We start from the raw sequence: 144,179 nt of genomic DNA on the forward strand, positions 1-144,179 counted from the left end.
CCAGCCCTTGGGAGACAGAGACAGGAGGATTAAATTCAGGTTGGTAGGCTTACTTGGTAACAAGAACTTTTACCTGCTGTGTCATCTTACCATACCAAGAAAGAAAGAAAGAAAGAAAGAAAGAAAGAAAGAAAGAAAGAAAGAAAGAAAATAAGAAAGAAAGAAAGTCAAAACTATGCACTAATATCTCTCATGAACATAAATATCAAAATCTTTAGTGAAGCATTAGCAAATAGAATTAAGCAATCCAGGCCAAGCATGGTAGCAATTTCTTGGGCGATTCCAGCACCAAGAGAGATGAAGGCAGAAACACAGCAAGTGTGAGGCAAGCCTGGGTTACATGCCAAGATCCTGTCTCAAAAACACAACAAAGGAAAAAGAATTCAGCAATTCTTTAAGAAATGATACACCTGACTAGAAAGGATTTATTATGTGTGCCACCAAAGTGAGCATGGAGGGTTTATTCTAAGAACAAAACGTTTACTCAATTTATGCCAATGTCACCTAGCATTCTTTATAATAAAAACTAATTCTATGTATTTTCCTACTCCTACCAAATTCAGGAAAAGGAAGAGTTTCAACTTCTGTTGCCTGTTTTTTCCTCTGATTTTGAGACAGGTTCTCATAAATCCAGGCTGGCCAGGCATTCATTATATAGCTGAGGATGACCCTGAATTTTGGGAGGGGGACACCAGATATCTTTATAGATGGTTGTGAGCCACCATGTGGCTGCTGGGAAGTGAACTCAGGACCTTTGGAACAGCAGCCAGTGCTCTTAACCTCTGAGCCATCTCTCCAGCCTCGACCTTGAATTTCTGAGTGCTGGGATTATAGGTGTAAACCACTGTCCCCAATTTTCACAGGACTTCCTACACAGTAAGCAAGTGTTTTACCAAGTGCCCTGTACCAACAGCTCTACTTTTTCTGCTTTTGTTTAACATAACACTGAAGTTCTCATCCATGTAAGAAATGAAAAAAAACCATAGATTAAAAATGAAAAAAGACAATTCCTATGTGCAAAGGACATAATTCATATGGAAAATTCCTGTTTTAAAACGTTCCTGGAATTAATGATCCAGTAAGTTAGTCTAAAGATACAAAGAGACATTTTACCCAGGAAGATATAAGGTGACAAAGGAGCATATTGACAATATGTTGAACATCAGTAAATAATTAGAATCAATCAAACTAAAGCCATGTGAGATATCAGTGAACATCTATGGCAACTGTAACAGACACTTAGAAGTCGATTTGCCAAGGTGACCGAGACCAAGATGAAAGCCTGGCATCTCTGCTTTGCAAAAAGTAAACATTGCAAAAGAAAAGCCAAAAAGAAAAAAAAAGAGAGAAGTGCTTAAAAATTAACAGAGTATCCAAAAATTGTGATACCACATGATGTTCAGCATGTACAAAATGGAACATCAGAAGAATTTTCATTTGTTTTTTTTTTTTTTTCAAATGTGAAAAAGTTTATTATATGAGCATGGGAGGAGAAGGAAGGGGGCACCCCAGAGAGAGACAGAGACAGAGAGAAGACAAAGAGAGACAGACCAAGAGAGACAGCGAAATAGAGGAAGATAGGAAGAGAGAAGCAAGAGAGAATTTTTATTTCTAACTATTTAAAGTGATCACGACTGAGAATTTCTCTAATCAATGACACCAAACTGTGTAGATCCAGGAAGCTTAAAGGCCACCAATCAGGATAAACAAAGCAAGATTAAAAAAAAAAAATGCTTCTAAATAAATTATTTTCAAACTGCAGAAAACCAAACACGAGAAAAATATCTTCAAAGAAGCCACAAGGGAAAATGCGTTATCTACATGAAGCAAAGGTAAGAATTATATCCAACTCCAGTAAGCCACTGGGGCAAACAAAGAGAAACAGTAAAAATTAGAGATAAAAATAAATGGACTGAAAGCATAAAGCTAGTAGAGAACTTGTTTAAAAGGCTGGTTCTTTAGTCAATAATACCAGACTTCCTGAAGACACGGGGAGGCACACTTAACAGTATTAAGACTGATAAAAAGAGATATCACCACAGATCCCATGAATTTTCAAAGGATGAAAGCCCTGAGCCAGGCATGGTGGTGCACCTATGTAATGTGTGCACAGCTAGCACTCAGGATGCTAAGGCAAACGGATCTTGAGTTCAAGGCCAGCAGGAAGCACATAACATACATACATATATACACACATACATACACACACACACACACATATCACAACCAAGTGGGAGTTACCCTAGGTATGCAAGTATGGTTCAGAAATTTTCAGTTCATCATTCATGAATTCATGGGCACAGAACCTGCAAATTTGAATGACAATCTGTACTTGTCACTTATGAACACATGAACCCAGCCTCCAGGTGCTGTGGGATCAGCCTTCAACCCAGGCATGGTTATAATGACCTTTAAGTGGGTAGTGTGGAAATCTTTCTTTCTCTGAACTGATTTTATCCTCTGCAGAAGGAAGAAAACACTAGACAAAAAGGTTCACATATCTATGTCTTTCCCCCTCCTTTAAGAATGGCTGCTGTTTCACGGAGGCCTGCCCTTTTCTCAAGAGGAGATGGAGGGGAGATAGGGGGAGCTGGAAAGCATGGAGGGCAGGAAGACTGTGGTCAGGATGTATTGTATGAGAGAACAATCTATTTTCAATGAAAATAAAAATAAAAAAAGGAAGCTGCTTACATGCTAGTCATCTCATTCCTCATTTCCAACTATTGTACATTCTTCCTCCTCCCAAGCCATTAAATTTTATCAAAAACACTCCCACTTTTCTTATCTTGTGTTATAATCAGATGAACATGTCTATTCAACGGGAAACTATAAATTTCCTACAGATAAATGTTTGTTTTCTTTATTGGTCACCTACAGCACCTGGTGTATAAAACAGAGGTGAGTGGATGCTGGGATAATAAGTCAAGAACAAATTGAATCAGATTTAAAGAAGCTCTTTTAAAGGCTTGAATCATCGGTGATAAAGCATAAATGTTCTGCACGCTTGAGAGCTCTGATAATCCCACACTTACCCACCATTAATCTTGGACTAGCACTTAGGCCCTTTGGGTTTCCAGCAAACAAGACTCTATGCATAAAGCTTGCAGGAAAGGCACGGTCCGATTCTGTTTGCTTTTATTTTTCCTTTCTACCACTCCTAACCTTAAAGAGATGAAAATAAAGGCCAGATACTATAAACCCTCTGTGCCCTAGGCTTATAAAGATAAGGGGAAAATAGGAAATCCCATAGAGGAAATGTACTGAGATAAGCTGACTGCAATCATAGGTGAAATAGTCACTCTAATTGAGCCCGAGATTCAGAAGAAAGCTTCCTGGTAGTCAAGGCAAGGAGGAAAGCACAATAATACTGTTATTTTAAAAAAAAAAAAAATCAGTTATCAAGGAAGACAAACCTTTTAGGAGGAATTTTTTTTAAGATTTATTTATTGATTATGTATGTATACAGTGTTTTGCCTGCATGTACACCTGTACGCCAGGAGAGAGCACCAGATCTCATTATAGATAGTTGTGAACTACCATGTGGTTGCTTGGAATCGAACTCAGGACCTCTGGAAGAGCAGCCAGTGCAAATGCTATTCCTTTTTGTAAAAGCTAGTAGGTAACTTGTGGACACCATCCTTGGATAAACTCCTTGGCAAATTAACAAGGCTGGGGAAGGGCTCCTGATCTACAGGGGCCCTGCTTTAGCAGAGTATTGGAAATGCTGGTAGTAATGAGCCAGTCCTTAGCTGTCATCCAACACCACTCACAACATTGTTCGACGTCATCTGACTAGATGTAAGAGAACCTCTGGTTGGAACAGTCCTTCTCAGCTCGGCATTAGGTGGGGCTGTTCTTCCTGACAATGACCAGCCGCTGGATTCAGATCCTTAGTAAAACTGAGCCTGTGACTCCCCAGTATAAAACATGAGCCATGGAATTGAGCCATAATAATAGCATTGGTTCCCTGTTTCCTATGGCAAAAAAAGGGATGTGCCAAATTCATCCGAAAGTCATGACTGTTTGCAACAGGACATTATAGCCCAGAGCTAAGCAGAAATGAGGAAGAGGCGGGGGGTGGGGGAGATGGAGAGCCTGGGACTCTGAATCCTGGTAGTAAAGTTCTTAAACTCTTGTTATAGCATCTCTGTTTTTATATATTTTTTAAACACCCATAATAGAAAAAAAATTATCTTTTTGACACAGGGTCATACTTTGCAGCTCAGGCTGACCTCAAACTCATGGTTATACTAGTTCCATCACCCAGAGCCTAAAATTACAGGACATTTACCATATTCAACAATAAAAATATTTTATGCAAGTCAAAACTACAATGAGATGCCATCTTGCTCCATTTGGAACAGTGAGTACCAGAAAAGCGAAACTAATCAAATCTGGCAGGAGAGGGACTCTTCAACTCCACGGTTTAAAGTATAAGTCAGTTCCACCATTACGGACAAGGGTAATGGGTTTCTCAGAAGAGCTCAAAACAGATCTATTGTGTTTATGATCCAGATAGCCTACCTTGAGGTATATGGCCAGAGGAAATGAATTCAGTATCCCATAAGGCAAATGTACTCCCAACTTCACTGCTGCGCTACTCTCACTAGCTAAACCCAGAACCAGTCTAGGTAGCAGCCAACAGAGGAAAGGATGGTGAACAAACATGTGGCAAAGCTGCACAGGGGAGTACCGTTCATCAGTAAAGAATAAAACCCCGCCATTTGCAGAAAAAATGAAATAAGCCAGACACCCATGGTCAGAAGTATCATGTTCTCTCTCCTACATGTAGAGGAAAGGGGGGAGAAAGGAAAGGGAAGGATATAAGGGAAGGGAAAGGGAAGGGAAAGGGAAGGGAAGGAAAAAAAAGAGAGGAAGGAAAAAGGAAAAGGAAGGGAAGGGAATAGTCAGCCAGTAAGTAAAACAGTGAGTCATAATTACAACAGATTAGAAGAGGTGAAGGCAGAGAGAGGAAAGGTAGCTAACTGCAAGCCATACACATGTATGAAAATATTATACTGGGTCCAATTAATGGATACAACTAATATGTGAAGTAAAAATTAATTAAAATATTTTAAACATTTCATTTTCAATGTTCTAGACATGAAAAGCAATGTGAGCCCCATAAAGCACTATCCAGGCGACAATATGTGTTCATAGAAGCTCTGAGTCAACAAACCACAGCATGGCCTTCCAGAGTTCAGCACTGCCCCACTCAGTTACGGCTGAGGCTACCCCAGGATCTACCATAGTCTGAGAAGCATCTCAAACAATGATTACATTGTTCCCATGCCAGTGGCTGGACTCGGCTCTGGCAAATCCCTGAACAGAAAAAAAAAGAAGAAAAGCTGACCCTCAGTAGAGAGAATAGTCAGGGTTTAGGATTAGGGCCCTCCCTAGCGAGGGGATGGAAGAATGTGGTACTTGCCCCCAGGGATGGGAAGAGGGTCAGAGAAGGGAAAAGGTACAAATGGGCAGAGATGGAATCAAATCAATTTGATTGGCATTCCAGGAGGGCCAGGACCTGTCTCCTGCAAACAGATGAGCCTGCTAATGCTAGAATGGAAGTGATAGGCAGCCAAAAGGGCCTGGAAGACCTTATAGCTTGGGTCCTAGAATACTGACTAGGGCTGTTAAGAGAATAGAGAAAGGACAGACACACAGACACATACAGGAAGTCTGGCTTCAGGTCCAATCAGCTATCCTACAACCCTGAACTTTGAAGTGTCTATGAGTAAAGTCCGGAAGCGTTGGGGGCGGGGCGGCTGGGTAGTCTTGGTAGGAGATCTCTGAAGGTGAGCAGTCCCAGAGTGATCTAGCTGCAGTTGCTAGTCCTTGCACACACTGGTCCCCCATTCACAAGCTCTCATACTGGCACTCCCAAGGAAAGCTTTGTCACCCCACTTGAGCCTGGACTATGTGGGTAACAACTTTACCAATTCTGGTGCATCTGAGGCCTTGGAGTCCTCCACAGGGTCATGCCCATGTCAACAAAGCACATTCACTCAGGACGTCACTCACTTGGGGCTTCCTGTGCTCCCTACACTTCAGGGCTGTCGGAGGTGGAGGGTGAAGACTGAGGAGTGAGGGGAGCCATAGGAGTAGATAAACTCCAGAAAAATCTGCCCATTCAGGGGCAGCATGGTGATAAGCCTTGAATTTGGGGCCAGCAACATTAGTCTAATAATTCCGTGAATAGCCTGAGAAAGAGATTCTACTTGACCAGAAGCAAAAAAGGCTGAGAAGGGAGCTCTGCCGTGACCACTCCTCCCCCGGTCCGCATTCCCTCTCCTCTTGCAGAAGCCAGCATCATTCTCTCCTTCCTTTGAAGAAAGCAGAAAAAGAGCATGCTTTGATTTTCTTCAAACAAACACTGGGCTGAGTAGAGAGATAAGGCCTGCCTGGGCTGGCTCCAGCTTCACTGGGCAAGGGAAATCACACTTCATATTTCCAACATGCATGTCCAAAGGGGGCCCAGGATTTGCTCACCACAGAAAGCTGGAGGGGCTGTAGGCCCTCTCTTCCAGGAAGAAGCCTGCCCAGGGACTGCTGGAACTGTGTCACAGTCCTCTGCCCTCTGCGCCTGCATAGCCAGGGTAGTCAGATCTGTACAGAAGGGACCATGTGGCTGATGGTCAGGGAAGACTACCTCCCAAGGTAAAGCCTTGACAAAGTGACCTTCTGGGGAAATGGAGAATTCCATGAAGAATCTGCCTTCCCAGGAAGGCAGAAAGGGAGAGGCTTGGGAGCCACAGGAGGTCCCCTCCCTGTTGCCTCCCCACTGGTGCCCTTGAGCTCCGGTCTGCTCACCACCTCAGAGCAATAGCAGTCCAGCCAGGCACTCCGTGTTCTGAGCACCTTTCCTAGGTTATCTCACTTAATCCCCTCGGCAAGCCAAGGGGCGGGCGAGCTAGCACTGCCTTTAACTGTTTCAGATAAGGAAGCCAAACACAGGGTGGGGCAAGGATCACCCAAAGTCACCTGAAGTTCATAACAAGAGAGACTGAGCCTCCACCCTCTCCCTTGCAGCTACCTAGCTTCCCACAGACCCACCACACACCCCATCCAGCTGTGGGTCCTGCCCCTAGGGTCTCACCTGAGTTCCTTTTCACCCTGCCTATCTATCACTATCCGTACAGTCATTTTCCATAGAGGGGACAATTCGGTTGCTAGCTACAGCAGAGGTGTCGTAAGATTAGAATGGTGCTGAAAACTCTTAATCACCTAGTGAGGTCAAAGCTCTCCTCACACCCACAGCAGCACACATTAATCACACCTTTGGTGCTACAACTCCAAATATGTAGCAGCTACAATTCTGTACAGTACCTACGACTCAAAGGGCTATGTGACTGGCTTATGCAGTCACTATTGAGTTTTATTGTTTTTATTATTATTATTATTATTATTATTATTATTATTATTATTATTATTATTATTATTTTAGAGTGTTCCCTCTCTCCTCTCGACCCATCATCCTCTCCCAGGTTGTGTGCTCACTTAGAGAGCCAGCCCCACACAACTTCCCCCAAAGGAAAAATGCAAACACCGATTACGTATTCCCCTATGTCTGGTCCAAGAACTCTTTTTTTTTTTTTTTTTTTTTTAAAGATTTATATCTTTATTAAGTATACAGTGTTTTGCCTGCATGTACCTCTGCATGCCAGAAGAAGGCACCCAAATTTCATCACAGATGGTAGTAAACCACCATGTGGTTGCTGGGAATTGAACTCAGGACCTTTGGAAGAGCAGGTGGTGCCCTTAACCTCTGAGCCATCTCTCCAGCCCAACCCCCACCCCCTGCCCCAAGAATTCTTTAGTTCTGTCCAGCTGGGATCTCTAAGCTAGTGTTGCTGGGTACTGGGTGCTGTCTTAGGGTTACTATTGCTATGGTGGCACACCACAACCAAAGCACTTGGAGAATGAGTTTATTCAGTTTATACTACCACAATACTGTTCATCATCAAAGGAAATCAAGACAGGAACTCAAGCAGGCCAGGAACCTGGAAGCAGGAGCTGATGCAGAGGCCATGGAGGGGTGCTGCTTACTGGCTTGCTCCTCATGGCTTGCTCAGTCTGCTTTCTTTTAGAACCCAGGACCACCATCCCAATGATGACACAACCAGCAATGGGCTGGACCCTCACCATCAATCATTAATTAATAAAATGCCCTCCAGGCTTGCCTACAGCCCATTTTATGGAGGCATTTTCTCAGTCAAGTTCCCCTCTTCTGATGACGCTAGCTCGCATCAAGTTGACATAAAACTAGCTAGTGTGGGTGCCAAGCATTGTACCTAATGTGTTGCTTTTGTTGTCTAACTGACTTTCACAAAAAGTCTTATTATTTTTCCAATTACAAATGTAACTCAACTGTTTAGAGAAGCCATGACCAAGGAGAGTTACATGTGCATTTTCACCTGTTTGTGTGTGTGTATGTGTGTGTGTGTGTGTGTGTGTGTGTCCTCTGATGTCTTTCTTCTTGTAATGAAACTGAGACTCAATAACATGCTCTACTCTGGTAAATTTATCTAACCAAATTGCCTCTCAAAGGCCCCTACTACTAAGCACCATAGTCATCTTCCGTGTTAGAGGGGACAAACCGTACTCAAGCCATAGCAGCATATACAGCAGCATATCCAGAAAGAGCAATGCAATGGGAGAGAGAGAAGGAAATAAATAAGATACAGATACACACAGAGTGAAGACCAAGTTAAGTTGGGCTCAGAAGAAACCAAGCCTGCAGACACCTTGATCTTGAACTTGTAGCCTCTGGAATTGTAAGAAACCCTGTTCCTGTTAAGTTTCATGACAGCTCCAATAAACCAATATACAGCTCTACTATATATTTTTTTAACTGCTACATAGAGTTCTATTTTATGAGTAGAATATATACAATATGAATATAATTGGTTTAAATTATTCCCTTTTTAAAAGATGTAATATTCCTTTTAAACTACAAAAAAATTACTTAAAACAGAATTGTTGCTCTGTTTCTGCATTTCAGATTCATCAGGAAAGTGTTCTCATGTTGACTAAGATGCCTGTCTTCCATACTTATTTCCTGGAACCTTTGACTTTCATTTACATAATCCACTAAATAACCCATCACAATTCTTTCTCAGCAGTTAAGTATCTTCCTACTTTTCTTCTTAGGTTGCCCATTTTATTTCTTAGACCTAACTTGACCTTCCTAGGGAGAAACAGTTTTCAAAAAGGAAGCTGGAAAAAGTCAGTCATATACTTAACCCCAGAAAATGACTGTACTTGCAGCTTTGTGGCCACCAGTGTGTGTGTTCTGGGGCTTATGCTGTGTCTCTACATTCAAGGTCATCATCTTATCAAGTCCCTGAGAAACTCCTTAAACTTGTGGGGACCACTGTGAAAGACCTAGGACACAATACAACCTTAATAGTCAATACAGCTGGCAGTGCTAAATATGTCATGTTGTCACTCTGAATCCCTCCAGGAATAGTTCTGGGTGGAGAAAGGCAGTGGCGTGACAGTGAAGGGATGTTCTCCAACGCTGGCTTCAGAGAGTTCAACACATTTAACTTGTTTCTGGCAAAAAAAAAACAAAACAAAAAAACATACTCCTCTCTCCTCCCCTAATTTCGCTTACCTAAAAAAGTCACTGCCTCGTGGTTTTAGGATGCTTCTTCCTTGTTTAGAACCCTGACTCTCCGTGGCTACAAAGGTACAGCATCAGGACTCAACTTTAGGCATACCAAAATCTAGCTCTGCTCCCCTCCCGCCCCAAAACCTGTCCAGCACATAGTCTTCTGCTAGACACCTTCCTCATCACCCACAAAGAGGCCTCACAAGACACCTGTCTCACGCTTCTGCACATGGTCTCACCATTGGACTGTCTTGATTCCATACTTCTGAAATATAGTGAGGAAATAACAAACATTGAAAAGAAAGAGGAGGAAAGGAGCAGAGAAGGACAAAGCTCTGCTTCAAGTCAACCCTTCCTAGTCCCCCAAACACTGCCCATCTCCCCTCTCTTCTCAAGCCCCAAACTTTACCTATAATTGTCTCTCCTTCTTCCTATATGAAACTGCTGGACAACCATGTACTGTCTATTTACTTTCTAATAAATATTAGCAGAATTCCCTGATCTGGACCACACACCTTTTAAGGATGAGGACCATGCTTCACCTCTGAACACACACTGCCACGGGCAGTTATAAATCAAGCTGAAAATACTGTCTACCACTGAGTCCACCAACCAGCCAGAAACTCGGGTGTTGAAAATTCTCTGTGGGATCCGAAGCACAAGAGAAAACATCCCACTGTTCCCAGCCCTAAACTCCACAGAGCTCTTCACTTATCAACTCTTACAAAAGTCAGCTTTCTTATCAGCAAAATGGGGTTAATAATATAATATAATATAATAATAATATAATAATAATATAATATAATGTGCTATGAAGTTTACACAACTTGCAGTCTAGGAACACATTAAACGTATGTGTAGAAACCTCTGTCAGCAGATCAACAGCTGTATTGTGATACCACCTTCCTAAAGGAGTCTGGCCGTCTCTTCTCGAGGCCTAAAACACAGAGAGAGCTACTCACAGCACAGAATTCAAAGTGGACCCATCCGCTAAGCATGGGGAAAACGTGATAAATAAATTGGCAAAAGAAAAAATAAATAAATATTCAAGTATCTTTGTGGCCTTGGTCCTTGACATCAAAAACTTCTTATAGCATTGAAGGAACTAAGAAAGCCCCAGAGACTGCAGCAAACCTACTGCTGAGATTTCCCAACGATTTCTTCTCCCACGGAAGGATAGCCCACAGATGGAAAACAGGTAGACATGCCTTGGGCAAGGAACTTCCAAATAGGGGTGGAGCAACATGGAAGTTTCCAAAGTACAAAATCGAAATGACACATCTCCTCTTGTTTGAGAAGTAGGAGACAAAGGCTTTTGAAAATCCCCTTGAAGATGATATTTTTGAATGCACTTGGGAGGTAAAGAGTGAGAGTGACCAAAGCCTGTGCCTCGACTAGGATCTGAGGAAGTGGAGCCCTCAAGGAACAAGTCCTTTCCTGAGCTACAATCTTTACCGCCCTCACCCCCCATAACATGCTCAAGAGAGTTGATTTAAAGGAGGGTTTTCACTCATGGTCAGCTGACTCTTTGTTTCTGGGTTTTGTTTTGGTTTTGTTTTTATTTTTTCCAGAGACAGGGTTTCTTTGTGTAACTGCCCTGACTGTCCTGGACTCTGTAAACCAGGCTGGCCTCAAATTTACAGAGATTCACTTGCCTCTGCCTCCTGAGTTCTGGGATTAAAAGTGTGTGCCACCACACTTGGCTTGTTTCTGGGTTTTGATGAAACAAAACATGGTGGTGGGAGTGTCAGAGGAGATGATTCACCTTACAGCAGCCAAGGAGAGAGAAGATGACCAAAGAGCAGTGACCTAAACCAATGGGAATCTCCGTTTGAGCAAGAGATTCAACCAGGTTCCATGAGGAAGGTTTTCTGACCCAAATATGTAGCACTTCTCATTCTGAAGATCTTCATTTTTTTTTTCAGCCTGACTCCAATCCACTTGCCAGTCCAGACTATATTCTACATTAAAGCCGGAGTTCCTTATGGATAACATATGTTACTGAAACTTTGTAGCCATAATATCTCGTAACTCGTAATATTGTCCCTGGAGTTAAGAGAATTCAGCTAACATATGCTTCTGCTATTCCCATCCCGAGATATGAGCGTTGGAATACATTATGTACAACATATGGTTAATTGAAAGATACAGGGGGTATATTAAAAAATAAATATGTTTATATGACCTGTGCTGAAATACATTTGAAATACCATCCAGTTGCCTTTTGCAATAATATATGTAGACGCTCTCTGACATAACTCTCTGATCTCTCTAGCCTCCCTTCTTTCAATTTCCCATGACTTCTTGTACGTTTTCCCAGAGCCAAGCCAGCCACAAAATCCTAAGAGCCGAGCTCTGGGACGTGTGATAGAGGAAATGAACATGGTGTGTAAAGAAGCGTGGTGGGAAGTCAGGAACAGCAGCAAAGCCTGTCCTCCCCTCCCTCTGCATCCTGGCAATAATATCATGGTTTAGAAGCTTAATCCCATGAGGTTACTGAGTACCTCTGCTCTTCTCCCTTCTCTGTGCGGTCATTTACTCACACGGAAAGAATCACCAGGATTGTGTGCCTCCTTCTAAACACAGAGACTTTGTTGAGATGAGAAAGGATAATCTGCAGTGTTACTTTGTAACAGTTTCCATACTGCTGCGAAGCTCCTTGAGCAGCCTGGTAAACAACTCAGAAGGCTTCAGGAAGTCCCTGAAAATGACCAGATTCCCTAGGCCCCCTCCCTGGCAGGGTAGAGAAGCCACCCTACAAAGACTCTGAGTCCAGCCACGTGGCCTGAAAGATGTAGAAACCATCTGAGACTCCTGGAAGAGGTTTAATTTTTTTTGGTTTTTATGTCCTGGGTTTGCTCTGTAGACCAGGCGGGCCTCGAACCCACAGAGATGGCCTGCCTCTGCTTCCCAAGTGCTAGGATTTGAAAACGACACTCTCCAATCTGTTGAGCTGCCTGCAGGCTGTGCAGTGTGCTCCAAGTTTCCCAGCTTTTGTGCGCTGTCACTCACCCTGAGATTGGCTCTGGTGATGCAGCTGTCTTTGAGTTATTTCTTCTCCAGAAAGTAATCCCAATAAAATTGATTGGTTCATCAAGCTGAACTTTGGTGGAGTCTGTACTTTGCTCTGCCATGGAGCTATCTGGGGTGCATAGATGTGTGTGTGTGTGTGTGTGTGTGTGTGTGTGTGTGTGTGTGTGTGTGTGTGTGTGTGTTGTATCTCCCCAGGGAAAGTTTTGTCATACACAAGCATTATCTTGGGCTTGCTGCAGGAGTCTCTTCCTTGGTATTTCCACTCCAATTCTTCTTCTTTTTTTAATATTTTATTAATTTATTCATATTACATCTCAATTGCTAGCCCATCCCTTGTATCCTCCCATTCCTCCCTCCCTCCCACTTTCTCCCTACTCCCCTCCCCTATGACTGTGACTGAGGGGGACCTCTTTTCCCTGTATATGCTCATAGGGTATCAAGTCTCTTCTTGGTAGCCTGCTATCCTTCCTCTGAGGCCACACAGCCCTCCCCATGAAGGGAACGTGGTCAAAAATGGGCCACCAGAGTTCGTGTGAAAGTCAGTCCTCACTCTCCACTCAACGGTGGAGAATGTCCTTTCCATCGGCTAGATCTGGGTAGGGGTTTGAAGTTTACTGCATGTTTTGTCCTTGGCTGGTGCCATAGTTTGAGCAGGACCCCTGGGCCCAGATCTTCCCATCATAATGTTCTACTTGTAGGTTTCTAGGACCCTCTGGATCCTTCTATTTCCCCCATTCTCCCATGCTTCTCTCACCTAAAGTCCCAATAGGATGTCTTCCCCTCTGACCCACTTTCCTGGAAAGTGAAGACTTTCATGAGACATGTCTCTTGGGCTAGTGTCTAGATATAAGTGAGTATATACCATTTGACTCTTTCTGCTTGTGGGTGAACTCACTCATTGTGATCATTTCTAGTTCAATCCATTTGTGCACAAATTTCGGGAATTCCTTGTTTTTAATAGCTGACCACTCAAATTTTTCTTATCCCACACCAAGCTCACACCAGCTCACCAGAGTTGTGGGCTGATTAAAAGCTGATCTGATTTGAAAAACATAAATAAAATCCTTTCCTGGGTCTCTGTTGCTTACTAAACAAAGCAAAACCTCCCACCATGGCACAGGAGACCATCCTGATCAGACTCTGGTCCAGCCCTCAGGCCCATCCACCTCTCGTGTGTTTATCCATCCATAGCAAGTTGTTTGAAAACCAGCCTTCCTGTGATATCCAACGATCTTGGGAGCATTGCAGATCAACTTGGAGTCATGCAGTGGCTTTTGCTGGTGTCACATACTCAACACACAAGCCTCTACTGTAGACCCCATCACACTGCCTCCTACCCTTGCTTGTACCTTCTTCCTGCCCAAGTGTTTCTTGAGGAACTGAACAAGGGGATTCCTAACTTTGCCACTTACAAACTGCAGAAACCATGTCCCTAACATCTTCGGTTATAAGTCTCTTCATATATAAGCAAGTGCAATAATAAAATATAGTTCAAAACACGTATAAACATAAGGTATTTGTCTTGGCTAGTTTTGTCAGCTTTACACAATCAAGTCATTTGAGAAGAAACCAGAATTGAGGAAATGCCTCCAAGTACTGACTACAGACAAGTCTGTAGAACATTTTCTTAATCAGTAATTGATCTCGAAGGGCCCATCCCACTGTGGGTGTTACCACCTCTGAGTCAGTGGTCCTGGACACATAAGAAGGCAGGCTGAGCAAGCCGCGGGAAGCAAGGCAGGAAGCAGCACTCCTCTTTGGTGTCTGCTTCTGTTCCTGCCTCCAGGTCCCTGCCTTGAGCTCTTACCCTGACTCCCTTTACTGGAACTGTAAGCTAAACTCTTTCCTCCTCAAGTTGCTTTTGGCCACGGTGTTGAAGACCACCCTTAATATTCTGTTGACCTTAGGGGCTGGCTCTTTTCATTATTACCATGCCTGTTCTTGGCTGTCAGCTTGACTGCATCTGGAATTCACCGAAACCCAAATGACTGAGTGCACCTGTGAGAGGTGTTTTCTTAATTAAATTATTTGAAGCGGGAAGACTCGTTTTGTTTGTCTGTTTGTTTGTTTCTTGAGAAAGAGCTTAAAGTGTTTGGAAGAAAAAGCATGTAATTTGCTGCCCTGTCTATCCAAAGCAGCCTATCCACTGCTTAGGAATACATACATGCAGCAAAAGACATATAGGTGTGATGGGGAGGGATAAGCGCCCAACTGGAGAAGGGCAGAACTCAAGAAGCATCTGTGGATTGACTGAATGATGAACTTTTTTTTTTTGAGATGGGCTCTCACTATGTAAAACTGGCTAGCATCAAACACACAGCCTCCTCCTACCACAGCCTCCTACTTGCTAGAATTACAGGTGCACACCACACACCCAATAGTGTTTGTTTGTTTGTTTGTTTGTTTGTTTGTAGGTTGCACTGTGTGGTTGGTACCTAGGTTTTAATTTTATTATTCTTTCTACTTTCTGTATATCTCAAATATTTCATAATTGTTTTAAAGAAAGGAAGGTGACAACAGTTCTGGATGTTTAGAGAAAATAAAGGGCTCTGTGCCCAGAGTTTGATTCACTTCTGAAACTTTTCTCATCCTTTGTCACTTAGAGTAGCTCAGACTATCCCAGGTTTCTGGGCTTCTCTTGGGTCAAGGTTCATTTGGTAACAAGGTGGTTTCCACGTGCCATATTCCAAACCTGAAACGTCGGAGGAAGCACCACTGGGAACCATGCCAAGAAAGCAATTAGGATAGTTGGTTTCCTAGTAGAAGATATTACAAGAATCTTGAGCAAGTTCAGGGTGTGTTGCTGGGCCCTTCCAGGACCACAGAGGCTGTATCACGAATACAAGAAATCCCTCAGGGGGAAAAAATGGGTTGGGCAGATGGCTCCCTGCCTCTCTTAAGTGACAGAAGACAAGTACTCCTGACGGCAATGGTGCACAGCTAGAAGGAGGCTCTGCACATCTCACCAAAAGAGGGCATTCTAAGAGGTTAGCATCCTGGGATGCCCAAAGGCTGTGTTCTCATGATCCTTCCAACAGCAAGCCTGCCATCTTTGTTCATTCTCTAGCTGTGAGAGAGGTCTTCCTGTGAGACTACAGTCTCAGGGGCATGGGTCATCAACACTGTTGGTCAGAGTCAAGGACAGAGGGTCCAAGGCCTTGCATCTTGTCTGGGATCATAGCAGGGTGGGGAGGGGGGCAGGGAAGCAAAAACAGAGTTTGAGATGTAACTCTGACCTCACCAGGCTCCAACCACTCACCAGGACTATCTTCTCTCTATTTTCCCCCAAAATGCAGGGGGTTTTGCTTGTTTGTTTTCTGTTTTCTCAGATTCCTTTATCTGGCCATTTCCTTCTGTTTTGTCCTTTCCTCCCAAACTGATCTTTTTAGGAGAGAGGCAAACTGTTCTGTTTCTTCCTTTGGAATGCCTCCTGTCTTCTTACCCACATTCCTATCAGTTCTTGGAACTTGATTTGCAGTACTGACCATCGCCCAAACAAGACAACGGAAGGCCTTCCCAATGGGCTCCAGGAGCGGAGCTAGTGGAACAAATGCTCCAGGGTCTAGGATGGGCAAACAAGGGTGCGGAATGAGCTTGCTCTATGCAGCACTCTGCTTAGTAGTCTCTCCCACTTGGGATCCGTGAACATTTCATCGCGACCTTCTCAGTGCCGTGTGGGTTGGGAGGTGACACGGTGGCATCTGAAGGGCCCCGAAGGGAGACTCGTTCTTCTGGGATTTGTTGCCAGGATTGCAGCTTGACGCCTGACTCACCCAGGGAGGGCTGAGTACAAGCCGAGGATCAGTGGAAAGACTCTCGGGTTATACAGGCTGCCCTTGGCTCTGCCAACTCAGCCTCTTGGGGGCCTGCCAGGGCTCACTAGGCAGGCAGAGCTTAGGTAGGGAGTCAAGAGTATTCTGCAAAGTTATCCAGACTCCCCCCCTTCCCCCCCCCCCCGCCTCTGAACTGGGACAACGATGCATTTTCTTCCTACAGATGCAGATGCATCACAGAGCAAACTGTTCTTACCCCTCATCAAAAGGGAGCAAAATTAGGAAACTGCTCCTTTCTAAGGTAGAAAGCTTACAAACACATGCACATGCGCACACGCACACACGCGCACGTAAGCACGCACTCAGGTTTGTCTGCTCTGGAAGGCAGCTCTCACAGGCACTGTCCTCTGCGTTACCTTGGCTGTCCCGCTGAGACTCCAGGCCTGGCTGTCCAGCGGAACCCAGACTCTTCTGTTCCCTCCACTTGCTGACATCACCCCCTCAACAAAACAAAACAAACAAACAAACAAACAAAAAACCCAGCCCACAGGACCTTTACTTAGAACAAAAATTACCTCCAAGAAGATAACCAGGTTATGGGCAATTTTTCAAAGTTATTATAGCTTAGGCATTGACCCCAACCCTTCAATGTCTTCTCCAGGCCCCTGGTAGCCCATAGGGTCTTCTAGGTGCTTCTGGCTGGTCCTGCCCTTTGCCATGATCCCTAAGTGCTGAAGCTTTGTACAAACCTCAGGTATGTCCTCCTCCCCAATAAGCCTAAAGGGGCTGCCCAGCTCATGGCGAAATTGGTTCCCACAGCCCTGCTCAGCCAGAAAACCAAAAGAACAAAGCCATCTATTTCTAAACCCAAACTAAAATTAGATAGCCACCAACATTGCAACCATGGCTGTGCCCAGAAGCCAAAAGGCTGAAGCCCAAGGCATCGTAAAGGATAATTCCAGCTTCCCTGCTCACCATATAGCTAGGAAATGAGATTCTAAGAGATGACCTCAGATTCTGGGCCAACACAGGTTTCTGGATTTTTTTTTTTTTTTAATGTTTAGAACCCTCGAAGGCCTGCATATTTCCTGAAATTGTCAAGCCAACATGGAAGGGGGGGGGGGGAAGGTAAATATTCTCTCAACACAGTCAGTCTTTTCTTGAGGAAACAGGGTTTTCTCCTCAGGTAGTAGCTGAAAGTCCTGTTTAGTGGACCATGCTGACCTGTCTTTGTGACTCATGTCCCTCACCAAATATATCCCCAGAAGTCCTAAGTCCCAGCCCCGCCCACACCTGTACTCTTCTACAGTAAGGCTCATGACTAGTCATGTGTTCATCACTCACAAACATCGGGACCCAGGGTCTGTTTCTTAGCATTGGTTGGGCTTCTTCTCCACATGTGTTGCAGCCTCTCATGACACTGCCTCTTTGCTTTCTGGCCTGGGCTCTACCTAGAGATCCTCTGAGACTTCACACAGCTGGTTGGGGCTGCCATTGCCACCGTTCTCTCATCGCCCCCCTGTAACATGAAGAATGTCCCCCACAGATGAGATACAGTGACAGAAGCAAGGTGCAAATTTTAAATACATCCAACTTTATTAGGAGTAGGTCGCTGTCACCTCAGCAGCCAGCTCCCATGTATACACAGTATACACGCTCGGCCAGTTCCCCAGACTTTCTCATCCTTCTGCAGTACCCAGAATGCAAAAGAAGCAAGCCCAGAGGGGAGGGGCCTCTAGCAACATCTATGTCTAGAGTCTCCAGGAGCTGACTTCCAATCTGGGCTCCTTTCCAAACCCCTCCCTAACACGGTGAGGTCCATAAGAGGGTGTTTGGGTCTAAATCCTCCAATCAGTGCACACAATAGACAAAGGAGACTAAGGGGATCCTGAAGCCAAAGTCTCACTGGTCCATATGCCAATGGAGAAGTTCCTGGAGGCCCAGAATGCCCTTCTCCATAGGCATGAGACATTGCTTAAACTTTCTGTTCCATCCTAAGAAACCTGTGCCTTGACCTCATCTCTGCTCAGCACGGGTTGACAGAAAGCATTCAAAGGCAAGACAAACTTCCCAAGTTGTCTTCGTCGTACTTCTTTTAAAAAGAAGAAATTAAAAAAAAAAAAAATGAAACGACTGTGACAGAAAAGAGTGTGGACACCTGGCATGTGTCAGGAACAGGAGTGGCGATCCCTCCTTGAAATGACCGGTTGCCTCAATGAGGGCACCTCACTTCCCACCTGTCCCTGCCTCTCCCCTTTCCCCACAGCCCAGCACCACCTCTACCCATAGGGACAGGACGCTCCAAGCACAGGGCACCACGCTCTCATCAGCTAGCAAGGCTCCCCTTCAGCCTCAGGCCCTGGGGTCCTTTTGTCTCTACAGCTCTGAAGTACTTATTGCTTCTCCCCTATGCAGTTCTTCATGGGCGACCGCAGCCCAGCCTCAGAGGGTTGCAGGCCCTTCACCCACTGTAGGAGCTCTGTCCAAGCTCTCCAGCCTAGAGATAGACCAGGGTTAGAATAATACCATGGAGCAGCGGTTCTCAACCTGTGGGTCACAACCCCTTTGAGAGTCAAATGACCCTTTCACAGGGGTCACCTAACACCATCGGGAAGCACAGATATTTACATCAAGATTTATAACAGTAGTGAAATTACAGTTATGAAGTAACAATGAAAATAATGTTATGGTTGGGGGAGGGTGTCACTGCAACATGAGGAATTGTATTGTATTAAAGGGTCTCAGCACTAAGAAAGTTGAGAGCCACTTCCCTAGAGGTTAAACTGGCCACTGGCCAGTATGTGGATTTTGACTACTACAAACACAGACCACCTCCAGCCCCCTCAGTGGAGACAAGGGCTATGGTCTTGTCACCATCAAGTCCACCACTGAAGTCCTAGGTGCATCGCCTATCCTTTGAAGATGTCCTGGATACCCTGGAGCATCCCAGGTGTTCAAGAAATACCCTGCTTATAAGAAACACCTGGATTTCTATTTCACTGTCATGTCTATATAAGAACGGCAGATGGGTCTCCAGTAGTTTCCTACTGGTGGCTTCCAAGTGTCCCGAGGTCAGGGCACTGGTTCTTATTGTTTCTTAAGACCTGATACCAAGGAACCTGAAGAAAAAGACACTCTACCTCACTCTGTCTTCATATTTAGAGCCCCGGCAGACAGCCAGGCTTGTGGGAGGGAGGGAAGCCATGCGCATACTCATCTCTATGGCTGAGCGGATCCAGCCAGGAAGATGGTATCTGAGTATGGTGGAAGCACCAGGTTACTTCTGTGCTAGAGAGCATGGTCTGAGGTAGCAAACAGTGAACCCCATTTACCTACCAGAGAGCAGGCGATGTAATGATGAGCGCCCATAGGAGACAGTGGTGGCTGCCAGGGGGAGCACGTGGGTGCTCAGCATCTCACCCTCCCAGGCATACCCACTCCCCTCTTAGTGAGTGCAGAGCCATGGTCACTTTGGAAGTCCCCCGGGGTAATGCACTGTCTTCATCATCGGCCTCACTTTCACATTCCTCTCAAGATGGCAAAAGCATCAGAACTACTTTTCTCCCGCCCCAGGGTGACGTTCTTCCAAGTAAGATCCTGCAGCTCAACACCCACCCATCCTAGCCCCAGTGAGAGCGGAAACCCTCTAGAACTTTTGTGTTCCCTGCTTCAGCCACCAAATCATCTCCTCTGTTTGCAAATAGTTGCTATCTCTCTCTCTTTCTCTCTCTTGACCAAGAAGAAGTCCCTGCAGCTGCCTTCAAAGTACCAGGGGCCACATCTGCGCTTCTGCAACTGGTCTAATGCCCTGGCCATCCAGGTTACAAGGTGCTGGTTTTTCAAGGAAGGCCAGGATGGAAGAAAAGCGGGAACATGGAACTCCCTGTACGTATCCACTTCTTCACAAACAGGGAAATTGCACCTAAATTAACCCAAGCTCATTGCGTGTTTGCACCCTAATAAACTCAGTCATCTCATTGGGCCTTTAGCTTCCTGTAACCCCTGAACAATCTTACTCTTAGGTCCACGTCAGTCAAAAGGAAAGAAAGCTGAAAGCACCGTGGGAACCCCGCCTTGTTCAGGGACAGCTCGGAGCTCCAGGGATCGCCTGAGGGCACCAAACGGCAGGCCATGGCTCTTCCAGCAGCCTGTGGCCTCCGTTATGGGGCCAAGGTCCCTGAAGTTCTGCCTGGAAGGCACCCAACTTCCAGGTTCCTCGGAAGCTGAGCTTCAGCACCGTCTGCCCAGCACCCATCTTTGAAGCCTCTCCCCACAACTGGGCCCGAGGAGCAGGGCATGAGGTAGACTGTGCATTAGTTAGCTTCCCCCTGCCCAGTCCAAGGAGGAAGGAACCTCTCGCCCAGACCTATGGTCCTTTTTCTGGATGTGGATGACACTGGGACATGGGCCCCTGGCCGCTGTCCTCTGCTCCAGCTGACCGCGGCACCAGCACAACAGCGGGTGGAGAATAATAGGGTGGAAGAGACAGTACCCCCTCAGCAGGGTCTCAAGACACAGAAGTCCAATTCTTGGGGCTTGCGCCGTAGGTCACACTGGTCCCGAGCCAGCAGCCTGCCTCTGTGGCCCACACACTTGAGTGGACGCCTCTTAAATCCACGGCCACAGCTCTTAGAACACGGCGACCAGTTGCCGAGCTCCCAGGTTGGACAGGGCTCCCCACAGGCTCGCTTCTCCACTGGCCGATGGGCTACATCACAAGCAGAAGTTCCCGGCTGCTCCGGGGAGCCCCGGCAGTCCACTGCTCGCTTCTGCAAGCCACTGCCACAGCTCACGGAGCAAGGCCCCCAGCTGCCTGCCACCCAGCGTGCAGGAGGCCTGCTGTCTGGCTGCTCTACTTGGTTGGAAAGACTGAGAACACTGTTGCGCAGCACTGGGGCACCCCGCGGGTCCTTGAGGGGAGAGGACTTGTCCTCCCGAGGCTCTTTGGGCAGATAGAAGGAGTAGCGCACACGGGGTGGCGTCATCTTCCCCACAGACAGGACCTCTACGGTCAGTGGCTCCTGGATGGGTCGAGAAGCCTGCAGGCTCTCCACTGCAGTGCCAGTACCACTGTATCGTAGCACGCTGCCCTTTACCACCAGATCCCGCTCTACAGCCGACACCACAAAGTGCCCGTTGAGTAGGTATTTCCCTTGGCTGTTCTTCAGGGCCAGGTAGTTGTCATCCCCAATGAGCCCCTTGTAGCCACGCTGTCGGATGTCAATGCTGGAGGCGCCTGCCGGGATGGCTACTACGAAATTGTAGCCATGCCTGGAGTAAAGAGATTGTACATTATACAGATGCTTGAGCTAATGCCCTTTATCCCCTTCAAAGTAATAACTGACTGTCCATTTGGGATACACCACAAAAACAGCGGCAGAGCGCAGGGCTGCTTAACCAATGCCATCCAAGGCTCAAAGAGGCAGAAAGCTGAAAGCTGGACCTCAGTTAAGCTGAATGCCTTGTAAGAAGGACCTCGTGATCTGTCCGTCCTTCTGTAAATTTGTCTTTTGAATGAGTCCAAAGTATAACAAAAACACAAAGCTTAAGAAAAGCCACTCCCGCTTGTCTGGTGGTTGGTCTTGGATAAGTTTCAGCGTCTCTAAGTCAGTTTCCTCACCCATTAAAAATAGAGCTCACAAGTCGGTCATGGTCAGGGCCTGTAATCCCAGAGACAGAGATGGGCAGAACTCTGTGGGTTCGAAGCCAGCCTGGTCTACAAATAGAGTCCAGGACAGCCAAGGCTACACAGAGAAACCCTGTCTTGAAAAAAAAAACAAAAACAAAAAACAAACAAACAAGAAAAGCAAAACAAAAATAGAGCTCATAATCACGAACACCACAGGACTGTTGGGGGAGGGGCTGAAGATGCCCACAGAACATAAATCACTGTCCATATATACCTGAAACAGAGGACTCGCTAGGCATCAGCTATCAGGAGGAGGACCAAAAGGATGTAAGTGTACGGTGCCCAAGTCCGAGGTTGGTTATCAGAGTAATGACCTTGGTGTCAGGGTCAGGGATTAGGCCTTGACTCTGATACTAGTTTTCTTTAAGTAAGTCATCTAGGTGATGTGGGTTCCAGCATCCTCATCTACATGGGGCGAGTTAAGATAGACGGTTTCTCAGGCTCCATCCAGTTCCTCTGACTCCTCTTGTAACCACCCTGCTGCCTGTCCTTCGGAAAGGCAGCTTCAAAAAGATCATCTGCAACAAAGGAGCTCTGGGAAAAGGAGCTGGGGGACCTCCCCGCGCATCACCCGGAGGGGCTCAGGAGAGGATGTCATGTCCAGAGGGGACAGTCCAGCTCCAAGAAGACCATCAGGCCCTTTTAACTTTACCACTCAGACCTATGAAGTTTTAGGCTAATCTAGCTCCCCACTGAGATCTCCAGTACTCTGCTCAACCCGCTCCTTCCAGAACAGAGGTTGGGACTTCCAAAGGAGGGTGTGGTCACCCTCAGAAAGCAGCAGTTGGTGAGTTGCAGACACTGGAGTTTGGACTGAAAGAAGCTAATTATAGGGCACACTTCCCAGGAAGTGGAGGCTCCACTCCTCTCAATGCAGTCCCCAGGGCCAGAGCCTTGAGCCCCACAAGAGCACGGTTGCTGTCACGTGCCACCTCTTTTCCCTCACGAATCGGTACAGAGCATTTATTATGCACCAGGCAGTGTACTGACATCTTTAAAAATCCCTTACTCCTCGTGAGATTGCATAAGAACTTCATCTACAATAGAAGAGTCTGGAAGTCTGAAGAAGAAATCACTTGCCCAAGGTCATGCAGAAAGCAGAGGACGGAGGTGTGAAAACAGGTCAGTTCTTGTCTCATGCTTACCATAGCTGTGATGAAACACCCTGACCAAAAGTTCAGGAGGTCAGGGTTTATTTGGCTTTTTGTTTGTTGTTGTTGTTGTTGTTTGTTTTTCGAGACAGGGTTTTTCTGTGTAGCCTTGTCCATCCTGGACTCACTTTGTAGACCAGGCTGGCCTCAAACTCACAGCGATCCGCTTGCCTCTGCCTCCCGAGTGCTGGCATTAAAGGCGTGCACCACCACGCCCGGCTTGGGTTTATTTGGCTTAAGCTTCCACAGCACTGTTCATCACTGAAGGAAGTCAGGATAGGAACTCAAACATGGCAGGAACCTGGAGCAGGAACTGATGCAGAGGCCACGCAGGGGTGCTGCTCACTGGCTTGCTTAGCTTGCTTTCTTAGAACCCAGGACCATCAGTCCAAGCCTGGCACCACCCACAGCGGGCTGGGCTCTGCTCCATCAATTGCTAATAAGGAAAACATCCTACGGATTGCCTACAGCCTGATCTTATGGAGGCATATTTCTCAGCTGAGGTTCCCTCCTCTCTAATAACTCTAACTTGAGTCAAGTTGACATAAAGCTAGCCAGCACGGTCCAGTTCTAGAATGCTAGGCAGATCCTAACAGCAGTTCCATCTCCCTGAATCTCATCTCCTGTTGAAGTGTGTCTTCATGCGTTCATCTTGGCATTCATCTCTGATTGCTGGCCAAATGGATGGATACAGGAGTACACGGATGGATTATCAGCCCGGAAGACGAGGAGTGGCCTGGACAGTGATAGTATGCCCATTCTAACATTCACACCACTCTAAGCCAAGCTTCCAATGCCTAGGAGTAATTCCACTTCCAGCATCACCACCACTACCACCTTTGCCATTTGCCTTTGCCCATGCTCTTCAGGGCCCAGAACTTACATAGGCTTGGTGAAGATTCCTGTCACCCTCTTGCAGCTCTTATTGTCTCCACCGCACACCCCGCATTTGTCAAATTTCTTCTTGGAGCCCAGGTTCCCGTCGCAGCCAGCCTTGATGCACTTGCCTTGGACGCAGACCGAGGTAGAGTCAGGAGTACACAGCGTACCATCCACCACCTGCAGCATCCCCAGAAAAAGAAGAGGAGAGAGACGGCTCGGTGATGAGATGCTCCTCTGAAGACCAGCCCCTGCCCCTGTCTCTTGTTCCTGCGCACACCCACCTTAGGTGCTAACACGTAGAAGTAGCCAGTGCCGTTGGCTCGGCAGATGAGCTTGCATTTGTCACGTGGCGACACGCCCGAGTACTTGGGTACCCATGCCACAGCTAAGGTGAGCCGGTTGGTGCTGTGGTTGTAGCCATTGAAAGCCTCACATTGCTCCTCCCGGAAGCTCTTGCCAGAGGCTGCGCAGGGAGGAAGCACATAAAGGAAGCTAAAGAGATGCCACAGAAGGTACAAAAGACAGCATCCCTCCCAGAGGTGCCCAGCTCTAAAAGCCCCTTTGCCTCCATGACAGAGTGATAGTCACTTACACCTCCAAAGATTAAGTGGTGTGGAACCAAAAGACACAGTACAGAGGAAGACATCCCATAAGCAATGTGCCAGTTTCTCGGGTAATCTCAGCACACACCCCCATAACAGGCGTCCTGAACATATGTTTTGGATGATGAAACCCTTCAGCAGTCTATTAAATCTTCTCATTGCATTGTTAGATGCTTTTCACAAATTACATCATTTTCAAGAATACAAATTATATTGATTAGACAACTATTGATATACTCTGAGACACACTTCTGAGTACATAATTCACGTGCTCTTTGTAATGCATTAAAAACCAATGCTCAATGATCACTCAAATAACCGCTGTGATTCTGAGGTAAGGATGAACGTGCTGGCATTTTGAGAAATATTCAACTGAAGTAGTATGTAAAATTATTCACGGTTTCAATTGATAACAAAGTCACGGGTATTTATACTGCCATCGTCCTTTGTTGCCTAAGTTAGGGACATGTTGAGTTTTCTATGGAAAGGTTAATTTAAAAGTGCTGAGCTGGGCATGGTAGTGCACACCTTTCATCTCAGAGCTCTCTAGATCTTTGTAAGTTCAAAGACAGCCAGGGATACACAGTGAGACCCTGTCTCAAAAAAATCAAGGACTAAATTTCTAATTCTAGGGGAGACTAAGTTTTAGGTAGAAGCATCATTGAAAATTAAAACATAGAAAGCTGGAGAGATGGCTCAGCAGTTAAGAGCACTGGCTGCTCTTCCAAAGGACCCAGGTTCAATTCCCAGCACCCATATGGCAGCTCACAACTGTCTGTAACTCCTGTTCCAGCAGATCTGACACCCTCACGCAAATGTACATGCAGTCAAAAGACCAATGTACAAAAATGAAAAGAAATAAATTACTTAAAAAAAAGAAAATTAAAATGTAAAATTTTTCCCACCAGGCTCATGGACCCTAGATTCCTGTTTTAAAAATGGGCTTGTCAGTAATAAACTATGAAGATTTCTAAAGGCCCAGGCCTCATGTCAGCTAGTGTCTCAGTCTCAGTACCAAGAAGAAAATACTCTTGCAGAAGGTGAATGGCTAAAGAAATGGTGCCAAGTGGAGTCTGCACTCTTCTCATTCCAGGCTCTTTCCTAGGAGTTGGCATCTTAATTGCAAGATTTGTGACCAAAAGTGACCTCCAGGCACATGGCCCAGAGGCCCAGGCTACTGCTGCCCTGTGTCTCACCTGAGGTAGGGCAGGGCTCCAGGTTGCAAGATCTGTATTTCACTCTCACTCCCTCGCAGTACTTTCCACCGTTGGCAGGGGTGGGGTTGCTGCACTGCCTCCGGGCCAGCTGCACGCCCCCACCGCAGGTGCGAGAGCAGGGGCCGTAAGGCTCCCACTTGGCCCACGAGCCGTCCACCTGTGTGGAAAAGCAGGTTACACTCCAGCAAGCCCAGGTGCCACACCCAGCCCCTCACCTACAGCAGTGCCCAGTAAAGACTATCGGTTCCCAGCCCGCCTCAGTAGAATGAAGTCTACTTTGTATCCTGATATGAAAGAAAGAAAGAAAGAAAGAAAGAAAGAAAGAAAGAAAGAAAGAAAAGCAATTTGTATGTTCAAGACCCACCCAACACTTAAACTGATTCATTAGCAAACACCAACTACTCCCAGTTACTAATCAGAGTTCTGAGAAGAGTCATTTCAGGCCATGAGGACAGGACACTGAGTTTCACACAGGCCTCTGCCTGCTCTACAGGAGTGAGCTTAGCTGATGGCCAAGCTTCCTTAGGTTTTACACTTCACCTGCATGAAATACTTAGACCTGAGGTTCAATGGCACATTTAAATTGGGTGGCATGTATGAAAGCCCCTGGCCTGACTCCATGAGGGATTTCAAATTCTTTCCTATGTGCACTTAGAGTAACTCTAGTAGCCTCCAAACCTTGGGCAGGTGCAGCCGACAGCCAGGCAGGCCAACACACAGTGCTGCCGTGGGGGATTTGAACACTTTGGTATGTAAATGTTCTACCATCCTGACTTTTCACCAAACCAAACTGATTTGGACCTCCATGGGCTCTGCCTACGAGAAAGTTCAAGGCATCACCAGCACTGGCAATGCTAATATCTGTGCTGAGAGAATTTGTGTTAGAGAGAATGAAGCAGTCCTAAGCCTCTGACCAGCTTTGGGATAAATTACACAGTGAGTTTGCTGCTGCTGTTGCCATTTGTTCATTTAGGACAAGAGAAGATTTATACTCTCCACTGTGTTGTTCGTAGGGTGGTAGTGGACTGGCTTCTCATACCCTGAACACTTGTTCACTTGCGAACAGAGAAGCAGCTGAGCTGTACAGCCTGGGAATGCAGCTGTCACTCACAGAGCATCCACAGAGGGATAAACTACATGGACCTATGCAGAAACTGCTTGCGCGAAGTGCAAACACTCCATCCTTTGTGTTCTGAGAGCCGTCTCTGTGTCTGTTCTCCGATCTGAGCTCCTCTGAAGTGGGCATACGGATACCCCCCAAATGAGGTGCTCTCTCTAAACTCAGAAGTGACCGTCTAAGGAGCAAGTGACTGTGCCCAGACCTTCTCATCTCAGCTTCTCTTCAGAATTCAGCACTGTCCCTGCAGCTTTTAAGACAAGGCCTATTTGATAGAATTTTCCCATCTATTTGTACAAAAACCTTCCTTCTGCCCCTACCATTCATTCATTCATTCATTCATTCACTAAATATTTGCTGACTTCCTACTATACACCTACCACTAGGTGCAGCAAATCCCTGCCCTAAAGGCCACTCCATCCCAGTGATGGAGACATAAAAGCAAGCTGGAGTTTGGGTGTATCTCATGGGGTTAAAAGTAGGTGGCAGTAGTGGCAGCAGGAGCCTTCATGAGGTAGACTGCTTGCTCTGTATAAGAGGCTTCTGGGTTCTCAGGCATGTGCCTGCCTCAGAGAACAATGGGTACAACCAGGTAGGTATTATGGGAAGAGCATTCCAAGCAGAGGGAGCAAGGGACATGGCTAAGAAAGGATGCGCCTTATGCTGAGGGCCCAGTGTCATCACAGCAGAGTGGGCAGGAGGCTAGAAGCCACGCATGGAGGCAGAGACCAAGCTGTCTCCTACCAAGCTGGTATAAAGGCCTTGTAGAGTGCAAGCAGAAAAGTGGCCTAGCCTAACTCCTCTGTTAAAAGGATCCCGCTGGCTGCTCTGTTCACGACAGCCTGCAAGAAGATCAGAAACACGGAGAGCAGATGCCGAGCGATTGCCAAATTCCAGGGAAGAGGGAATGTGGCCTGGAACAGTTTGACAGCAAGGAAGTAGTGAGAAATGAGGTTCTGAGTCAAGTTTGAATAGAGGGTCAATGGGAACTGCTGACATATCAGATGTTAAGTGTATGAGAAAATGGGTTTTGGCATAAACAAGTGGAAGGTGCGGTTGCCAAAGCAGGTTTAGGGGATGTGGTGAGGAGCCCAGTTCTGTAGCTGCCATGTTTAAAATGTCTATCAGGTGTCCAAAAGGACTTGCCAAGACTCACTTAAACGTAGAAGAAGTTCAGGGCTGGAGCCGTGGCTCAGTTGTATCCACAGCTTACCTAGTGTGCACAAGGAATGGCACCTGAGGTGGACCTCTGTCTTCCACATGCATTAAGAGTTTCCAGGTGTTTTGCATTTCAACTGAGACCAGTAAGCACAACTGTACGTTTCACCCCAGCCACAGTCACCTATGCAGGCACACATGGGGACAGTAAACTGGATGGAACCAAAATGCTGACTAATCTAAGATACTATGACACAGAGAGCTGGGGTGAGGTGGTCAAAGGTTACTTTTTGCAACAAACTGCGGTGTCTCTCGGCACAACAGGGGAGAAGAGAAGATATGAGAAGGAAATTGAGAAAGAGTGACTGTAGGTCCAGCCTGAAGAACAGGAGGGATCCAGACAGCTAAATGGAAATCAGTTCGACAACAGGACACCATGGTCAGAAGGATGTTATGAATGTGGAAGATGAAGGGATCACTCAAGGCTGCAGCCACTGATAGGATAATCCACTGGGCGTTCCCTGATCAAAGTAATGTCCCCCAGGAAAGGACAGATTTCAGCTCACAGGGTGGTGAAGTAGTCATTCAGAAAAAAAGTTGAGATTATATGGGAGCGATTGTGTACCGTGGCATATATCCAACATCCTCTAGAGTCCTCTTCCCAAGAGAAGTTGCTCATGATTCGCCTGTCCTCAGAGCCTTCAGTCTGAACTCATAAGCTTGACCATGAAGCCAACTACAACCTTCCTCCTTACTGCCAACTTAAATGCACAAAGGAACCAGCTGCGACCATCGTTCACTGAGACCACTACTGGCCTTGCTCCACCTCTGCCCCTCCATATGCTGCCACCCCTCAAAAGCTTTCCTCCTCCTCCCGGCTCCTCCTCAAAGGCTCCTTGCTGCCCTCTGACCATTCTTAACCTCCCACACCTCAGCTCTTCCAGGATGCATGGCGCGTCTCTGTCTCGTACTTTAATGACAACTTACAGTAGACCGCGGTCTCTCTGGAAGCCTGGGTTACATTTTGTTCTCTCATCATGACTGGTTCTTCAACCTCTGAACTCAATGAATTTGGCCTGGTCCATGGGTGCAGGTCACAGAACAGGCTTAAGAAAGTGATTCTGTTTCCATCCCACTTCCAGACAAAGGATGGATTTGGTACTTGTAATGTTGTCACTCTGCACCTGAACACTGTACTGTGTCCTCTCCCAATCACGGACGAGGGTAAGAGAGGGAGACTCATCCCCAAGGTCAAGAATGGTCTTCTCGTTCCTTCTGGAAGAGTGCAGAGATCTTTGCTTTCCTAACACGAGGCCAACAGACTATAAGTTCTGAACTACATTCAGAGAAGATTGGGGACACTGTTGGTCCAGCTTAATTACTCATCTGGTTTATCAGGAGGGAAACTTTTGTTCAATTCTATTTTATCTAAAACAACAAAAGCACAACTGTAGCTGAGTCCAAGGTGTGTCAGGGTACTGAAGTGTGTGCCCAGAGTTTGCCTTCACATCATCCCCGTGCCTGGTTCATCTGCATGATCCACCTCCCTGAATACAGAAGTGGTTGATGAAAAGACAGAGCTGGAGCATGAGCTTCTCATGTTAAGACTTTCCGCTCTATGCCCAGAGCTGCTCCCCACACAGTAAAGCTGAGAATCTCCAGTCCTGACGAAGGCTTGGTCTCATGGATGCAAAGCCTGATGCCCTTATCTGGCCCACTGCAGTGTTTCTCCAGTCTTAGTTTCAAAAAGAAAACAGGGGGCTGTGGGTGGGGCGGTTCAGTGGACAAAGTGCTTGCTATATACGTATAGGATGGAGGGTCAGACTTCCAGCACCCATGCAAAAGTTAGGTGTGGTGGGTGCCTGTGACCTCAGAGCTACAGAACAGAAGTGTGACCCAAGGGCTCACTAGGGAGCTGTAGATCCAGTGAGAGACCCTTTCTCAAAAACTCAAGTGAAAAATCAATCGAGGAAAACAGCCTGACCTAAATCTCTGGCAAATGCACTTGAACAAGCACACAGGCATACATCACACATATATGTATGCAACACACACACACACACACACACACACACACACACACACACGCACATGCATCTCACACACATGTGCATACATGCATCACACACACAAGTGTCTCATATTCACACACACATGCATACATCATACACCCATGCACAAAAACACACATACACACAAAACACATATACATTCCACACACACTCACACACACACACACACACACACACACACACACACACATGAGAGAGAGAGAGAGAGAGAGAGAGAGAAGAGGAGGAGATCACAGACAAATGGAGGCACTACAATGCAATGTGGCACAGTCATAGAGTGAACAAAAGCTTCCATCAAACACCAAGGCAGGGGAGGCGCAGGCCCATGCATTTCCCAGCATTCTCTGACACAAGAGCTCACCTGGTACTTGTTTGGGTTGTGTCTCTCCACGCAGGCTCCCTTGAGGCAGAACTTGCCCTCACCACAGCTGGTGCCATCTGCCCAGGGGAAGTGGCGGGTCTGGCACACCATCTGCCCCTTGGCCTTGCCAGTGCACCACAGCTTTGTACAGTACTGCATATATGGGCAGGGCTTAGAGCCCACCCCAAAGGCCAGCTCGCACTGCTGGCTCAAACTGTAGCTTGTGCCCGGCAGGTCTTCAGGTAAGGAGATGGGCTTGCTGGGCTGGTCCAGGAGGCAGTCACCTGCATAGACCCAAGGATATTTGTTGGGACAAGCTGGAGAAGTTGAGGCCTTGCTGCCTTACAATGTAAACAGTAGGGAGAAAGTGAACCTAGGGGTAGCTAAAATAGTCCAAGTCAGAACCCGATTCTTCATCACCTTCCAGGGGGTGGTAAACACTGCCACCAAAGCCCTCCCCACTCAGCCTTGCTCTTCTCTGCCACCTGGCTTACCATGCCCGCTGTCCAGGAAGTCAGTGATGATGGCAGCGCTACAGGCTGACCAGGGGTTGGCACGGTCAATCTGGATGAGGGTCGGAGACATCATGTGGTTGGCCCTGAGCTTCCCAAACACCTCCTCACACACCTTCACGTTGTCATGAGGCATGTTGAACACATGGCCTGTGGGATGAAGCAAGGTGAGTCAGGACTCAGGAGCAAAGATCTAAGAACGGGCAAGAGGGGCTGCAGGAGGAGGCGGGAGAAGCAAGAAAGCCCTGTGCTGCTTTCCAAGCTGGCTGTTGGCATCTATCCATTGTCTGCTTTGTTGATGTCCTACAGACCATGTGCTTGTGTCTCCTATCGCCTCCATCAGGCTGTGAGCTAGGTAAGGACAGGAGTGTGCCGCCTCGTCTTTAATATATTCTCCCTGAAGTACCTAAGTGTCAGCTGGACTACAGCAATCAGAAACAAAACAAAACAAAACAAAAAAATGAAAGCCAATGCCAAGATTGATGCTAGCCCCAAGAAAGGATTCCTGCATCTCCAGAGTATGAGAAAGCAAAAGTAAATGTTTCCTTTCCCCCCAAAGCATCCAGCATAAATCCGGGTCGGTGCCAGTCAGCCTCCCTCCCTCCCCTCCAGCCTTACCCAGCTCATGGGCGGTGGTGAAGGCTGACGGAAGCCCATCATCCTCGATGACAGAGCAGCTTCTCTTGGGATCACACATGGTGCCCACATCTGCCATGCCCAAGGTGTCACAGGTGGTAGCCCCGCATAGGTCCTGCCAGATAGAGGAGACACAAAATCGGAGTCAGGTTAGAGATAGTCACAGAAAGGGCCCAAAGAAAATGAAGGGCACCCAATGGGCATTTATTTGCAGCTGCCAACCAGCCATGGCTTTTCTTACTAAAGGCTTGTAGAACTATTCATAGACTCAACCCAGGCTGAAGGAGGTGGCCCTAAGAAGAAAGCTCTGCGGCTCACTGAGAGGAGTGTACCCACACAGGGAAATCCTGTGGGAGGAAATTAGGAGGTACAAAATTAAACTACAAGGGCCACAGTTTTATAGAGAGAAGGTCACCAAAACAGTGGATCCCACAGTAGGGTGGGGTTCTGATCACAGCTCCCTGAGGCATGCTGGGGAAGAGAGCAACCAAGCGCCCCGTCCACAGACAGCTCTGAGCAGTCTCTATTTTTGTTGAGTGACTGACTTTTGGACAACTATGAATTAAGTTCAGATTCCCAGCCCTAGCTTGGCCAGCCAAGGATCTATCCCCGCCAGAAACTTGGCTTCCTTGAACTGACAGGAAGCAGAAAGAGGTGGGCCTGTGCCACTGTCGACACACAGCTTACTGAGCTACCGCAGCTAAATGAAAACATGGGCTCAGGGCTGCTAGGGACAAAACATAGAGATCATCACCTAAGCGGGAGGGTTCCCCCTTTTTTGTATGTAGAAGCCTGATTATGCAGAAACTAGGTACTCCCAGCAGCACACTGTATTAGGAAGTATTCCCAGGGGATTCTAAAGTGAAAACAATGGGGCTCCATAGATGGAAATCTCAAAGACCTTACTCAGTATTATAGGCCGTGGATACATCTAGAAGCGCTGAGAACCAAAATAAATTGGAAATGGGATAAAATACTCATGCACAATCTGTTCCTCGGAGGAGATGGATGTTATATCAGTCATATTTGCATACTCTTATGTCATTGTCTTTAAAACATGTGGAAATTTGGTCCTCACGACAGACTTAGGAGACAGGTACATTATCACATCTGTTTTCCAACGGTAGAAACTAAGGCCTGTGGTCATAGTTAATCCTGGTCATGGTTCACTAAGTGCCAACACCACACATGCATTTCACATGCGTGACCCCATCTAACCATCACTACAGTTTGCTGAAGTAACAATCAGTTATCCCCTCCCACAGACAAAGAAGCTCATGCTTGGGGAGGCTCACGACACACAGGAGAGCCATAATCTGAGGGTCTGTGTGGCTGGGGATTCAGATGGCCCAGCCGGTGGCTCAGCAACGCTTGAGAATAAGCTCTCATGTTCTCCTGTGAAATCCAGGGGATAAAGGTGAGCATGCCTGCAGAGCTCTACTCAATTTTGTTAACTGTGTGTGTGTGTCTGTCTGTCTGTCTGTCTGTCTGTCTGTGTCTGTCTGTCTGCCTGTGTGCATTTGCATGTGTGCACACACCCACATGCATGTGGTGTGTTTGTGTGTGTGTGTGTGTGTGTGTGTGTGTGTTGTGTGTTTGTGCACACACACTGACATATGCTACCCTGGGGGGAGGTGGGAGTAACCAGGGTTAGTAGGGCCAGAAGGCACGGTAAGAAAGTGGTCATAGTACAGAGAGAATCAGCAAAATTTAATCCAAAGTACTCAAAAGTTTACCACCCGAGCAGTCAAACTTGGCTTCCCACAGGCAGGTGATAGTCACACCTCCTAATGAGTTAACAGTTTTTCTGGCCAAAAAAAAAAAAGAGGATGACCAGCCTGAACTCAATGTCCCAGAGTCAGTGACATGCCCTACGCATGCCCTACCTCTGTTCTACTGCCTGTGTGAATGAGGTACCTCTTGCACTTTTGGGAACTTTACAAGAGACCTCAAATGCATTCCTTTCCTTTCTTTTCTTTTCCTTTCTTTTTTATCCTGGTACCTTTCACTTTTTCAAAAGCTTCATCTCCCAAGAAGATCCCCCGCCCCCCGTCCACCTCCCAGAGATCTGAAAACCTAAGAAACAACCACTGTCGAAAGATCACAGACAAGCTTGGGGCACGAGGAAAAGCAGAAGATATAGAAGAAACAATATGGAACAAGAGGTTAGGCCAAAGCACCATAGGTCCCTGGACACTAAAGCCCAGGATCCCAGCTGGTGGAGGAGGCCTCCCTATAGGTGAGGCCCATAGAACAAGCACATTCTGTGGCTTCCAGGCCACACACACACTCAGGCAGGCCTCAAGCAAGGGGTAAGGGGCGGGGGAGACACAGGAATAAGAACCAAGAGATCTGGGTCGCAGTGCTAAGTGGTTGTGTGACTTTGGCCAAGTTCCCTGCCATCCCTCGGTGCCTCAGTTTGCTGCTCTGGGAAGTGCCAGTTCTCAACTAGAACTGGAGCTATCCAATGACTTAAGCCTCTTCTTCATTCTCCAGTCTAAGTGCTCAGCCCCTTTTGGTCCTGTTGGTTATGACAGGAACACACACAACATGACCTACGTTTAGAAAGACCCGTAAGGAACCTCTCATGTACCGCCTGGGGTTTGCTGAGCTCTATAACTCACAGGGAAACACGAGCTCCTCTGTCCCCATATCCCTAGACTGTTCCTTCCATGCTGCCCTTTAGAAGTGACCAGAGCAGAGCAAGAGCTGGCATGGGATCCTAACTTGCCTGTAGCAGCCTCTGCAGCTGGGAGGTCTCTGCAGCGAGGCATCTTTCCTCTTTAGAGAGTGAATCCTCCCTCCTACAGACAAGCAACTGGCCTGGCTCTCCCTGGCCAGGAGCAACCTGCTCTTTCTACCTAGAAACCTCAGCTTCAAGCATTAAACAACAGGAGCAAGGAAGGATGGCAAAGTCCCTGTGGGCAACGGTAGCGGGGGGGGGGGGTGGATCAGAGGCCCCCAAATCGCCAGAATCTTTGGTTCTGTTGCCTTTCACCCAATAAAGGAAGCAAATGACGAATCTGAAATGTAAAGCTTTGAACGCCCACAGCCATTTGCTCAGGGCCCAGTTGTAGCTCATTTATGGCAAGGAATGTCTCCACCCTTCTTGAATGAACTCGGAGCCACTTGAATTGCTTTAACCTCTTTAGCTCGGGCGCCGGTGTCAAAGATGCAGGCACTGTCCTGTTTCTTTCTGCCTGGAAGAGCAGGCACCGTTTAGCCCAGTCCCTACCTGGTTCCCCATTTCTGGGAATTTGCCATTACTCTCACAGTCATAGCTGATCTTCCAGAGGGATCGGAGAATCATCTTAGCCGAGAACTGAATCCTCCCGGGCCCTTCTTGCCTAACTTTCCCTAGTTAGGTTTGGAGCTGTAGGTGAGTGAGGCTGGCACCAGATCCCTCTTTGCCAGTCTTGCTCCCAACACAACTGTTGCCAAAATGCCTCACTCACCGCCTTCCTTACAGACCCTGTCCTCGCCTCCTTTGCTGCACATGCGTGTTCTGAGACGCTGTTTCCCAGCAGCACAGGAGGAAAGGGTAGGGGACTTACAAAAATCAAGCATGTCGATTTTTTTTTTTAATGTGGCAGGAAAAAAAATCTGTCTGTTCTTATGTAACCAAGCTCCTGGGCCACATCCAGAATGGTCACAGAGCCTCGGAACCAGCCTTTCACTTTGCTGGTGAGCTGAAGTTACACACGGAAGGCCACATACTATCAAGTGAAGCTTAGGGTCTTGAAGTCATAGCTTTTGACACTCGGGTCAAGCCAGAAGTGTTCTTTGCCCCAAACTGTACCCTCCTAGGAAGGATACCATGATCACCAACAGAAAACATTACCAAGGCCCCTGGTTCATTTCCCCACCTGAATCTTGGCCATGAATCACCATGTTGTTGTTGCTGTTGTTTTTGATCACAAAATCCATTTGTTCATGATTTCTAATAATGGCTTTGCTTGACTAGAAGTGAAATCTAGCAATTCAGAGCTTATCAACTAAGAAAAAAAAGGTAGACAGTGAAGCCCAGGAGATGGGCTGCTGTTACTATTAACAAACGTGTGGTCACTACCACATAAATCCTTCCAGATGCAGAAAATGCTGTTACTGCAAGACACTAGAATAGTCCAAAGGGCAGGAGTTGTCGTACTGAGGAAGAACAGAAGCCAACACTCACAGGCAGGCTGAACCTCACTAGAAACCAGGACTTCAAGATAGGGCACACGTCAACTATACAATGACAGCTAGTGGTCACTGAGTTGCCACGCTCTCCAGACGCTGCAGCATGAGTTCTACCTGGATTACCCTGAATCTCCCTTTGAGAGAGATGCTGTTACTAAGCTTTTTTTTTTTACAGAAGAGACAGACATAAAGTATGTAGTTGGCCCAGGGTTGTAGAGAGCCCCAAATTTGGCAGAGTAGAGTTGAAAGGTAGGGAGTGTAGCCCTGGGCTGAACTCTAGCCAGGATTCCTCACTGCTTCTGGAGTGCATCGACTCCAAGATGGAGTTTCAGAAATACTCAAGAGGGAAAGATCACCCACCCTAGACCACCAGGTCAAGAGAGTGCTGGTCACCATGGGTGAAGAGCATCCCAAGGAAAGGGAACTGGCCAGACTAAGTGCTAACAGCAGCATCTGCTGATACCATGGTGGTTCAGCAAGCTGCTGGCTCCTCGCCCCACACCTGCACTGACACACTGACCCTGTCCCGGCTGTGCACCCTGTCTACTGACTCTAAGGTGGATTAATGTGCTCCTCAGTGGGGCCCTGCCTTTCTCTAGGGCAAAGCCTAGTGGCAGAGAGCCAAGCAGAAATGCCAGAAGAAACCAACACTGAAGGCTGACAGCCTGAAAGTGGGATTAATGGTCCCCAGGCAGAGGCAAAGCACCCAATAGCTTCAGGCAACCTGCACTTTCCTTGGAACCCTCCTACGCATTTGATGAACCACAAGATGTATATATGGGCCTATTCAGGGCTACAAAGATATGATATGATGCCTGCCTTAAAGGGACTGGCAAGTACCAGCGCCCAGAATCTCCACACAAACACAAGAGTCTTAATCAGACACGTATGATATACTTGCAAGGGCAATGAGACAAAATGCTTTAAATCAAGACTACTCCAAATTTACATTTTGGCAAAGAATCTATACGTGTTTATTCAAGAACAAGAAACATAGCCAAAGTAACTGCTCAGGTAACAAAAAATGATAGCTGCTACCATTGGATGCCTGTGCTAGGGGATCAGGCCCCTCATCCTCAAAATGGTGCCACAAGTTGAGTATCATGCCTTCTAAAGGCGAGGGAGGTGAGTTCAAGTAGCTGACTCACAGTCCACTGATCGGAAGTTCAAGTGCTGAGATTCAAACTCAGCTGGGCTCAACTCCAAGGCAGAGCTCTTTCCAGTGTGCCATGTGTCCAAGTCAAGGAATCAAGACCCAGGGGGAAGAGTGTTGAGGTGGCGGGGAGGGGGGGTGAAGGGGGGTCAGAAAACAACCACAGTGAAGTTCAAAGGAATGTAGAGAGCAACACTGAAGGCGGGAGAAACTGCCTCTGCTAATTAGCCCAGTGGTTACTAAGAAGGGAGAGAGCTGGAGCAGTGGCTCAATGGTTAAGAGCATTTGGTGCTCTTGTAGATGACCTAGGTTCAGTTCCCAGCACCCACATGGTGGCTCACAACCATCCACAGCTCCTGTTCCACGGAATCCAAAGCCTTCTGACTTAGGCAGGTACCAGGCTCATGTGTGGTGCACATATATATATGTATAGCAAAACACTTATACATATAAAATAAAATAAGTTAAAAAAATTTTTTAATAAAAGAGGAGAATGAAAGGAAGCCATCACCCCAGTGGCTGAGGCAAGAAGATGAGTTTGAGGCCAACCTTAGCTGTGCAGTAAGAATATATATGTGTATACATATATATTTTTTAAAGGCAGGCGGTGGGGAGGGAGAAAATAAAGAAGGAAAGGGAAGAGAGGGAGGGAGGGAGGGAGGGAGGGAGGGAGGGAATAAGAACAGGCTGAAGCTGAGGCAGTAGTATATCCCATGAGCCCATGCACACAAACTAGCCTCCAATGCATAGGAAGATAGCACAAAAAAAAAAAAAAAAAAAAAAAAAAAAAAAAAAAGGAAGGATTCTCCCCACCCCCACCCCATCATCCACCATTAATATTAGGCTTACTTTATTTGGAGTAGGAATAAACAAAGAAGTATCCACTCTGCAAAACATAGGACACCTCTATTCTACCATTCCTCTCTTTCCCCACCTCCCTGTTCTCATTTCAAAACCAGTGGTGGCACTACCATGTTGTGACCAAGAAATGACAACGGCACACCTTCAAATATCCCATCTCTCCTAACCTCTTCCAAAGTCTGACTTCAAAACAGAGCCCGATGGAACGAAAATTCCTTCCTCCCGTGTTGGGAGGTGGATATGAAACAAGAGTCATCATTTGACTTTTCACAGCTTTTAGTTTGAACAGTAAGCGCACTGCCCTGTCGCAGGTATTTCATTTATAGAGAACATTAGGCTCTTTTTCCTGAAAGGTTCTGCTCTGCACAATGTAGAAAACATCCCACTCCCCGCCCGACACGCAGGGTCTGGAAAGATGGCCTAACGGTTCAGAGCACACATTGCTCTTGCAAAGGATCTGAGTTCAGTTCCCAGCTCCCAAGTCGTGCAGCCCAAAACCACCTATAACTCCAGCTTCGGAGGGATCTTATATGTCTAACCTCCGTTGGGCACCTACACTCACTTTCACACACACACACACACACACACATACACACACACATACACACACACACACACACATACACACACACACACAATACACACATACACACCATACACACACACATATACACACCATACACACACACACACCACATACACACACACATACACACACACACATCACACATACACACACATACACACACACACACACACACACACATACACACACACTACACACACCACATACAAACATACACACACCATACACACACCCCACATACACACACACACATACAACACACACACACCAAACACACACACACACACAAACAATACACACACACACATACACACACACATACACAACACACCACATACACACACACACACACACACACACACACACATACACATACACACACACACACACACACCACCTCCCCACAAGATGCAGTACTACTCAAGAACCACAAAATCAGTGCCAAACTTTGGGATTGTGAGAGGGGAAATCTCAGAGTATAAATGAAGAAAATAAGAGAGTTGAGTCCACCCGGATAAATCCCAAAAGAGGAAGAAAGAAAAGGTTAAGGAAGGAAGGAGGATGCCATGAAATGATCCTAAGCAAAGAAAAATAAAGTGAGTGAAAGCATGAGAAAAACATAAACTGCAAGTCATAAAAATGAAGTCATGTCAAGAGAGGAAGTGTCACAAATAGTGAAGCAGATGATGGAAAGAGAGAAGGTCATTTACTACACAGAAACAGACTTCTCTCCCGCTCTGGGCTGGGAACCCTTTCGGCACCCTATCTCTTAGAAAGCAGCCTCAGCCATCTGGGAAGACACACACACACACACACACACACACACACACACACACACCTCCTCACAGCAGAGAAGCATTTAACACACTATGCTGTGATTGACAGCTCTTTGCCACACTGACCATTTCTGGGGCGTGGGGTGCAGGGCCACACCTTTTTAGCATGTACAGCTCCAGCCAGAAGGGTGCCTGAAAGTCACAGATGCTCAGAGAATGTCTGAGTGAGTTTTTACCGCAAAGGACTACAGAAACAGGAGAGGCACTGGGCCTAAAAACAGGGAGGACTCAGCAAATCAGGACCTACCAAGTCACAGCACTAAATACCTGGCATCTGCAGGCCCGGTGCAGTGAGAAGCCAGAGAAATTGTGTTCCGCATTGACCCTGGCTCTGATTCCCAGCAGCTCCTCACTCAGTTCTTGGGCTGACCTCACCCTGCTGTTATGAGCCTGGAGGCTGGCTGCTTTGCAAACTCAGATGCGCTCTCTTTGTCCATGAGCTTATTCTGAATCTTTACAGAAACTCTTCCAATTGTCAAAACACTTGCTGTTGTATGATCAATGTATTCTCTCTTCCGGACAGCTAAGGTTCTTGGAGACCGCATTTGTCTTGGTCTAGAAAGAACAGCTGTTTGCCCGTGTTCTCATCCAAAACTGTACCTTCCCCAGGGAGATTGGGGAAGAAAGGGGGTGTGTCTCAGGAAGGAGATGTTCCTAAGATTCTCAGAGTACAGCAGGCCCCCAAAAATCTGTGCTGGCAAGGAGGTGGGGAAGGAGCTGTTTATCCAGGCATGACCCACGTACCTTGATCACCAACCCTGGTAACATAGGCTCCCCTGCTCACTAGCTTTACCTTCTAAATGCCTAAGCAAAAAACAGCTTCTAACAGTCACATCAAGCACATCAGCGCTTCTGAGCCAAGTGGCCATGCAGCTCACACCCATTATGCACAGATGATAGGGCCCCCTGGGGGCCACCACTGAGAAACAGAAGCTGCCACCCGCTGCTCTCCACTGCTTCTTCAAAAAGGCATCTCTTCCGATGGCATGGCCTGTTTCCCCAGCAGAGGCTCTTCTTCTCAGGGCTGGTTTCAAAAGTCAGCCTTCACTGGACTGAGAGGTCTGCTACTTTAGAGGCAGGGAGTGACCGCCACAGGGGCATCTCAGGTAGCAAGTGCATAGGACAACAGCTGCTTTACCCATCACGACATCCTGTTCTTGGCCTTTGCTTTTCCTCCCAGCAAATCTGACTGCAGAGTTGCTCTGGGTGCAGAAGCTGAAGCCCCCTCTGCAGTTTTCCCCGTGACTCCAGCAGCGCTGGTAGGGCTGTGCTGCGGCCGCTCGGCGGACCTCAGTTGGAAGAATGTGCTCAAGGAAACAAGGCTCAGGCCAAAGACCTCCCTAGAGAAGCCAGGTGGTGGGAGGAGAGGAGGCTGGGAAAGGAGGACGTTCCAGCGCAGGAAGGGACTAGCTGTGCCAAATGGGTTACTGTGGAAGACTCCAGCTCCAGCCCGTGGGCGCCAGACCAACTCTAAGTGGCCATTTAGAAACAACGAGAGTGAGAAGCCATTGAGGAAACAAAGAACTCTGTACTGCGGCCAGAATGCTGTGGTTGTGATCATAAGAATAATAATAAAAGCACTGCAGGCATTCAAGTCACACACACACACACACACACACACACACACACACACACACCAAAACCAGAGAAAAGCAGGGCACTTGGATGACTTTTTTCCTCCAATATCTAAAGAATTTCGGGAATCCAGATCTTCACAGTGCCCAACTTTTAGGTCAACACTTAGGGATCTGAATGTTCACAAGTTAATGGCTTCTTGAGATGGGAAGACAGGAGGAAGGCATGGTTGTCTTCCGGAATCTGGGTCCATCTCTCCAGGCCTATCTTAGTGTCTTCCCAACCCTGCAGCTCCAATGTCCAAATGCTCTTGACCATACTTACACCACCAGCTCCCACAGCAAGGGCAGAGGGGAGCCCTGCCTTCGAGGGAGGGGCTTAGGACTGGAACTCGAATGGTGTTGTCAGCACGCTCCTTAGAATACAGCTGGCCAGTCGGGTCTTCATCTACTATCAAGGGTCAGAGAAAACTGGAAAGCAGTTTCCCCAGCTCGACTCCAAGTGGCTCCAGTTCAGAACAGGTGGCCTTACTAAATTGCATGCTGGGAATAGTATGGACGAGACCCAACAGAGGAGGATGTAGGGAGAATCACCAGTGGAGTATATATTTAAGTCTGGCCTTTCACAGCAACCCACAAACTATGGCAATGACCGCCTCCATCTCAACCCAGAACCCCCAGACCCATGACAGAGAAAGGATGACATGTTGCCCACTAGAAATGTAGCAGGCACTGACCTTGAATCACCTCTCAGTACTACATCCAACAAAAATAAACCTGCGAGGAGATGTCAGAAAAAAAACAAAAAAACAAAAAAAACAAAAAAAACAGCGACCCACAGTCCCACCATCTACAACACTATCCTAATAGCACCTCCTATCGGCCTTGAAGACAAACTGTAGCTCAGGGGCGTCAACTTCCAGGGTTCCAACCCTCTGGCGCCCCGATCCAGAAGGCGCTGATTGGCCACATCAGGACAACACCTTCAAAAGAAGCAGGCTCTCCTCCAACCTCCCAAAAGCACAGAGGTGCAGAAGGTGGAGCTCTGCTGAACCCAGGAGAGGGCTCTAATTAGAACTTCCAGCGCTAGAATTCGGAAGAAACCAATTCAAAGGGGGCATCGGGTGGCACAAAGGCACTTTGGAGATCTAAACGCAATGGCCCCCAAGAAACTAGGGTTGAGTCCAAAGAGGTGACATCAACTCACCTGTCTGGTGAAGAGGATGGCTGTGTCCCAGTACTCAGGGTGTTTGTCGCTCACTTTGTTCAGCTTTTTCTGCCAGGCACAGAAGTTGCGCAGAGTCAGGGCGGCGTTCCCTGTGACCTTGGGCCCGGTGTCACGGTCTCCTAGAAGTAACACCTTGACCACAACGATGTTGATGGGGTTGAGGATGCTGGGGTGGCGGTAGAGTCGCGCCGCCGTGGCCAGCAGCGTCAGCAGATAATGTTCCAAGTCAGCGCCATGAAACTTGACCATTGACTCGTCTGCCACCACCAGTGTCTCCACGTACCGTGGTATGGACACGAAGCGCTTGGCGCGCCCAGACCTGCGCCGGCTGTGGTTGTCCCCTACGCCCGTCCTTCGTGGCTTATAGGGGTCCAGGGCCCTCAGGATGGCGGGGTTCCAGCCCGAGGCCACCCCGCAGCGAGAGGTGGGGTCTCCGGAAGGCCCTACGGGAGCACTCCGGCGCTGGAGAAGGTGTGCGCCCTGGCCGTGACGCTGCGCCGCTGGCGCGCTGGCGTTGGGCAGAGGGCTAATCACATACTCCGCGCCTCGGTAGCCGAATGCTCCGCGGAGACCCCCGCACAGGCTCACAGCAGCAAAGGAGTCTGGCTCCGCGTTCACATACCCGGAATAAAAGCAGCGTCGCAGGTCTAGGGAGCTGCCAGTGAGCCTCTGGAGGGGAACACCTAGATACTCCGTAGCAAAGGCGGGAGCCAGGAACTGGACATCCGGTGTCAGGTGTAGGTAAAAGTCCTGCTGAAAAGCTGTGATCTGAAAAATGAGACCCTGATCCCCGGAGTCCTCCGTACCCCTCCTGTAGTAGTGGCGGCCATTGATGTCCGGGTCCCGTCGGATTGGAACGACCACCTCCCACTCTGACTCGGAGCTGCCCGCAGGTCGCCAGGCGAGAGCCAGGACTGAGATGGCCAGTACAAGCATGGCGCCCCGGCCGCGCACAGCCGCGCTCTGGGATGGGACCTAGCCCGGCTCCCCAGGGCAAGCGCTGTCCCCTTGTAGCCCAAACACCAACGCCCTGGACAATGGGCAGTTCCCAGAAAGGACAGCCAACCAAGTCGGGGAGACTCCTCCCAGAGCAGCGAGCGTGCACAGGGAAGCCCGCGCCTCCTACCTGTTCCTCCCAAGCAAAACGCGCGCTAGGAGCTTTAGTACGGATCGCTGTCAAGTGCACAGGCGAAAATTTGCCCTGGAGAAGTGGCGCGAGGTGGCCGGTTGCTTCGCGAACCACAGCTGCTCGCGGTGCAGCAAACTAGGCTCTGGGCGAGCCTATTAAAGGCCCCCTTCTCTTTGGACTGCCCAGTCAGCGCCCCTCCCCTCACTCCCCTCCCACCCTCCCAGAGTCTCCAGGGGCCACCGGAGAACCGGTCCCGCCTCCTGAGCAAGAGCCACTTGGCGGGGAGGGAGTGGCGTTATGCTGAGGCAGGAGGCGTGGGCTGACCTAAGAAACGAACGCTGGAATCTATTCGTGGTTTTGCCCTAGGTACCCTAGTGCTGAGATGCATCAGTTACTGCTGCCTGGGTGGACATCTATGAGCTCCCTGAGTCTTAGCCTTCCTCTCAGAGCAGCTGGGCTCCGGAGTCAGGAACCAAGGCCCACCTCTTTTCCTCCAGTTGCAACAGCTCCCACCCTGCTGCTTAACCATCAAGTCTCCTAAAATACCTCAAACCAAGGAGGCCTCTTTTAAGGGCCTAGAGTTGAGAGAACAACCTGGAAGAAACACACACAGCCAGCCCTTCTTGAACCCAGATCCACTGAGGCCCACACACACAGGGTGCCCTGAAAGTCCGCCTTGGATGGGCTCAGGTAGACTGTCCAATTTACAGGAATTCTGCCAGGCAGCTGTTTCATGTAGCCATTATTTTAAAACTAAGTTATATAAACTTACAATGAAATAAATTGTATTTCTAAACAATGATTTAACTCTCAAAGCTCCACCATTTCCTAATTTTCTGATTGTTGTCTCTGGTCATGAGCCACTGAGGCCTTCAGCCCTTCCCCCACACCCAGAACTCCCAGAGAAGAGAGCAGAGGAGGGTGGGAATACAAATGACCTTCCACTTAGTGTCTCCATCTCCCCACACAGCCACATAGTGATTGGTTTTCAAAATAGGTCCCGGTGGAGGTAGAGCATATGCTAGTTACCAGGGCTTGAAGAGAAGAGGCAAGCCCTTAATGAACATTTACTAGTATCCTAGTGCCTAAAGGAGATCGACAAGCAAGTGCTGGCTGCCTTCTAGCAGGGAGGACCAAGGGATAAGTGGGCAATAGAAAAGATAGACCACGAGTCACCCATGTGTAATTTGATCCTTGCCCTAGTACAGGGCACTGGAGTGGAAGGCTGAGTGTGGATCCACTGGAGAAAACACAGTCATGCGCTAAAGTTCCCATCTGGCGGGGAGAGAAGCCTGGGGACCTGCATGTGTCTCGAGACCTCAAGATGTTCACATCTTGGTAGAGTCTAGGGCTGGAGGGATGGCTCAGCGGTTAGGAGCACTTGTTCTCAGCTCCCACACAGTGGCACTCCAGTGCAGAGGGATTCGACGTGTTTAGGCACAGACATGCATGCGGTGCGCAGACATATATGCAGACCAAAAAAGTCATATACATAAAGTAAAATAAATAAATCTGCACAGAAGTAGTTTTCTTTTTTTTTTCCTCCAACAAGGAAGAAACCAAACAGAGGAAGGAGGCTTTCCTACCTAGTCTTTCTTGATAACCAGAAAATACTTGTGGGGAAAAAAATTTTGCTCTGAGTTGTATTGGGAAGAGATCACTGGCGGGGGGGGGGGGGGGGGTAGAAGAGGGTGGCATTTTAAGAATAAAGAAGATGGTGAGAAAAAGTTGGGGGGTTATGTTAGAGAAGTGGCTGCTCAAGGAAACAGGCTCCATTGTCAAAGGAAAGAGAAAGCTGGGTCAGGTCCAGCAGAGAAGAGGACTTTTTGTCTATTATCTTCTCCCCATAAAGAATCTCAGAAGAGCCCTCTAGGGCCTTGCAATTGGAAGACTGACCGATGCCTCTAACTCTACTGGGGCCCCTCCTTAACCAAGACAAAGGGTCTAAAATCCATTACGTGAATGGGTAAGAGATGGGTGTTTATAAATGAAAGGGAAAGTAGGCATATGAGAGGAATGTGTGTTAAGAGGAGTTACAGTTTACAAAGGCTTTGTGTCTGAGTGTTCAAAGAAGGCCCATAATTAAAGAGCGACTCAGCAATGAAAAGTTGTTTATTTAGAGCAAGAAATTCCTTTTCTACACCCGACAGCTTTGATGGTGGGATACGAGACTTCCAACCACATTTTATGTTCTCTATGATAGGTTTGAACAAGATCTTGCTGCCTGTCAATCAACATGGCAAACCCAGAGAAAGGAAACCTCCTCTCCACCCAGGAAACGTCAAATCTCCCTTCCCCGAACAGCTCATGCTGAGCGTGAAACCTCACCATGTGACCTTACTCAAAGACACTAGCATGTGTTGCACACTTGCTACAGGCTAAGCACTGCACCAGAAGTTTCATGTACATTGTCTTATTTAGTGCCTGTCTCCCGCATTTTGGGAAGACAGTCCAATTCAGTGACTTTCAGCAGGGGTTTCTAGTGAGGAAGTCAAGGCAGAGGGATATGATGGCAGGCAGCACAGGCGAGGTGGAAGTTAGGAGAACTCAGAACCCACACCTGTTTTTATTACTGATCTGAGTCTCAGAGTCCAGATGTCATGTCTGTGGAGTGAGCAGGGGTCAATCTGTCACAGAGCCTCATTGAGAAGTCTTCCATACATATATTTATGCCTATTTGACCAAGGCCCACAGAAAGCAGTGTAGCATAAGAGTAAAGGCTCAGGGTCAGTGTAATGACACATACATACATACATACATACATACATACGTACATACATACGTACATATATGTACATAGATGAAATTGATGTGATAGAACCCTTTACATGTGTGATAACAGACAGGGAGAGAGAAAGAGAGAGAGAGCAGAATCACAAATCTTTCACCAGCTGCCAGCTGCACAGTCCTGGGCACATTACAGTATTTCCCTAAGCTGTAGTTTCTCCATTGTTAAGATGCAGCAGGGGGCAAGGATAATACCTTAGCTCCAATAGTTGTGAAGATTAAATAACTAATACTTCCAAAGAATACAATAGTGTTTGGAACATGTAAAAAATGTCTCTTAAAGTAGTATCTACTAATACTAGCGCTATTATCGGATTTCGCCATCATCACTGCCACTACCAAGCGATACTAGGCCCTCCAGCTGGCATCATGGCCTTCTGAAGTTTTCCATCTTCACAACAGGCAAGGGAAGAAAGCATATGGAAACATTCTCCCCAGCCTCTGGTAAGGGACTGCCCGTGGCTTCAGCTGTCCAATATCCATGCTAAGACCCACAGCTACCACCTCCTTGCGTTTCTCTGCCCTCTACCATGTAATTATCCTACAAGGTAACACCTCCCCCAGAGAGAGGCTGTGTTGTCACTTTTAAACATCTCAGTTTGGTCTTTAATACCCTTGAAGTCTCAGCCAACATGCGGCTTCTCCGAGAGTTGTCTCCAAGCCACCCGACCTAAATGTCACAAAGTGGTTATGATGGCGTGTCTTGTTTAGATCCTAGCATTTATCTCTAGTTTTAGAAATTAATTTTCTTATTGCATTTATTGGTGAGTGTATAGGTGTGTGTTTGTATGTGTGACCGCCATAGCATATGTATGGAGATCACAAAACACCTTTCCGGAATCTGTTCTCTCCTGCCACCTTGTGGGGTCTGAGGATGGAACTCAGGCCACTAGGCCCTGTGCAGAAGCACATCTACCCACTGAGCCATCTCTTTGGCCCTGGATGTTTATTTCATTAGAATGAGGGTTGGGACCTCATGTGCCTTGCTCATTATTCTTTGCCTAGGGGCCTGGCATAATGCTGGGCTCTCTGGACTCTCCATACATACTGATTGAACGACTAAACCTACTCTGTGCTCAGCTTAGTGACCCAAGTCTATAAATAGTTGACAAGCTATTTCACCTCCTACAAAATGGGGTAAACCTGCTCCATGAAGTAGACTCCCCAATGTACTGCTTTTGCAATTCTTCATGCCTCCCCTCCACCTCTCTAGAACAAACTGGAGTCCACTACCCCATCACCTAACCCAAAACCTGCAACTCAAGTTCAAATGAATACATGGGTTTGTATAAAGGCAGCCAGCCAGCCAACTAGCTGTCTTACCCAGCTCATGAGCTTACCTTTCCTTATACTGCCTGAACACTGAACACCTGCTCTAACCTAACCAACCAGCAGCTTGGCTGCTTCATGTAGCTCTTACCATATAAATAGCTCTATGGAAGCCATTTCTCCTGCATAGGCTATCCTCTTAATCTCACCTATGCCCATCTATAAAGGACAGAAGCCCCTTGAATACCGAACTCATACAGGAAGATTCTGTTTGCTTGCCCTTTTCTAATTGTGTTGAGCCATATCCTGAGTCAGGGCTACAGTCATCATACCCTGGAGACTCATCAAGATCAGGGCTCCTTTTCCTTCTGTGTCAGTTTCCAAGATGGTTTCCAGCACAGGGGTTGACTCCATGGCTGGGCCAGGTTCATTCAGGAGGTCCCAGGGAGATCAGCTCATAAGGGAAGCATCAAGGCCAGAGGTTCAGCCACAATCGGGTTAGATTTCATTCACTTCCTTCAGGCAAGGCTGGTGATTTTCTAACATAAATACCAAAGATGACTGTGTTGGCCTGAGGCATCCTGGGAGTCCTTCCCAAAACACCAAGATGAATCAAAAATAAGACCACGGAGACTAGGAGAGCAAGCAATGTACTGGTTAGACAAGATTTTCCTGGAAAGGAAAGTAATTGATATCTCATTTTGATTTCTCAGATTGGTGATTATAAATCACCAAGTGAGGATTTCAACAATGCTTTACACCACAACATGAAAATAGACTTATGAACTTATCAGTTCATCCCTTGTAGTTTATGTCTTTACCATTCTTTGTCAAAGATCACTAAAAGTCATAGGAGTCTCGTTTGCTCATCATGGACTCTACACCAAAGAGAAAAAAGCAAAGCAAACAGGATGTAGGTGGGCTCAGCCTTGGGGAGCACCTTGGGGGACCAAGAGAAGGCTAAGCATGGAGTTGAGACCTTCACTGGCTTCCACTACTACTTGGTCTCTCCACTATTCTCCTTCCAGAAGTGGGGAGAGCTGGAGCAGCTGGAGGCTCATCTAAGCTCTATGAATTACAGCTCTGGGCCTGGGCCCATTCTTCATTGCTCAAGGAAATGTTTAACTCTATTTTCCCTCTGAGCCACCCACTCGTGTTCTTTTCTCTGGGTTTAAGAGCTTAAGTAGAAGTTCCTCTGGCGCTTCCAGTCCTAGTTCCTTTGAATACTAGATGAGAACAAAGGGTCTTGATTGGCCTTACGCAAACTCAACAAGTAATTCCAGACCGTGTCCTTCTTCTGACCTAAACTCCACTCCTATAGTCTTAAATACCAGCCACCACCCCCGTAGCTCAGGCTCCCCAACACAACCATTTATTTTATAGCTTTACATGTACACACCCCAATGTCAATTACTTTGGACTTCTTGGCTACATAATCACACCTTTGGCTTTCAGCTGGCTGGATGCCTTCAAATGAAGATGAACTGAAATGTAAGTTCTCAACTCCTACCTAGAGACTTCAAAGGCAAATTCAATTGTCCTGCCAAACAAACTTCTGTCTCCTCTGCTCATCCATTATACTCCTTTTTTCCAAGCTCTGTGTTAGAACCCTTAAGATTGGACTTGACCTAGAGCTCCATCTTGTTAGTAATAAAGAACAACCTGTAGACCTTGGATGAAGCTCCAAGACAAAATCCACCGTTCCAGAGGACAAGATGGTGAGAAAGGGACATATTGTACAGTAGGAGTGGGGAGCGGGAAGGGGAAATTGGAGTGGATATGACCAAGATATATTGAATACCTGTATAAAATTGTTAAAAATTAAAGACAATCTCTTAAAAAATTTTTTTATCATTCTCCAGAAGTAAATTTGTTTCCTTCACCAGCTCATTCTTCTTTCTAATAAAATACTAAGAACATTCAAAAGTCTATAAAATTAGAATTCATACATATTATCTTGTGTTACCCTTTTAAATCCTCTGGAGAAAGGGTTGATAAGAGTCATTAATACCTCTACTTTGGGTAAGATAAACTTAGCTTTGGACTAGCAAGATGGCTCAGTGGATAGAAAAATTTGTAAGCAAGTCTGCCGACCTAAGTTCCACCCTGAAGCCTATAATGGAAGGAGATAGCCACTCGTAGAAGTTGTCCGCCAACCTCCACACGCACACCACAGCACACACATGCTCACTCGCTCTCTCATATCACATACACACATCACAGACATACACATTCACTAATAATAAACAAGAATAACAAATATTTTAAATAACACACTATTTAAGCAAAAAAAGAAAATGACTGACAAAATTCACCTCATTGAGGAGTAACAGAAATAAGATCATTTATTTTTCATTAAGTTCTACGCAGGGATTCCTCAGCCTTCAGTGTTGCCATGGTCACTATCTTCTGTGTCCATCCATAGGCAGCTCTACATCTTCCTTCCAGTCACATACTCTTTCTCACACTCCTTAAACACTACAAATAGGCTTAAAAGGAATTCCTAAGAATCCAGTGATTAATAGCTTGGGTCAACAAGTAACATAAAAGTCCTAAAGTGGCTTAGTCTGCCTTCTTTGTAGCTTCTACAAAAACCTCCAATGAACTCTCAGAATAGAATGGCACTGTTCAAGGTGGAGTCCAAGAACGTATTTTCCACGGTCTTCACTTTCAATCCTCTCTCCGTGCACAGTGCCACTGAGAGGACTGGACTTACTGGAAATCAGAGACCACCAGGGCTCCAGTGCAAGGATTCTTAATAACTTGGGAACCTCAGAGAGCATCATAAACCATGAGGAGCCTCCCTCTGAAAGAACACCCAAATGTACACACAGTCCCTCAAAAAAAAAAAAAAAAAAAAAAAAAAAAAATATATATATATATATATATATATATATATATATATATATATATATTTACTTCTAGAAGGATAGCTAGACCTGTCCATGCCCAAAAAGCAGAAAAAACTCTTCTCCAAAAGAAAGATAATTGATTAGATGTTTGAAATTTTATTAAGGGCTTGTGCTAAGTGTAAATGCAATGAGCTGCCCCTTCTTCCAAGGTGGGGAGAGAAGAGCACAGAACAGGCCAACTACAGGTCAGCAAGCTGGAGCCCAGGCAGCTCTGTTTGAACCTGCTTTATTTGGAGGCACTAGCTACGTGCCCCAGTCTCCTGGAGTTTTGAGTTCCTTGTTGTATTCCTAAGAGACAGTATTCTTATTATCACAAGCACAGACACACCAGATCCACAGAGTATCAGCATTTGGGACTCACAGTTAGAAAGTGCCATACAGTTCTCACTTCCGGAGTTTGAAATGTATTTGTTCTGCCAAGAAAAGCTAAGATGAGTTGTGGATTCGTGCTCACTTTGTTTAGGTAAAATTAGAGGGCAAGGTATATATCCTGTGCAAACCCAAAAGCAACAAACACTTCCTTGTCCTCTGCTCCTGTCTCCTGGAGAACACTGCCTCCCCTCTGTGCTCACGTTCCCTGACTGCTCCTCCCCCCTCCCCCATGCCACTCTGCTTTCTGTGGCTCTCTCACTCTTCCCACACATCCTCACTCCCTTTTCTCAGAATGGTGTTGCCAGCATCTCATTCACACTGATGTGAAAGTCATAACAGCTCGAAAGCAGTTCCCATTAGTACATATGTATTTACACCTTAAAAGAATCAAACTGTTTTTCAAAGTCAAGTTCTGATGGTAGAACATCAGATAGTGCTCAGAAAGGACACAGCCTTTAGGATGGGAGGAGAGACACCCCCATAGGAAGAGCTGCTGTCAGCAGACTCGCAGGTTGTACACAACTCTAGAGCGCATGATTCTCATCAATGAGGACCAACAGGGGTAAAACACACAGGGCAGCAGGTGAACCCACCTGCTAAGTGTGTCCCACCCCTCCATCATTTTCCTGACACCAACAGGGCTGTGGTGGGGAGGCATCTTCTGCCCTCAACTCTTTTGTCTGGCAGCTCGTTTTGAGCACTGTGCTCCTCTCTCAGGAAGGTTGTTTTTGGTACTAACGTAATGGATACACGTCGCCTTCCTCCCAGCTTCACGCCTCTGCATTTTGCTCCGGAAGTGGAAAAGTGAGCGAACCACGGGAATAAGCCTCGTGCGTGGCCGAGGTGAAAGCGGAAGTGGAGGTGAATTTTACTACTGAGCGCCCACAACCCGGTATGGATGAGTCCTGTAGGTACTCTGCTCTTCCACAGGATGCAGGTTTGATTTCCAGCACCCACGCAACAGCTCACAGCTATCTGTACCTCCAGTTCCGGGAGATCAGATGCTTTCTTCTGGTCGCCACAGGCACCGGGCACACACGCTATGTACAGACATGCAGGCAGAGCATCCATGTCAGCCTACCTCCACATGCTGGGATCTGTTCTGCTTGAGTTTGCGTGGTGCTTGTACATGGTGTCATAATTGCTGTGAGTTCATCTGTGCAGCTACCCGTATTGTCCGGAGGACACTTTTGGTTTAGCCACCCACCACCTCTGGCCCGGATAGCCATTCCACCCATTCTTCCATAACAATCACTGAGCCTTGGGGCGGGGAGTGCTTGGGGGACATAATACAGATGCCTCAGGTAGGCCTGAGAATCCTGCAGTCTCCTATTCTCTGCACCTTGGACAGTTAAAGGTCTTCGTGTTAACCACATAGATTACTGCAATGCCATCATGTCGTGTGTCTGCTTAAAAGCCTTGGTGCATCTACACTGCCACCTGGCAGAGTTCGCAGTACGGAAGCTCAGGAATGCATCTTTTCCTGCACTGGCGTGCACTGGTGCTGCTAACTCCTCCAGTGGTGTTCCTCGGTTGTCTCCTGCGCTGCACACCTGTGAGGCTGCTTCCTGTTTCTAGTGCTGAGGATTTCACTGGGGCCTTGAGCATGACAGGCAAGTGCTCTCCCACAGAGCTACATTTCCAGCCCTTGGCTTTTAATCAGCCTAACATCTAAGGTGCAAGTCTCCTGCCCACCTAGTGCTGGGATTACTGGCTTGCTACATATATCCAGCTATTTCTTTTCCTTTAACAGACCCACCAGACACTTTAATGTCTATGTGAGAGAGAGCATCTACATGCATGCACACATCTGTACCTTTCTTAAAAGAGTTTTCTTCTTCTAGGGCCTAGTAAACTACTCATTCATTAAAGTTAAGAAGAAAAGAAAAACATTTGGATGGACCCCTTCCCAACCTGCTCTCTTCCCAGCACAGCACTCTCTCTCTCTCTCTCTCTCTCTCTCTCTCTCTCTCTCTCTCTCTCTCTGCTCCACTAACTCAGTGATTGGGTCCACTGGCAGCGTCCGCTGCACTCCCGTTCTCTGCACCAGAGATCCTCACACAGCTTCATTCCTGCGCCTGTAATACCATATGACAGTTACTTGACCATTTCAAGGCAGACCAGGGGCAGTCTTAGTGAAATAAAAAACAGGACACCAGAAATGCCTTTTTGCCTTTCTTTGTCCCAAAGTCTAGAACCAGTTCTGGCACACAGTAGATTTATGGAGTGACTAAAAGTGCAGTTATAGGTGATGAGTGCCAGGGAAAGGAAAGGCAGAAAGGAAGAAACTTTAGAAAGAAAAAAAAAAACAATGAGTAAAGTCAAGAAGAAGAGAAGAGAATGAGATAAAAGCTGGGGGTGAAGCAAGAAAAAAGTAAGAACGAAGAAATAGAAAGATGAGCCTTGTCTCCTATCACCACTCAAATATGTGTGTGTGCGCGCACATGTATAAATAAATAGGTGAGTAGAGATGTTGAGTGTAATTGAGAATCTGTCCACACACACAATCAAGATTCCAAGAAAAGCCTTCAACATTTGAAGCTTCAGTGTTACTTAAATCTTTGTACTGGTCACTCACCCGTGGCCCTATCGCCTCCTCCCTCCTCTCTTCATGAGGCTATAAGCCCTACTCTCTTTCTGTGTCCTGGGGCCTGGCTTCTTTCCCAATTGCCTTTAAGACAAACAAAAGATAGATCCACGTTCTCAATGAGCTCATATAATCCAAGGCACTCCTTTGTAGGCAGTAATTATAACTAAAATCAGAAGGGTTCAAATTCTTCCATGATGGAAGATTCTTCACTGATGAAAACAAACATAAAGGCCTAGAGAAATGGCTCTGCAGGTAAGACACTAACTGTTCTTGTAGAAGACCCTGGTTAACTTACCAGCACCGTATCCAAAGACTCACAGCTACCTCTAAGTCCAGTTTCAGGGGATCCACCATCCTGTGGCCTCTTCTAGAACCTGCATATGGTGCACATAAATGCATATAGGCACACACACATACACGCAAATAGAAAATAATTCTTTTTTAAAAGAAGGCCATGATAAAAGGAAGAGGTCAGAATGAAGGTGCACAGTCCACCATATAAGGGAATGCTGAAATACAGTACAGCCCCTGCACTCTGATGAGCCGGGTTTTGCTGGCAGCCCTCTCAACAGACATTGGCTCTGGGTCACACCACGCACAGATGTGACACGGAGACAACCTGTACTGAGAACCTCAAGGCCCAGGCTAATCTTCTGTCAGCCATGCGGCTCTGGTTAGATGACTTGCTCATAAGTCTCAGTCCTCTCTGTCAGGAAAGGGGCTCTTAGGTCCTGTCTCCCTACAGTGTCTATGCCTCTCTTTGAAATTCTTTAATGAAAACAAGCAGGATAAGACCCAAACAGACTGGACAGCCTAGAAGGACATTGGGGGGGGGGGGGATAACCCCTGCAGTGTAAGGAAGTAAGGCTGGGAGACAGGTGAAGAATTTGTAATAAGCAAAATGACTCAAGACACAACAAATCATAGAAACTACATGTTTTTACCCAAAATCGAAAGAGTCTCCCACTATTCAATAATATTTGATAATTCCAACAAGTGAGTCCTACAAGTTCATCTCTCGTGCACTTCAGGAATCCTTTTTTTTTTTTTTTTTTTTTTTTTTTTTTTTTTTTAACACTCTTGCATGTGTCTCTTTCTATTGCTTGAATACTTCCACTGGCCTATTAAAATTACAGAGTTCTGCCTAGGTGCAGGAAGCAGTGGGCAGCACAGCTGCTGAGGACCCGGTGTGTAGCCCTGGCCCCTCCCGTGCTGCCCTGACAGTGCCTGAAAGCCTTTCATTCTCTCTTTCCTCCACTCTCTTACAACTTGAACATTCCTTGAAGCTGTGATCCTCAAGCCTGCATGTTCCTGACTTATGGATTCTCTACCAGTTCTCAAGCAGAAGGTCAGCTGAGAGCTCCAGGCCACTCTAGACTTGAGAGCTGGGTGGAAAGGTGGTGAGATTTATTCCAGATGGTTTACAACTGTTCTCCCAGGACAGATATGAGAACAGATGATGATCATGTTGATACTGGTGGTGGTGGTCATGGTGGTGATGTTGGTGGTGGTGATGGTGCTGGTGGTACTGGTGCTGGTGCTGGTGGTGATCGTGGTGGTGGTGATGGTGGTGATGGTGGTGGTGGTGATGGTGCTGGTGGTGGTGGTGATCGTGGTGGTGATGGTGCTGGTGGTGGTGGTGATCGTGGTGGTGATGGTGATGGTGGTGGTGGTGGTGGTGGTGGTGGTGGTGGTGGTGATGGTGCTGGTGGTGCTGGTGGTAGTGGTGATGGTGGTGATGGTGGTGGTGGTGATGGTGATGGTGGTGGTGGTGGTGGTGGTGGTGGTGGTGATCGTGGTGGTGGTGGTGATGGTGGTGGTGGTGATCGTGGTGGTGATGGTGATGGTGGTGGTGGTGGTGGTGGTGGTGATGGTGCTGGTGGTGCTGGTGGTAGTGGTGATGGTGGTGATGGTGGTGGTGGTGATGGTGATGGTGGTGGTGGTGATGGTGGTGGTGGTGGTGATGGTGGTGGTAAGGATGGTGGTGGTGACATATATACTCTTACATGTGTCATGGCACTTCACCTTCGAACTTATTGTAATTATATTTATAAATGACTCAGTAGCTTTTACATCAATGTCCTTGATAATCTTGACTAAGCACCTTGCCATGTCTGAAAAATCATTGTCTATCCTGAAGTACGTACAGTACCTACTCCTTTCCCTCATCTCCCCTTTCCTTTCAAAACAAGGCTAAATGGGTGCAAAGTCAGGTGTGTGTGTGTGTGTGTGTGTGTGTGTGTGTGTGTGTGTGTGTGTTTAAGAAATGGTTACATGCAGAGGAGACATGGTTTAAAGAGGTTTCAGACCCTCTTATAGCAGCTACAAAAGGTAAATGTAACAAGACTCCCATCTGGTGGTTGTAATAAATAGTGACAATTTAGGGAACCGTGTTGCTTGGTTTAGTAATTAATTGGGTGTACAGGAGCCAGGGCATTCTTGAGACTGGGGTGGTCTTAGGCATTGAAAACATTTCAGCTTTTGCTGCCCTCCTAGACAGCCTTTGGAGTTGATAAAGACCATAGATGGAAGTAAAGAAAATCTAGTAGGAAACATTAAATAAGATGGACAGCTTACCTCCTTCAATGAATAGCTGTTGGGAATCTGGTGAACACATAGCTTTCTGATCCGTATAACTAGGAAGAACTGCTCCTTCTTATCTCTCACAGGACAGCTACTTCTAGAAATACCAAGTTCCACCAGTGCCACCTTCTGGCCACATGCAGCCCCATAACTATAGCCATAGTTATAACCTATATTGCTCAAAGGCCCAAGTAACTCTTACAAGTCAGTTACATAGTAATCACAGACTGTATTCATGGATGCATTTTATTTGGAACCCTAGGCAGACGTGTGTGTGTGTGTGTGTGTGTTACCCACGCACTGTCCGTTAGACTGACTTGGAGGGCAGGGGACCATCTCTTAAGCAACTTTGTGCACACATTAGCAGACACCGAAAACACAAACAGCAAGCAGGGTTATTGGTACCTTTGTTTCTTGGTGTATTCAAAACAATTAAACTCTTGTTAGGAAGAAAAGGTAAATATCACCATATGGTTGCTTGCGCTTTTCTCGCTGATCCTGATAACGCAATTGGAAGCACACCCTTAGGAATTCCCCGAGAATGCCGCGTAAGCCAGGTGAGAGCGGGCGTTAATCGGAGTAAGTGGTTCTTTGCCAGAGTGGGCCTTGAGGGCATGAACAAATGGTTTTGAAAACACTGAATTTGATTCCAGAGGTTTCACTCAGGACTAAGAAAGAACCGAGCAGATAGAGGTTCCCGTGGAACCTCTCTTACACACGAGTGACTAACACCAAAGCCCATGTGCTGGAGGAAACAGAAGGTGTGAGTCAACACAAAATCAATGCTAGAAAAGGAGCGTGGCCTGCCTGGGATGTGCAGTCAGTGGGCAGAGGGGGCCTGTGAAGTCCTTTCTCCACTAACCGACAGGTGGAGTCGTAGCCATCATATGACAGTTAGCATGACAGAAAGTGAATGTGAACATGACTTGTGGCACAAAAGGCTTAGAAAGAATGACCGTTCTTACATTTAGGGGCTATAGCTGGACTTTGAGAGAAGCCCCCTCCTTTTTTTCCATTTCTTTGAAATCTTGAAAGAAGGGCCAGGCTCCAGAACAAGAGACTTCTAAGCATCCTCCCAAAGAAGGACACTGGTCCACTGGTCCCCCAACATTTCTTTTTAGCTCTATGATACCTTAGTGAACTCTGTGAGATGTTATTCCCCAAAAGATGTTCTATTTAACTAGCAGTTTGTACATGTGACTTTGGTGAAGGGTCCTGTGTTATTATCCAGGAAACCCTGCGTGTGTTATTTAAATGCCCCAAGCCTGCGTCTTCACCTGTGTAATTGCCTCATCAGTTCAGTGCTTAGTTACAACAAGCACTCAAAGGATGCCAGCAATTGCCACTAAGGAACAAATGATAACAAGCAAATAAAAATGAGCATATTAGACAATGCCTCGCCCACAATTGACAGTGTTAATGAAACAGTACAAATTACAAAGGAAACTTTGGGGGGCAGTGCCGTCTACCTCCCTGTAGAAGGCGCCGTGGCATTTATGGTTGGAAGGCCACTATCAGTTTAAATCACTGAAACCTGTATTTTCCTGCCTCTCTAAAATGCAAGTGGAAGTGGATTAGTTGACCATTCATGTTTCTCCTAGTTCTGAAGTAATTTGGAAGCCTAGAGACCACCAAAATTTAGTACACAGTACAAAGTTATGGGGTAAGCAGTGTATAAAATCCTTGTGATAAACAGAAATAGTATGAATTAACTATAAAAACTTAAAGTTCAGATTGGAAAGATGGCCCACCCAGTTAAGAGAGCTTGCTGCATAGTCGTGAGCACCCATGCAAGCTCCATGTCCCTCATAACCAGACCCAAGGAAAATGGAGACAGGAACTTCTCTGGGGCTTGCTAGCTTCCAGCCTAGCCAATGAAAGGCAAGTCCCAGGCTCAGTGAGAGACCCTGCCTCAAAAGAATAGGTGGAGACTGGTTAGATGGGCTATGCAGTGCCTTCTTCTGGCCTCCAAAGTTGTGCAGAGCATTCACAAATACACATACACTTACACAAACACACACAAAAGTGAATGAATATTTTAAGAAAACAAAGGGTCTGGAGAGATAGGTCAATGATTAAAAGCACTGGCTACTCTTCCAGACAACCTCACTTTGATTCCCAGCACCCACATGGCAGCTTACAACTGTCTGTAACTCCAAATCCAGGGGATCCAATGGCCTCGTCTGACCTCCATGGGCACACATGTGGTCCATATACATACATGTGGGCAAAACACTCATACCTATAAAATAAAATAAATAAATCTAAACACATTTTAAGAAAACTAAAAACAACTTAAAATTTACATAAGCTTACAGCATACGCCAGTACAAAAGCAACTAATTGTTTAAATGTTAATTAAATAACGAATGGCTGCTAAATATAGATTTAAAGACAAAACAAAGACATCGTGACTTTTCAAATAATTTCCCATTCATATTCATAGCAAAAAAAGTTATTTTGAGCTTCTTACTTCCTAAGAATCACATATGTGGCATCTACATCCCACACTCCAAAGTTTTTGTTTTGTTTTATTTTGTCTTGTTTTTCTAGACAGAGTTTCTCTGTTTTAGCCCTGGCTATCCCGAAACTCATTCTGTAGACCATGCTAGCCATGAACTCACAGAAATCTGCCTGCTTCTGCTTCCCAAGTGCTGGGATTAAAGGCATGGGCCACCGCCACCTAGCTTTTATTTTTTGGTTTTTTGTTGTTTTTTTTTTTTTTTAAGATTTATTTATTTATTATGTATAGTGTTCTGCCTGCATGTGTACCTGTACACCAGATGAGGGCACCAGATTTCATTATAGACAGTTGTGAGCCACAATATGGTTGCTGGGAATTGAACTCAGGACCTTTGAAAGAGCAGCCAATGCTCTTAACTTCTGAGCCTTCTCTCCAGCCCCCCACACTCCAAACTTGAGAAATTCAGACTAATACTGTTTTACATTAGCCAGCAACCCCCCCCCCTTTTTTTTTTTACTCATTCAGTCTGACCCCTTTACAGCTCAAATGCAAAGTGCCCATGAATATCTCTTGCCAGTAAACTTTGGTATGAATACTGAAGCTTGACTTTAATGGCATTTTCAGGGTTGTGAAATATTAATGGTCTATTTTTTTATATTTAGCTCTTAAAATATATAAAACATTTTATTTAGCATGTGGGATGTACAAAAGTCTTGGTCTGTACATCACAGTTTGCCAAGCTTTTTGGCAATTACATTCTTTGATGATAAAAAATGGTAATGTAGGAATTCCATAATTGGCCCATTTGGGATTTTCACTGGTGGGCTGTGATAGTGTTTGTTTTGCTGTACTGGTTTCACCCACCATGCTTCTCAGGGTCTTCTCTGCAACCCACCCACCATCCCTGCAAGGCTTGGCTTAATCATAGCTAAGGTAGGGGTGACACCTTGTGGTCACATTGCAAATGGCAGGCATTTCCTGGAAGTTACCATGGAGGCGCAACCTCCGGGAAGGGTGAATTCAGCAGGCCTCTTCACCTGCCAACCTGGCTGCCTCCTGGGATAGTCTGCCAGGCAGCAATTGTTGTGTGACAGTAGTTGTGGTTGTTGGTGAAAAGGGACATTATAAAGTTCACAATTCAGTGTCTGACTGTCTCCAAAAAGGGCATCCAAAGGCGGGTCTGTCTTACGACAGTAGCTGCCACAATTTCCAGAACCTTCCCAAATGATTAAACACAAGCAACATTTCGTCCCCCAGCCTGGTTATCTAAGGATAGAAGAGAAGCTGGGCGCTCTTCTCGGATAGCCATAAAGGGGGAAGAAAGCACACGTGGCGGACCTAACTACTACTAAAAACCAGAAGCTGAAAGGCAGGCATGAGGCCACAGCATCTCTGACCTCAGCACTCAGGAGGCTAAGGTGAGAGACTAAGAAGTCTGTGGCCAGCCAGGCAGTGACTGTCTCAAGAAAGAAACGAACCTCAATGACGATGACAACAACAACAACAACAACCAAAAAAAAAAGTTCCACACCGGAAAACAGTGAGCAAAGGACTTAATGGCAAAGACCAGTAATTGAAAAGTGATCCCAGCCCTGAGACGAAGGGGATTACTCATTTTTCTGTACAGGTCACACTGTCCCAGGGGTGTTAAACTGCAGTGGAGTGGGATGGGTATTTTGTTCATTTTTGGTAATACAGTGATGTTTTCCATTCTCCTTCCCCTAGCAGCGTTTCTCCCAAACTTCCAGTTCTCTGGCAGGGAAGGAGGGAGATTCTGCATCTTGAAGGTTCTCAACCACCCCCTTTGTATTGCTATAAAAGCAGAGAGGACTTGCAGTGTCTGTGGCTTCTTCTTCTGTTTTGCAGCAACCTAAGTCACTTTAATAGCCTCCTCTCTGTAGGTAACAAGCCCTGAGAGTCTCGCATGTACGTCAACCCTTCACAGCTACAGAAACAGATACGGTGGGCTAGAGGAAGTAAGTGTGGGCACCCTCAGCATGAGCAAAAAGGCTGTGCAGTTGGGGGTAGGTGAGCTGGTAAACGCTGTGTCCTCTACGCTGGCCACTCAGAAAGGGCGCGGAGCAGGTGGCTAAGACTTGTCCTTGTTAGAGAACGTGATTCTGAATCCAATCTAGACCCGAATTGAACCCTTATGGCTGGAGTGGATGCAAATGTTGAATTTTGTGGTCTTAAGACTTTCATCACTCTTCCTGGGTCCCACCCTCCTCTGCAGGAAGATGTGGCGTGTGGCAGAGTGAATTAACTTCCCACATTTTTATGTATTTGGAGCTGTAGGCAATACAGTAAAAGGGACCTGACCACCTTTCCTCAGGTCACCAAGGCAATTGACAGAACTGTATGACAAAAGACAGGCTGGAGAAGTACCTCCTCCCAGGGGAAAGGGGAACTTGGTGGCATTGAATACATTTTACCTCCCGGATGGTAACCTCTCACTGTCTGCCCCGACTACCCTCAGAAGCAAGCAATTAAGTGTCCTTGCTAGCCTTGACCAGGTGGCACTTTTTAAGTTCTGCCATGGTTCTTAACGGACAGCGTGATTTCACTATGACTTTCCTACCCCTCACTTGTGTTCTCCATTAAAGGCTCTGGAACCTTCTCCCAAAGTCTCTTTTAACACTGTCCGGTCTGTACAGGTATCTGAATAGTGTTGCTGACAACAGTGCAGAGTGTGTCTGTCACCAGCACCTGGCCCTAGCACAAGAAGAGGCTAGTGTCTCTCCCCTCTAGGACTTGCCTTCAGGGGCTGTCCAGCATTACAGGAATTGACGTGGGTCTTTGCGTAGAAAGGGGGGGGGGGTTGTAGTTGACACTTAACTACTTAACTGTAGGGATGGGCTCACTGATTCCTGATTGGTTTTACATTTCATCCTTCTTTTTTCCCCTCCTATCCTTCCTTCTTTTCTGTTTCTGTCTCTGACCCCAGGGGAGGGGAAACGGGAATAGTGAGAGATCAAAAATAAACCTCTTATGTCAAAGCCGGGAAGGAATATAAATACGAAAGGCTCGGCAGCCCACTCGGTGCTTCCAGAGAAAGGAGGCGACCGAACCGGACAGCGCGGAGGACACACGCTTGCTCGCCGCCCTGGGCGCCAGCTGCTCAAGCTCTGCTAGGTTAGCTGACGGGCGCTGGAGGAGCGGGCTGCGCGAACCAGAGGGGCCGCCAGGGGACCGCGGCGCCTGCTGCCGCTGGCCGAGTGGGCCTCCCCATCTGATTGATCATTTTTCCTGGAGAGAGCGGCCCGGCCGCCTTGGGCCACCAGCACCTGCCCGCGCGCGGCTGCCTTCTTCGCTCCCCCGCGCTCTGCAGCCTTCTGCCCCCATGCTCCGAGACCCCACCGCCGCCCGGTGGCCGCCCCTCCTGCTATTGCTGCTGCTCTTGCAGCTGCGGCCGCCGCCACTCGTCTGCGGCGCTCCGGCGGGGCCGGGAACCCGGGCACAGGCCTCGGAGCTGGTGGTGCCCACTCGGTTGCCGGGCAGCGCGAGCGAGCTCGCCTTCCACCTGTCCGCCTTCGGCCAGGGCTTCGTGCTGCGCCTAGCGCCCGACGCCAGCTTCCTGGCTCCCGAGTTCAAGATCCAGCACCTTGGGGGCTCGGGCGCGGCGGCCGGGGACGAGCCAGGACTGCGCGGCTGCTTCTTCTCGGGCACTGTGAATGGGGAGCTGGAGTCGCTGGCGGCGGTGAGCCTGTGTCGCGGGCTAAGCGGCTCATTTTTGCTGGCAGGCGAGGAGTTCACCATTCAGCCGCAGGGCGCTGGGGACTCTCTGGACCAGCCGCACCGCCTGCAGCGCTGGGGGCCGGGGCAGCGCCGCGAGGACCCCGGGCTCGCCGCCGCCGAGGTCTTCCCCCTCCCTCAAGGAGTGGAGTGGGAGATGGAGATGGGTGAGGGGCAGAGGCAGGAGAAAAGTGACAACGAAGAGGACAGGGAGCAGGACAAAGAAAGGTTGAGCAAAGAGACAGAAGACTCCCGCGAACTGCCACCACCCTTCGGATTCAAAACTAGGAGTAAGAGGTTTGTGTCCGAGGCTCGCTTCGTGGAAACACTACTGGTGGCTGATGCGTCCATGGCTGCCTTCTATGGGACCGACCTGCAGGTAGGACTTGAGAGCCTCCAACAGACGCTGTCTAACAGTCCATTGCTTCTTCCCCCATGACTTTCAATCCTTCCCTTTCCACTGGAGCGGGGGGCGGGGGTGGGGGGTAGGGGTGGGGGGGGGCGGGGATCCCTCGCGCTCCCAAGCCCAGCCCCAAAAGGGACTTTCTCCTTTGTGAGAAAGAGCAGTAACTCCATTAACTTCTGCCATCCCGGCTTCCCAACCTTTCGTCCCTTCCAATTTACAGTAGAGGCGCTGGCTCTGTCTCTTCGGAGCCGGCATCCTGAGTCTCCCGCAGTCCCCAGGCACCTGCTTCTCCCCGAAGGAGAGGAAAACTGCCCTTTTCTGAAAGAACCTTGCCCCTCCTAGTCCCACTTCCCGCAGCTCTCTACTGTCCCAGACTCTCTGAGACTCCCTAGGACAAGGAGCTGCGCTGGCACAGGGTGGCTCTGTGACTGTGTTTGGGTACAGAACTGAGGCTCCTGTAAAGTAAAAGACTTTAGAGGGAACTGAACCTGGAAGGAAGCTGTCCAACCTCTGTTCGCCCAGCTGGTTCTGATCAAGGGGCACAGGCTACCTTGCCAACCTGGCGCTCAGCCCCGGCAGAACTTGGCAATGCCAGCATCCAGCGCAAGAAGGAAGGGGGACAGAATTTTTGCCTAGGGGCTCAGCCCAGAAAACTGAAGTTTCAGTAAGAAAAGGGAGGGAGCAGGACTAAAGGATGGACTTTTTCAGTTAACTGTGTTCAAAGCACCCAGGGCTGAGCTTTGGTCCACCCAGCTCCTACACCTCCTACACCTCAGCCCAGAATCAACTTTCAACTGACCTAGGCAGAAAACCTGAGTCCAGGACCTTATTGCTGGTAGCTGAGCAGCATTCCTTACTGCACGCAGGTGGTGCTGACTCAGCAAGAAGTGTTCCCAATATGTCCCTCTGAAGACAGGGCAAAGATATATTACAAGAAGGACAAGGGGCAAGGGTCCCATTTGGGGGGGGGGAATATATGGCACTATAAATGTTAGCTCAGACAAAGGAAACTGACCTGGCCAGAGATCACAGTTCCCCCAGTCAGGGATCCTAGCACCAGAACAGCCCAGTTAACACTTTGGCAGTGATGTGTCTTTGATTAGGATCCCCATCCTAGCTAGAATCAACCTGTACCTGGCTGTTTTGGGTGCCAGGAGCATGGACATTACCTTTGCAGAATGGCCAGGCAAAGAGACAGCACCTGCTGCTTCTCATGTGGTCTTTCTCACCTTCCTGTGATGAAGATGTGTTTGATGAGAAAGTTCCAGTGGAAACCAGGTGGAGAGGACAGAAAGGGTTGTGGGGGAGAAGACCACGCATGTGACTGCCGTTCTATCCATTGCACAGACCAGTTAAACCTGGGACAGTAGCCCTGCATGCTCTAGTGGTATTGGCTCTGCTCAGAATACTGCAGAGGGCTCTGAGCCATCGGCCCCTTGAGGTCTGATCTGTGCTGACGCTGACGTCATATTTGATTCTCTGCCTACCCTAAGAGGAGGCACCAGTCACTTCTTCTGACTCCTTCCCCCACCACCCCCCCCCGGTAAATATTAAAGATGTGGAGAAGGGTGAGGAGGGGGCTTCCCAATTCACCAAGACCACTACATCTGTCTCTAGGCTTCTCCAGGAACAAACCCAGAGCTAAAAATTATATCCACCCCCACATGAGAACAGTCCCTAACATCTGCTGGATGGCCAAAACGTAGACAGACCAACATGAACATGAAGAAGCTGCAGGACAAGTCAGGTTTTCAGAATGCAGTGCCAAAATGTCCTTCCTAGCACCTCTCTCAGCTGCTCATTTAAACACTGAGTTGTTAAACATTTCCTTCAAGGAGGCACTTGAGGTCTCCAAAGTTCACAGCTGTCCAGGCTCCAGAATTCCCGAGCTACCGGAAGCAGGACATCTGGTTCTCCCCCACCCCCAGGTTATGCTGACTTCTGCTTTGAGGACCAGGTGTGTCGTTCACACCAGCTGGCTTTCTCTAAGAAAACGAAGTCCTAATACTTTGAGACTTGGCTGACTCAAACCCACCTCTTCCATACAGAAGCCAGTCAGTCCTAAACCTGCAAAGAGACTCTGTACAATCCATCCATACAGATAGAAGTCACTTTGGGGTGTCTTTGGGTAATGGGGGTGGTGATGATAAGAACCCCTGATCCTTTAAGGAAGAACAAGGGCACTTGGACAAGGTAATTAACTCTGGTCCGAGCATCACTGAGACTGCTTGATGAGGAGGCCAACGTCTGTCTGGTCCAGCTGCTTTCTGAGTACGCTCCATTTACAGGATGGTCTTCTATGCATGACCTTAACAGAAATGCTTCTGAGAGACACAGAGGAAGAGTATACAGCTCAGAGAGGGCTTGTGGCTTTCCTAAGGCCATGCTGCTGTGTGGCAAGCTTTATCTGCCACACACCTGAGGTTTGCTGAGCCTAAGGCTAGTGTTGCTTGTTGCTGTATCATGCTGCATCTTCTCATGAGGAACACGTGTGGCTCGAATCACCCTCTCACATCTGTCTGCACTGGGGCGTGGCTCCTTAAATCCAGCAGTCTCAAGATGCCCCCTCAAGGTCCCAAGCCCCATTCTGAGAAGAAACCAACTTTGCCTTCAAAGCTTCAAGAAAGAATTGGCTATGATCCAGACTGGTATCATTGCTAAGTGACAATGACATTTACCAGAACACTGCAAATGAGTTCACTTAATCCCTTCACAAGAGGGACCCCTGCCTCCCACCTTCTTATCTGGCTTCAGAGGTAAGGGCTCATCAAAAGGCAGCCTCACAGATGCTTAGACCAAAATGTGTTACCTGGCCCAAGCGCCTTCTTCTTCCTTAACAGATCAGGGGTTCTTAGCATCAATATCAGCCCCCCTCCGTTACCCAAAGACACCCCAAAGTGACTTCTCTATGTGTGAATGAATTGTTCAGAGCCTTCTGGCTGGTTACATGTTAAGGCTTGTCTTCTGTATGGATGAGGTGACTTTGAGTCAGCCAGGTCTCAAAGTACCAGGACTTGGTGGCTTTCATAGAGAAAGTTAACTTGTATGAGCAACACACCTAGACCTCAAGCAGAAGTCAACACACCCTGCTTCAGTGGCTAAGGAATTCTGGAGCCTTGGACGGCTGCGACTTCTGTCAGAGCTGGGGCCAAGGGAGCTTCCTGAAAAGAGGGACCACCTTAGGAGAGCCCATTAACTTTGGCTACATCTCAGATGTTAGTAAGTGTTCTCTAGGCGGACTTGGAGCACAACAGAGTCCAAGCATTATGTGGACCTTCTGAACCGTCTTCTCAGCCGGGAGCATGTAGGGGTGGTTCTTCTTTTCCAAAGCAAACTGGAGCATTCCCAGATGCAAGGGTCCTGGCAGCTGATTCGGGGCAGGGTCTGTCACGGTCATCTTATTTACCTCTACCTTCTGCCATCACTGTTCCCCCACAGGCTCTAGTACTGTACTTATCCTGTACCCTGTTCTGCCCAGAGGAATCTCTGCCTGGTAGCATAAATACAAAGAGTGTCGTCTTTTGATGTCAGTAGTGGGCGGGTTTGGATGGTAAGCAGGTACTGCCTCCAGCAGCAGCTCTACAGCCATGTCCGTTTTCATGGGGGGAGGACTTACTTATGTTCAGCCCACCTTCCAAACAAGGAGTCCTTCCCATCTCTTACATCCGCTAGTCAGAATGACTAAAGATACTGACTATTTCCCAAAGACAATGTCCAAATATCCAAATGTTGGGTGTGTGCAGATCATGGCAGGGCAGCCTGGCTTGTTTGTTTACTTGCAAACTTTGGGTTTGGTTTTCCTTGTAGCAGCCAAGATTGATGATAGTGTAGTGGCCGGGAACATAGGCTTAGGAGGAAAATAGAAGTAACTGAGAGCTCCTAGGCAAGTATCTATCTCACTGTACCTTGATTTCCTCACCAGGGAAATAGAAGAAGTATTCCCCAAGGGTTGAGATTGTCTTGAGAATGTAGCAAAGCATGAGACACATCTGAGTCAGAGCCTGGTAGACAGTTGGTGTTCAGCAAAGCTATTCCTAGCGTTGTCCTTAGTGGTTGCAAGCACTTGTCAAGAGTGGGTATAATGGTACAGCTACACATCACTGAAATGCTAGCTATTGCTTTTCAGCTTTGCTGTCCCGTATGGCAGAGAGACCATCTTTGCCGATTGCCCCAACTCTGAGAGTTTATGGTTGGCTTCTGGCAGTTCTGAATAAGGGTAGCTTTTGCAGCAACACCTTTTGCTGTTTGGGGAACAAGATGCGGTAAAGGATGGCTATGTGAGTCTTGCTCTTTCCTGCCCCTCTGCTTCGCCATTTCCTCCTTACAGCACTGTCCTGTCCTAGATCCTAGAGTCTACCCAGAAGGAAGGATAAGGACAGCACATGTGGACAGCCCCAGGCACACCACACAGGATTTAGTACTCACTGTGTGAGAGCAGATAAACAAAGTACTATAGGTGACATTGTCACCAGGATGTGGAGCCGGTGGTAGTGCACCCTGCGAAAGCTCAGCCACCACAAGGATCCCAAAGGCAGGTTTTGATTGCCAACAGGAGCATCCAGGATCCTGGGGGGAGGAATTCTTTAATTCAAATAATTCTGGGTGTACTGACAGAGAAGACCCCCAGAAAAAAAAATACCACGTTTACCTAAGGAAATTTAAGTTGTTTGACTCACCTTGACTGTGGTGATCATGGGCTTCCATCACTCTGGCATAGTTCTGGGGGTTGCCTGCCAAACAACAGGGGCCTCAGTCAGTAGGGGAAGAATCTCACTCCCACCCTGGAGCTCACAGTTTGTACTTGTGTGGTAAGCCGAGAGGTATAAATAGACACCAGGTGGCAGAGCAAGCAAGCCATTTGACCTTTCCCCATGACACTGGGACTTAGAGATACTGGATCTGTAAGTCGGGTCCATCCTTCAGGATGCAGAGAACAGAGGTGGAATAAGAAGCACACAGTCTCCAGGTGGCACAGCTAGCTCAAGCTTAGCAGTCCTTGTCCCTGGAGAACTATGAGGTGAGCTACGATGGCAGCTTCCTGCCACTGTGTCTAGAAGATCTAGCTGGACGTGGAGGTGGGAGCAGAGGACTGGATCACAGAATCTCGGGGGCCCTCCACTATTATGCAGATTGCCATCTGAGATCATCAGCGACAGGGAAGGACTTAAGATGTCTTTATGGCCAGCTGTTGCCTGGAGACAAAGACTTCCTGGCTGTCTCAGCCTGACTGCTGTTCAGTATCTGGAGAAAAGGTCTCACAAATTCCCTGTACTGTACTCCTTCCACGTAGCTCTTTGTCTCTTCCCTGAGGATCTACAGCATCATCTGTCACTCTACCTAAGTCTGGTCTGGTCTGGTCAGCTTGCATATACAGACCATGCTCGGACCTCCCCCAAATCTTCCAATCCTTCATGTTAAACCTCCTTGGTTGAACACCTAGAAGCCAGCTTCTTGTTTCTCACACTGTTTTGAAATAGACCTCACCCTCCCTAGTTTTCAGATCACGGAACTGGAACTCAACAGGAAGAAATCCTGGAAGGCTAGTTACAAACTTCTCCAGACGAGATTCCCAGGGGTTGAGCCAGGCCTAGCCTAGCCTTGCTTGACAGACCAGAAGACTGTCTGTCCTCCCTCAAGAAGCAGTGAAGATCTGGCCAGGAACTTGTCTCACAAGCTTCCATTCCTCAGGCTCACCCCCAGTTGCATAACGATGTGATTGCACTTTTTTCTCCTCAACAATCCAACTCAGGGAACAGATGCCAAGTTGCAGCTTTGCTGATAAGATGTTTACATCAGCCTAAACAAGCTGGAGTGCATGGCATGCTAAGCAACCTGCCAGCCTGTTGGGGCATGGGGGGGGGGGGTAACGAAACATCTGGTCTATTGCCCACGGGATGAACAGATAGGTCTCATTCACAAATGGAATGCATCTGGAACTCCCACGCCTGGCCTTCCTCAATGGAATGTCCCCTTTATAGCCTCTCCTCCTCCTCCTCTGCTCCCACCTTAAACCACAGGAGAACAGAAAGAGGGGAGCTGAGGGAGGAGAAGCTTCCAGGAAGCAAAGAAAGACAAAGCATGGAAACAAGTGCTCAGGCGGGGCCACACCATGGCCTCAAAGCACGCCAGCTTGTCACCCTTTGTCTCTGCCCCTGAAAAATAATCCATGAGGTCCCTGAGGCAGGACAATAAGCTCCCATCTGCACTCCCCTCAAAGCCTTGGAATCCAGCAAGAAAGCAGTTGGCAGCTCAAGGATAGGCCAGAAGCCAACTAATGATGTAGGACCATAGGCCCTTCAGTTGGCCTGGGTGGAACTGGAAGCAGGTGGGATCCTCTGCGTGTGGGTCTCATTAGGCCCTCTGGCTTCTCCTAAGCCCCGAGCAGAGATGAATAAATACTGGGGGAGGGCGGTGTGAGATGTTCAGACAGAGACCAGAAGGCTAAGCTCTGGGAACTCTAGGGAGGAATGTGAGCCTCAGACACACACCTGGGCTGGCATCTAGTCTTTAATAGTCGTGTGATGAACTTGAATGACTCACATTTATAACCAGAATGCCAATGCCTGATCTATCCTTGCTGTGAGAAGCGAATGAGGTGAGATGTCATTGCTGAGGGTGATTATTAGAGCAGAGTTTTCAGAGTCAGTGGTTCCCATGCTAACAGGTAGGAGTTATTCCAATGAGCACTGGGGAAATGCTCAGACAGATTCTAAGAGGGAAATTCCACTGACCGTGAGCCCTCAGCTATTGCTTCTGGGGTGATGCCAGGGAAGATGGGGATGCCAGGCAAGGAACCAGTTGGTGTTCCGGGCTCTTGGAATAAACCACCCAAGCCAGAACTTTCTCTTTGCAGTTCCAATGCAGCCTCCATGCTCCATAATCAGCTGCTGGTACATTTGCAATGTTGCTGGTGCAATGGAAGAGCTGCCTGTGTTGAATTTTAGTTCATTACTAGGAAATAGGTCACCGGTGAGCTGGTCTGGATGTTGACTACATAACAGGTCTGGGTTCAGATGATGGCTCATTCACTTTGTGATCTTGGGCTAGCCACTGAGGCTAGGTCATCTCCTCTGGGGAAATAACACCGAGTCCTCGGATGTTTTGCTGCTCCTCATGGGAGGTTGCATATCTAAGGCTCAGCCTAGAGCCTTGCATGTGTGAGATAAGTGTCTCCTAACAAGAGGTGGTAGGAGTGGGCAGCTAAGGCCATGAAAGTGAGTGCATTCTCCCACTGTCCCCCTTCCCGGTAGACCCACATCCTCACAGTGATGTCAATGGCAGCCCGAATCTACAAGCACCCGAGCATCAGGAACTCCATCAACCTCGTGGTGGTTAAAGTGCTCATAGTGGAAGAGGAAGGATGGGGCCCCGAGGTGTCAGACAACGGCGGGCTCACGCTGCGCAACTTCTGCAGCTGGCAGCGGCGCTTCAACAAGCCTAGCGACCGCCACCCGGAGCACTACGACACCGCCATTTTGTTCACCAGACAGGTGTGGGCTGGCTCTGAAAGCCTGGGAAGATGGGAGATGGGATGGGCAGATCAAAGGGAGGGCTCTGAGGCCAGGCCAGACATGGGAACTGCCTCCCTGCTGGACCCAGCTGGAGTTTGGCAGCCTCTCACTGGAATGAGGAGAAGGGGGTCAGGAGGACATGTGTGAGGCCGTTGCAAGGGGAGAAGAATCTAATAAGGGCTCTTTTCCAAAAGTTTGTGACCAGCTGTCTGCTGAGGTCATGTTAGGAGGAAACGGGCTCACGTAGTCCTGGCAGAGGCCTGGAAATGAAAATGGGAAAGGGGTTCTGTCTTCAGTCTGGTTAGGCATAGAGATGGTAACAGGGAGGCTGGCGTTTCCACATAAGAGGACAGCTATGGTGATTTCCACAGCTTTCCTGATGGCCAGTAAGCACGGTCATGTATGCCAGGCACAGTCATGTATGTTTCTTGGACCCCTCTCCAGGTTAGAAAAACAAGGATAGGTGACCTATAACAACCAAGATGGGACACTCAAGGAGTCAAGACAACTAGGTAGAATGTCTAAGTGTTGAACTCTATGGATTCTCCAACTCTTTTCTAAACACTTTAGTAGGCTCAGTAGTGCTTTCCCCATCGGGTGTTGTCTCTCAGAAGGCTGAGGGGGACCCTGAGCACTCACCTCTGGTCTCCATGCCTAGCCCTATAACCTAACATTCTCTCTTTGCCACACAGAACTTCTGCGGGAAAGGAGAGCAGTGTGATACGCTGGGGATGGCAGACGTTGGCACCATCTGTGACCCCAACAAGAGCTGCTCAGTGATCAAGGACGAGGGGCTGCAGGCAGCCTACACCTTGGCCCATGAACTAGGTAAGTCTCGTCATGCCAGAGCTTGCTTTGGAGATCAGTGGAAGCTGCCTCTTTCAAGTCCACAGCTACCTGGATTCTGAGAAGGAGGCAGCCTCACACGTGGCCACTGACAAAGTAGTTCTATGTAGGTCGATGTTATGCTTGATATTACTGGCTCCACTCCTACTCTAAGCATAAAATTATTGGTGTCCTGGGCCATCAGCAGCATTACCCAAAGAATGCCAAAATATGGAAGACGTGTTCAGTCACCATGATGATGTAAGTAAGCTAAGTGGTCAGGCTTCGTGGGAAGATGGATTATGAAGAGAGAACCACGTTAGACAGCCAACTGTGGAAGTGAACGTGAGATCCTCTTACGCCAAAAAATAAGGGGGTCATCTGAAAAGACTTCTTGGAAGTAGGATGCTGAGAGTAAAACCCAAAATGAAAGTGTTCAGGGAGTCGGGGTGGCCATACCAATGAGGAGAGGGTAACAGGAAAGGACAGTTGAGACTATCAGCACTGCTAGCCACATAGGGAACAATGCATGAGCAGGACCTGAAGGTGTGGGCAGCTGGGATGGACCACAGCTCTCTGCTCCCCTCACCCCCAAACCAGGGCACGTTCTCAGCATGCCCCATGATGATTCTAAGCCCTGTGTGAGGCTGTTTGGGCCCATGGGCAAGTACCACATGATGGCACCATTCTTCATCTACGTGAACAAGACGCTGCCCTGGTCTCCCTGCAGTGCTGTTTACCTCACAGAGCTCCTGGATGACGGTCACGGTATGCCCCACTCAGTCCCCTCGGCTTCTCCCACCCATCTGCTATAGAGCCTCTTTCATCGCTGTTGGCACCTGCTCTGCCTTGGGGACTCCCAGCAGCTGCGCTTTCTCACAAAGCCCATAGGGGTGGGGAGAGACTTCAGAGACATGTCACTCTAGAAAGGCATGCTAAGCATCCTCCCAGAATGCTCTTCCTTGCCCTCATCTTCCCAAAGCCGAGCCTTGGGGTAACTTAGATTTATTCATTCTGAAGCAGAAGGAATTAGTCTGAGAAGGTTGTCTAGGAGTGGTGAGTTTAAACAGAATGTAAAGGAATGGAAGACTGTTTGTAGTTTGAAAGAGCGGAGAAAAGAATGTTCCAGGCTGGAGTGGTAGACTGTACGGCAGCTCAGAGATGACAAAAAGACTGGGGCAGGTCACGTGAGAGCAAGGATCTAGGGCAAAGGTGCCAGGTCAAAGTTTAGATTGTCGAACAAACCAGTATAGCAAATATTCTAGATTCTTCTCAAGGAGGCAATGATATAGAGCCAATGCAAAAATAGTAGGCTGTACAAATGTCAATACTCAGGCTTTATTTGCATGTTGGGGAAGTGCTTTAATAGAGCAAGTGGCTGGCAGTCGCGAGACGCACATGGATTATCGCAGGGAAGGTACCTAACAAGAGGAAAGTCAGCCTACAGAAACCTTTCTACAGTTGCCCAGAATGAAACAGTGCACATGGTTGGGCGCTGGTGATGTTTTTAGATCAAAGATGAAGAAACCAGGATGCCTAGGCAGTCAAGGGCATCATTCCGAATTGGAGCTTAGTGTAGGAGCTCAGTGCAGGAGACCATGCAGAGCTGAGAGCAGGGCCTTGCCCTTAATTTGACTCACCTGTTTCCTCTATTCTCAGGAGATTGTCTCCTGGATGCCCCCACCTCGGTCCTGCCCCTTCCCACAGGCCTCCCAGGCCACAGCACCCTCTATGAGCTGGACCAGCAGTGCAAGCAGATCTTTGGGCCTGATTTCTGCCACTGCCCCAACACCTCTGTGGAGGACATCTGCGTTCAGCTCTGGTGCCGTCATCAGGATAGTGATGAGCCCATTTGCCACACAAAGAATGGCAGCCTGCTCTGGGCTGATGGTACACCCTGTGGCCCCAAGCACCTATGCCTGGACGGCAGCTGTGTGCTCAAGGAAGAAGTGGAGAATCCCAAGGTGAGGAAAATAGAGAGGTGATAGAGGGAGGAGAGGAAAGATGGAGGGGGAGGCGAAGGCTGTCCGTGTGAGTAAGAGTCAGGAGCTAAGACAGTTCGCGCCAAGCCGCAACTGTTAATTATCAGAAAAATCAGCCGTCTTTCAACGAAACAAGTTGTAATTACCCCCACGTGTGAGGAACTTTGAGATTTGCCCGTGTCTATGGGCTGCTGCCATCACTCCCCAAAGTTTAGCATGCCCCCTTTTGGTGCTCTTTTGTAGCTAATTTGAAGGCTTATGCAGATTACTGAAGGTATGAAGGCCAGAAAGTGGGCACTAAAATTGGGAGCCTAGAGGAATCCACTATAAATAGAGAGTGAGGTAGACTAGGAACATTTCATCAAGGGCTGAGTATGCACAGCCTACCATGTTTGAGCTGAGTTCCTTAGTAGAAACCAGAGAATACGTGTAATGGTAAGAATGTCATACTCCCAGAGAAGGGGAGAAGGGATCCGAGTGGCCTGTGTCCAGGAAGAGAAAACTTGGCCCAGTACAGAGGAAACTTGCGTGAAAAACCAAGGCAATGCCAGTGAGGGTTTTCAGTGGTTCGCTGCTTCTCCCTGCTCTTAATACATTCAAGCGGCAAGGCTGATCACATTTCTCCTCCTGCGAGTCATGGAGCCTTTGTGATGAAATACCATCTGATGAGTTTCATAGCCTGGGCCCTGCCCAGTGCTGAATCGCCACGGTGGCCCAGGCATATTCCAAGGGCTGTCCTCAGTGGCATGCTCTTGTGCTGAGCTTGGGAGCCCCCCTGGGCTGTGGAAGCCACACGTTCCCAACCGAAGCCTGGGCTGGTGCAGCATGCATGGATTCCAGCTCAGCCACCTCCTGTTCTCCCATTCATCCTTTTCTTGTGGTGTTGAAAGAAGAAGAGAAGGGTCCAACCACTCGTCTCAGAAGCAGGGCCAAGTGAATTTTGAGAGTGACATAAAACAGTCACAGGAGCGTCTGTCCACAAAATGAAAAGGCAGGATTGGAAACTCACTTTTGTATGCAGTCTCATGCCTCTGTCAAATGAAAGCACCACCACTGTAGGATTTTCTGTTTGGACCAAAAGAATGAGAAGATGCTATGAAAATCATGGAATGCTTTCTTTCTGGGCAGTGATGCATTTTGAAAGCTTGCTTTCTTTCTTTATCTTTCTTTCTTCCTGTACTTACTTTTACAGTCTTCTGTTTTCATTTTTATATGAGCAAAGTGTTGCTTTGGTAAGAGAAGAGGATTAATTTAGAACCCTTGATAGAGCTATCAAAGGAAAGGCTTTGTTCTCGGAAGTCAGTTGTAAACTTGGAAGTCACTCTGTTTGTTGCCATCCCTGTCCTAGGACTGGAACCAGTGGCTGTTAGAATGACGGCAATACCTCTCTGTGGCCATTTCTTTAGACCACTGGTTCTCAGCCTTGGCACTAGTGACATTTGGAGCTAGGAAAGGCATTGGGGAAACTGTGCACTGTTGGTTATTTAGAAGAATCATTGTCTTGATCCATTGAGTGCTAGTGACATATATTCTCCCCAGATGAGGCAATGACTCTAGACTCCTGCCATTGAGGACAGTGTGAGCACCAGTGGAGACCTACTGCACCAGGCCCAAACTTATTCATAAAGGTCTCTCCCTCACACTCGCTCAGCAGCTATTGGGCTGAGCACCTGGCTAGGGTAAGGGCAGTCACAGCAAACAAACCCAGCACAGCCTCTATGCTTACTAAGCTACATCCAAGGAAGCCACGCCCACCGTTAGACAAGCAATTGAAGTCAGTTACAGAACTCAGTACCCTCAGATGAGAGTAACTAGAAAAGGAGTCAGGCCCACAGCCACCAGGTAGCATAGACAATTGAAATCTGCTCCCCTTTGGTCCTGACGCAGTAGCATCGTGTGTTGCAGGCTGTGGTAGATGGAGACTGGGGTCCATGGGGACCCTGGGGAGAATGTTCTCGCACCTGTGGAGGAGGAATACAGTTTTCCAACCGTGAGTGTGATAATCCAGTGCCTCAGAATGGAGGAAGATTTTGCCTGGGAGAGAGAGTCAAGTACCAATCATGCAACACAGAGGACTGTCCACCGAATGGTAATTACCTGCCGGAATGGCTGATGGGAAGTCTCTTTCGGTTCAGACTTGAGCTCTGATCTAGATTTATGTGGGCTCTGCAAGACACCAAGCTTGAGAACCATCCTTGGGCACCCGGGACTGCTCTCACTTTAGGGGAGAGGCTGATGATGATGTCCTGGTCTTCCAGAGAGAGACAGAGCATGTCACTCCTAACCAAATCTGTCTGGGAGGGACCTTTGAGGAGGGGTTGTGTGGAGGGTAATGATCCTCTTGGAGGCATCTGAACCCTTCTCTATGTGCAGATGGCAGCCTTTTCCAAAGCAAGTGGCAGAGCCAAACCTCCAAGTTCTCCCTAGCCAGCGCCAGCATTCAGCCCAGGCAGGAGGCGGGGGCAGGGGGTGGGGTGGGTCTGAGTGTGATTGATTCCTGGGCACATTCCTTCTGAAAAGAGCTGCCCATCTTCCCCCCAGGCCTGACAGAGCCTTCCCCAGAAGGAGCAGCCCCTCTGCCTCCCCCTGCTCATTCCTATCCCCGAGGTCATGCTGGAAAACACACACACACACAAACTCAAAGGTGGAAAGGGAGCAGTAGCCAACTTAGGAAAGGGGATCGGATTTTTTTTTTTTTTTTTTTTTTTTTTTTTTTTTTTGGCTACCTTCTCCTCCGGTGCCAGTTTGAGCAGCTCCAGGAAGTGTTGGCAGTGTGGGAAGACAAGAGGAGCTTTAGGAGAAATTCCCCCAACTGCCAAGATGCCCTGGCATTGGGCTGGTGTCTAATAGGGGAATCTGTAGGCTCGGCAGTTTTGTTAAACAGGGAGGATCGGCAATGGTATGCACTCTAGCAATTTCTCTATGGTACTAATGACAGTCTTCAAGGCAGGCATAGGGGATGGGTGACACTACAACTTCACATGCACAGAGATCAGCCTTTCCTATCAAGTGTCAGTCAAGGCCTCTGTGTCCACAACTGTAGTAGACACAGAAGATAACAAATGCACAAGGCACAGTCTCTGTCCTCTGCAGTGCAGCTAGTGATAAATTATCCCTTATGCTCAGACAGTTTAGGCCAAGGAAGGCTGGTGAGACAGGAGGTTATGTTCCAGGATGGGGCAGGTATGAGAAAAACTATCATTTTTGGGTAAAGCCAAGCAGAAGTTGCACCATGTCAAAGCCAGACCACAAAGGTCCTTAATGCCTGGAAACATGAAGCATATGTAGATTGTCCGCGACAACTATCCTATCAGGTCATTCTGACACTTTTCCAGTTGCAGCCAGGACCCCTTCCCCAGGATGGGCTCACAAACTCAGCACCGTTCAACTGTGTTTAGAATCTCCATTGGGCCATTCAGATGCAAGGGTGGAGATGCATGGTAGGAAGAGCAGGCTTCATTCAGGATTGTTCGAGGAAAACACTAACATCTGAAGGGTACGCTGGTCTAAAAGCTGTGCACATATACCTTCATGTGTGAGCACTGGGGCGGCTCACTGGAGACTGAGCACTGGGTCCCCGAAGAATGGCACGAGACCTGGGCTGGAGATTATGAGATTTATACGCAGACATTTGAAATCACAAATTTTCCTGAATCCAGCAGAAGATGTTGTTTGTGGTAGATTAGAAATAGCACAGAGAGATGCTGGAATGTTCAGGATGCTGGAGTGCCAGCCTCACTCAGAAGCATAATAATGAATGCCAAATCAAACCAATTATAGGAAGAATAAGATAATGCTGATTTGGGGGTAATGATAGTACCTGCAGTTGGAGCGCTCCCATAGATATTCAGAAGTATAGAAAGTCAGATGTAGAGGCAAGATCAGGGCTAGAAATGTCAGTGAGTCTTTGTCGCATGTCTGTTGTTGCTAGGGAAGTCAACATAAAGCATAGTTAACAGGCTCCTGAAAAATAAAGCTCTGTGTCAATCATGCATCCCCAGCTGGAAAGGGTACTTGTGCCAGAAATCCCAGTGTGAGGCTGAAGGGTCACACACCCCCACACAGGTGTGTCTAGAAATAATGGGCTGTGCCTGTGCCCTTGGGTTGCGTCCAAAGCATCCAGAAAGAAAGGAACTCTGGATTCATACCTTGTTCTACCAGCATCCTTCAGCGGGTATGTTAGCTCCATTGCCGTTCCTTACTCTTCTCAGGAAAAAGCTTCAGGGAGCAGCAGTGTGAGAAATACAATGCCTACAACCTCACTGACCTGGATGGGAATTCCCTTCAGTGGGTCCCCAAATATTCAGGAGTGTCCCCCCGAGACCGATGCAAGCTGTTTTGTAGAGCCCGGGGGAGGAGTGAGTTCAAAGTGTTTGAAGCCAAGGTAAGAGTCTCCTGGATTTGGACAGGGATGGGAGGGCAGGCACATATTGCCACCCCCACCTGCAGACGGCTTCTGGGTGCTATATACCCTCTCTTACTTTCCCAGGTGATCGATGGCACTCTGTGTGGGCCGGATACTCTGTCCATCTGTGTCCGGGGGCAATGCGTCAAGGCTGGCTGTGACCATGTGGTGAACTCACCTAAGAAGCTGGACAAGTGCGGGGTGTGTGGAGGCAAAGGCACTGCCTGTAGGAAGGTCTCCGGTTCCTTCACCCCCTTCAGGTGGGTCTCCTAGAGGTTGAACCCAGGCAGAGAACATAAAAGGCTTTGGGCACTGATGGCCTCCAACTTAACAGTTGTGTATGTAGATGGGGGATCTTATAAGTACTTCAAGACTCCATTTCTCTACAACATGCCAGTGGCTGTTTCTTTGCACCGTCACTTCTCAATGTGGGAGTTCCTGAGGTGGGAGGTGTAGAACACGTGGAATAGGATTTAGCTATAGAGATCATGGGACCAGAGCAGCCGTTGTTTCATTAAGAGCCGGAGGCCGCACTGACAGGAATGTGTTAGCTCTGAGTCAATTGTCAGGAGAGCAACCCTGAGTAACAGCACTCAGCCACAAAGCAGCTCCCTGAGGCCAGTCATGGGAGAAGATATCTGACCCTAAGGCCAGTGAGCCTGCTTTCCTATGACAAGACCTTTCCTTCATCAGAGAAGAGGGCCCAAACCCACGGCTCAGGAGCTTTGTCCATCTAGGGACCGAGAGCTGCTCACAGCCAAGCACCCCACATGCAATGAGAGCTCCTGGAGTGGTCCGAAGCACTTTCATCCTATCGGGCAAGGCCAAAACTATCATTCCCTAAGCTAGGATTGAGGAAGTGAGACACAAGAGGATCCATTGTCGCTTCTAAGGTCACACTGAGTTAACGATAGACAGAAAGAAAACGTAGGTTTCCTCTTTTTTTCCTTCCTCTGCTGTGCTAGAGATTAAAGCTAGGGCATCTCTGCACACCAGGCAGGTTCTTTAAGTTCCCGGTAATTGTTTGTTCTCTGATGTCTCTTGCACTTCCTGAAGAGTCCCAGAGACTAAAGTCAAGGTCAAATGTTTCCTTTGTCACGACGGTATGGAGTACATTCATATGACTTCCTAGTGTTCGAGCCTTCTATCAAGCCCCAGTACCTCAGAGCTTTTGTCTTTTTACCAGTCAGACACCCCATCTTCTCTGTACCCTCCCCCTCTGCATTCCATCCTTTTTCCTTTACTCCCTTCTCTTCTGTCTTCTCCTGTCCATGTATGTATGTTATGGTAGTCTCGTGTCTCAAAAAAATAGAACCAGAAAATGGAAGTATTTTCAATTTAAGCTCAAAATAAGTAGGGGGGGGGGAAGCATAAGCTATTGAGATCCTGAGTCCCTTAGCCACTTCCTACTAGATCCTAGACACATGGCCTTGGATCCTTTCCCTCACCTTAGACTGCGCCCAGCTGGACATACAGAACCCACCAGATGCCCTCCTCAGTAGTTTATCCCAATCCTGTGTAACCCAGTCTCCCAGAGAAGGACAAGGGCATCCTACATAAAGCCCCCATGTCTACGATGGACTGCAAGCATTTTCCCCAATAGTGCCCCATCACTAACAACCACGGTGCTGCTCATGGTGTCTGGGCATGCTCACAAGGTACTCCAAAGAAACAAGCTTTCTTCTCATAGTCATCTGATACTAGATGCAGGTAGACTCAACAAGGAGGTGTTAGTCCTCATTCTGGTTGGGTCCTGGCCTGAGCTTGGCCTGTCCATGGGAGTTTGGGCTCTAGCCCACTTTTACCACATGAGGTGGTAAATGTATTGGAGTTCTCTCCTGAGTCAAGGGTGGACCAGGTTGCCCGCACTTTTCTCCTAGGCGCCCCTGTGTTGCTGTCAAGATCCAGACATTTAGCTGCCTCCATATCTACAGTAGATTTGCCAGATGAAGCAAAAGTTCATGCAAATCCCAATGCCTAAGACAATTCTATCTGCCTTGGCACCTAATTTATTAGAGCTTGGAGGCAATCACTTTATTATTTGCTAGTTGCCTTTGTCTGTTCACCCCGCCCCAGACACCTGGGGGACCCATCTCAGTTTCCAAGATGGGAAGCCACCAGTCCTAACAGAGTTTTTCTGTCTCCGTCATAGTTATGGCTACAATGACATTGTCACCATACCAGCTGGTGCCACAAACATTGATGTGAAACAACGGAGCCACCAAGGGATCAGGAATGACGGCAGCTACCTGGCCCTGAAGACAGCCAATGGGCAGTACCTGCTCAATGGCAACCTGGCCATCTCTGCCATAGAGCAGGACATCTTGATGAAGGGGACCATCCTGAAGTACAGTGGCTCCATGGCTACCCTGGAGCGGCTACAGAGCTTCCAGGCCCTACCTGAGCCCCTGACAGTGCAGCTCCTGACTGTGCCTGGTGAGGTCTTCTCCCCCAAAGTCAGATACACCTTCTTTGTTCCCAATGACATGGACTTCGGCATGCAGAATAACAAAGAAAGAGCAACCACCAACATCATCCAGTCATTGCCATACGCAGAGTGGGTGCTGGGGGACTGGTCTGAATGTCCTAGCACTTGTGGAGGTAGCTGGCAGAGGCGGACTGTGGAATGCAGGGACCCCTCAGGTCAGGCCTCTGACACCTGTGACGAAGCTCTGAAACCTGAGGATGCCAAGCCCTGTGGAAGTCAGCCATGTCCCCTGTGATCCCCTTGGTGGAACTGCCTTAGGCTTATGGACTTGGGCTACTGGGGTATAGACAAGGGTCCTCTCTGAGGTGTTACTACATATCAAGATGGCATGGCCCTTCTAGGCCTCCTGTTACTGCAGCCCCTTGGATACTGCCTAATTCATAAGGAAGAGGAGAAGAGGGTATGAGGATGACAGATCCTAAAAGTTGACTGTCTAGTGGACTGGACTTTGCTTATGTTCAAGTAGAAGGTATAGGTTAAAAGGAAAAGTGCACTTATTGATCCAAATGTGAGATTTCGGAGCCAGCCTCTTTGCAAAGGACTAGAAAAGTTAAATGAAAAAGAAGAAATCTGTTCTATTTTGGTTTCCCCAATAATTAATCTACCTCATAGCAGGGGGGAAATTAGTGAATGGGAGGTATAAGGCCAGGTGTTAATGGTGAATGTCAAAGCAAGCTCCAGAGCTGTCTTGAGCTATCTTCAGAAATGACCATGGCTGTCTTCGGTGTTAAAAATCTGTTGTGTAAAGAGTGATGGCGTCCATCACAGGGTTGTAGAGAGCCACTTGTCCTCAGGCTTCCACCTGCTGGGGAGGACCCATTTCAAGTATTTATACAAATATGTCTCTGAACTAAAGTGTGATCTTATTATGCCAATGAAATTGTCTAGTCTGGCTCATTGTTTCTCTGGAAAGGGCAAAGACCCAGCACTCAAGACAATGATTAAAACTAGCTTACCTGGAACGCACATGGGGCAGCTGCCATCTTCCCTGGGTATCTTCAACTTTCAGTAAGCTGGTGAAGCCTTTGGCTCTGGTAGGCCTGCTAAATGTAACTTGTGTGAGCAGCTGTTTATCTCTGTTATCCACACCAGTGGTTCTCAAACCCCAGTGCCTCGTAGAGGGCTCAGTCCAACCCAGTGGCTGAGCAGACTGTGGCTCTGCATTCCCAACAACCACCGGAGAGTATAAAGACTGCACTTTTAGAGACTACATTTCAAAAAGCCTGTGTTAGAGAAAATTATAATCTATAGGTTGTAGTAGATTTTAGTACCTCTGGGATCTCTATTTTTTTTTTTTTAATGGGTGTTCATTTTTATTTTGGTTTCTGAGAGAGGGTCTCATGTAGTCCAGGCTGACCTCAAACTCTGTATGTAGTCAAGGGTGGTCTTGAACTTCTGATCCTTCTATCTCCACCTCCCAAATGCTGACATTGCAGGTGTATACCACCATGCCTGTGTTTGTTTGTTTGTTTTTTGTTTTGTTTTACTTTGGTGACAGGAGCTGCCCCATCCGTCCTCTTATGTGCTGACCTGCCTCATTTAAGCCGAAAAAACACAAGAGCCTCTTAGGATCCCAGGATTGCTCACCTTCTGCAGAGGGAGCATCACTCCTGAGACATCGGCCCCTGCTCAGCACCTAACCCCCACCACATTTCATCCCTATCTCACAACCCTTGTAGTCCAACTTCCAGTGAGTGCTGTTAACCTGGAACAGTCCTGATCTGTTACCCGCTGGAAATTTCCCTGAAGGCCTCTAAAATTGGGCCTTCATGGCTCATCTCAGAAGAGCTCCATGGCTCTATCTTCCATATAAAGAACTCAATCCTTGGTCACAAGTGGGTGAACTGAAATGGACATTAAAAGGAAAAAAAAATGACATTCTAGGGTCTGAAGAGATGGCTCAGGAGATAAAATGCTCACTGTACAAGTGTGAAGCCCAGCATGCACATCTCCTTACCCACACAAAAAGCCAAGCGGGCTTCGCAACCTGCCTGTAATTCCAAAGCTCGGGAGGCAATGGCGGGAAACTGCAGGCAAACTGAGTAGCTGGAATAACCACCATCAAACCGCAGGTCCAGCAAGACACCTTACCTCAGGAAGGGAAGTGGAGGGCAATCAAAAAAAGACAGCTGAATCATGTGAAATAAACAAAGAACCAATAAAAAGTATAAAAAAACAGCCGATAACAACATCTGACCTCCACATGCACTCACACAAACACAGACATACACACACACACACACACACACACACACACACACACACACACACACACACACACACACACACACGAGACATACACAGAAGGAAGGAAGGAAGGAAGGAAGGAAGGAAGGAAGGAAGGAAGGGAAATGACATTCTAGCAACAGAAGGGAAGTACCTCAATTTACATCTTCCTGTTTTTCATGCCCTTTTTCCTTGCTTCCCAGTTTCTCTCAAGACATAGGGACATGGGCATCTGGATACTAAAACTAGCATAAATAAGGACTTAGACCCTTGGGGCACAAGGCAAGGCCAGCAGGATGGCAGCTGCTACTGTACTTCTTCACTAGTCTCTAGACAAGGACAGTTGACATCTACTCATCACTGGTGTCTTTTTCATATCTGTCTAGGTTTTTAGTGAATAGGAGAGCAGCAGCCTTACCCAAATATAAACAAGCATGTACACGCGCTCATGTTGTTGACAAGTGATAAACGCAGTGATTTTTTTCCCCCTGTGATGTGTCCCTGTTTGCTAAGACTGATGTGTGTTTCTGCAAGTCTTTATGCCCTTCCGTTTCTCATCCTCCCCCAAATAATCAAAGACAAGTGTGTCCTCTTCGCTGACTGCCCATGTCAGGCCAGCTGTGCCATCCTGACCGCCTGTACCATTACCAGACACAGCTTTTGCCCTGGAGTTCAGCTGGCAGCAAAGCTGCTTATGTGCAAAGCAGAATGGAATCTGACTTGGCTGTGCCTTGCTGTGTGGGCTCAGCGAGGCTCACAGAATACATACTTGTTTGTGTCTGGAAATTCAACAGCTGCAGCTCAGTACTGAGAAACAGAGCTGCAGGGGGAGAGCACACCATTGTAGGCCCTGGCCAACCACAGCCACCTCTCCAGCTCACAGAGGGAAAGACTATATTTCCTCTGCTAAGAGTTTGCATTTTCTAACCATTGCTCCTGGAAACCAGTACCTGCGTTTTCTCTTTGGAAGCCCTGGGGCCCTGACTCAGCAGGTAGCTGAGCTTTTAATCTGGATACTCCAAACAGCCACCCAAAATATTCCTAACCTAGTGCATTAGCATCAGGTTTTTTTGGTTTGGTTTGGTTTGGTTTGGTTTGGTTTTTTCCCAATTTATCATCCTTAAGATAAATAAATCCAAAATTAGCCATAGTGGCACACCTATGCAATTCCAGAACTGAGGAAGCTGAGGCTGGGGGATCTTAAATTCAAGGCTAGTCTAGGCAACATGGGGTTTCTTCTGTGCCTTTTACTCCCAAATAGCTGAGCAGACTGCAGATTCAGGGAGGGAATTCTCCAAATGTAAAGGAGTCTTTTCCTGCCAGCCATCCATGCCCCTAGTTTCCTCTTCATTCAGATCCTCAGCCACCTCAAGGTCATTCAGAAAGGGAAGAAGACAAAGGGCAGAGGACATGGGAACAGCCCTCCTGGGACTCGGGAAGGTACACTGGGGCTCCTGTCCTTTGGAGACCTGTGTGTGGCAAGAGGACAACATGACTTTTATGAGAAAAATCTCTGTGTGCGAAGTCACGGGTGGAAGCTGACATTTTTGCTGCCTCATGGAGGGCAATCATTAAAGGAACAAATACTTATATCTACTTTGCATAGAAAAATATTGTAGGAGTCCGAGAGGGTAGTAGCTCTGTGGTTGAATGCATGGCTGGCATGAGGGAAATCCTGGGTTTTGATCCCCCCAGTACAGTGGGGGGAGGAGGGGAAAGGGGGAAGAGGAGAAAAGCAGGCTAGATAAGAAAGATATAATATTCTAAACAATATCATCTAACACACCAAAGGCACTAACAGTAAGTTGAGTGAGCTGAGACTCTCACTGTCCGCCAGGAAGATGGGGATTCCTCCCAGGCACCTGTCTGTTTTCTACGCCAACATGTTTCCCTGGTTTGTTCTTCAACTGCGAAGATTCTCTGGCATTTCCCAAGAGAAGTAGCTATCCTTGCATGATATTGCTGACCAACCCAGAAACACCACACAAGAGAGAGAGAGGGGTTCCTCTCAGCAACTACTGGGACGAGAGAGAAAATGCCAAGACGTAAACACACTCCAAGCTAACGCAGAGAGGCAGAAAGACACCTGCCTCCTTTGAAACACAGTTTCCTTCCGGCAGTGGGCTCAGTGAGATCAGAACATTCTAGTAATGTTCCCTCTCCACTCCTGGCAGGTGATGTACAACTGCCCCAGCAAAGGAGAAAGTTGTACATCACCAAAAAAAAACCTTCCTCAGACCTTACCATTCCTCATTCCTAACATCGTATATGTCTCAGGGGCATTGGAAGAGTTGTCCTTAGCCAAACACAACTTCCTGTTTCTAAGAAAGGGAAGGGAAAAAAGTTGTTGAAAGGATATTTGGACACTAGAGATTTCGAGTTTCTGTGAACTCTAGTGAATCAGACACATGTGGAATAAATTTCCCCGGAAATAAGAAAAGATGTGAGTTCCTCTCGCTGGATCAGAAAGAAGAGAAACGGAAGTTGGGAAGGGAGGTACATCAGATGCTAGAAGGAGAGAGAAAAGCCATGTGAGTATCGGATCAAAGACGGGTCCCAGTGATGACAAGGGTCAACATGCCTCTCCCAAGACCACTTCCTGACTTATGGATTACTCAGAGTTCTCCACCTCTGAAGTCATAAATCCAAATATCCTGCTCCCTGACCACAACTTGCCATCTTTCCAGCTCTTTCACTAGCCCCACCACATATCCTTCTACATCTTCATGGTTCCCAGGTCTTTGACTACCCCATATATGTACTGTCTTCATCTGCATTTATTTTTCCTATGTTGCTGCACTTTCCTAGGGCATTTAAACTCCGTGTTCGAGCCCCTCAAGGACATTGAACATATCAACATCCTTGCCCCATTGACTTTCTTCCCGCTGGGCATGGTGGCGCACGCCTTTAATCCTAGCACTCAGCAGGCAGATTGCTGTGAGTTCGAGGCCAGCCTGGTCTACAAAGTGAGTCTAGGACAGCTAAGGCTACACAGAGAAACCTTGCCTCAAAAAAACAAAAAACAAAAAACAAAAACAAAACAAAACAAGACTTTCTTCCCAATAGCCCAACCCCAGATTGATGGATCCAGCCCATCTCAAAGTTGCCAACTCTCCTTACCTACATTCCTCTAATATGCAAGAGGCCTGCCACAGATATAGGTTTAGGTTTTAGGTTAACAGGGTGGTTCACATCTTTTATTCCAGAACTGAAGTGATAGAAGCAAGCAGATCTTTGTGAGCTCAAGGCCAGCCAGGTCCACAGAATGAGTCCCCGGACAGCCAGGGCTACGTTGTGAGACAAATATCCTTTTAATTTTTTTTCCCTCACAGTGATTTTCTCAACATGAAAATCAGATCATTTTATTTCTCTGCTGAAACCCTTCAGTGGCTTCCCAAAATGCTAAGGATAAAAATCCAACTTTCAATTCAATATGAAATGTATACCTACTCCAGATGACCAAAGGGCAACAAGAGCTTACCAGATCTGACTGGAACTCTAATGCTTTCCAAAGCACAGGTCCCTCTCTCCAAACACCTCCTTCGCTGACTTTCTCTCCACTCTGAATTCATTCTGCTCAGTTCTCACCTTCATTGCCAAATTAAGCAGAATCCACACATCTGGGGAAATGACACTACAGAGCGTTCGTCTCTAGTACTCTCCGGTAAACCCAACAGTGTATCTACAGAGCGTTCGTCTCTAGTACTCTCCGGTAAACCCAACAGTGTATCTACAGAGCGTTAGTCTCTAGTACTCTCCGGTAAACCCAACAGTGTATCTACAGAGCGTTCGTCTCTAGTACTCTCCGGTAAACCCAACAGTGTATCTCTTATCACAGTAGACAAGGAAGAAGCAGCCACTGTCAACAGATCCAAAAGAGACGAACCTAGAAGAACATTACAATTCTACGTTAGTCTGGAATAAAAAAGCACATTACAATTTCTGTCGACCTTCGTAAATAATGAAGAGATAATAATTAATTCTACTACCTTCCCAGTTCATTGTTCTGCTCTTGGGAAGGAGGCAAATCTTTTCACTTGTTTCCTCAGGACCCAGCCTTCCTACTCCATCATCAACCAGACCCTGGTTCTCCACCACTTGCTCTCTATCTCATCTGGGTCTGAGCTGCAAGCCACGAAATCATCTCACTGCTGGATGAACTGACTCTTCAGATCCCAGCAATGAAGGAAGGAAGGAAGGAAGGGGAAGGCCCACATGGGACAGACCCAACACAGCACACATAAAGACAACTGACTGCCTCCAGTGCCGGTCTCAGCTTCCTGCTAGCCTGTCGCCGGTGTGTTGTAGTGCTGAAATGCCGTTTCCCTCTTCTCCATTGTGAGTCTTATCTGCAAAGGCCCTCTTCTGTTTTCCTAGCACACAGCTGTGCCAGTCTGGAAGAATGAAAACACGGTAGAGAAATAAAAATACCTTCATCCAAAGAAAATAAAAATTATAGAACTCTGACTATCTCTCCCACTAGTCCCAGAGTTACACCTATAGTTAAATCCATCCATTAAAAAGCAAAACCACCCCCGAGCCCCACGATGCTAATTTGAGGGGTCCAACCACAAGCAGGTTGAGAGAGGCTCCTGTGCTTCAAACAGAATGTATAAAGCTCTTAGGTTAGAAGAGTTTGGGCAGGAAACTGACAAGAGAAACTGTCACCAGAGGAAAAGACTGACAGGAGGTAAGGCGGCAGCAAGCAGACAAGAGTTCACATGGGAACTGTCAAGAAGCTGGATTTTTATCCTTAGCATTTTGGGAAGCTATTGAAGGGTTTCAGCAGAGAAGTAAAAATGATCTGATCTTCATGTTTAGAAAAATCACTGTGAGTGGAAAAAAAAATAAAAGGATATTTGTCTCACAACGTAGCCCTGGCTGTCTGGGAACTCATTCTGTGGACCAGGTTGGCCTTGAGTTCACAAAGATCTGCCTGCTTCTATCTCTCCAGTTCTGGAATTAAAGAAGTGAACCACCCTGTTAACCTAAACCCCCCCCCTTTTTTTTTTTTTGGTCTCTGTTCTTGTTACATGGAAGGGTATGTTCCTCCTGTCAAAACTTGTCCCTTCTAGATTCCTAGTTCTCCACCTCCTCACGATCCTCAGCCCATCTACCCATCCCTGCCCCCACTGAGCTTTCCACCTCCGAGACTGTCTGCAGGGCTGAGTCCACTCACTCCAGTCATCTGTAGCCATCTCTTTCCACTCTTCTGTGCTCCCCACACCCCTCTGAAGCACCTACTCTCTCTCTTCTTCCAGACAGTCACATATGCTCTTCCTTCTTCCAGAACGTTGCTTTTCTACACTCTCATGGTCTTCTGCTCATTAGTCAAGTCCCACACTAAAGGTCCCTGTCATCCTCAGGGTGGGCTAAACACTCTGTGGGCACAGTGCTTTCCAGATACCCAGCACACTGGATTCCTTCCTGCCACTGATGCTGGACACAGGCTCTGTGAGCCACACTGTACACCTCACATTCATTTGCTTTACTAAACCAAGCTCTAAGCCTGTCACTTTTTCTTCCATCTTTCAAAATATGTGTACACTTCCCTCCCATGTCTCTGCCCCCTCCCACACTTGGGAAGATGGCTCCCCTCTCACGACCCCTAATGAGCTAGTTCTCGCTACAACTGCCCACAGGAACTGTCTAGCCAAGATCATTAATGACCTTTTGCTAAATCCAGCAGACATTCCTCAGCCCAATGCCTGGGTTCTAGCCCTCCCATGTATGTTGTCTTGTGTATTCCTCAGTGGTGGAATTCCTCAGAGTTCTACCTCACCCTTCCTGGCTGAGGTCATCTGTCCCTCTGGTTCTTGGTTTCTTCTGTGTTCTGATTCATTTGTAGATGCAAATCCTGATGCTTTGTGCCAAGCCCCCTCCCCACCTGTGCAGGAACAACACCCCGGCTCTTGGAGAGTCTCCAGGACTCAAGACCCAGCCTGTAGTTGAACCCTGACTAAGGTTTGTTATAGAGGTGCAGTAAGGACGCCCCGCTGGATGATGATTCACATGCAGGTAGAATCTGGGGAAATGCACGCGTGGCCTGCCTGTGCCAGCTGTCTTCTGTGAAAGGTGGATATCATTAACTCTGGCCTGGCCTCAAAAACTCAGCAGCCCAGGGGTGATGCTTTTATGTTAGGGAGTCCGTTAGAGATCTGATGACACAGAGCTTGGGGGAGGTTGACGTTCATGTTGACCTCTTCTGCTTAATATTATCAAATGTCTAGTGGGCCTCCAATGTAAATCATGTTGCGCACAGTCTAACCACCTTACCAGCTAACTGTTTGGGAGCCAGTCTGAGAGACAAGTTTCCAGACATTGGCCTAAGAACACCCTTGTAGCCAAGTGATCTGGAGAGCAGCAGAGGCGGGCCCTGATGCATTCACTGCTCTTCTGCAATGGCTAGGCATGTCTCCATCCTTTCCCCACACTCAACACTCTCTTCCTCCCAGCCCTTTCACCTATGGCTTCTCTTCTACTGCCCCTCCTTTCTCAGCTACCCAGTCCACTGATCCTCAAGTACTGACATTTCTGTATATCTCATCACAGCCCCTTCTTGGAAGCTCTGGATCTTTCACCCTAGCGTGGCTCCCTAACCCTCTCCTGGTTAGTATGAATGCCCTCTAACCCTATCCTCCCTTTATTAACAGTGGTTTTTTTAAAATAGATTTATTTATTCATGTATTTTCATGTACATGAGTGCTCCGTCTTCATGCACTTCAGAAGATACCATTACAGATGGTTGTGAACCACCATGTGGTTACTGGGAATTGAACTCAGGACCCCTGAAAGAGCAGCTAGTGCTCTTAACTGCTGAATTATTTCTCCAGTCCCTATTATCATTTTATTTTTTTAGATGTGAACAAAAGTCCTCCTCGGAATCAATCCTCGTTTTTCCCCTTCAAGTAACACTTTTCCAATGAGTAAGTCTATGGATAACATTTCTGTTCTTCGAATAACCTCCTGGTGCTCAGAGAACAAGTGTGTAAAGTAACAGTAAGGAACAAGGGAGCTGGAGGAACGGCTCCTCGGTTAAGAGTGCTGGATGCCTTTGTAAAAAAGACTCAGGCCCAGCCAGGCGGTGGTAGTGCACGCCTTTAATCCCAGCACTCGGGAGGCAGAGGCAGGCGGACAGCTGTGAGTTCGAGACCAGCCTGGTCTACAAAGCAAGTCCAGGACAGCAAAGACTACACAGAGAAATGCTGTCTTGAAAAACAAAAAAAAAAAAACGAACAAAAACAAACTAACAAGCAAAAAAGACTAAGGTTCAATTCCCACCCCACGATGACTCACAACTGTCTATAACTCCAGTCCCAGGGGAGTCAGATACCCTCTTCTGTCATCCTCAGGAACCAGGCATGAAAGTGGTGTACAAACAGACATGCAAGCAAAACATTCATACTCATAAAATAAAATAAATTTAAACCCTACCAAATCCAATAAATAAACACATGAGCAAACAAACAATGTGATGCAAGATTTTGTCACATCTTTTCCTCAAGGTTCCTCAGTAGCTCCTGCTTCCTCCTAAAGCCTGTCTCCTCACTTCAGGGTCTCTCAGGAGCACCCCAAAAAAGTGTAGCTTTCTTCTGTAGGCATATGCCCTCTGTTCCCTTCAGCAGCACACGCAGCAGAAGCAGTGCTCCTGAGAATGTGCAGTAAACACAGCGGCAAAACTTCCAGGAACCTGTACTCCGGTAACTACAAAGCTGCTGGAGAGAAACCCCATCCTTAAGGAGTGAAGAGTCGCACACACTCAGCTTGGTGTGAGTCCTTGAGAGACAAGGTCATTTTGAGACAAGCACAGAGCCTAGCACTATGCCTTGGCACCATCACTTTTGAGCCCTTTGCCTGCCTTTGGGAATTGCCCCATCTGCTGGGTAGAGGATCGCACTAACTGATGGGAATTAGTTCTGCAAAGGTCCTTTCCAGGTTCTGCAAGTGATGCTGGGTAAGCATGTACAATGAGTATGCTACACATGTGTACATTCTTTCCTTGCAGGCCCACCTCCGGACTTCCACATTAGGCACTCAGAGGCTCCCAGCCTGGTTCTCCTATCCGGACAAATGGCACTGTGCACTGTCCTAGGTTATTGATGCAGTCAGTTAATAGCTTGAACCATAATTCCTCTTGTTTGAATACTTCACTCTAATTATTGACAGAAGTAAATCTTGGGAAGAATTTGCTAGAGTTTCAGCCTCGTACCATATTCCAAAAGATTGAGTTTGATTTCATAGACATGACAGAAAAAAAAAGGAGGGTGGGAGATTAGGACAAGATAAATTGGCTGGTCTCAAGTTACATCTCTGCCATTATCAAGTGGACGACTTTGGGCAACCTACAAACTCAGTTTCTGTCAACTTTAGTTTCTTCATCCAGATAATACCCCATTGACAAAAATAAATAAATAAATAATAATAAAGTTTAATAAATAAATAAAGGGATGGGATGTGAAAGTGGTTTGCTAATTACAGAATGAATGTATAAAATTCAGCTCCACATGACCTCAAGTGACTTGTTGGAACAGCATTTCAATTACAACAAAATCCTTGCATGTAGGCAGAGGTGGAGTAATAACGCATAGTTATTTAACCCAGTGAACAGCAGAATTTGTAGCACAAACGCTATGTATCCCAGCCTGTTGGAGAAAAGGCAGGGGAAAGGTGAGCAATGCCGACTATACACATGTATGAAAATGTTATAATGAGGTTCACTATCAATGTCACTCACAATATGTGTCAATAAGATTTCTAGTAAAAGAAAGAAAAGACAGGACAAGCAAAAAGTAAAGCTGCTCATGTCTGACTATGTGGTGTGGCACTTTAATTCTAGTGTTGGGTTTAGCAGAAACATGGGACTCTACCACTGCCCTCCCCCCTACTAGAGCAGAGACATAAAGTAAACATAAGTTATGGTGATCTGAATATAACTAATGACATCATAACTATACAGAGGCTCATTCAGTGAAATGCTCTGCAGCAATTTCAGAAGGTGGACCCAGTAAGGTCCTGAACAGAATGCAGCTTCCCGTGAATTCACGGTGGCTGTGACCTGCACAGTATCAAGCCAACCAAATCCCACCACAGTAAAGGAGGCTCTGATGAAGTGCCAACACTAGGCAAAGAGCCATTGGCAATCCACAGCTGCTGTGGGGGTGTGGATGAGAATGCCCCCCCCAGGATCATCTGTTTGAATACTTGCCCAGTTAGTGAAACCACGTCGGAAGGAGTGGGAGGTGTGGCCTTGGAGGAGGAGGTGTGTCACTGGAGGTGGCTTCGAGCTTTCAAACACCCTCACCAAGCCCAGTCTCATTCTCTCTCTGCCTGCTACCTGCAGATCAAACGTGAGTTCTGCTATTGCTCTAGTGCCATGCCCGCATGCCTGCATGCTGCCACCCTTGCCACCATGATGGAAAGGGATTAGCCTCTGAAACTATAAGCAAGCCCCTGAATTAAACGTTTTTCTCTATAAACTGCCTTGATCATGGTGTCTCCTGATAGCAATAGAACGGTAACTAGGACAGATGTTGAGGAAGAAAGTGCTTCAGTTTTCTTCAAGCCTTTAACCCCTGAGAGGATGCACACATTCCCAGTGGATGGCCTCAGGCATCTATGGGCAGCACTGAATGAACTCGGTGAGTTTAAAAAGAAGCACATGAAGTTGAGAGAGAAACATTGTCTTAGTTAAGGTTCTTATTGCTGCAACGAAACACCATGACCAAAAAGCAAGTTTGGTTTTATTCAGCATACACTTCCGCAGCACTGTTCATCATTGAAGAAATGAAGAAATTATATATAATACTTATATAAATATATATAATTTATTCTTTTAATATGTGAGTACTCTGTCTACATGTATGTTTGCATGCCAGAAGAGGGCAACAGACTCCTTTACTGTGAGTCACCATGTGGTTGCTGGGAATTGAACTCAGGCCCTCTGGAGGAGCAGCCAGTCTCTTAACCACTGAGTTATCTTTCTAACCCTGGTTTTTTTTATAAAACCCTATTGTTGTTTTTTTTATAAAACCAGGACCAGCAGCTCTGGGGTGGCACCACCTACACTGGGGGATGGGCGTTGAGCTCTCAGAAGCTCAAGCCTGACCAGTATCACGTTCACTTCCTGCCTCCTGCCACTCCAGATGTAAAACTCTTGGCTTCTTTTCCAGCACCATGTCTACTGCACACTGCCATGTTTCCCACCATGACTGCTGAAACTGTAAGCCAGCCCCAATGAAATGTTTGCCTTTTAAGAGCTGCCATGACCCTGGTGTCTCTTTACAGCAATAAAACCCAAACTAAGACAGGGAAATGTCTCACACATGTCATTTTGTACTTTCTGGATAATGACCTATGTTACTGTCAACCTGCATTGAATGTATGTGATTTCATGCACTTACATGTGCGTGTGTGTGTGCGTGTGTGTGTGTACATGGAACAATAAAATAAGCCCCAGACAGCAAGGTATAGGATCTGAGCAACAAAACATATGCTGTCTATCTTGGAGAAACACAGCATGGTGCCTGGCAGCAGGGGCCCCTCCCAGTCTGACAGTGCAGAGGAGAAGAAATTGCCTTTTCTCCAGCCAGCACTCTCTACCTGCAGCAGCAAAGTGAACAAGGTAGCCTCCAGGGGAGGAGTAACAGTGGGGGGTGGAAGGTGGCTGAGGGTTGTGGGGCAAGAAACAGCCAAGAGAGGCTGCAGGATAGAGCAAAAGACTTAGAAGGAGGCGTAAATGGTGTCAGAGCCTTGTGAGGACCAGAAGACAACAAGAGAGCACCGAGAGGGAGCCAGACTTTCTATACAGTGTCCACTAGTAGACCAGGGCACACAGGAGATAGATAGACCACTTGGTCTTGTGTAATTAGCAAGGGTGCCAATAAGGTAGTACAATGACAAGCCTTCACCAGAGCCTGATTCTGGTTCTGAGGAAACCCCTCGATTTCCAATCTACTGCACTCCCTTCCCCCCACATTCAGAAAACTCCCTTGCTTTGGCTTTCCAGTGTTCTGTTTTACATTTGGCTTTGTTCAGCAGCAGCCTCCACTTAGCCAATTTCTGCTGCACAGCCCAAGTGCCAAGAAACTACACAAGACGACGAGGCCTGGACAGGATCAGAAAAGTGCCAGAACTTCTGCCACCAAGCCTCATCCACAGAGACTGCCAGGAGAGCTTTGCAAATGGAATCAGTCTGAACGTGGTTGATGAGAACCATGTGAAGGAAAGGGGCCAGGACAAACGGGAACCGCGGAGTTTCCCACTGCCCCGGGCTGCTCTGGCTCCCCCGGTTTCTGCTCCTACGCGTCGACCTTTCCATTCCGGGGAAGACACAGTCCTTGTTGGAAGCCTGTCCAGCTCGTGCTAATGAACCCTGACCTCACAAACCCTGCTGTCCCTCCGCTGCCTGCTCTGTGTGTCAGTGCCAGTCTTCCCGTGGCTATTGGGCCTAATTGCTGTGTTTGGTACTGTTTGAGAGAAGTAAACATTTGGTCCTAATGTGGTTCCTTCTTCTGCCTAGAATATGAACAGGTTGAGAGCCTTCTGCACTAACCAGATATGCCCTCGTTGCCCAGAGTGAAACACCAAAGTGCTTCTTCAATGTGGTCGAGAAATCGAGGACACTTTTCTCATGATTTTCTCATGGAAACATAGCTGATATCCAAGAAGAGACTTAATCCACAGTAACACATCTCAGATAATGTCATGACAAAAGACTGTGATTATCAGCCTCAAGTTGATAGAGAGAGAGGGTAGAGGAGAATCAGATAGGAAAGCCTGCACATCTACAGGAACCAAACTGCATCTTGGACTGGTGTGGACTTCAGAGGGGAAACTCAGACTGTCCTCCAAGAGACTCTACCTTAAAATAGAAATGGTTTCATCTGCATCCAGTTTCTTCTCCGAGCCTATATTTTTACTACATAAGCTTCTCAATTCTTATCGAGGGCAGCTGGCCCTCTGTACCCAGCTGTCTCCGTCAGGTGCTCTACAGTTAGCTGGATGAAACTAAGCACATTCTACGAGAGGTCCGGCCTCCACAGAGCTTTGGTCCAGACCTAGGACAGTGATTGGTGGCTCTGTGATCTGATATTTAGGAGCTGCCAAATGGCCCATCCACAAACATTTAAATGGTTGGTCAAGGAGTTCCCTGCCTCTTAGTTTCTTTGAAGGATAACTTAGCTGTGTGTTACACTGAGCATAAACATTGTGCTGACCTTGCTCCAGGAATTTAAACAGTGTCATTTAATGTAAACGTTAACAAATATCTTCTTGCTGAAGGGCTCTGTTTTCAGATGGGTTAGGGCCCCTTCTCTGTAAAAAGTACTTCAGATTTTTTTAATTGACGTAATAATTATACGTCTTTAGAGAACATAATGTCATTTTTTGGTACTTTATACATTATGTAATGGGCAACTCAGGATATTTAAGTTATCTATTATTTCAAGCACTTGCCATTTTTTGTGATAAGAACATTTAAAATCCTGTCTTATAGCTATTTTGTGGTTTTGTTTGTTTGTTTGATATTTTATTTATTTTTTGTTTTCATTTTGTTTTGTTTTCCAAGACAGAGTTTCTCTGTGTAGACCTGGCTATCCTGAACTCACAGAGATCCACCTGCTTCTGCTTCCTGGGTGCTGAGATTAAAGGTGTGCACTACCACGCCAAGCATGTTGTTATATTTTTAATTAAGTTTAAGTATGTGCACACGAGTATAGGTGCCCATGGAGGCTCTGGTCTGGAGTTAGAGATACAGGAGGTTGTGAGCCACCCAATGCGGTTGCTGGGAACTGAACTTCAGTCCTCAGGAGAAACAGCACTTGCTCTTCACCACTAAGCCATCTCCCAGCCTTTTATAGCTATTTTGAATTATACAACACAGTATTGTTGACTACAGTTAGTTACCCTTCATGTAATGCAACACCAAAACTTAACCTTCCTTTATGGCTACAGCAGGTACCTTTAACCAATATCCCTCATTTCCTCATCTTTGGCCTCTGATAACCACTGTTCTCCTCTATTCTTCTATGAGCTCAGCTTCTTTAGATTCCACATGTCAGTGAAATCATGTTGTATTTGTCTTTGTGTGGCAGGCTTATTTCACCTCATTATAATCTCCAAGATCAGGCACAAGACGAGGTTATCCACTTTCACAGTATCCATTCAGCATAGTACTGGAAGTCCTAGCCAGAGTAATTAAACAAGAGAAAGAAGCAAAGAGCAAATGTTGGCATTCCTATTAGATGAAAGGACTCGAGCCCAAGAACCACACAGCGCTGAGATAGGACAGTGTCCCAAGGCAAGACACAGGAGCCCAGGAACCACATAGCGTTGAGGTAGGACAGTGTCCCAAGGGAAGAGTATCCTGAGACACAGGAGCCCAGGACCCACACAGCACTGAGGTAGGACAGTGTCCCAAGGGAAGAGTATGCTGAGACACAAGCACAGAAACCACATAGCGCTGAGAGGATGATGCCTCAGCAGAGGCACTGTGGACCTGAGGGAGGATATCCCTGGCTGATCAGAGTGCTACAGTGTAACAGCTCCACTTCCCTGCTCCTCCTCTTCAGTGTTGCAGCTCCCAGGACAAGGTATGCCCAGCTGAGCTGAAGCGCCCAGGATCTTCAGGCCTGCTTCCCTTCTTCCCTTCTTCCCTTGTTTGCTTCTTGGCTTCTTCTGATAAGAGAGTCACAGCAGGCAGCAAATCTTATAAAAAAGATTTATTAAGGGGCTTCTGTAGAATTTCTTATGGGGCAGAGATTTCCAGGGTGAGGATTGGTGAGGCTTCAAGTCCTGAGCTTGGGGGAACTCAGGGATTGGTGGGTTTTTCTGCTTCAGAGCTTGGTGGGATTCTTCTTGTAGGGCAGACTCTGGACACTCTCCTCCCTTGGAGCTGGAAATGACATTTACAGCCATTTAAAAAATGATCATTAGGGCCCTTAGAGACATCTAAAGGAGAGGGCCTTGCTGCTAGAGCTTTGAGAGCTAGGGGGCTGGAGGGTTACTTTCCTGCCTTGAGGGTTTACAAAGTTTACAAAGGGAGTCCACAAAGCCACTTCCCCTGATGGTTGAGATGTCATGAATAGCCAACAGCATCCAGGTGGGGATGAAGGAAAATGGCCCTTGTTTATAGATGTCTTGGTCATATAGAGAGAGAATCCTAATGACTATAGTAAAAGCACTGTTAGAATTAATAAATATAGAGTTATAGGAAACAGAGCTAATGCACAGGTCCAAAAAGAGTGCCATATTTCAAAGTACATTAAGAAAGAAAGAATGGAGTCAGGCATGGTGGCGCACGCCTTTCATCCCAGCACTCGGGAGGCAGAGGCAGGTGGATCTCTGTGAGTTTGAGGACAGCCTGGTCTACAAAGCAAGTCCAGGACAGCCAAGGCTACACAGAGAAACTCTGACTCAAAAAAACCAAAAACAAAAAAACAAAAACAAACAAAAGAAGAAAGAAAAAAAAAAAAAGAAAAGAAAAGAAGGGGACTAGAAAGATTGTTGAGTGGTTAAGAGCACTTGCTGCTTTTCAGGAGAACTCATGTTCAATTCCCAATACCCAAAACACCTCTGCATATATACCATCACATTCCTACACACACACCATAGATAGATAGATAGATAGATAGATAGATAGATAGATAGATAGACAGATAGAAAGAATAGTTTAAAAGTTTCAGATGCTTGTTTTTAATTATTCTTATTCTAGAGATACATATTTTATTTAACCAACGAGGTGAAAAGTCTCTAGAGTGAAAACCATTAAATATGGACAAAATAAATTAAAGATGATACAAATATATGAAAAAAGTATTTTATATCCATGGAAGAATTAATACTGTTAAATGTCCATATTAACCCACAGTGATCTGTATATTTAATGCAGCCACTATCAAAATATCAATGCTGTATTTCACAGAAACAAAAAGAACACTCCTAAGATTTGCATGGGATAGTAAGTTTAAAATTCAGCCAGGTCTTCACCCACTTGTATCGGTTAGCCGTCCAAGCATTCCTACCAGCTTCTATGGTTGAGGGAGCCCTCTGCTGATGGCTTGACTGTAATTTCATAGTAGCAAAAACTGGATGAACTCTAACGATCTCCTGACTCTGTGAGCTGTCTCTGGGCCTAGAGCAGACTTTTATCATGAAATGTAAGCTCTAGACATGCTTTGATCGTTCCACATTAGTTTAGGTTTTATTCTTTCAAGTAGTAGAAGAAAGGAAGTCCACAAAGAGACATGCAAGCTTTTAAAACACACACACACACACACACACACACACACACACACACACACACACACACACCCCACTACAGTTATGGCATCATTACCCACTACCAAAGAACAGTGTCTGTCTGTCTGTCTGTCTGTCTGTCTCTCTCTCTCTCTCTCTCTCTCTCTCTCTCTCTCTCTCTCTCGTGTGTGTGTGTGTGTGTGTGTGTGTGTGTGTGTGTGTGTGTGTGTGTTCGTGTCTTGGTATAAATGAGTGGGAGGCACCAAAGTATTTCTAGAATCCTAGAATCATAGGATTAGATGGAAATTTGCCCCTTGTGGCATGTCTGGAGGAGAGATTCTGACAAAGCCACAGCGTGAGACAGAGGAATTCTCTCCAGTGTCTGTGGCCTTGATTCTGGAGGTTAACAGCTTAACACCAGGGTATGCTGCCTGATATGAAGTCTGGAAATTAATGATGATAAGGGTGGGCTACCTGCCAAGGCCTAAAGTGTGAATCCCAGGAGAAGCACCTTCTATTTTGAGATCTTTCTCAAGCCATTGTGTGCTGATCTATGCTTTGACCCATACCCCACCTCTGTCTGTATGCTTCTTTTTCCAACTCTTTTACTTGTCGCCTCTTCTGGGTTTTCAGCTCATAAACAATGGAAGCTGCTTACTCTGTGAGCCTTCGGATTCACCAGGAAGAACAGCCATTTGATAATGACTATTGAAGCAAATATTTGACTAAAGCCTCAGCAGAAAGTACAAATGATACAATAATTTTTCTTTCTTGCCAAAGATGTCCAAGGAAAGACATGGGGAATGGCAGAGTATCAAACAGAAGTTGGGACCAAAAGGAATAACAGCATAAGTTCATTTTCCTTGAGAGAGCTGCTTTGGAAAGGAAAGTATAAACATGCAATCTCCCACCACGTCCTATGGCCAACACTGCGTATGCAAAGGGAGCCATGTCCAGAAGAAAGAGAACTCCCCTGCTCAAAGGCTTCCACAGCACCCACTGCCTAATAAAGCTAAACTACTGGGCTAGAGAGATGGCTCAATCAGGGAAGTGTTTGTCATGCAAGCATAGGGACTTGAGTTTGATCCCCACAACCCACATTTTTAAACATTGGGTGTGATGTTCTTGAAATCCCAGCCAGAACTGGGGAGGCAAAGGAACAGAGCTCTCTCAGGCTTGCTGGCTATGTGGGCCTCCATCTTCCATCCTCTGTTCTCATGATCATTCTTCCCGGGGGGGGGGGGGGGGGGGACCTGTCATAGCATCTCCTGTATATGAGGTTCATTGCTCACACCACTGCACCAAGTTAGCACTGAAACTTAGGGGCAAAAATAGTCACACCAAAGAGACAGGACATCAATATCCACTGGGCATGATGGCACATACCTTTAACTCCCTTTAACTCCACCACTCAGGAGGCAGAGGTAGGTGGATATCTGTGAGTTGCAGGCCAGCCAGAGCTACGCAGTGAGGCCCTGTCTCAAAAAGAAAAAAAAAAAAATCCCATCCCATTCTAAGTGGGGTGAATTTAAGATTACTTAGGATTAAAGCCAAATATGAACTCTGATTTGTCTGTTCCAACATAGTTCATATTGAAGTTTCTCAGCATTTATTGCCTACAGTTCAGGGACATTCAATATGCATGTGACCAAGGAGTGCCAAGGCCAACTTTTGAGCAACTGTGAATTAGAACATGTTTCCTTACTAAAAACTACTCTTGCTAGATCTGGAAATCTGTCATAAAACTCACCAGATGTTACAAGTAGTCAGGTGGCACCCTGGAATTATAACACGAGCAGCACTGGGCCACTTGCATTTGTACCCAGCTCCACATCCAGCTGGTCGGTGTCTGTCCTTTATGATAGGGTTTACGATAAGGTGTGGACTTCAAAGCCTAAGAAGTCCAAATTCCTGTCCTGGTGACTTCTTATAACCTTCAACTTTTCTTACCTCTAAAACAGAACTTGGAACTCATTTTTTTTTTTTTTTTTAATGTAGTGGAGCACGCCTTTAATCCCAGCACTCGGGAGGCAGAGGCAGGTAGATCGCTGTGAGTTCAAGGCCAGCCTGGTCTACAAAGCGAGTCCAGGGCAGCCAAGGTTACCACGGAAAGTCCCTATCTCAGAAAAAAAAAAAGAAGAAGAAAAGAAAAGAAAAAAGAAATATACCAGAAAATGGTATTCTTGTGTGGAAACTGGGAAAGAAAGAAAAATAAATAAAATAAAAATGTGGGCTTTTCAGTGGGCCCCTTTGAAATGGCTCTGTAGACCAAGAGACACTGGGGACTAAAAAGATGAGAATAAAAGAAGACAATGATTTGGGATTAGATGTGCAGTTCATTCTTCCATTCTTGCCTGGCCCCTTTGGCCGTGGTCAGAGGTAACAGGAAGCTGAAGGAGAGCAGGCAAAAGTAGTTCAGAGTTGCTGGTCGCTGGAGAGAAGCTGTTCCTGGCAGTGAGCATGCCCGTCTGTGCCTGGACTACAGCAGTGGGATTACGTGGTTTGCTGGGCCCCATAGTATGGTCTGTGGAGCTGTCAGCAGCCTTTAATCAAAACATGACGGTGTAGCGCACAGGGTGGCTGGTTTATGTTCTGGATATTAAATGCAGGCTTACGTGTCCCTCTATTTATACGTGCTCCCAGGCCTGCTGGATGACTGCCATTCCATTCAAGGGAGGTAAAATAACACCCTCCCGTGCAGCGTGTACATTCCTGGAAGCAGCAGGCAAGAAAATGTTTGCCCTCCAACCACAAAAGGAAACCCAGTAGGGGAAACCACACAGTGGCCTAACTGACCACAGAGAGAGATCCATCTTGAGAGCGCGGAAAGCTGGGCTTGGTAAAGTAGTCGGTGGGGTTTAGAATAAGCCACCTCAGCCCTGAGAGATGGGACGGCTACATGAAAGGCTCTGGGGGCCACCCGCCTGCCTCTGCATCAGGGGCATTCTCAAAGTTGTCGAAAAATCTCACCCTTGGGAGAGCACAAGGCAGACACCAACGTCATTGCCAATTCACCAGGTGCGTCCTGCAGCAGTCCTTCCCCAGAATGTGTGACACAGTTTGAACCCAAAGGAAGGCAGGCTGCAGAAGTCAACATGGCAGGGTCTATGGGAACTTGCTAGGCAGAACAGGAGAACCTGTACAGAGACAACTGGTAGACCTGCTTCCACTGGTAAAATGTTCTCATTCCCAGACTCATCATTGTACCCTACAACTTCCATCTTGTTGCTGCTGTCCCCTGCCTTAAACATATGCATATATTAATCATATTTCATTTTCATTCTTAGGTGCATGAATGTTTTGCCTGTGTGTACAGTGCCCAAAGCAGCCAGAAGAGGTCGTCAGATCCTCTGAAACTGGAGTTACAAATGGTTATGAGCCATCATGTGGGTACTGGGAACCAAACTCTGGTACTCTGTAAGGATGTTTAAAAAAAAATACAGATGCAGGAACACACTTGCACACATAGTAATCCCATTAAAACACAAAAATTTGAAACCATAAAATATTAGAAAAAGACCTGTAAGGTTAAAAAAAAAATGTCTATACAAAGCATTATGAGACAAAAATGCTCCAAAAATACTAATGAGTTTGCTTTGTATTGGCCACCTTGCTGGCCATGGGGCCTGCCCATGAGTGTGGTTTATATATTCAGTAAGATTCCACTGGAGGAAACTAATTTCCTTTGTGAGCAGTTATCAATTGGAGATAGCTTCTGGGTTAGTAATGGGGCTTTGTGTCCTCCTTCTCCTCCCAGTGCTGGGATCCAGTCTGGCTTAGTCCTGTGAAGGCCTTGTGCATGCTGCCACAGTCTCTGTGAGTTCACATGTGCATCGGGTCTGTTGTGTCTAAAAGGTCTAGTTTCCTGCTTTCTTCCATCCCCACTGGCTCTTACAATCTTTCAGCCTCCTCTTCCACAATGTTCTTTGAGCCCTGAGGGGAGGTATTTGATAGAGACATCTCCTTTAGGACTGAGTGTTCCAAGATCTCTCACTCTGCAGAAAGAATCTCTTGTGTCTGTGTGGAAACATCACCTGTCAATGAAAAGCTAATGGCCTCTTAGCTGAGGCAGGAGGTGGGAGTTCTGGCAGAGAGATAATGAACTGGGGAAAAGATAGACAGGAGGTTTTCCCTGGGACTCTGAGGAGAAGGACTCATGAAACTGAGGAGAGGTATCAGCCATGTGGCAAACATAGGAAAAAATAAATGGGTAACTTAAGCTATGAGCTAGTCGAGGAGTGAGCCAAAGCTTATGGCCTAGGCATTTATTCATAAATAATAAAGTCTCAGAGTCATTACTCAGAAACTGGGGCACGGGAGGAACACCCTGAAGTTATAGCACACTCTCCATTGTCCAGTTGTGAGTTTCTATATTTATTCCCATCTGCTGCAGGAGGAAGCTTCTCTGATGATGGCTGAGCAGGGCACTGATCTAGAAGTATAGCTGTTTTCATTAGTGTTGTTATTCCTGTGAAGAAAACACCATGACTATAGCAACTCTTATAATGGAAAACATTTAGCTGGGGCTGGCTTACAGATTCAGAGATTTAGCCCGTTATCATCACAGTGAGAAGCACGGTAGCAGACAGGCAGACATAAGGCTGGAGAGGTAGCTGAGAGTTCTACATCTGGATTGGCAGGCAGCAGGGAGAGAGAGAAAGAGAGGGGAGGGGAGGGAGAGAGAGACTGGGCCTGGCTTGAGCATTTGAAACCTCAAAGACCACTCTCCAGTGACACCTTCCTCTGATAAAGCCACGCCTCCTAATAGTGCCACTCTCCAATGACCAGCTTCAAATCTATGAGCCTATATGGGCCATTCCTATTCAAACCACCACAATAGCAGAATGTAATTACGAGTAACTCTATTATCACACTTACTTACCAGAACAATAGTATTTGGTTTTCCCCAGGTCCCTGAGCTATAGCTAGTCTCAGGTCACCGGAACAGTGTTAGGCATGGGTTCCATATCATGGAGTGGGTATCACATTAATCAGATTTGTTTTGTTTGTTTGTTTGAAGACAGGGTTTCTCTGTGTAGCCCTGGCTTTCCTGGACTCACTTTGTAGACCAGGCTGGCCTTGAACTCACAGTGACCTGCCTGTCTCTGCCTTCTGGATGCTGAGATTAAAGGCATGTACCACCACACCTGGCAAGTTAATCAGATATTAATTGGTTACTTCTACAGCTTTTTTTTTTGTGTGTGTTTTGTTTTTTGTTTTTCAAAACAGGGTCTCTCTGTGTTAGCCTTGGCTGTCCTGGACTCACTTTGTAGGCCAGGCTGGCCTCAAACTCACAGCAGTTCTCCTGCCTCTGCCTCCTGAGTGCTGGGATGAAAGGCGTGCTCCTACAGCTTTGATGCTACTATTGCACCAGCAAATCCCGCAAGCCTGACACCATTGTAAACAGAAGGATTCGTAGCTGGGTTGGTGCTTACCTTTCTCCTCTGCTGGAATTCAGAGTACCTTTCCAGTACCATGAATACTAGTCAGTAGAGGTGAAGCCCTATGTCGGCACCAGCTCAGCTTCTCTATGTTCAATGAATTTTGTAGGTGTTGTGTTCAGCAACATGTCCTTACCATCAGTTTGAGGAGAATAACCAATAAATAGCTTGGGTTGTTTGGCGGTACCCATGGGTCCCCTTTGGCCAACAACTCAATTAGATGTAATCTATTCCTAGCATAGATGTTTCAATTAATTGGAGCTTTGCCTCCCCCATTATTTGATGACTCCATTTAGATTTCTTTTATATATCTGTATATTTTAAGAAGCTTTTCCATATGTTCCCGCAAAAGGCCCTTAGCTGTGTGTCGCAGCCTGATATTCACAATCTACTGCCTCAGCCACCCAAATGATGGAATTACAAGTGTGTGACATCATGACCAGCTATCAATATCTTATACTCAACCCTTCTTCTTGTGATAATATAGGGCGCTACAGGTCCACAGGGTGAGATGAAGTGAGATGACATAGCATTAGGGTACAACATTGTGATCTGATAGCTGAGATAGTTACTAGGAGTAAAGGAGTGAATGATGTGTGCATCTACTGGACAAATGGGACAATTCTTGTCCCAAGCAGGACAGAACAAAACAATAGAGGTTTGTTTGTTTTTTAAACCATGTTACTCATATGGTACATGTCAACTTGACACAAGCTGAAGTCATTTAAGAGGAGGAAACTTCATTTGAGAAAATGCTTCCATAAGATTGGGCTAATATGGAAGGTCCAGCCCACAGTGGATGGGGCCAGCCCTGGGATAGTGGTCCTGGGTTCTATAAGAAAGCAGGCTGAGCAAGCCATGAGGGGCAAACCAATGAGCAGCACTCCGCCGTGGCCTATGCAGCAGCTCCTGCCTCCAGGTTCCTGCCCTGACTTCCTTCAGTGATGAGTAGTGATATGAAAGCCTAAGCCAATAAACCCTTTCCTCTCCAAGTTGTTTTAGTCGTGGTGTTTCGTCATAGCAATGGTAACCCTAACTAAGACAGTACACAATTTAAAACACAAATTCTGGAACTAGCCAGGGCGGTGGTGGCGCAAGCCTTTAATTCCAGCACTCGAGAGGCAGAGGCAGGCGGATCTCTCTAAGTTCAAGGCCAGCCTGGTCTACAAAGTGAGTCTAAGACAGCCAGGGCTACACAGAGAAACCCTGTCTCAAAAAGAACAATTCTGGAGCTGGTGAGATAGCTCAGAGGATAAGAGCACTGAGTGCTCTTCCCAAACATCATGGGTTCAATTCCCAGCAACCACATGGTAGCTCACAACCAACCATCTGTAATGAGATCTGGTGCCCTCTTCTGGCTTGCAGGAAGAATACTGTATACATAATAAATTAATAAATCTTTTTTAAAACTTACATATTTTTTTTTTATTTTGGGAATTTTCCATTTAATATTTTAGGGCCATAGTTGCCATGAGTAATTGAAAATGAAGAAAATGAAACTGGATTTGAGGGTTGGGACAGGTAATAGTACTCTGCTGGAATGCTGTTTAGCAAGCTGATTTGCTCTAGAGAGATGGATGTGAAAACATAAAAAGCAGAGTGGCAGCTCATTCTTCAGGAGCATCCATCAGCAGGATGCTTCCCTCAGTGGTCCTTGCCTCACAGCTTCCTGTTAACCTCCACAGTCATCCCTCTTCTCCAGTCTCACAGCCCCTCCTGTTCCCACGCCTCAGGTTCCGATATTCGTCCACTGTCCCTAGAACTATGGTATGTTTCCTCATTACTCTTCCACTCATATTTTATCTTCACAGTTGCTATACTTTATTTAGATAATTAATATAGTCCACACATTCCCACCTCCAGATCTCTTGCTCACCCATTTAGCATGCCAGCAGGGTATATACCCACATATGCCTGTCTAAACTGCTCTTAACTTTAGAACTCAGTTCAACTAGCCCATCCCTTATGAGTCTCCCCACAAAACTCCCTCTGGAACTAAGTTCTCTTTTTCCAACTGTCATAACACTAGATGCCTTTCTTACCTTACCATGTGCACTCTAAATGAGAGCTTCTTGTTAGTTTGTCTTTCTCTTCTCCAATAAAAATGGAATTCTAAAGGACAAATTTTATCCTTTTTTAAGATTTACTTTTATTATTTTTAAGTGTATGTGTGTGTGTCTGAGAGACCAAAGGCGTTGAGTAACCTCGGAGATGGAGTTACAGGCAGCTGTGAAGCACCCAGTACGGGTGCTGGGAACTGAACTCGGGTCCTGTGTAAGAGTGGTACATGCTGTTAACTAAAAACCATCTCTCTAGTCCCATAAAATTTCATTTTATTCCTCATTGGATATCTTAACATTGTTCAGTTCATGTAATATGACCTCAGTGGGTATTTGTTGGGTGAAAGAGTGCATGCATGTACACAGCAACAGGGAACAGATAAGTGGATTATTGGTTTGCCAGTATTGCCTAGATTTAAGAAAAGCAAAATCATACCAGACGGTGTCTGGCCAGATACTTTGCCTTCACTTTGATTCTTTACTCTTAGCTCTGTCTTACAGGTGAGACAACTGAGGCCAAAAAGAAGACTAAATTCCTCCTAAGAGTCACCGTCTACTTCCATTTTAAAGGTCTTCATTCTAACCCACTTTGCTTAATATTGGTCTGTTATTTCTCAGTGTCTGGCACATATATCATGGAATTAACTTCAGGAACAACCCTCACCCCCACCCCATGTACCCTACTTCTTTTTGTACCCTTCATATTAACACTTTCTTACTTCTATAACTCCCTAGAAGTCCTAAATGAATGTTTGCTATAACAGGAAGATGTCCTGTTCATGATAAGCAAGGCACCTGTGGTCTAAATTAATCTAAAAAGCATTACTCAAAACCTAAAGTAATTTCCCTATTGGGCTGGAAAGATGGATGGCTCAGGGGTTAAGAGCACTGTCTGCTCTTCCAGGGGTCCTAAGTTCAATTCCCAGCAATCACATGGTGGCTCACAACCATGTAATGTGATCTGATGCCCTCTTCTGTGCAGGCATACATGCAAATAGAGTGCTCATATACATAAAATAAATAAATAAATCTTTAAAAAAAAAAAAAAAAAAAAGGTCATTCCCCTATTAGAGCCTATGGTGCCGCAGGCAGGTAACTAATATCAAAAGAAACAGAACCAGGCATAGTAGCACATGCCTGTACTCTCTGCACTCAGCAAGTGAGGCAGGAGGATTCCAAGTTTAAGGCCAGCTTGGATTGTATAAAAAGACCCTGTCAGATGAAAGAGAGGAAGAGAGGGAAGAAAGAAAAAAAAATCACATAATGGGGGAAACCTAAGCAATGATCTATCATAGCTGCTTCAAGATCTGGCTTCATAAGCAAGGCCTGCATAATGAAAGCACCACCTGACAAGCCAAGGCCGCACTCCTAGAAGAAAAGCTACAGGCCCTCAGTGCTGCTGAGAGATGGAGAGTCATCTTCTCCAGAGTCTTCACCTGATAGATTATTCAATTCCAAGTGTGTATGTGTGACATTAAAAACGTCATGAACTTGAGCAGGGGTGGGGGAAGGGGGAATTAGAGAAGTTGGAAGTAGAAGAGAAAAGGGTGGAAATTATGCAAATACAGTACTCATGTATGGAAGTCTCTTTTTTTTCTTTTCTTTTTTTTTAGAGAAGCAGAAAGAAGAGTCCCCATGCCTTCTTGACACAATGCCAGGAAGTCTTTGGTTATAGCTGCCTAGACTTGGTTCAGACTCTACCAAAGGACATTGTAAGGCTGGGCAGCAACCGTTTCCCTCTGACAAATGACCAGAGAGAATATACAACCCTCCAGGGCCTATCATACCTAAAACGTCAGAGGCCAGCCTCAGGGACAGAGCTGCCCTAGGCTAGGAGGCGTCTCCAGGTCACAAGCAGTGCAGTGACCACCACTGTACGTGCCGATTAATGCCTGTCCAAGGAAACTTCTGGCACGTGTTCTCACAACTTGATTTGTGTGAACAGCAGTTGCTGATAAAAGCTCAGGAAGCAGATAGTGGCTATTTGCACCTCTGGCCCTGACATTCCTTTGGCAGTCTTTCTGCATGATAGAGAAAGAAAACTCTGGGGGCCTCTGGAAGTGTCAGAGATCAGCCTAGAAGAAAAGGCATTCCCTGCCCAGCCTTTTCAAGGATAACAAAGTAAGTGGCTTTGTGCCTTTGTCTCCTGGACTCGGCAAGATTGGGTAATCCCTAATTCCCCAAGCCACATCAACCTGATTGGGCACTCTGACAGAAATCATCATCATCATCATCATCATCATCACCACTTTGTGAGTAGAAACTTTCCTCCAGGAGCCTCTAGCACCTAAGGAGTGTTTCTTCTACAACTGACCCCAGAGCACCTTGGGCTCCTGGCTGTACCTATACTACTGATGCTTCCACCAGGGGTGGGCTCTGCCAGGACCTCTAATACTGACACAAGCTGAAAAGCAGCTCCCCCCAGCCATTTGTTGGTAGTCACAGGAATGAGTTCCAGGATCCCAACACCCCATACCAAAACCCACCAATGCCTCAGACTCTTGTGTAAAATGACGTAACATTTGCATGTAGCCTACACTGGTCCTCCCATAAAATTTAAATCAATGCTACACAAAGGGCTGTCACATGTATTGCTCAGAGGGTAATAACAGAAGAAGTCTGACCTACTTAGCACAGACAACTTTTTTACATAAAGATTTATTTATTTATATGTTATGGGTAGTGGTATTTTTGCCTGCATGTATGTCTGTACACAAAATGCATTCCTGGTGCCTGTGGAGACCAAAAGAAGATTTTATATGCCCTAGAACCAGAATTTCAGATGGTTATGAGCCACCATGTAGGTGCTGGGACTAGAACTCAGGTCCTCTGGAAGAGCAGCGGTGCTTTTAACCCCTGAACCATCTCTTCATCCCTACTGAAGACAATTCTTTAGAAAATATTTTCAGTCCTAAGTTGAATCCAGAGACACAGAACCCACAGATAATGTCATCCTACATTCACTTTCCAGGTCACTGAACAACGTCAACTTAGCCATTCACGCATTCCTGTTACATGGAGTGTTGGGTGAATTATCTGAAAAAAAAAAAAAAAAAAGAACAAAAGACTATGCAAAGCTATTTTACAGTAGAAAGGGAACTAGGAAAGTGGGGGGAAAGGAAGAACAAGAACAAAGAGGTGGCTCCATAGGTTACAGCTCCTGCCACACTAAAAACCTGGTCGTACCCCCAGCTCACCCATATGGCAAGACAGGAGGTGAAGAGAGAACTGCCCAGAAGCTCATGGGCCAGCCAACCTGTACCCTTCCTTAACAAGGTAGAAAATGAGAACAAACTGGGTGATTTTTCTTAGAAAATGCCTTAAATTGGGATTTAGCTGATTATATCTTTGCCATTTAGATCGTTCTTTTATCCCTCCAATTTCATGTAAGATAACAAGTCCAGAAGACTTTAAGTAATCAAGTTCAATTGTTTATCCATGAAAACATCACAAGAAGCCAGGCGGTGGTGGCACACGCCTTTAATCCCAACACTTGGGAGGCAGTGACAGGCGGATCGCTGTGAGTTTGAGGCCAGCCTGGTCTACAGAGCAAGTCCAGGACAGCCAGGACTACACAGAGAAACCCTGTCTCAAAAAACAAAAAAAACAAAGAAGAAGAAGAAGAGGAGGAGGAGGAGGAGGAGGAGGAGGAGGAGGAAGAAGAAGAAGAAGAAGAAGAAGAAGAAGAAGAAGAAGAAGAAGAAGAAGAAGAAGGGACAATCCTGTTGTATCACACCAAGAGGCACATGATCTTTGGGGTGTACTACTTTTAAGAAGGCTGAGGTGGGGTGCACACAAGAGCAGCCTGACTCTTGAGGATGCTCTCTGCTACCATTACAGCTAATAGCTTTTGACTCTCTAATAAACATTGCCTGTCAATTATTATCAATCAATTACATAATTACAAGTTGAAGGTTATGAATTTAAAACATTCCATCATTTCTTCTACATTTATCAATTGCAATTCTTCTATGTAGACAGGACCTATACATGAGCTTCCTAGTTATTCTGAAACATTTATGACACAGAAAAAGAAAAATGAGTGTTTTCTCATTCATTATCTCTAGAATAAAAATAACTATTATCCTATCAACCTCCAGCAACAGGCCATCCGTTGTGTGGAGTTGAGTGTTTGGGGCGTGGTCTTTTGTGTTATGAGCTCACTCTTTCATGCATGTGATAGGGTAGGACACATTGTATTGCTGTTCTTTTGAGACACTTTGTCTCCCTTTGACTCATGAGAGCTCTTTCAACATGGCTTTTGTGTCATCTGACACGACTCTAAGAAGTCATAGAGAGCTTCTAGCCAAACAAGGTTTCCAAAGCTCATTGGTTTAGTTTGTATTTGTACAGTCCATGTCTTAGAGCCGCAGAGATGGCTTAACAGTCAAGAGTACTTGTTCTTTCACAAAGAACCCAGGTTCCATCCCCAGTGCCCATATGGCAGTTCACAACCATTGCCAAGTCCAGTTCCAGAGGACCTAACGCCCCCTTCTGGTCTGTGTGGACACCAAGCATGCAAGTGTTGCACAGGCACACACGCAAGCCAAACACCCATACACATGAAATTAAAATAAAATTTAAGCCCATGTGTTAACGGCTTGGTCCACAGCCCATTACACTATTGGGCATTCTAAGAGGTGGAGCCTCAGAAAGAAGTTAGATCTTCACTGGTATGGCCTTGAAGGGATATCGGGACCCTGTCCCTCTTTCTGCCCCTCTTTGCTTCCTGACAGCCGTGAGACAAATAGGGCTCTTCTGCGATGCCTTCCCACTCTGACGCACTATGCTGGCATGAGTACAAAGTACAGGGATAGGTGACTGAGAACTGAAACCATGAGCCAGAATAAAACTTTTTACTTAAGAAGTTGACTGTTTCAGATATTTTATTACAGTAACTTGCCGCAAGTTCTGACCCAGAACCAGAATCAGCCATTTCAACAAGACAAAGGATATGTAGAGATTTTTCTCCAGGATTTTTAAAAAAGCAAACACTGCAAATGTAGTTAGGCTTCTTGTGCAGTCATCTCCCTGCTCTCACAGCCCTCCCACATGTTTGATGGCAGCAGTCCTACCATGAATATATTATCTTTTTTTTCAAGTCCTTACATATACATATGTATTCACAAGTCTCTGCTAACTAGCCCTAGCAATAAGAGAAGGTCATGGAATGTGCATATTATGAAATCCAAGGATTAATGAAAGGGACCAGAGAGGGAGGGAGGACTCTGGGAGCAAATGAAAACACAGCATAATGCTTAATATGTATGATAAACAAAGCCCATTTTTTTTTTTGTATGCTAACCAAAAAAAGTTTTAAGGCATCTCATTTGTTAGACTTTACTGTGTCCTGAGCTTGATGGTGAAGAACACTTTTAAGTACATGCCCCACTTTCATCATACCTAACAAAAATATCATTAACTTCCTTTAACACCCAATCCCTTTGTACATTTACTTGATTTCCCTAAGTCTGACTTCTTATTGTTGATTTACTCAACTCAGGATCTAAAAGCAGTCACATTTTCTCCACCTGTCTTATACTATAGTCATTCTCTCTAGTATCATTTTGGTTGGAATACAGTTGATCTCAAGTTGTACTATAAGGCACTAGTAATAAAAACAGCGTGGTATTGGCATAGAAATAGGCTGGTTGGCCAATGGAATTGAATCGAAGACCCAGACAGAAGCTGACACACTTATGAACACTTGATTTTTGACAAAGAATCCAAAACCATACAATGGAAAGAAGATAGCATCTTCAACAAATGAGGCTGGTCTAACTAGGTGTATACATGCAGAAAAATGCAAATAGATCCATATTACTCACCCTGCATAAAACTAAAGTCCAAGTGGGTTGAAGACCTCAACATGAAACCAGATCCTAAATCTGATAGAAGAAAAAGCGGGGAAGGACATTGAACTCATTGGCACAGTAGACAACTTCCTGAACAGAACACCAATAGCTCAGGCTCATGGAACCTCATGAAACTGAGAAGCTTCTGCAAGGCAAAGGACACTGTCAACAGAACAAAGCGACAGCCTACAGACTGGGAAAAGATTTTCACCAATCCTACATCCGACGAAGGGCTAATATCCAAAATATATAAAGAACTCAAGAAATTAAACACCACCAAAGCAAATTATCCAATTAAAAATGAGGTACAGAGCTAAACAGAGGAACACTGAATAGCCGAGGAACACTGAATAGCCGAGAAACACTTAAAGAAATGCTCAACTCCTTAGTCATCAGGGAAGTGCAAATCAAAATGACTGAGATCCCATCTTACACCTACCAGAATATGGCTAAGACCAAAAACTCAAGACTCTTCTATTTTGAAGGCAAGCTTTTTATTGATCAAGGATGTTCCCAGCCCTGAATATAGTACTTTCAGCCATTGCAAAAAAAGAAAAAAGCACATAATCTTTATTTAATGTAATACAATCTTTGTTGTCATCCCCTCTTCCCCAAACAAGGTTTCTCTGTGTAGCCCTGGCTGTCCTGGTACTTGCTCTGTAGACCAGGCTGGCCTGGAACTCAGAGATCCGCCAGCCTCTGCCTCCTGAGTGCTGTGCTGAGATTAAAAGCATGTGCCACCACTATGCCTGACTTAATGTAATAAAATCTTAATCTTTTTTTTTTACTGTTTATGTTTTTGATACATGGACTAAGACATTTTTCTATAGCCTAAGGTTTTTTTGTGTCCAATTTGAATTTTCTTTATTAAACAAACTATGTTTAATTAGCATACAAAGAAATGGGTTTTATTATGGCATTTCAAACTTGATTTGTCTCTGTTGGTCTTTCTACCTCACACTTCCCCTTTTACACCCATCCATCCCTACTACTCCACTATTTTTCTATTTTCACATATGTTCTATTTACGTTTTTGTTTTGTTGTTTGTTTGTTTGTTTGTTTGTTTCCGAGACAGGGTTTCTCTGTGTTAGCCTTGGCTGTCCTGGCTTCGCTTTGTAGACCAGGCTGGCCTCAAACTCACAGAGATCCATCTGCCTCTGCCTCCGAGTGCTGGGATTAAAGGTGTGCGCCACTCCACCTGGCCTCTATTTACATTCTTGATGATCTGTTTTCTCATGACACTTAGCTTTTTCTTTCATTTGTAGGACTTTTAGTTCACCTATGATTTAAGATAGGGATATAATTTGTTAAAGAATAACTGATTCTAATACTTGTTATTTTCCCACTGATATGCAGTTCTAAGTGCCCAAATATGTGTGAGTTTGCTTCTGAGCTTCATACTCTGTATCTACTGCTGTTCCACTATGTCATAATTTCTGTAGCTTTAAAATAAGTCTTAGTGTCTCCTTGTGATGGCCGATGTTAGTCAATTTGACAGAACCTAGAAAGAGCTGGGAGATGGGCCTTCGGGCATAGCTGTGAGGGATTGTTTTGGTTATGATGTGGGAGTCACCACCTTACTTGTGGGATACACCATTCCCTGGCCAGATCCTGGACAGTGTGAGCAGAGAAGGTGAGCCGAGCAGCAAGCGTGAGCTCATTCCTGGCTCTCGGCTTCTTTACTGTGATATAAGGTGACCAGTTACTTGAAGCTCCTCCTGCCTTGACTTCCCTGCCACGATTGAAAACACCTCAAGGTGTGAGCCACAGTTGTAATGCCCAGGTCGTGACGTTGATTTGGTCCCTACACAGTAAGCCCTCCCTTACATTGCTTTGATCGGGGTAATTTATCACAGCAAAAGAAAAATGACCAAGATACCCCTGGAACAAGAATGGTCATCTTCTTTAAAACTGGCATCCAGGCCGCGTGTGGCGGCACACGCCTTTAATCCCAGCACTCAGGAGGCAGAGGTAGGCAGATCTCTGTGAGTTCGAGGCCAGCCTGGTCTACAAAAGAGAGTCCAGGATAGCCAGGACTGTTACACAGAGAAACCGTGTCTTGAAAAAACTATTAAAAAAAAAAAAAAAACCACAAACCCTAGCATCCCCCTCTTCTATAGCATCTCTTGGAGCATATATAGCCAATGTGTAACATCTGAAGGATACAAAGGGCGGGGGGCTGGCTGTAGAAAGGCCCTGGGGAAAGCCACACACTCATAATGTATGTGTACGAAGCAGGGAGAGACTTTTTCAAAAGCCACTTGAGGGCCATATCAAAACATTTGCCACAGTGGGGGTGACCTTAGATCCAGCTAAGAGGGTCTCCATCTGGGGTGGGGGGAGGGGAACAACAACAGCCTAGGAATGTGCATGAAATACTGACTTTAAAGGTAAACCTCAAGTAACCAGATGGGGGAGATGCACTGCCCTGCTTTGAATGAAATGGCAGGCAAAAGAATCTCAGAAATGGAAAATAGATATTAAAGACAAAAAGCCTCCAAAAGGGCTCAATGCTAGAACAGTTTTAAAATCTCATTATCATGGGATGTTTAGATACCAATTGGTAACCATGGTACCAACAGGACCTTCTTCCCATTGCTCCTCTCTTCAACTTTCCCCGCTTCAGCTTTCTCTGAAGGAATCAGAGGTCACACCATGATGGAGAAGTGAAAAGGGCTCAGTCAGGGAAAGTAGGTGAGGCACACTCTTCACCCACCCCCTACCCCCCCACCACCCCCCCACACTCCCCTTCCCATTGCACCTTCCTGCCTACTACAGGCTGTGTGGCCAGACAGAGCTCCAAGTTTCTGAATGAGTTAGTTAGGGTCACTATTGCTGTGATGGAGCACCACGACAAGAAGCTGAGGGATAAAAGGGTCTATTTGACTTCCACAGCGCTGTTCATCACTGAAGGGAGTCAGGACAGGAACGCAAACAGGGCAGGATGCTGGAGGCAGGAGCTGGTGAAGAAGACACAAAGGGGTGCTGCTTACTGGACTGCTCCCTGCACCTTGTTCAGCCTGTTTTCCCTTCTAGGGCCCATGACCAGCAGCCCAGGGATGGCCCCACCCACGGTGTGCCGGGCCCTCCCCCTACAATCACTAATTAAGAAAATGTGCTCCAGAGAGATCTCAGGGAGGCATTTTCTCAGTTGAGGTTCTCTCCTTTCAGATGACTCTGGCTCTTTTCAAGTTGACAATAGACTAACCAGCTCAGCAGGGTTGGAAGCTTTGACTATTACTTGAAGCTAGCTTTTTTTTTTTTTTAACTAGATTTTTTGGGTTTTGTTTGGTTTGGTTTTTGGAGACAGGGTTTCTCTGTGTAGCCTTGGCTGTCCTAGACTCACTTTGCAGACTAGGCCCTCGAACTCACAGTGATGCACCTGCCTCTGCCTCCCAAGTGCTGGGATTAAAGGCGTCCACCCACCATGCCCAGTGGAACTAGATATGTTAATTCATAAACTAGAACAGCTTTTCATGATCAAAGTAGCCAAGAAAATCAATGGCATTTGCCAGAGATGTCATTTAAGGGCAACAAAGAGCTCTACAATTTAGTTTCCCAGATCAATAGCAAGAGAAAAGTATGATAACTGGTCACATCTCATAAATCCTATTCATTTCAATGTTGTATTTATAGTTTTTAGTGTACAGCTTAGTTAAAAAAAAAAAAAAAAAGTATATGTAGAGCCGGGCGTGGTGGCGCACGCCTTTAATCCCAGCACTCGGGAGGCAGAGGCAGGAGGATCGCTGTGAGTTCGAGGCCAGCCTGGTCTACAAAGTGAGTCCAGGATGGCCAAGGCTACACAGAGAAACCCTGTCTCGAAAAAACCAAAAAAAAAAAAAAAAAAAAAAAAGTATATGTAATTATCAAAATAATTGAAGTTGTTCCCTCACTGGGTCCGCTGACTTCCCTAGCAGCAGGGTTTTGTCCTGGTTTAGAGTACCTAGTATTTCACGTGAGAGTATGGAATTTATACATAATTCTTTTTCTTTTTCTTTCTTTTTTTTTTTTTTCTTTGTCAGCTTCAGAACCAAAGTTATACTAATTTCACAAAAAAAATATTTAGGTAGCTTCCCTTCTTTTCTTTTATACAAAACAAGTTGTATAATACAAAGATCTTTTTGTGGTTTTTGGTGTTTTCAAGACAGGGTTTCTCTGTGTAACCTTGGCTGTACTGGACTAGCTTTGTAGACCAGGCTGGCCTGGAACTCACAAGGATCTGCCTGCCTCTGCCTCTCCAAGTGCTGGGATTACAGGCGTGCACCACCGTGCCTGGCTTTAATATAAGGATCTTAAGTTTGTTGATGGTAGTCTCTAAAGCCAACCAAAGCTAGAGACATCAAAGGCAGCAGGCTGATACTATGATGTGTAGCTGTACTTTGGCACTCATAAAGTCTCATCACCTTGGAGCTTCTGAAAAGATGGGATGCATATTAGCTCTCTCTTACGCAGGACACTTCCCTCAAGACACATTACGTGCCATCTGTAGCGCCAGCTACAACGCTGAATAAGGATGCTAGTATTGATTTGGATATTAGATTGTTAAGAAAGCCATATTCTTTTTTTTTTTTTAAGGTATATTATTTATTTGTGCCTATTTAAATGTCTGAGTATGGGCTGGAGAGATGGCTCAGTGGTTAAGGGCACTGGCTGTTTTTCCAGAGGACCTGGATTCAATTCCCAGCACCCACATGGCAGCTCACAACTGTCTGTAACTCCAGTTTCAGGGACTCTAACACCTCTACACCTATGCATATAAAAATAAATAAATAAATGTCCGAGCACATATGCACTGGTGTACATTGGTACACACACCTGTGCCTTTAATCCCAGCACTGCTGAATAGTCATGTTTATTATGGGCAGGGTCTAGAAGAAATCAGGAAACTTATTAAAGTACCAGGCTACAAAGACATTCAAGTTGAAAGGGAAGAACGGCGCCTCTGTTCTTTCTTATTAGCTCAGCATCTGCTGTCCAATTTTATCATCACAGTATCGAGATTTTCTTGGAGAATCAGCAGCAGCTTCCATTTCTAGTTCACGCAATTCCAGTGAAAGAGCTGAGAAATGCTTTGGTCTAGCCAATCAGCTCCAGAGACAATAATGACTCGGGCCTGGCCAATCAGCAAACTGCATTCTCTCTAGCGATCATGGTCAGCTCAGAATGAAGCTCGACACAAACTGATCCCAGTGAGACTCAGCCTTGGAATTTCTACTAAGGCTGTTTTTGGAGCTGCTACCAAGAGGGAATGAAGGAGACCGAGCTCCCACAGCCTGAGCTTCATAGCCACAGGAGAGGAAAGAGCCTCCAGGGAGGTTGGATGCAGAGGACCAAATCTTGAAGGGTTTTTTTTTTTTTAAAGCCCTGGAATCTAGATGTTCTAATGACATTCTATTACAGAACTTTGCAGCTGTATAAGGTATTAAATATTTTTTCCTAAAACAGTTTAAGTTAGACTGTCTGTAACTTGCACTCAGGCAGATCTTGACATTAATTCTTACAGCATTCTTCTAGTTTAGTCTCTAGATCACTATGGAGTCATATAAGCTTTTTTTTTTTTTTTTTTTTTGTCTGATACATTCTCCAAGTTTATTAGGAAGAAACAGCCCCATGACCTAATATTTGGAAATTGCTGTAGCATCATCAGTCTCTCGGGAGAAGAAATCCAAAGCTTTTCCATCTAAGTAGGTCCTTTTCTCTCAGAATGACAAGTTGTTGCCATTGAGGTAAGTCTCTGTTTCTGTCTGTCTGTCTGTCAAGAAAGGTTGGTTACGGGAATGACAAGCTTGGCCGGTATGCAGCGCTCTGTCACTGAGATTATTCTCAGTTAATGAGCAGACATTGCACAACTGTCTGTTTCAAGTTCAGAGAGCTAATACATAATACACAATCAGAGGGCATTGTACGCTGGAATATAACTCATTACCAGTGTCAATTCTCTACCCCTGGAAATGAAGTTATCCATTGTCTGTCAGAGCTGTATTTTGAGTCTTTTGAATTTGTAGCTATTATAGTCCAAGTGAGGACTCCAACTTGTGAAGAATCCAAATGGGATTAGGAATGGGAGTCCCAGCTGAAAGCCATCCTCAAGTCAAAATCATGGCAGTACAAGAAGGGGCTGGGTGCTGTGAGAGATTCAAAATGGAGACTGGCCTCCAGCACCTCCCCTTCAGAGTACCAGTCAAGGGCCTTAGGCAAATCTAGCTGAGGCAGCACCTGGCCCTTATAAGGGACATCCCAGAATGGACATGTCCCTGAGTGACTTCCCAGTGAATACCAAATGGATTGGGTCATTTTATTCAAACCTGGAGGACTTGGCCGCCCAAGCACATGCTCTGTGGATGAACTCACTTTTGCTCCAGTCCCACATGGTTGCTGAAGTATGAGAAACTCAGACAGCAGGGACAGGGGAGAGGAGAACACAGGGCAGACGATCAGAGAAACCCAAGGAAAGGGATTAAGTTACTGTCAAATCAGAGTGCCTGTGAGGGAGACGCTGGGTCAGACTTGTGAAAGAGCCTAAGCGTCTGGCAGAAGACTGAGAACTGTCACAGCCCACTATAGTGAGGCAGCTGCCCTTTGTATGCAGAGCGTGTGCTAACTGAGCAGGAGGGAGGCTTAACAGTTACCCCAAAATACCCGGCAGCACACCAGCTTACAGGCTGGGAAACAAAGCATGCTATTTGGGCTCCAAATCCCACTAACTACGTTATCCTGTTTTTTGCTCGTTAAAGCATGCATGTCTCTTCTACTCTTGCCACAAATACTAAGAGCCATCCAAACGTCATCAGCTCTGCTAGGTCCTAGAGTTATGGAGGAAGTATGCACAGTATTTCCCTGGAGAAGTGATCGTCTAGTTAACAATTACAACAGGGAAGGAGTGTAGCAGGAAGAAAAACTCAAGAGTGAATAAAACAGACTAAAAAGTCCTAGGGAGTTTTCATCCTAGTGGGTCAGGGAGAAGGTTTCTGAAAAGACGCACTGAGCACAGCTATAAAAGATGGCAGTGGGAAAGAGTTGTGCTATGTCAGGTAGTGCCTTTAGCTTGCTAGCAAAGGTGTCTGGACATTCTGAAACATTACACATGTGCACACTAGCCCATGCCAGCCTCTCGTTTTAAAAAGAACACTGCCACTGAGTGCTTCGGGCAACGGTAATGGGTTTGGATGAAGTGAACCATCTACGGTCTCTTGCTCCAACCTCCAATGACCACAGACAGGAGAGATATTTGCTAAGCCTCTGGCTCTGGTGAGTAAAGACGCTCTAGTCATGGGAGCTTTATTCTCATTCCAAATGAAGCTAAGCAATTCACGAAATTAAAGTCCTGACTTTTCACTCTCGTCTTCTACCGACTGGCATAAACAACACACTCAAAGAAAGGCAACCAAGGTGTGAGAGTGTAACCAGAGCACGGACATCAAGTTATTACTAGACCTGACTGCTGTGGGGGATATTGTTAGCATGTGAGGTCATGAACAGGAGACTAGACAAGATGAGAGAAAGCCGTTAAGTGGGCTTAATGGAAGATGCAGTGTTAGAAGAGTGGTTTGTGTGATTAAATCTTTAACTCCTTAGGGTTCTAACTAACACAGGACTTAAAGCTGTATGAGAAAAACAAAACACAGCCCAAGCAGGACCAGGGAGGCAGAGACAGAGGCAGGCAGGTCTCTGTGAGTTCAAGGCCAGCCTGGTCTACAGAGTGAGTCCAGGACAGCCAGGACTACACATGGAGAAACCCTGTCTTGAAAAACTTAAAAAAACAAAAACCATAAACAAACAAACAGGGCCAGGAAACGGAGAGAGGGAGGCTCTCCGTGGAGCACTCTGAATCTCTGTATTCAGCCATACTCAAAAGCTAACAAGAAAGGCTTAGATAAAAGCTTATATGTATTTTGGGGGGGGGGGCTTGGATTTTTTCATTATTGTTGATTAAATAACAAAATTTGGCCAGGTGGTGGTGCATGCCTTTAATCCCAGTACTTGGTAGGCAGAGGCAGGCAGATCTCTGAGTTTGAGGCCCAGTCTGATCTACAGAGTAAAGTCTAGGGCAGCCAGAACTACACAGAGAAAACAAATACAAAAGCAAAAAGAAAATAAACAAACAAACAAAAAGCCTAAACATTTCTACATGGGCAATTTTGATTATGTATGCAATGCATGCTGGCCAGTCTCACTCTCCCACATCGCTATTGCCCTCCTTCCTTCCCATTCCCCACCTCCCTGGCCCTCTGTCCCACCCCCACCCTTACCGCCCGCCCTGCACCATGTTCATGTCTGCTCATCTTGTTTTATTACCACCAGGATTAACCAGGGCTGTCTGTGTGACCATGCGTTTGAAGCTCTCTAACAAGAGCCAATAGTTCAGAAGTAAAGAGTAAGGTCCCCTGAGTTCCTCCCGGTCTCTAAACCTGTCTTTGACAGAATAAGTCTTATGTGAGCCCAGCACACGTTCCTACAGTTGTTGGGCATCGTGCTGGAAAGTTTTATGTCAGCTTGACACAAGCGAAAGTCGTCTGAGGGGAGGGAACTTCAATTAAGAAAATGTCTCCAGGGGCTGGAGAGATGGCTCAGTGGTTAAGAGCGCTGCCTGCTCTTCCAGAGGTACTGAGTTCGGTTCCCAGCAACCACGTGGTGGCTCACAACCTTCTATACTGAGACCTGATGCCCTCTTCTGGCCTGCGGATGTTCGTGCAGACAGAGCGAGTTCCAGAAGAGCCAGAGCTGTTTCACGGAGAAACCTTGTCAAAACAAAACAAAACAAAAGCAGGCTGAGGAAGCCATGAGAAGCAGTAAGCAGCACACCTTCACGGCTTCTGCTTCCGTTCCTGCCTCCAGATTTCTGCCCTGTTTTGTTCCTGTCATGACTTCCTTCTCTGAGGAGCAGCAATATGGAGGTGTAAGCCACATAAACCCTTTCCTCCCTAGCTTGTTTTGTGGTCGTGATGCTTCATCACAACAATAGAAAGCCTAACTAGGAAGGGAGTTAAGCATTGCGATGCCTTTATCAAATTCAGAGAGCAGCGTTTCTAAGCCCTTCAGCCAAAGGACTCTTGTAACTTAATTAGTTCAGTGACACTCCCTTATTATCTGCAACAAGAGTTCAAGAGTTACTCCATTCCCACATTACTAATAAAGAGATGAGCTGAGGAAGACGAAATCCAACCCCAGGTGGTAAGGTATTTATCTCTTGGCTCCTATTAGCTCCTCACCCCAACCCACCCCGTTTTTTCCAAGACGGGGTTTCTCTGTGTAGCCTTGGCTGTCCTGGCCTCTCTTTGTAGACCAGGCTGGCCTTGAACTCACAATGATCCACCTGCCTCTGCCTCCTGAGTGCTGGGATTAAAGGTGTGCACCACCACACCCAGCTTCCTATTAGCTTTTCTTTTCTGGTACTCATCTTCCTGGCACTGGCTCCTGCTCTGTGCACTGCATCCTCACCAAGATTCTCAGAGGAAGACAGGGCAGAAGGGCCACATAAAGGTCAGAGGCCAGTTGTTACCTGTATAAGAGACCAGATCCTAAATTATATCTGTCTGGTTCCTACTCTTCAGCCTTTCCTTTGCTAAAGCAAAGAGATCGCCCGTGTCTTTGGTAGGAAGGACCATGAGTCTAGTGATGTCATAACTGGAATGTGCTCAGGGTTTCTCTTCATGCCAGGAGAAGGAATGTGGTTTCCAGAAGCCCATTTTGACATGGGATTTCCTCATCCTTACCAACTAGATTATTACACTTGGAAAACAAAAGAAATTCTGAGCTGCAACTAGGTCCTCTTAAAAATACATTTTGTAAGATTTGCTATGTAATTTTACAATGAAAACTTTGCTTCCTTTAGCTTGAAGTATAAACCTTTGCTAAAATGTAAAAAGCTTCTTAAAATGTTTGTGTTTGTGCTTATTAGCCATGTCTACCTTAGTGTGAATTTTCTTGGCAGGTTATTCTTGAAGCATATTTTTCACTGAGGGGTAGAAAACAAAACAGGATAAACTGAAAAAGAAACTTGAGAGGAAAAGCAGGCAATGATAGGACAGAGAAATTAGTGCAGGAATGGAGAGATGGGGACAGTTCGAAAGCTCCCCTCCAACAGTCACTTCTGAGGAAAAACTGTAAAGCACAGGCATGCTAGGACATGCTGGTAGAAAGAGCGTCATGGCCGGGCAGTGGTGGTGCACGCCTTTAATCCCAGCACTCAGGAGGCAGAGGCAGGTGGATCGCTGTGAGTTCGAGGCCAGCCTGGTCTACAAAGCGAGTCTGGGACAGCCAAGGTTACAAAGAGAATCCCTGTTTCAAAAAAAAAAAAAAAAAAAGAAGGAAAGAGAGAAAGTATGTCATGAGAAGTAAAGTGAATTAGACAAGGGCTTTGGATCCTGAAGGGAGTCTCTAATGTGGTTCCAGAACAAGTCATCTCATTCTTTTCTTTTTTTAATTGAAAAATAAAATCATTCATATTACATCTCAATTGCTATCCCATCCCATGCATCCTCCCATTCCTCCCTCCCAAGTCATCGCATTCTTTTCACATGCTCTTCCACTTGGTCACTTCTGGCATCACTCAAGACCATTCATGAACGGGAATCATGACCCAGCCATTCCCAGTGTGTGACTGCAGCTGCCCTACACTGCCAGCAACCACCAGCTCCTCTGCCATTTACTACCTAGACAGAACGTACGTGCTACAACCTCATCTGCTCTCAACTGTCGTCAGTGTCCTCGTAGACTCTTCTCTTTCACTCCCCAAGCAAGCTCATTCTAAGCTGCTCCAGAGAGCCAACGCTGATTTTGTCATCACATTATTTTATGACTGTATGTTTGTGTTACTTGCCAGGTCCTGTGGTGCCCTTGGTGACAGTAGAAATGCAGGCAAAATTATGTTGATAAGGAATACATCATAAAAAAGCAGACTAGGAAAGTCCGGGTCTTAAGCCGTGCGTGGTGGCACACACCTTTACTTCCGCCTCAGGTTATGATGCAGGAAGTGGCCTCTGGGAGGCAATTAGACCATGAGCAATCCATGTCACGAAATTAATGGCCTTAGAGAAGAGGCCCCTGAGAGATCAGTCATCCTTTCTGACATGTGCAGACAAATGAAAGTGATAGCCAGGCACCAGAAAACAGGCGGTCACCTCACAGCAAATATCATGACGGCCAATATTTTGGCTGGGAAATTGAATTTCTAGCTTTTATATTATTTTGCTAATGTAGCCCGAACAGATGAAGGCATATGATGCATTGCTGGAGTTTTAATATTAACAAAGAGGTGGGAAAGTATAAAACCAAACCAAACAGGAATTCTGGAGCTACAAAGTATAACGATTGAAATGGAAACTTCACTTAGAAGGAATCGGCAGCCTGTCTGAGGAATGAGAAGAAAGGATGGCCGCGTGTAAGGGTGGGCCACTTGAAATTACACATTTGAAAAACAGAAAGAAGAATGAAGTAAGCCAGGCGTGGTGGCGCACGCCTTTAATCCCAGCACTTGGGAGGAAGAGGCAGGCGGATCGCTGTGAGTTCGAGGCCAGCCTGGTCTACAAAGTGAGTCCAGGATGGCCAAGGCTACACAGAGAAACCCTGTCTCGAAAAAAAAAAAAAAAAAAAAAAAAAAAGAATGAAGTAAACTGAACAGGGCCTAAGGGAATTTACAGACATCTCGAAAAGGGGGTGGAGGTGGTTATTTTTAAAAATCATGGGCAAGGCACCACACGTTTGATGAAGTGCATTTATCTAACAACTGCGAAGAAACCAGATGAGCCCTAAGTAAGACAAACTAGAAAGGCTGCAACAAGACACTTTGTGAGTCACACTTTCAAGACAGAGCACACTGAAAGCAGAAAGAGAATGGCTCAACACACGGAAGCACTTTGGAGAAAATAATTCAGATCTCACATCAAAATTCTTAGAGGCAAGAAGGATGTGAGATAACATTTAAAGTAATGAAAGTGAAAACTATCAACCAAAAATCTTGCAAAATTTTTCCTCAAAGATGAAGGAGAAACCAGGACACTGTACTGTCAAAGAGAAGCTGACAAAATTCATTACCACCTAAACAGGCGCGGTAGCTGTTAAAGGGAGTCTTCAGAGTTAGAATTAAAGGATGTTAGGTAGAAACTTGTTAAGAAAATAAGATGCCAGACAACAGATATTATATAGGGTTTATTAAATGAGCATGGCGAAAGAAGGAAAGGGGGAGAAGGGGTACCCCAGAGAGAGACAGAGAGATAGGGAAAGAGAGAAAGAAAGAGGTAAGAGAGTGAGCCAGGAGGAGAGTTTGGCCCTTTATAATCTTGGGCAGGGCCACGCCCCCAAGGCAGGTAGGCAATGACGTCACAGGTACATAGACTGGAGGGGAATCCTAACAGAAACTCATAACTATAAGATGAAAGAGCTCTCATACAATGGCATAGTTTAGTGTCTAGCTGACTGGCAGACCTGGGTTTGAGCCCCAGCATTGAACAAAGAACTTTGAAGACAAATATGCTAAACATTTTTAAGAAAGCTAGTTATTGAGTACTGGGTTTGAATTATGCTCTCCTTAAATCCGTATGTTGAAGCTCCAACCTTCAACACATCAAAATATGTCCACAGTTAGGCCTAGCTTTATTACAGGGACCACAAGTTAAGATGAGGTCACAAAGCAACAGGGAGCCCTGAATCTATTGTGACTAGTGTGACCAGGAAGGTAAGCTATCTAGAACAAAAGACGCTCACAGCCGGCCCTGCTGGGATGCTTAGGGTATGAAACGGAATGACAGTGGGAGCTTGTCTCCAGGCTTGGTGGATGTCTTCCTGCACAGATTCAGAGGCCTGTTCTCCCCAGAACAAGCCTCAAAGTGGGGTAATCCAGGCAAAAATCCAGGTTTGTTGTTGTTGTTGTTGTTAGTGTTGTTTTTTTAGAGTTTGGCATTGATGAGTGTGCTGGCACGCCTGCAATCCCAGCACTAGGGGAAACAGAGGCAGGTGAATCTCTGTGAGTTTGAGGCCAGCCTGGTCTACAAAGCGAGTCTAGGACAGCCAAGGCTACACAGAGAAACCCTATCCTAGGAAAAAGAAAAAAAAGAAAAAAGAAAAAAGGGAAGAAAGAAAGAAAGAAGAAAACATTGGAAAGAAGCACACAGGAGGCTACCACATGAAAAACAAGACTCAGAATGAAGGAGGAATCAAAGGAATCAATGTATCAAAGGAGCATTCCACGAGCTAATGAAGAAAGGCTGCCAGAAGACTGTGGAACAGCATTATAAGGTTCAAAACCCAGACAAAGGGAAACTGAGGTGCTTATTTAACTTATCAGAGCTGACCTGGTCAACAAGTTCTCCCAGAATCTCTCAGTCCCTGCCTATTACAGGGTATGGCTGGCATGTCCCAAACCCCAACCCTAAATTTTCAAGCCTAGGTACTAGGCTGCCCTTCCCCCAGCCTCCCTATGTAATCCGGCCATTTTGGTGACCGCCTTTGGTCTACCCTTTACCCTCCTGGCATCTTGGTCTGGCTCTCCCAGCTCCCCTCACTCCCCTCATCATATGGCCCAGCTGAGGGTCATGTTCACTCTGAACTCTCCCGGAAGTCCCTGCCTCTGCCTATGCACTTCCTTTTATCTACAACAAGCCTCCACCACCACCATATCTAGAAGCACTCATGTCCTTCCTCTTCATAAGCTTTCCTCTCACAGTCTCCGAAGGGAGCAGCCTTATTAGCCTGTCACCTGTGAGACGCATTTCTCATGTATAAACCAACTAGTTTGTGTTGTTTTGTCACAGTACCCCTAGGTAACTATCATAAGCACACAATAAAATGCAACTCATAACATCAGCAACACAGGGTAAGAAGGGGGCAGAGATCTGCATAGGGCTTTTATATATGACTGGAATTAATTTGGCATCAAATTAAGATAAGTATTACAATTTTTAGGTGCTATATGACTTATCTATAGTAGCCACAAAATATTGTAGCAGAATACATACAAAAGGAATAAAAAAAGGAACAAAAAGATATAACTCCAAAACAATCAAGTAAACACAAAAGGCAGTAACAAAATAAATCAGAAACAAAAAAAGCAGCTGGGCATGATGGTGCACACCTTTAATCTCACCACTCAGAAGACAGAGACAGGCTGGTCTTCGAGTTCAAGGCCAGCCTGGTCTACAGAGTGAGTTCCAGGACAGCCAGGCTACATAGAGAAACCCTGTCTCGAAAAACCAAACCAACCAACCAACCAACCAACCAAACAGAAGTCAGTTCAGCTGGATCCCAGCAGCAACTGCAGCGGCTCATTTCTTCTGTAGCTCAATCTCCCTTTCATCTCTGGAAACATGGCTTCTGGTGTGGCTATCTCTGATGGTGTTCCTAAGTTCGCAAGTCCTCCACGCCAGACGTGAAGAAACGCAAGAAGGCTGTGCTCTTCTGTCTGAGTGAGGACAAGAAGAACATCATCCTGGAGGAGGGCAAGGAGATCCTGGTAGGAGAAGTGGGGCAGACTGTGGATGACCCCTACAGTGCTTTTGTCAAGATGCTGCCAGACAAGGACTGCCGCTACGCTCTCTATGATGGCAACCTACGAGACCAAGGAGAGCAGGAAGGAGGACCCGGTGTTCATCTTCTGGGCCCCTGAGTGCACCCCTCAAGAGCAAAATGATCTATGCCAGCTCCAAGGATGCCATCAAGGAGAAGCTGACAGGAATCAGCATGAATTACAAGTACCACTGCACCCTGGCAGAAAAACTAGGTGGCAGCGCGCAGTCATCTCCCTGGAGGGCAAGCCTTTGTGAGCCGCCTCCAGCCCCCGGCCTGGAGCATCTAGGAGCCCTGGACCTGCTCTTGGGTGTTGCAGGCTGCCCCTTTCCTTCCAGATCAGAGGGGCTGGGGGGCCTCCCAGTAGAGAGAGGGCAATCTCTTCACCCCAGTTGCCAAATGTCCCCCCACCCACTGGATTGTCCCCTTCCCTTCATCCCTGATGGTTCTGGCCATCCCAAACTGCTTTGGATCTTCTGAATCCTCTTGGGTTGAAGCAGACCAAGATCCATCCCAGACATCCAATTTGGGGGGAGCCTGGTTTGCTTTGGTTTGGTTATAACGACACCCCTACTCCTCATCCCTCCCCATCCCATGCTGCCAACTTCTAGGCACGATAGTGACTCAGCGCTTGGCTGTTTAGTTCCGTGTGGAAATGACCCTCTCTGCGCCAGCTGCTTGCTCTCCTTTTTCCTTTGATCTTGGCCACTCATGGAAGCAGGACCTGTAAGGGACCTTCAACTTAAAACAAACAAACAAAAGCAAGAAAACAATAAAAAGGGTAATTAACAAAAACAAACAAACAAACACTGGTGGGCACTCGGGAGGCAGGTGGATCACTGTGAGTTGGAGGCCAGCCTGGTTTACAAAGTGAGTCTAGGACTGCAGTTTAGTACACATGAAGCCCTGAGCTTGATCCCCGGCAGCATATAAGCATAAAGGCAACACACACCTGTTATCCCACCACTTGGGGGGTGGAGGCAAGAGGATCAAATGTTTGGGATTATCTTCAGCTTCACAGTGAATTTAAGGCTACCCTGAAATACATGAGACTGTCTTAAAAAAACAAAAAAACAAAAAAACAAAAAAACAAACAAACAAAAAAAAAACAAGGCCAGGTGTGGTGGGGCACACCTTTAATCCCAGCACTCAGGAGGAAGAGGCAGGCTTGCTGTGAGTTCGAGGCCAGCCTGGTCTACAAAGTGAGTCCAGGATGGCCAAGGCTACACAGAGGAACCCTGTCTCGAAAAAAAAAAAAAAAAGGGAAATATCCAAAGTTCATGGATTACAAGATTTGCTATTGTTAAGATATCAAGTGATGAGGCTGGAGAGATGGCTTAATGGTTAAGAGCACTGTCTGCTCTTCCAGAGGTCATGAGTTCAATTCCCAGCAACCACATGGTGGCTCACAACCATCTACAGTGTGATCTGGTGCCCTCTTCTGGAGTGCAGGTGTACATGCAGATAGAGCACTCATATACATAATAATAAATAAGTCTTTTAAAAAAAGATATCAATACTACACAAATTAATCTACAGACTCAATGCAATCCCTATCAAAATTCCAAATATTTTTCTTTGTAGAAATAATAAAAATCTATCCTAAAGCTCAAATGGAATCTCAAGGGACCCTGAAGACAGAAACAATCTTGAAAAACAGTGAGTGCTGTACTCACACCCCCTAGTTACAAGAGCTGGAGTGTGGAAGTATCAGGCCAGTACAGCACCAGCCGACGGGTGGAGTACAGACAATGAAGCAGAAGAGACAGCACAGCGGTAAGCGATTGTATATGACCAAGTATTTCTCAACAGTAGAACCAAATCATGCCTGCAACCTTAGCATGTGGGAGGTTCAAGCACAAGGCTCTTAATTTTGACAGACTGTGGCTATGTAGCCAGACCTTCTTTGTAAACAAAATTAATTGTAATAATAAAAATAGAAACAATGGTGCCAAAGACCATTCAATGAAGGACGTGAGAAAACAAGTACTGGTCAAACTATGGCAACATGAGATTGTCTCAGTAAAGAAAGAAAGAAAAGTTGCTTCAAAAAGAAAAATAGAGGCTGGAGAGGTGGCTCAGTGGTTAAGGGTGCCGCCTGCTCTTTCAGAGGTCCTGAGTTCAATTCCCAGCAACTACATGGTGGCTTACAGCCGTCTATAATGTTATCTGATACCCTCTTCTGCAGATAAAGCATTCATATGCAATAAATAAAATAAATAAATCTTTTTTAAAAAATAGACCAGCCTGGTCTACAAAGCGTCCAGGACTGCCAGGGCTACACAGAGAGACCCTGTCTCGAAAAACCAAAAAAGGAAAAAGAAAAAAAAGAAAAAGAAAAAGAAAAGAAATGAAAAATAGAGAAAATGGAAGTGGGAAAGCTGATGTTCATGGATTGCAAAACTTGCTATAGCTGTGCATGAGTTTGTGGGTGTGCAGAAAAGGTCAGTGACTCTAGAAAACAGTATGGCTGCTGAGCAAAAATCAGAACACACTTGCCACATCATCCAGCAGTTCTGCTTCTAGGTATGTACACCAAATGACTAAAAGCAGAGTCTCAACCCCACACTCACATCAGTGTTCATAGCAGCATGACCTGCAATAGCCAAAAGGTAGAAATGACTCATGTCCATCAACAAGTAGTGTGTGACGTAGGATGAGGGTGAATGAAGTACATGCAAACTTACCAAAGAATGAAGTTCTGTAACTTGCCATATGTTCACTATGAGAATATGCTGAGTGAATTAAACACATAAAGACTAATAGTATATATTCTTTATGAGTGACATAAAATTGGCAAATTGATAGAAACAGAAAAAAAAAATGATTACCATCAGCTAAGAAAGGGAATTGGTATTTAGGGATCTGGAGTGTCTGTGTGAAATGCTGGACAGTCCTGGAAAAAGTTATCAGTTACGGCTAAACTATGATTTGATATATCTAGGGTCATTAATATCTTCATAAACCTGGATAAATTGCTGAGCTTGATGGTGCACTTTTTTCTTTCTTTCTTTCTTTTTCTTTTTCTTTTTTTTGTTTGTTTTTTTGTTTTTTCAAGACAGTGTTTCTGTGTATTACAGAGCCCTGGCTGGCCTGGACTCTCTTTCTAGACCAGGCTGGCCTGGAACTCACAGAGATCTGCCTGCCTCTGTCTCTCAAGTGCAGGGATTAAAGAGTGTTCCACCATGGCCCTGTGAGGTAGGTGCACGTTTTTAATCCTAGCACTTGGGAGGCAGAAGCAGGTAGATCTCTATGAGTTTGAGGCCAGGCTGGTCTACACAGCAAGTTCCAGGACAGTCAGGTTAAAAAAAAAAAAAAAAAAAAAAAAAGCCTGGGTAAAATGGTAAATTTTATGAGATATATGTATTCTCAAAGACCACCATTAAGGCCATGTGGTGGTGGTGGCAGCGGCAGTGGCTGCGGTAGCAGTGAGTTCAAGGCCAGTCTGGTCTACAAAGTGAGTCCAGGACTCTTGTCTCAAAAAACAAAGTCAAACAAACAAACAAAACAAAACAAAATACTACCATTGATCACTTAACTTTTTTTTCCCTTTATTCAACCAAATGTATTGAATACCATCAAAATGGTGGCTCTCTTGCCATTTCTCAGCTTCCAAAGACACGTAATATTCTCTGCCATAAAAGACTTTTAAATCTGAGCCAAGTAGCGGTACATGCCTATAATACCAGCATTCCAGGATGAGGCAGGAGGATCAATTTAAGTGCATCATTGGCTACAAAAAGAGTTCAAGGCCATCATGAGCTACTTTAGGCGCTGCCTGTTTGGAAAGTCAAGGGAATCAAATGAGAAGACAATCCATGTGATAAGGGATGCCACGCCGATAGATATAGGGAGGTCAAGGAAGCACAGAAGCAGAACACTTAGCTCAGGTAAGAAACGTCTAGGAACACTATGAGAGGACTTGGATGAATTAGTTGCCTTTCTGTCGCTGTGACAGAATGCCTGATAAAGCCATCTTAAAAGGAGGAAGGGTTTATTTGGCTCATAATCTCAATGAGTTGGGAGATGTATAATTAATTATGTGTACATGTGTGTGCATGGTGGGGAGGGGGCAGAACATATGTACTACATGGAGGTCAGAGTACAACTTTGCAGGAGTTCGTTCTCTACATGTAGCTTTATGTGGGCTCTGGGGATTGAACTCGGGTCCCAGCTTTGCGTGGCAAGACCCTTACCTGTGGAAGGAATATGACCAGGCCCAAGGTGAGAGTAGTCTTGGCGGGCTTTGCCCCTAGAAGGAATGTGACTTGGTCCCTGGTAAATGTTGGGGGGGGGGGATGGTCTGATGTATTTTGATGCTAATTAGTGCTTACTGTCTCTGTGACCAACATTTTGTTTAATAAAAAGCCATCCCACCTGGGTAGGGCAGAAGAGATAGGTGGGACTAGGAGAGAGGAATTCTGGGAAGAAGAAAGGACTGCCAAGAGGAGAAAGAGAGAGGCCTGAAGTGAAGAGAGGAAGGCCGCTGTGGGTTAGCTGGAGGAGAAGCACATGACCCGCAGCGTGGATGGAGAATCCAGGCCAGATGAAGAACATTAGCAAGTATTTGGGATTATGGATGGGAGGTAGCTTGATAGAAGTTATTAGAAGCAGATGGCATGGGATTGAGACAGGGATCCCATGCCTGTCCCACTATGGGAGGTAGTTTAGAAGATCGATATCTGCCCTGCCCCAAGTTAACTAAGGCTATTTTAAAATATAACAAGTGTCTGTGTCTTAATTGATTGCTAGCCAGGCCTACAGATAATACATGTAATTAAAAACAATAGGTGAAAACAGACTTGGTGGGCTTTTCTGAGACACCATGGATACCCCACTGAGAAAAACATTGTGATGGACTGAGAGGAGCCATCCTGAGTCTGCCAGGAGTGGCAGGAGTGGCACACCGATGGAAGATGGAGGCTGAGAGACTGAGAGGAAGTGGGGGGTGGGGGGAGGACTGGAGGATTGGACCATGAGGGGTGGATTGCTTCGATCAGAGAGAGGATCTGCATGCAGGCCCGGAGACGCCCAGGGATTCATTCAGCCTGTGGAACCGAGACCTGGAAGGTTTAGTCTTGTTCTTTTTAACCTCCTTTCCCTCTTGTTTAGAGTAGTCAGGTTGTAAGGAAGATACTTTTGTTAATAAATTCATAATAAAACCTAATTGTTAAGGGATAGAGCCAACACTTACCCATGGGGTCGCATTACTTACCCAGTAAAAAAGGTTCTTTACCTCACAGCAGACAGAAAGCAGAGAGTGAGAAGGGACCAGAGCCCAAGCATACAAGACATGCCCCATGTGACCTACTTCCTCCCATGTTACCCCACCCACCTCCTGAAGTTTTGTCACTTCCCGAAATAGAACCACCAGCTGGGGCCAAGCATGGTACATGATACATAGGAGTTGGTCACCCACCTGAGTCTTAATGAGTATGAAGTAGCCGGTAAAATGAGACGGTTTCGGGCTAAGAGAAGCATCACGTGTAGGCATAGGCAGTAAAGAGAGCATGAAGAAATAGTAAAACTTATGATATATGAAATGGATAGAGACAGGTGGTGAAATAAATGGTGAAGACAAGATTCATGAAAGTAACCTAATGGGAGTTCGCCCTTTGTCCTACGGGCAATGAGTACCCATTGGATATTCCATAGGGTTGGGAAAGAGGGGTCAGCCATGTCCGTCAAATAGGCCTCCCAGCTTACTTTGTGAGAAAAGACACTCTTACAGAACTGATGAAAGGCCTGAGTTAAGGTACGGGAATGACGGCGGAGTGTAATAGAGCCAAATAATGCTGAAACAGACCCAGAAGACTAGTGAGTAGTTAGTTTAGGTGATGGGAAGGCTTGGCTTCCTAGCTGGAAAATTTGGCCAATGGTGGAATAATTCACCATTTAGAAGGGAAAGTAGGCCCAGTGTAAGAGAGGTAAGAGCTCTGTTGAGGATGTATTGATAGCGGCGGTGGGGCAGGAGCAGATGGCTATTCAGGAGTGCAGTTTGGGAAACGCCTGGTGTGCAGAAAGATTAGGAAGCCCACTGGTCAGAAAGGAGAAATTGCCTGAAGCTTAAGGGAATTAACGCCTAATTGTAAAATTCTATAATTAGAAATAAATATAATTCTTCTGCTGGGTAATTTAAGCAAGAGAACAGCTCCTCTATATGACATCAAAATCAAACCATATGGGCCATTGCCCACTCAGCTTTGCATATAATAAGCTTATGAGAATAAATCAACTACAGATAAATGTGGACGCTTTCCATCTGGTTTTCATCTTGAAGCAAAAAGTTATTTTCCTGTGGCAAATCAAAATCCTAAATTCTTTATATTTAAGATCAATCAGGAATCTTGTTTACAGAAAGGAACCAAGAAACAAAAGCATAATAATAATACTAATTATTATTAATACAAGTGCTGCTAAATTCTATTCTTCTCAAAAGGGAAATCATTATCAATTTCCTATACATTGTCCTCCACAGGTGACAGAAATCCTTCCTTTCCAGTCGGTTCTATCTGAATGACTTCTGAGGAACTGGATCATATCACATATGAAGGAAGACTGGCTGGCTGAGGTGGCAAATGCCTTTAATCCCAGCACTCCAGAAGCAAAGGCAGGCAGATCTCTGTGGAGTTCTGGGCCAGCTTGGTCTACAAATCGAGTCGAGGAAAGCCAGGACTAAAAGAGAAACCCTGTCTCAAAAAGCCATAAAAAAGAAAGAGAGCCGGGCGTGGTGGCGCACGCCTTTAATCCCAGCTGTGTGTTCGAGGCCAACCTGGTCTACAAAGTGAGTCCAGGATGGCCAAGGGTACACAGAGAAACCCTGTCTTGAAAAACCAAAAAAAAAAAAAAAAAAAAAAAAAAAAAAAAAGAAAGAAAGAAAGAAAAAAGACTGGTCTTTGGATCAAGAAAATTCCAAGCTGAAGTTGTATTCCATTCGCAGAACATATGCTCATACTGGGTATGACGGCACATGCCTTTAATACCAGCACTATGGAGGCAGGTGGATCTCTGTGAGTCTCAGACCGGTCTAGTGTACCCAGTGATTTCCATGCTCTCCAGGGCTGCAAAGGGAGACCCTGTCTCAAAGGAAAAAGGGGGTGGGGGAGGGGTAAGGGGAGAATCCTTCTACAGCAAATGACTATATCATCAATGTTATTGCTGTCATGGTCTCTCTCCCATTCATTATTTGGAGGCTTTGACACTGTGGTCATAGGATACTCTCTAAATTCTGTAGCAGCCTAAATTAGTCATGGTTCTCTATGGAGACGGAACCCAAAGGATATATAAATACACATATATGTATATATATATTTATATCCAGAGAGATATTTATGTTAAGGAGTCAGCTCACATAAGTGTAAAGACTGTCAAGTCTAAAACCTGTTGGGCAGAGCAGCCAGCAGGATTTCTACATTGCGGTCTTAAAGAAGTTCTTCCTATTTGGGAAAATTGTTTTATCCCTAGAGGCCTTCCTCCTACTGTCAACTTGACACAGCCCAGAGTTATCTGAGCAAGTCTCAGCTGGGGAGTGGCCTGGATTACACTGGCCTGTGGACGCGTCTGTGAGGCATTTTTTGATTGCTAACTGACAAAGCCCTAGCCCACTGTGCGTGGTACCATCCCTAGGCAAGGGGTCCTGAGCTGTAAAGCTGGCCTAGCAGAAGATAAGGAGTTGGCAGCAAATAGCTTTTTTCCATCGTTTCTATTTCAGTTCTTGCTTGAATTCCTGCCTTGACATCCCTTAGGGATGGGATAAAGTGTAAGCTGAAAACAAAACAAAAACTTTTCCTCTCTGAGTTGTTTTGGCTGTGGTGTTTAATCACAGCACCAGAAAGCAAACTAGAACAGGAACTAACTGTGGGGAAGCCCACGTAAGCTAGGAGCTTAATCTATTTAAATCAAGCATGTAAATATAGGAGACGGTGGTAGGTTCAGTCAGTAAAATGTTTCCAAGCATGAGGACCTGAGTTTGGATCCTACACAAAAGCCTGGCTGGTGACATATGACTGTAACTCTAGTGCTGGGGTAAGGACAGAGACAGGTAGATTCTGAAAGTCCATAGGCAGCCAGTCTAGTCAATCTGTAAACACAGACTGTGAGAGACCCTGACTCAATAATAATAATAATAATAGTAATATGGAAGGCTGGGAGATAGCTAAGTGGGTCAGAGCACTTGTTCTTCAAGCATGGAGACCTGAATTCAAATCTCTAGCACCCACATAAAAGTTGGGCATGGCTGTGAGTACCTGTAAACCCAGGACAGGGAGAGAGATAGGTGGATCCTGAGAGCCAATACCCCTCCTGAAACAAACTTCCACTTCAGTAAGAGACTGTATCTCCAGGTAATAAGGTGGTGGCCCATAGAGGAAGCCACCCAATGTCCTGCTGTAGCTGCCACATTTTGCATAGGCGTGGATATTTCCACACAGTCACATGCAAGTACCACATACACATCACACACACACATACACACACACACTCACTCACACACATAATACACCACAAGTTAAGGTGGAGAAAAACACCTGATATTAACCTCTAGCTTACAACTGCACTCACGGGTGTACACACACACACACACACACAGAGAGAGAGAGAGAGAGAGGAGAGAGAGAGAGAAAACATAAATAAAATAGACTATGGTGATGACTCAATGGACAAAAGCATTTATTGCGCACTCTAGTCAGCTTTAATGCTCAACTTGACAGCCTACAGTCATCTGAGAGGAAGGCTTTGATTGAGGAATTGCCTAGGTGTGGTTGGCCTGTGGGCGTGGGATAGTCTCTTGATTGTTACCTGATGTAGGAGGACCAGGCTCCTCCGTGGAGTGGTGCCATCCACAGGCAGGTTCCCTGGCTGGATAAGAAAGGTAGCTAAGCAAGAGCCTGGGAGGAAGCCAGCATGCAGAATCCCTCAGTAGGTTCTACTTCCAGGTCCCTGCCCTGACTTCCCTCAGTGAGCTGTGATCTGGAAATGGAATAAACCGTTCCCTCCCCTCAGTTGCTTCTGGTTAGAGTGTATCATTACAGCAGCGAAAGGAAACTAGACCACCACACAAGTGTGAGGACCTGAGCTCAGACACCCAGAGCACGGGAAAGGCTGGATGCATGGTGTGAGCACAGCCTCTCCCAGTGCTTCTGTGGGAAGATGGGAGGGAGAGACAGGTGACTCCCCCGAGGCTTGTGCATCAGATAGGCTGGTGTATGCAGCAGAAAACAGGGAGGAAAGTGAAGGTCAACACACAAGGTCCTCTGGCCTCTACAAAATACACCATGGTCTGTGTACACTCATATTAGCACATACCACACATACACACAGAATAAATAAATCAAATTTTAACCCCATCTGTCTTCACAGCAACACCTAGACTAGCATTTGGCGAATACTTGAGTATCACAGCCTGGCTAAGTTGACACACAGAAGTCAATCACATGTCCCTCTTCTTCTTCTTCTTTTCTTTTTTTTTTTGTTTTGTTTTTTTTTTTGTTTGTTTGTTTGTTTTTTCCAGACAAGGTTTCTCTGTGTAGCCTTCGCTGTCCTGTACTCACTTTGTAGACTAGGCTGGCCTCGAACTCACAGCGATCCACCTGCCTCTGCCTCCCAAATGCTGGGATTAAAGGCGTGCACCACCATGCCCCCAGCTACATGTCCCTCTTCAAAGGGTCTAGATATCTCAAGCAAGGCCCAGCTGGAAGCAAAATTCACTGAGATGGATTTGGTAAAAGAAGTACTTTAGAAGTGCTTATCACATGGATGCAAACAAGCAAGAAATGCTAAGGTACCTAGCAAAACTGTGAAGAATCTGAGATCTTACTAACTCAAAAGGTAACTAACGAGCCTGTTTCATGGGTTCTGATAGGAGACATGACACGCCTGGATCTAAGATGAAGGACAGCCTACCCCATAATAATATCAGTAACCAGAGCATTAACACTTAAAAAAATAAAAAAGTATCAGCGTTCATTAACTGCAGAAAACAATGGGTTTCAATATGACATTTTTGGACATGATATAATGTACTTTGAGCATCAGCACTTTTATTCCATTTCACCAAGGCTCCATTCCCACAAAATGACATACAGAGACCCACTAACACTTTTACATGCAGGAGCACTGAGTTATGCTATAAGATCCTGAGCTTAGAGAACCTAATCCTGTTAAGGACACTAAGCCTCTTGCTCTGGAGGGAGACAATATCTTTGCTTCCCAAGGCTGTTTAGCATATAAACAACCTTGAAAATATGTCTTATTCATGAAACATGTAGAAATATAAGACCCATATGGAATTCTCATCCACTCTCTCTGCTTTCTCACTCTCCTCTTACCATGTGACCCAGAGGAGCCTACAGCTCACTGTGTAGCCACTCCTTGACTTGTAGCTATCCTGCCTCAGCCTCCTAAATTTGGAAATCACAGGTGTGTACCACTAGGCCTGGTTTAAGAATTCTATTTTGTGGGGCGCTTGTGGCACATACCTTTAATCCCGAGCACTCAGGGAGGCAGAGACAGGTAGATCTTTGTGAAGTCAGCCTGGTCTACGAAGCGAGTCCAGGACAGGCAAGGCTACACAGAGAAACCTTGTCTCAAAATACGGAGGGGGGAAAAAAGAGAATTCTATCTTGGCAATTCCTAGCACAGAATAGTATTAGAAATGTTACCATTCATAGAGCCAGAATCAGAATAGCAAGAAAGAGTTATATGAGCCCAGTGAGAGATGGAGCCATCGGGGGGGGGGGGGGGGGGGGGGGAGGCCACTCAGTCGGGACTGTAGTCATAAAGAAGCATACTGCTTACCACAGAAGCAGAGCTGGGGCGGAGAGAGTGGGGGGGGGGGGAAGCACTCTGAAGATCTCTCTCTCTCTCTCTCTCTCTCTCTCTCTCTCTCTCTCTCTCTCTCTCTCTCTCTCTCTCCACCCCCCCTCTCCCTTCCCCCTTCTCTCCCCCCACCCTGCCCCAGCTTCTTTAATTTTTGGTATTTCCATGGGTAAAGCAGCAACTTTACAAATCCAGGTTTTCATTCCTCTTTCTCTTCTTGCCCCTAAGAGCTTTGTTTCCATGTCCCCAAAATAGAGGAAAGCTAGCAGAGATCCTCAATCGTTCACTCTGCCATGACGCTAAAGCTGCCTGTCACCAATTGGACATGAGGTCATGTGCCTATAACCTCAGCTACTCAATCTAAGGAAGAAAATCACAAGTTTAAAGCCAGACTGGGCAACTTAACAAGACTGTGTTTCAAAACACAAATCTTAAAAAGAAAAGCTAGATAGCTTAGCAGTTAGGAGATGTATTCTGTGAGGTGTGGTGGTGCGCACCTTTAATCCCACCACTTGGGAAGCAGAGGCAGGCAAATTTCTGAATTCCAGGACAGCCAGGGCTACACAAAGAAACCCTGTCTGGGGAAAAAAAAACAAAAAACAAAAAACAAAAAACCAAACCTGTATTGTTCTTGCAGAGGACCTGGGCTTGGTTCCCAGTATCAACACTGGATATCTCATAACCATCTGTAACTCTAGTTCCAGAAGATCTGACGTCCTCTTCTGGGGTCCACTGGCACACATCTCACACTAGCACACACATACACACATATATTTAATCTCTTCTTCATTTACTCTCTGTGTAGCCTTGGCTGTCCGGGACTCACTTTGTAGACCAGGCTGACCTCGAACTCAGTGATCCTCCTGCCTCTGCCACGCAGATACATGGCGTCCTCTTTATTCATGTGTCACATTCCTCTGTTTTCCCACTGCTCTCAGGAGCCTCATTCAGCTCAGGCTATTTCTGTGGGGGTCTAGAACCCACAGTGCACATTTGACACCACCTCTCACACCCAACATTGGAGACTTCCTTCACTTTGCCTCACCCATCATTGCACACAGTCAATATTGGACCTAATCAAACACTATCTTTCTAATACATGTGATAGGTGTGGTATACAGAGCAAACAGGAACTTCTGAGTTAAACAGAGCTAAAGTTGCATCTAGCCCTGCCATTTACTAAGTAAATAGATACAGGTAACCTATCTTAAGCCTTCATTTTACCTCCAGTAAATATTTCTACATATATTGCAATATATTCAATATCATATACATTATTCAATCACATATACAATAAATACATAATAATATCTATCTAAATGTTTTTAGAACCAGTAGTGAATATAAGGGGTTTAGCACAATACTTGATCCCATCAGTAGACGGTGGCCATGATAAGATTCTGGTCAAAATCTCCAGATTGATGCTTCACAGATTGTTTTCAACCTCTGCAATGTTTGAGACCTATGGGGTTCCACCTTTCCAGTTCCTGCATGTGACCAACAATCTCAGCAGAGTCAAGCCTTATCCCACAACACTGACCTTGCTCTCAGCAGGTAACTCTGCTTCCTAGTTCAGTGAAAACACTGAGAGAGGCTCAGTATCAAGGAAGGTTCTCCTGGCAGAATCCTGGTACACTCATATAAAATGTATTCCACTCTCTTTCTGGGCCTCATCTTGTAGCTCAGGCTGGTTTGGACAATATGTAGACCAAGCTGGCCTTGAACTCACAGAGATCCCTCTGATTTGTTTCCCAAGTACTGGAATTAAAGGCACGTGCCACCTCACATGTATTCCATTCTCAAGACAGTGAATTAGGTGTTAATGAATTTTTCTGGTCCTGCTATGAACTTAGTTATTCTCCAGAAGACATAAGTTCTAAATCAGTGATCTCTGTATCTTATATTCTTTTTCCTAATCTGTTCCTCCCCTACTCAACTTTTTTTTTTGAGACATATATCCCAAGCTAGCCTCAAGCTTGATATATATATATACATATATAATACACACACACACACACACACACACACACACATATATATATATATATATATATATATATATATATATATTTTTTTTTTTTTTTTTTTTTTTTAGCATGGCCTACCTCTTTTTTTTTTTGGTTTATTTTTGTTGTTGTTGTTGTTTTGTCTTTTGTTTTTCAAGACAGGGTTTCTCTGTCCTGGATTTGCTTTGTAGACCAGGCTAGTCTTGAACTCACAGAGATCTGCTTGCCTCTGCTTCCTGAATACTGAGATTAAAGGTATGAGCCACCGCACCCAGCTGCTGACCAACTTCTTTAGTGCTGAGATTTGAAGCATTTCTGCTATGCCCAGTTTGCGGCATGCTGGAGATTAGGCCCACAGCTTGATGCATACTAGGCAGGCCCTCTACCTGAACTTTATTAGCTTGCTTGGTAGAGTGCTTGCGTAACATCATATACAAGGTCCTGAGTTTGAGTCCAAGCACTAGAACAAAGCAAAACAAACCAGATGGAGGTTCTATTTGTCTATTTGTCTTGCATTGTTTCCTATGTGTTGTACTCAAGAAGTAGTGCGATATGTACACATTTCGCTCACTGAAGTGGGAAGGGCTTAAGAAAAGAAAGTGTAAGTGTCATTTTACCCAGTGAGTAAGTGCCCGGAGTAAGCAGGAAATGGATATGCTGGCTAGTTTTATGCCAACTTCTCCAAGCTAACCATAAGATCCGGCTGTAGGCAAGCCTGTGGAACATTTTCTCGATTAGTGATTAACATGGGAGGGCTCAGCCCATTGTGGGTGAGGCCATCCCTGGACTGGTCACCTTGAATTCTATAAGAAAGCTGGTGCAGCAAGCTAGTAAGCAGCACCCCTCCGTAGCTTCTACATGAACCTTTGCCTGCAGGTTCTTGCCCTGTTTGAATTCTGTCCTGGCTTCCTTTGATGATGAACAGTGGTGTGGAAGTGTAAGCCAAATAAACCCTTTCCTCTCCAAGTGGCTTTGGTGATGGTTTTTCATCAGAACAGTACTAACCCGAAGACAATGGAAAACACAAACTCTACCATTTCTTCCATTAGTCTCTGTTTCTAGTTACCTCTCGGGGAATGAGTAGCGAGCGAGCAATGCGAGTGGGGTCTAGAGTGTGGGTCTCCTCTTCCCTGGGGCATTGTTGGCCACCAGCCCACAGAGGCAAGAAGAGCAGAAGACAAGACTGACAGGTCATAAGCATGACAGAGATGGAATACTCTGGAAACCACTTCAGGAGCTAGTTCAACCTTAATCAGGAAGAACAAAGGCTATATAGCATTTGGGGAGTTGGTGGGGGACTTCCAGGAGAGGCATTCATAATTGGTTGAAACCAGGCACTTTAAGGATGTTTACTTTGCATTTTACAGCATGCTCCTATCATATGAACGGGAACACAGCACCTAATTATCCTATAGGAGACTCAGGGAGGGAAGAGCTAGCAGGGAGCTGTGACAAGGGTCATCTATCAAATGTGGTTAGGGGCATCTATGTCTAAAGACACTCTCCAGATGGAGTCAAGCAGAGAGCTGGAGGCCCTGCTGTGGAGAGGGAGTCCTACATCTAAGGTGGAGCTCAGAGTGGCTATCCAGACTGGGAGGACTGCAACCTCAAACAGTAGGGTTATTCCAACAGAGAGTTTCTAAAGACAAGTCTTTAGAAGCCGACTTCCTCTCCTGCTCAATGAAAGGATGAATAATCTGTTCCAGTGCAGAAGAGAAATCTCACTTGGTTGGGTTTATTGAGAGAGTCTCTTACATGGCTCATAAATAGAATATGACTTGCTTTTTTAAGTGATTTAAGAGATCTTTAAATGTTATTTTGGCTATACATGATCATTTGTAACATATTTGTTGTGTTATATTAAATTTTTTTCTTTTTTTCCAAGGCACAGTTTCTCTGTGTAACAGCCCTGGCTGTCTGGACTCACTTTGTAGACCAGGCTGGCCTCAAACTCATGAAGATCTAACTGTCTCAGCCTCCTGAGTGCTGGGATTAAAGGCATGCACCACCATACCCGGCTAAAATTTTTCATTTGACTAATTAGAAAATCAGATAAAAATGAAGAAACTAGATAAAATGGAGTATAGAAGCAAATGGCATATGACGTATGTTAGAGAGAGGTAGAAATAAACAGAATCCATGTTCTTTTGTTTTTGGGTTTTTGTTTTGTTGTTTTTGTTTTTTGTTTTGTTTTGTTTTGTTTATTCGAGACAGGGTTTCTCTCTGCCTCCAAGTGCTGGGATTAAAGGTGCATACCACCACTACCTGGCTCTAAGCTTTTCTTTACCTGATACTTGCTCTATATCAGGCTGGCCTTGAACTCAGATCTGTTTACCTCTGTCTCTTGGATTAAAGGCATCTTTGTATTCCAGCTGGATCACACAGACCTAAAAGATCTTTGGATGTGATCTCTTGCCAGCTGGATCAAATACTTCTCTGTCTATCTAGGTTAGAACATGGATTCTGAGCCAGATATGGTGGCTCACACCCTTAATCCCAGCACCTGGGAGGCAGAGGCAGTTGGATAACTGTGAGTTCGAGGGCAGCCTGGGCTACAAAGTAAGTCTAGGAAAGCCAGGGCTGTTACACAGAGAAGCCCTGTCTCAAATAACAGAAACAAACAAACACACAAACAAGAATGGACTGCTCTTCCAGAGGACTCGGGTTCAATTCCTAGCACCCACATGGCAGCTCACAACTGTCTGTAACTCTAAGATCTGACACCTTTAAACAAACGCACATGCAGGCAAAACACCAATGCAAGTAAAATTAAAATAAATTAAAAAAAAAACCCAAGTACATAAGTTTCATGCATCTTCAATCTATTAGACACTCATGCTCAGATATGAACTCTGATCCTCATAGCCCCATCAAAAAAGAAGAAAGTGCTATAATCCCAGCACTGAGGAGTCAGAGGCAGGAAGATCTCTATGAGTTCAAGGCCAGCCTGGTCTACAAAGCAAGTCCAGGACAGTCAAGGTTACAGAGAAACTCTGTCTCTGAGAGAGAGAGAGAGAGAGAGAGAGAGAGAGAGAGAGAAAGAAGAAGAAGAAGAAGGAGGAGGAGGAGGAGGAGGAGGAGGAGGAGGAGGAGAAGGAGAGAGAGCACAACAAAATTGACATAGAAGGGGACAAACAGAATTGCAAATCCATAGTCAGGTAATATGGTCATTTACCACTTTACCTTATCAACAATGTTGATCTACCTTCTTCTTTCCTCTTGCCTTTCACTGCATCTCTTAAGTTTTGTAATCAACTATGATTCAAGTCTGTGGGTCTTTTGTTGTTGTTGTTGTTGCTTGACTTTTTCTGGGAAGACATAAAGAAACTTATTCACACCAACAAAACAAAGAAAGGATTCCATCCAAGTCAAGCATGGTAAACCAATGAGTTTATTAGGGTTTGTTGAAGAAATATGGGTGACTCAAAGGCAACTATGCCACCAGGAAGTGCCCTGGGCAACTTATAAGCAGCTATGCCACCAAATAGTCCCACATGCATTATGAGCAATTTACAGAAATCTTTGCCATTGAAGAGTCCCCTGAGCAACTTGTAGGCAATTACACTACTGAAAATTCACCAACTCCAGTCAACCTCAACTTTCTATATAACCTCAAGTGAGAGACTTGAAAGTTAGACTGACTTTCTAGGAGGCAAATTCAATGGACAGAAGTCATGGCTAAGTACTAAAGGTGGCAACCTTCCAAGATGGCCTGCTTCTCCTTCACCCTCCAGACCTGGACAGTGGTGGTGTACACCTTTAACCCCAGCACTTGGGAGGTAGAGGCAGTCATATCTCTGTAAATTCCAGGCCAGCCTGGTCTACAGAGTAAGTTCCAGGGCAGCCAGGTTTTCAAACAAACAAACAAAACCCAACCAACCAGCAAAAACAACAACAACACAAAATCACAAAGGCATTGTAGGCTTTTTTTGTTTTTTTCTCCTAGTAGTAGGCCCCTGCTGATGCAATGGATTGGCTCAACAAGGCCAGATCAGGACAGGTTCAACAACAGTTAGGGGCCAATCAACCATTCTATCTTCCTTCAAGCTGACCAAACCTCAATTAAGGGAGGAAAACTTTTCAGTGACTTAAAAAAACAAAAAAACAAAAAACTCCCACTAAAAGACTGAATTTTTTTTTCCCTACAGAAGGTCTTTGTCTCTGTGTGCCTGCTGCATGTGTGTGCTCCCTCATGCCCAGGAAATGCCTTTCTTCAACAGTTGATTCTATCTGTTGCCATTAGCAGAGTTAGATTTCTCCACAGCTACTGTCACGCTCCAGAATTTTCCCTGACTTTTTTTGCTTGTTTGTTTGTTTTTTAAATTTTTTAAATTAATTTATTCTTGTTACATTTTCCCCTGACTTTTAATTCTTTAACTGGAAGAGAAAACAAACCCAATCAAGATCCCTGGACTGTATCAAAAGGAGGATTCTGTTAAAATCTAATGAATTTTGTGAACCTCATGTGCCCCCATGAACCACATGAGCCTTGTGAACATTCGCCCTCCCTCCATGAGGAAAAATCAGTGAGCTCAATGTCACAAGTTTCATGTAGATTAGCCTATTACTTTGATCAAGACGATCATGTCCAAGCCAAACAGGTATACAATATTACATCTTTTTTTCTGGTTCTTTCCACCCCATCTTCTTGAGCTTTAGAGGTTATGATTTAGGGATTATATAGGGATTTTCTCAGAAGTTCAACAAATTATGAGTTTCCACAATAATTATGGTAAGAAGTTTCTATTACCTGCAGCTGTCATAAGGAGTAATTTACAGGTACAAACAGAGATGTTTAGAAAGGAGGTTTATAGGGACTTCGAATCTGTTTAACAGAGCAGTAACAGCAGCTTCTATGCTTGTCCACTATTATCTTAGACATAGGTTTGTGTCTGCGGTTATAATATGAAACATAAATTCTTTCCTGTGGAGTGGGCTTTAAGTCCAATCAGAAGATAGTTGTTAACACCCACAACAGTCATGCCAATATTGTACCAAGAGGCACATCTTGCCAGGCATGGTGATAGTGTAACAACACTGGGTCCATAGCTAAGCAGGACATTTAGTAATAATTAGTTATAAGTCTCAGCAGCCTGCATAGTACCTTCAGGCACTATAAATGCGAGCCAATAGGAAGGAAGCTTCCAGCACCATCCTAGTCTGATTTCTCTGTGCCCCACAGTTACACTATATGGTATCTTCAGAAATAGGAACTTTCCATTTAATGCTAGTGTGTAACCAAGAGCAGTGACAATAGCTTATATGGGGTGTGGGTGGAGAGGCGGAGCTTCCTTGGCCACAATATGTAAAGAGGCAGCCCACTCTGTCACTGGCAGTTTAACCAATAACCTTAAGGCTTTTAGAATGCTCTGTTAAACTCACACAGTGTGCCTTTGTTCAAACTCATTAACTATTGTTTTCATTGTTCTCCTGGATGTTGTTCCAAGGCTGCAGTACACTTAAGAGTCAGCATCATATGATGAAACCTTTCTACAGTGGGTGGACAGGACCTATGAAGCTCCAGCGCCATCATTTCCAGCAAGCACAAATTGGTCTTGGGACCTTGTAGCTAAGGAGTCGCTAAAAACAAGTTAGGAAGGTCCAATATAGCATAAAAATACCTATCCTGGCTGGGCACAGTGGCACATGTCTGTAATCCTAGGACTCAGGGAGGCAAAGGCAGGCAGATCTCTGTGAATTCGAAGCCAGCCCAGTCTGCAAAGCAAGTCCAAGACGGCCAAAGCTACAAACAAAAATCAAACCCTGTCCCTCCCATTACCTGTGTCATTTGTCCCATCAAAGGAGCTGCGTTAAGTGTCTTGTTATGGATCAGGACCACAACTTTATTTAGATGAGATTGGGCATGCTCAGGGTGGTATGACAACACTCTCTACTTAGCCTTTTATAGCCCAAAGAAGCTGTGGCTTCTTTGCCAACCATAACTGGCTACAGAGGGTAAGCTCTGAGCCCATCTCCCCCGAGCACAAATGCTTGCCTTCATGGTTTATATCTTCAAGTGAAAACTTCCATTAATGTATGGAAAATGTACCTGGGCAGTTCACGCACACACTGTCTATATACTTTCACACAGATAAGAAATATACATGGCACAGTAATCTTTTTTTCTTTTTCTTTCTTTTTTTTTTTTTTAACACACACTGCTCTGTCTCCACTAGCCCTGCTCCTTTGGGTGGTTGCTGTGAATTAAGGTGTGCCTAGCTGCAGCATCTAAAGCTTTCACAAGAGCAGGGGACCAGTGAGTCCCATCAGTTGAGGACCTCTGGGTACTCCATGTGCCCTTCACCTACTGGCAACACTAGCTAACTCATTAGGGGAGCGCCTGGGGTGATT

At 46.1% G+C, this 144,179-nt stretch overlaps 2 protein-coding genes and 1 pseudogene across 3 annotated transcripts; 2 read left to right on the top strand and 1 right to left on the bottom strand.

Moving 5' to 3' along the window:
- Positions 1 to 20,135: 20,135 nt before the first annotated feature.
- On the bottom strand, positions 20,136 to 43,534 carry Adamts15 (ADAM metallopeptidase with thrombospondin type 1 motif 15). 2 transcript variants are annotated; one of them, XM_051156110.1, is made up of 8 exons: positions 42,213 to 43,534; positions 31,799 to 31,931; positions 31,163 to 31,330; positions 30,669 to 30,952; positions 25,940 to 26,117; positions 24,423 to 24,604; positions 24,143 to 24,318; positions 20,136 to 21,690 (listed from the first exon to the last, which is right to left on the bottom strand). In XM_051156110.1, exons 1-8 carry the CDS (start codon positions 43,167 to 43,169, stop codon positions 20,916 to 20,918), a joined length of 2,853 nt encoding a protein of 950 aa, XP_051012067.1. In that variant the 5' UTR covers positions 43,170 to 43,534; the 3' UTR covers positions 20,136 to 20,915. The 2 variants fall into 2 exon arrangements, with proteins under 2 accessions (XP_051012067.1, XP_051012068.1); XM_051156111.1 differs by lacking the exon at positions 42,213 to 43,534 and adding an exon at positions 39,699 to 40,082.
- A 17,618-nt stretch (positions 43,535 to 61,152) lies between these two features.
- Positions 61,153 to 80,803, top strand: Adamts8 (ADAM metallopeptidase with thrombospondin type 1 motif 8). Its single transcript, XM_051156112.1, has 9 exons — positions 61,153 to 62,450; positions 69,728 to 69,967; positions 70,681 to 70,816; positions 71,414 to 71,581; positions 72,473 to 72,777; positions 74,701 to 74,884; positions 77,007 to 77,179; positions 77,285 to 77,460; positions 79,353 to 80,803. Exons 1-9 carry the CDS (start codon positions 61,680 to 61,682, stop codon positions 79,921 to 79,923), a joined length of 2,724 nt encoding a protein of 907 aa, XP_051012069.1. The 5' UTR covers positions 61,153 to 61,679; the 3' UTR covers positions 79,924 to 80,803.
- Positions 80,804 to 124,808: 44,005 nt separating this feature from the next.
- On the top strand, positions 124,809 to 125,264 carry LOC127197981 (cofilin-1-like; annotated as a pseudogene).
- The last annotated feature ends 18,915 nt before the right edge of the window (positions 125,265 to 144,179 follow it).

The sequence above is a fragment of the Acomys russatus genome, chromosome 14, assembly GCF_903995435.1.
Source record: "Acomys russatus chromosome 14, mAcoRus1.1, whole genome shotgun sequence".
Taxonomy (NCBI): Eukaryota; Metazoa; Chordata; class Mammalia; order Rodentia; family Muridae; genus Acomys; species Acomys russatus.

Excerpts from the sequence above, each read along its gene's own strand:
- Adamts8 (XM_051156112.1), top strand. The coding sequence starts at position 61,680 with ATGCTCCGAGACCCCACCGCCGCCCGGTGGCCGCCCCTCCTGCTATTG. Across the intron at positions 69,968-70,680 it reads CCATTTTGTTCACCAGACAG|AACTTCTGCGGGAAAGGAGA; the intron begins GTGTGGGCTGGC and ends TTTGCCACACAG. Across the intron at positions 71,582-72,472 it reads GCTCCTGGATGACGGTCACG|GAGATTGTCTCCTGGATGCC; the intron begins GTATGCCCCACT and ends CTCTATTCTCAG.
- Adamts15 (XM_051156110.1), bottom strand. The coding sequence starts at position 43,169 with ATGCTTGTACTGGCCATCTCAGTCCTGGCTCTCGCCTGGCGACCTGCG. Across the intron at positions 31,932-42,212 it reads CCATCCTCTTCACCAGACAG|GACCTATGCGGGGCTACCAC; the intron begins GTGAGTTGATGT and ends TCTATCTGGCAG. Across the intron at positions 30,953-31,162 it reads CTTCCTGGACAGCGGGCATG|GTGACTGCCTCCTGGACCAG; the intron begins GTAAGCCAGGTG and ends GGGTCTATGCAG.